This window comes from Epinephelus fuscoguttatus, linkage group LG18, assembly GCF_011397635.1.
Source record: "Epinephelus fuscoguttatus linkage group LG18, E.fuscoguttatus.final_Chr_v1".
NCBI lineage: Eukaryota > Metazoa > Chordata > Actinopteri > Perciformes > Serranidae > Epinephelus > Epinephelus fuscoguttatus.
In genome coordinates this window covers 29,552,417-29,683,556 of record NC_064769.1, presented here as the reverse complement: position 1 = coordinate 29,683,556, position 131,140 = coordinate 29,552,417, and the positions used below count along the sequence as shown (strand labels likewise).

The 131,140-nt window shown below is 41.2% G+C and overlaps 6 protein-coding genes and 1 long non-coding RNA gene across 7 annotated transcripts; 5 read left to right on the top strand and 2 right to left on the bottom strand.

Moving 5' to 3' along the window:
• Positions 1–10,643: 10,643 nt before the first annotated feature.
• On the bottom strand, positions 10,644–11,946 carry LOC125905531 (uncharacterized). The gene is made up of 3 exons (XR_007451666.1): positions 11,833–11,946; positions 11,196–11,249; positions 10,644–10,706 (listed from the first exon to the last, which is right to left on the bottom strand). It is a non-coding gene; the product is annotated as an uncharacterized LOC125905531 (long non-coding RNA).
• A 1,799-nt stretch (positions 11,947–13,745) lies between these two features.
• tsc1b (TSC complex subunit 1b) lies at positions 13,746–51,286 on the bottom strand. The gene is made up of 22 exons (XM_049603486.1): positions 50,978–51,286; positions 41,979–42,193; positions 41,698–41,801; positions 40,181–40,333; positions 38,861–39,005; positions 38,436–38,590; positions 38,272–38,345; positions 38,005–38,183; positions 36,872–36,990; positions 33,994–34,159; positions 33,749–33,870; positions 32,961–33,054; positions 30,619–30,726; positions 28,682–29,324; positions 26,530–26,573; positions 23,476–23,642; positions 22,651–22,833; positions 22,417–22,527; positions 19,758–19,880; positions 17,776–17,963; positions 17,258–17,431; positions 13,746–16,513 (listed from the first exon to the last, which is right to left on the bottom strand). Exons 2-22 carry the CDS (start codon positions 42,085–42,087, stop codon positions 15,838–15,840), a joined length of 3,837 nt encoding a protein of 1,278 aa, XP_049459443.1. The 5' UTR covers positions 42,088–42,193; positions 50,978–51,286; the 3' UTR covers positions 13,746–15,837.
• Positions 51,287–56,894: 5,608 nt separating this feature from the next.
• Positions 56,895–61,631, top strand: gfi1b (growth factor independent 1B transcription repressor). The gene is made up of 7 exons (XM_049604243.1): positions 56,895–57,232; positions 57,681–57,781; positions 58,106–58,279; positions 58,378–58,607; positions 58,748–58,885; positions 60,561–60,726; positions 61,164–61,631. Exons 2-7 carry the CDS (start codon positions 57,688–57,690, stop codon positions 61,340–61,342), a joined length of 981 nt encoding a protein of 326 aa, XP_049460200.1. The 5' UTR covers positions 56,895–57,232; positions 57,681–57,687; the 3' UTR covers positions 61,343–61,631.
• Positions 61,632–73,182: 11,551 nt separating this feature from the next.
• On the top strand, positions 73,183–85,139 carry gtf3c5 (general transcription factor IIIC, polypeptide 5). Its single transcript, XM_049604199.1, has 11 exons — positions 73,183–73,504; positions 74,255–74,453; positions 74,586–74,790; positions 74,953–75,136; positions 78,403–78,507; positions 78,985–79,099; positions 80,214–80,294; positions 81,395–81,483; positions 81,786–81,868; positions 83,452–83,594; positions 84,818–85,139. Exons 1-11 carry the CDS (start codon positions 73,301–73,303, stop codon positions 85,018–85,020), a joined length of 1,611 nt encoding a protein of 536 aa, XP_049460156.1. The 5' UTR covers positions 73,183–73,300; the 3' UTR covers positions 85,021–85,139.
• A 5,444-nt stretch (positions 85,140–90,583) lies between these two features.
• Positions 90,584–96,752, top strand: LOC125906266 (bile salt-activated lipase-like). Its single transcript, XM_049604769.1, has 11 exons — positions 90,584–90,649; positions 90,966–91,113; positions 92,677–92,796; positions 92,872–93,069; positions 93,191–93,321; positions 93,423–93,530; positions 93,635–93,749; positions 95,352–95,538; positions 95,664–95,867; positions 96,159–96,368; positions 96,478–96,752. The coding sequence occupies exons 1-11, from the start codon at positions 90,584–90,586 to the stop codon at positions 96,656–96,658; spliced, it is 1,668 nt and encodes a 555-aa protein (XP_049460726.1). The 3' UTR covers positions 96,659–96,752.
• A 3,311-nt stretch (positions 96,753–100,063) lies between these two features.
• On the top strand, positions 100,064–105,041 carry LOC125906267 (bile salt-activated lipase-like). Its single transcript, XM_049604770.1, has 10 exons — positions 100,064–100,182; positions 100,278–100,397; positions 100,480–100,677; positions 100,802–100,932; positions 101,725–101,832; positions 102,353–102,467; positions 102,644–102,830; positions 102,993–103,196; positions 104,548–104,757; positions 104,847–105,041. Exons 2-10 carry the CDS (start codon positions 100,325–100,327, stop codon positions 105,037–105,039), a joined length of 1,419 nt encoding a protein of 472 aa, XP_049460727.1. The 5' UTR covers positions 100,064–100,182; positions 100,278–100,324; the 3' UTR covers positions 105,040–105,041.
• Positions 105,042–109,101: 4,060 nt separating this feature from the next.
• On the top strand, positions 109,102–122,724 carry zgc:92275 (cholesterol 7-desaturase nvd). Its single transcript, XM_049604363.1, has 7 exons — positions 109,102–109,501; positions 115,724–115,912; positions 117,360–117,538; positions 117,731–117,856; positions 118,154–118,273; positions 120,260–120,436; positions 122,563–122,724. The coding sequence occupies exons 1-7, from the start codon at positions 109,102–109,104 to the stop codon at positions 122,722–122,724; spliced, it is 1,353 nt and encodes a 450-aa protein (XP_049460320.1).
• Positions 122,725–131,140: the final 8,416 nt, after the last annotated feature.

The following is a 131,140-nucleotide window of genomic DNA, read 5'->3' as shown; positions in this document are numbered from 1 at the left end:
CAGGACCCAGGGACTGCAACATCTGCACAGGGAGGCATGCAGGGGTGTGGAGGGGGGGGCGATGACTTCGGCCTCTGAGGGGGGCGGAGGGAGGACACGCCGTGCTCCGAGCAGATGTCACCGGGACCTGAACAGCAGGCTGGGGGGATGCCGCGGGGAAAGAGAGACGTAGTGAGGGACCCACCCCTACAGCCCAGCCTGGGGAGTCTCTCCAAACACTCCACCTCTGCTCCCTTCTCCTCTCCTCACCTTGCAGCCCAGCTCCCCCTCCTGCTCCCCCTTTTGACAGTACAATTAGGTAATTAGTCACCTCAGTGCTAATAACCTAATCATTACTTGTCTGTGTGTGTTTTCTCTCAATTTCAAAATCCGTGTCCTCCACAGGCACTCCCCTGGGTCCTGACGCGGAGGTGGAGGGGCAGAGGAGGCGTACAATTACCTTTGTCTGGCTACTCCCCGTGGCACAGAGAGAGCTGAGGCTCTGATCCAGACCAAAGTAAAGGCCCTTTTTTAATGGAGACAGAGAGCCTGCTCTTTGGAGGGGGTCAAGATTGCTCTCACATCCATTAACACCACAGCTATTTCATCACTGCCACGTTCTGGCAGGCGGGAGCTGTAGAAGGACTGTGATCAGCCTCCGTTGAGCGCAGATGCTGACATTTCCCCAGTTAGTGAAAGTGGCAATCGGGAGCTTCTGCTGTCAATGAGTCATCAAAGGGCTTGTTTGAGAACAGCTGTTGACGTCAGTGCACTGCCACAAGCATTAACCCTAGTTGAGAAGTGAAGTTTTTTTCTGAATTGCTGATGATCCTTTCATCTGCATGGGCAACATGAAGAACTCAAAGTTCACAGAAATGTTATCTGTCATCGAGAAGGGGATCATTTTTTGACAGCATTTTTAAAAGAATTTGGGAAGGTTGAGCTGAACAATGACTGTTATTAATGTGGTTTCTGCATGTTTCATGCTTTACATAACTATCCAACATTTTCCACAGCATACATTTAAAAATATATCAGAAGCTATTGGACTCCATCCAGTTGATTAATGTGTCATTGTGAACACTTTTTGCTCCTTTGCTACATTCGACAACACCACTGCAACATATCGTTAATTCTGTTGGACTGTTTCTTTTTCCTGTGCCGTGCAGAGTGTTGTATGTCTGCTGTTTACCGTCTGCCTGATTCCATATGAACGCAGCATTAGACTTGAGACATAAGTTATGAAAACCAGGGGTTATGTCTTGGATTAACTGCTGGGATATTTGAGTCTTGAAAAAAAGACATTAAAAATTTAAGTAAAATGAATGTAATAAAGACAGACAAAAAGATAGCAAGTCTAAGCTGTAAAGTTGAACCAGTGCTGAGCTAAATGCTAACGGCAGCATGCTAATGTGTTCACAATGACAATGCTAATATGGTAAAGTTTAGCAGATATATCTTTGATCATGTTCATCATCTATGTTTTTATGTCAATTAGCAAATGTTAGCATGCTAATAATTCATTAGCACTAAACACACAGTACAGCTAGGGCTGATGGCAATGCCATTAGTTTTCAGGTGAATGGTTAGTATTGGACATTTTTGGACCAAAGAGGTGGACCGATCGACATAAGGTCATCACCTTCTCTTGATTATGAACACATTTCTCAATGCAAAAAGGTTCAAATACGCTATGATTCTAACTGTCAGAGACATGAAAAAGATATATCTTCATTCTAACCTGCTTCTGAAAAGTTAAAAATAAAAGTTGACATGACATTCACTGGGATGGATTATGTATCTATCTTGAGCAAGGCTGAGGTCTGCACATTGATTTAATACCAAACTGAGCTGAAAGGAGACCAACCAACTGCTTGGAAGGTCAGAAAAACATTTTAAAAATACCTAGTTTTCAAAACAGACAGCAGTAAGTTAATGTAAAGCAGCAAATGGGCTAAAACATGGAAAAACATTGGTACCGTCTTTCAGCTGACCTTTCCCAGATTTCTTAACTCAAGGCACCAACCACATGTACTTTTCTTTTTCGAGTATTTTTCAAATCTCCACAGACTACAAGTTTCCCGGCAGCACAGAAAAGCTGCTCATCTTTGCCATGAAACCACCCTCATCCATTCCTCATAATCTAGTCTCATGTTTTTCGTTTGTGGAGTTTGGATCCCCTGCTGTGCTCGCAGTGACAGCCGTCGTGTCATCCTCTTTATTATTCAGATTTCTTGGAGCCAAACAGCTGTTTTGCATGGCAGATTGAATTAGTGCTTATCCTGACTCCTGACATTCAGGTGGCAGATAGAAGGACTGAGGTCTTGAATTCTGTTGCAGCAAGGAACACATAAAGACAAGTTGCAGTTGAAGACTAACTGATATCGCAATCCCCAGTACACCGATGAAGAATTGCACCAGACTCTACTTTTTAAATGTACTGTGGGGGTTGTTAGTGTGAAATCTTCACATAGTGTACATCCTTACTTGTATATAAATTAAGTTTTACAATGAATAAAACATCCAGACTTCATATGCAGGGGTTTTTAACTACGGAGACAAGCGTCAAAGCACAGAGAGAGAAAATTAATCGCTGCAGCCAGTAACAATATTTCTCCTCTGTAACAAACGGCTGCAAATGGATTTCACGAGCAAGTGTGTGGTAGGCAGCAGCCTTTATTAGACGGAGCTGAATGCATTGCTTTTGCTTGACGGCAAAGTCTGTGCACTTTATCACCGTCCGGGTAATGAGAGATAACTTCTCTGCATCTGCGGGAAGCGAGTCCTGCACCACAACCCCCATGCATTTTTTATCAGCCGCAATTACTCAGAGCTTGTTGATATTTCCCATTCGTTTCATTTGGGAACATTTGCATCAGATAACCAGAGGCCTGCTGTAGGGCTAACTGAGGCATGCTGCAGTAAATTATAGGTCTCCGACTGTCCGACAACATACCGGAGGATTTGCTAATGGCCAGGCTGCAGTGCGAGAGGTCAGTGGGTTCCTTCTGTCGTTTGGTGTGTTCTCAACTCTCATGGCAGACTGGTTATCCAGTTAAACTATTCTTAGGTCAAAAATATAAATGCTGTCATTATATGCTACAAACTGTGATCAGTGTCAACACACGGGGATCTGTTTTCGGCATGTCTGCTTGTTTAGTAGCATCTCTGAAACCACCCAACAGATTTTGGTGGCAATTAGTGGAAAGTTTGGGCCAAAGAAGATTACAGTTTTGTTCATCATGAGGTATAGGGGTAACACTTTCCCCAAATTCCCTGGTTCTATATTAATGTTCCTGCACATACACACATTTGTTTATGTTACTTCCTGTAATTCCTTGCTAAATTCATTTAGGTGTTCCCAACCTCGGGGTCCTGGCCCCCCACTTAGGGTTGCCAAAGCTTCATGGGGGATTGTGAGGCCTTCTTCAAATTGTTATTTTTAAAGTTTAGATTATTATTCAAGCTATAATTTAAAAAAAAATCCCAAAGGATCAGGGCATTGTAAAGACCTAAACACAACTGATATTCACAGAGCTGTCACTCTCTGCTAACAGCCTCATCCTCAAGTCAGAAACCACTAATCTATTTGACATGACACGGCTGTCACTCTTACGTAGTGCAAATGCATCATAACTTACACTGCACATAGACACAATTAATCCGATCTGCTAAATTTGTACCACAGCAACACGATACATACAGTGGCCATAAATCAGAGGTCATGCGTATGAGTAACTTACAAGTTCACACTGTTTATATAAAGTCCTAATAATTCCAGTCATCATCACTTTGTCTACCAATATGTGTATTTTTTCCTGAGATCCAGACTTGGATCTCAGGAAAAAAAAAATACACATTTGGAAGACTGTGCAGCTTTAGTACTTTCTACTTATCCTCAATTTTTGGCTTGCCTTACAAATTGAGCTCCCTTAAAGCAGCGGGTCAGAAGTAGTAAATAGCAAGATTAACAGGATAGGAAAGCAAAATCTTTCAGCTACGCAAAATTAAATACATATTTTGAGGCTTCTCTCTAATCTGCTTTTTTTCTTGTGAATTACTGCATGATTTTATCTCTTCAAGCCCTAAAATTATTCAGATAAATGCAATTCATGAATAAATATAATACACACCACCAGTGACAGGTGGTCACAAGCCAAAAAAGTTAGGAACCACTGCCTCAGAGTGAAAAAGAGAGATGCATTGTGCGGTACTGCACATTCTCTTATCAATCATAATTAGTGGCAGTTCTGATCAATGCATGCTGCAGTCTTGAAGTAGAGATGAAGGGCTGAATATCAGTATTTCCCTGACAGGACCGGGGAGATCAGGGCTGATTGACAGGCAGACTTCTAACCCAATCAAGGCGCAGAGGCCAGGGTGGCTGCTTCCAGGTGTCTTAGATTTGTTGTAATTGACAGGTGCAGAGAAACCTTTGGGGGTCCTGGTGGAGCTCTGCGCCGTTTATGCAGATTAACACGTCAAAAGTACAAATGAATAAATAAACTGGTAAGCACAAATCAGGCATTTAGCCTGAGGGGATGCCATCATTACCAGATTAAACAAAATGACTAATCACAAAAACAATCCGCTTCAGAAGTGGAGGAAGTCAAAAGACGCCAAAGCTTGGGGGTAAAAAGCTAAGTCATCTTAATTATTCAGCTATAGGCAAACAAAGACTGGAATTTATAATGAACAGAACAATGACAGATAATATTTTTATTTTTCAACAGCTATTGGAGCCTATGAAGCTGTGAGGTGACTGCTTTGATGAGAAAGAAAGCAGTCAACTTTCTGCAATATTTACGTGAGGACATATAGGAGAATCGCAAGTGTTGACGATGGAAATTGCAAAATTCAAACCAAAACTGAGCCTTGAGGACGCGATCACAGGGATGGCACAAATTCCCAAAGCAGCCAGCCAGCGTGGGTACCAGAGGTAAAGGCCTTGTGGGAATACTTTGGGTCAGCCTAAAGAAGAAGGTGGGACAACAGATAACGAACAAACGAGTCCCACGCAGGGTGTTTTGACACTAAAAAGAAAATCCTTCTTCCTTTGAAACCCAAATGAGCGGATGCAAGGTCCTCTCTCCAAACACACACCCATGCCATTGCCCATGAATTAAATCTTTAGATGTTTGAGTCAGAGCCAGAATAGCTTTTTGTTTCATGGTGGGTTTTTTTTTTTTTTTTTTTTATCTCCGAACTGACCAGAGCAGCCATAACCTCAGCTTGAACTTCCTTCATGCCTGGACACAACTCAGCTGTAAACACATCACTTCTCTTAGATTGGCCTAAAAGCGCCCCCGGTTTCCAGACTTCCCTCTGAGCACCGCAGACACCAGCCTTCTTTGACCTTCAGACCAAGCCGCGGCCCGAACCTCGGCTATTGATTTTTCTAACTATCTGTTTACTCCTCGTCTGCACACTTTCCCAGCTGCTTGGAGAGCATCGTTTGCCCCGAGGCGATCAGCAGGGCTCAGCTTGTTCCAGTCTTTGATCATCGTTCAGCCAGCGGATTAACATATGCACACTCTCTTCCTCCCTTTGTCGCTGAGCTTGATAATAAATCTATGGCCTTCCTCTCTGTCTCTCTCTCCTCCCTCTCCCTCGCTCCAATATGGGACGAGCCATGAATCAATCACCCCGCTTTACGCCTCGTGTCCGACATGGATGCAAATCACAGAAGGATCTGTGGGTAAAGCTCTGCTTATTAAAACCCGATGCCTGACTCATTACAACCCGCTCATGCACATGCATGTCGCCAAGATGAACAGCAGGTAGCACGCGTGAAATACAGCAACATTGGTGGAGATAAAACACAGACAGACAAGATTAACCGATTTCTGCGACTCTTATCTCAACGGAGGCCAAAACTAAGCCTCACCCACTTTGCCAAAACTAAAAGAGAATCGAAAGCTAATGAAGTTAATTACCGCATCATTGTGGGAGGTTACAGCCTCGTCTAAAAGAGGCTTAATCTGAGGGAAACTGCAGTGCGGAGGCTCGCCTTCGTACCTGCCCTCGCTGTGCAGTAAGTGTACTAATTAAGGTTGGTTTGAGCCTACAACCACCCCAGTTAGCTCACTTAAAGGGCCAGGGCTTCTGGGGTTTAGAACAACACTCATAAGGACTCTGCAAGTAGGACAATGAGTAAATGTGTGTGAGACGGAGCAGGAAAAAGAGAAAGTGTGTGTATTTCCAGGTAGACAGGTGACTTTTTTTCCCAAAATGCAACCTATGTGGTTTCTCTAATGGCCACTGCTGAGACACGCCCTCGCTCCCCGTTGCCTTTCTTATTTATTACGACCTAATTATATCAGTGTGTCAGCTAACGTAACCAGCTTCTTGCCCTAAATGCCGCAATGCTCTCGTGGCTGCGCTCGCACTTGCAGACCTTATGTTTCCGAGCTGTGTACCATTTAACCACGGCTTCTCGAGGCACACGGGGTTGTTTAGCCTGCACTTTTTCCCCCCGCTCGGTCCATCAAGAATGCAACAGACGAGACAGAGGAGCACATGCAGTGAATAAAAATACAGTAACAACACGAGCTGAGGACTGGCAGGAGGAGGAGGAGGAGAGAATTTGGACAAGTTCCCCTCCTCATCATCAGCGTGTCGGCCTGAGTGGGCCTGCGAGGTGCCGGAGCTGGGGCCCTATTAAAAAACCGAAACCCAGCTTGCCGGAAAAGATCCGTCCTCTCACCTCGGAAAACAACAACCCCGCTCGCCCCGACAGCGAGACAATCAGCCGTGCGCTGCTCGGGGTGAGGCGGCGGTGACCCGGCGTGCCGAGATGAGGCCGGTTCTACACACTGATGAGCGCTTTCACAGACATCAAACGGGGGAGCCGCAGACCTCCCCATGACCTGCCTGTGCTGCCTTGTCTCCTGCTCTCTGCTTTTATTTGAGGTTGATACGGGCAGACGGATCGGCAAATATCGATCACGGCGCACTCTGTAAAATTCTCCCTCCAGGTTTGAGAGGTGATTACAGGCCCTGGACCCAGCTGATGCAGACTGGGTGTGTGTATGTGTGTACATTTAGGTTTTTCCTACCCCACCTGTCAGACAGGCCGAGGACAGCAGCCCCATATTCTTTGGTTCGAGTGTCTCCAATCATCTGCAGAAGAGAGACATCTTTAAAAAAAAAAACACCCAGACAGACAGGCAGGCGGGCAGGCAGGCACACTGTACAACACAGAAAATAGGTTATAAAGCACGAAGAATAATGCATGTGAATCCCAATCATCGAAATTCAAATGATTTGGATGCATCCCCAACCAGCCCTCCTCTCCTTGTCTGCCTTCTGTCGAGGCCTCAGAACTCACCAATAGGATCGGAGGGAAACAGGCTGCAGATTCAGAGGGTTTGCATTAGGAATGGCCCGTTATTAATTAAGCTTGTGGGGAAGAATTTTTTGACAGCGGCTCCCGAGGCGGCGAGCGGTGTGGATCTTGGCGCTGACCTGGCCCAGCAGGGGTAGGAGCTGTGTCTTTGAGGTGGTGGTGGTGGTGGTGGTGGTGATGGGGGTAGCGGGGTAGAATGGGTGGTGGGCGGGAGAGAAAGAGGAGGAAGGGGGGGGGGTTGGGGTAGGGGGGACTGGCTCCATGCCGACAGCCAGGCCTGCCACGTCTGCGTGCCCGCTTTGAAGTGTCACCTTGAGGGAAGAGCCGATGGCCGGGAAGCCGGGAGGGCGGGAGCCGCGGAGAGGAGTGGCACGGTTGGCATTGCCAGACATGGCGCTTTAATATTGCATGGGCTCCCGTCCATCTCTGTACACACTCAGGACATTCCTTCTGCTTGATTTAGTTTGAAAGTAGATCTTTGTTTTTTTTCCCCTCTCCTTTCCCCTCCTCTCTTGCCATGCTGTGGCTCAACACCTGTGCTGGTTTTGTGCTCATTCTTGCCTGAACAAATGTCAAGCTCTGCAGTCAGAGGAACTTTAACAACTCCCTGCATTATCAAAGTTGACAGAGTTGCATTGGGCCTGCTGAGTGATATAAAGTTGATACATACGGCTTCTAATAACCACATTAAATAATTACACTGCAAACAGCATCTCCATCTTATGAAGTAAGTTAAAACCAAAACTGATTTTTACATGAAAATATAAAAAAAAAAATCTCTAAAACAATTTAAATAAGTGAGTAAGTAAGTGAAAAACTTTGCTGGTGCAGTGAGAACATGTTTAAACATGTTTTCAATATAAGAAGATGATATAAATGACCATCTGCATCTTAAAACACTGAATAACCAAACCATCTGTTTACACCCAGGTGTTAAACAAAAAGAATACTGTACAATTAAAAAGCCATTCGGACTAATCTGAGGGCACAAATGTTTTGTACTTGGTGGACTTTGAGAAACACCTGCCTCACCTCTATTTATTCTCACTACCTTCATACTGAAACAAGTAAGAATAAGACAGTTTGCTCCATGAGAATCAAGAAAAATTAAATCTAGTTTCAGAAAATACATGAGAGGAGTTGAAGTGCAGAGTAAACTGACACTCTTTTTTCACTTGTTTTAAGAAAATAACCCTTGAAGGACTAAGTTACTGACAAAAATGACATGATGAGGAGCAGTTAATTATTATAGTTTGCTTCAGAATGAAAAAGCACCGGCTGGTAAATCGATAACGATGTGTCTCATTGGCCGACTTTCTGCAAAACCCAAGAAATATTCACTCTGGTGTTGCTAATTGCTAATGCTGCTTTCATCACTTCCTCAAATGGCATCTTCCTTTACGGAAACGAAGCCATATCACTGGGGACTAAACTTAAACTTTTAATATTTCTCTCCAGTCGCACCGTGTTTGCCTGACCTGCTGCCAGCACAGTTACAGAGCGCGGTGGAGAATCAAACATGGCGTTAGTTTGAGGAGATGCATGAGAGGGAGTTTATCAACAGAGGCTGCGGGAAGGAGGTGTTTTGAAGTGAGGAAAAACGTATTTAAAAAAACACTCACACTGCACGCACTTTCTACCCACTTTAACAACCGTCCCAGTTCACAAATAGCAGTTTTAACTCCCCTGATTAGCACTGACATCTGCAGCCTTTCATCTCTCCCTCCATCTTGTTTTTTTAATCAGATTAACCCAAACGGGCATCCTTTAATGGCCTCTTTTTTAGGAAAGCTGAAAGAGGAGAGATAATTAAAATAATTAAACCGCTGGGACCGGTCTGTGCACGCTCATCTCCCGCTCTTTTCTTTTCTTCTTGCCTTTAAGTTTTGATTCTGCCTTGCTTACTGATTCAAGCAGCACAGAGAGAAAGACTCATCATCCTCACTTAATTGCATTAAGTTGACTCTCGGAGGTCCAATTTTTCCCTCCAAAACCAACAGCCAATGTAGGATGTGATCTTTAGGTGCATGTCAGCTATCTAAATGTGGAAGTGGAGGGGGGAGGGCACGTTTCTAAACAGCCTTTATGGAGCATATTTATTTAGTCAGTGAGTGTATTTTGCATAAGGCCGAAGATAAAAAAAAAAAGTGGGAAAAAAGTATCCTCTTTAATTATTATTTATTCATGGACTTTTAAGCTTTTAATGAGGACAAATGAAGCCGTTTTCCAGAGTGTCAGTATGTAGTATGCTTACCAAAAATATTCTTGTTTAGCATTTTCTTTCGCACTGTGTGTCCGTGAGGAATAAACACTAACATTTAAATATAACTAGGAGTTTGGAGCGAGACTTTTAAGCGATCAGTTTATCTTGATCTTGCATGAATATAAAATTTCCCCCCAAGTTTTGATCAGACTTGGTGATGATGATGATGATGATTTATTAATTTTCAGTAATGCTTGTAATTGAAGCAAAACTGATAAAATGTAATTAATGACCATTGAATTTAAAAAATGGTTTATCAGAGTCTGAATGCTTATCACAATAAAAAAGATTCAAACTTTGTCAAAGTAAAACATACAACTTTATCAATCAATGGCCTCCCGAACTTGACAAATGTATGCTCTTTGTATCAGTTATTCACTCCTGCGTAATTTATTTTCATTCATATCAACACATGTGTCATGCGTCTGTGCCTTCCAACTTCTACCCTGACAACCCGAGTAAAAAAAGTAGGCTATACCGCGCTGTCTGAGTTATATTTGCGTTATAGGTGTACATATCTTCAATATTATAATTACATGTCTTCGGATGAATTCAAACTTTACTTCCTGTCAAAAAGAATCTAATGAATTCTTGCATGAGGATTTTACCGAGAGCAAGAGCCCCGACATCCTCCTCGGAGTGCAGCCCCAACTTTACACAGGCTCGGATGTCTTTTTCCCCCCTCATACACTTTCACTTCATTCAGATCATTTTCACAGGGCTTCATTTCAAGTTGGCACAAAAAAAAGGGAAAGAATCCCTTTGCTGGAAATACTTAAGATTTATGTTTAAATTTTCATGGAATCTTTGAGAACATTGAGGAGCAATTTCACATTTGCACTGACATCTAATTTCTCAAGTAGAGTCTGAAAGCACAAATTGCCAAGGATTCCCTATGTGCCCAATTATCCTGCATCAATTTCCTTGACCCTGCGGAATGCTGGTAAATTAATCATACCACTTTTTTTCCCCCCTCTTTTTTTTTGGACTCTCTCTCGTGAAATACATATGCACGCGTTTGATAAACTAATCATACTTGGTCGGTTATACTCACAAAAAATGATTCAGTCCTGGAAGCAGGATGAGAGTTATCAGCAAGGCTCGGGGAATTGGGAGCTGATAAAACACATACAATCACGTATGTACATACACAAACCACGCACAAAAAAATACAAATACAAAATGACAGAATGCTGTTACTGAACTGTCTTCAAATTTCAAGTTAGTTTTTCTACTATGTACATACAGTATTTGTATTTGAAAATATAATACACGCACTAATTAATAATAAAGATTTAATTATATAAATCAGCATAGATGGAATTTTGTTTAGGCATCAGTATTATTTCTGGTTTTGGTTTATTGTCTGCCGTCTCTTCAGAACATGTCTGTCTTTCAGCAGTTGTGATACCATTTCCTCATCTCAAGTAAACTAAAATATCAAAGGAAAAAATACACGGCCTGAGAAAAATTACACATAACACCACCTCTCGTCAATATCATCAATCCTGCTGTCATATATTGAACAGCACCGTTAACAACCTAAGCATCTGAATCATCTTCAATCATGAACTGTGTAACTCCGTATCCACCAGACTGCCTTACCTGTTGATCCCAACATGGCTGCAGAGGCTGGGGTTTTTGGAGCAACAGTGTCCTCTGGTGGAGACAGGACAACACAGAGAGGGATAAAAGTAAATATAAACAACATGGAAACAGGGACACCTACAGTACATGTGAGAAATTGAACACAGAGATTTGACCACCTTCTTTTGTAGGAAAGTCAACAGTAAGAAAGGGATACTCTAGAAATGTCAAAAATGAATTTTAACTTATACATTAGAGGACACAATATTTCAAACACAATTGTTTTTGGTGTAAGAGGCCACTGAAGGTGCTCTATCATGAAAAAAATAACCATGAAAGGCCCTGATAAAGCAAAATGCAATATTTTACCTCTGACCATATTTCTATCCGGACACACTGAGTATAAACTATCATATTTAGTCAATAATGACTGATAAAAAACGATTTGAAATGCAGTTTTCATTCAAGTACATCCAATTAAGAGTTAACAGTACTTCTTTTTTCAAATCTTGGTATTGACTTTCTGTCTAAAAGCTAACTTAGCTAGGTCTGAAAGTGTTTCTGGACAAAAGGAGAACTAGCTAACTTGCTAACTTTTGTTAAGCTAACGTTACCTTCAACCGAAATGTTACATTTGAAAACACTTCAGACTCACCTCTGTGTTAGCTGAAGGAAGAACTCGACGTTTTGGGAGTAAGAGTTAGCATGTTTGTCCTTAGTACACCCGTTAGCTTAGTTTAGCATTAACTGTCGATGAAGCTAACGTTAGCCTAGCCGTTTCCACCAGCCAACGGCTGCCTGAAGCTCACTAATTATCACGTCATACCGGGGTTTGTTTAGTCCGCACACCTGAATTTAATTAAGTTAAAATGAGAGAACTTCTTTGTGGTTCATAGCTTCATATTTAATGGACGATATAAGAGCAGTTACATGTCATACTAATTTCTTCACAGCTAACTAACAGTGGAATCATTTTCTCATGTATTTATACAGTCTGTGGTTAATTCTAGAATGTCGAACGATGACGTCAGAAAATGTGAACGTCGAACGATGACGTCAGAGAACGTAGAACTGCGTCATACAGCAAAACTTGAGAAATTAAGCAAAAATAAAAACAATATGCCTTTTAAAAGTAAGGCTAACATGTTGGTGTAACATTAACTGTGCTGTGTCATACTTTGTAATCATTGTTTTAGTCTGTAGTTGAGTTCTTCCATGAACCACTAGGTACTACCCTAACTATGATGACAGTAGTAATGTTAGTTAGGAGCATTCAGTGATTAATTCATTTTCAGTCAGTTTTTAATTGTTAGTGTCATAGGTAGGTCATAGGTTTTAAAAAAACTGATATAGAGTGCCCCAGGAATGAGTCCAAAAACCCAGAAATGAGTTAGCATTTTTGCACTAACCGTTCCCTTATATCAAAGTCAATGGGTTTCTGGTTAGATGCTTGAAATAAGACCTGCGGTTAACACAAGCTTTAGACTTTCACATTTTGTTCTATGACATAACATCCATCAATAAATACCCCACTTGGGAACTCTGCTTTTGTGCTTCTTGGAAAAAAAGGCGGTTGCAACAAGTGGCTAAATAAGACTACAAATGTCATCATCCCAAGCCGTGCCGAACACACTTTACATGCTCACTATGGTGGTGATGTTAGATCATGCGACCTTAGTGTAGTTATAGCCTCATGTTAGCTTTTTACTTCTGGCAATTGCATTTAGGCTTCAATAATCATGAAAGTGGTGCTTATTTCTGAACATTATCTTGCTGGACACACTTTTCCAACAATCACTCAAATGGAGTCTGGTGGGTTTGGCAAATTTTGAGGCTGTTTCTGGTTAAACAAATCAAGATCTGTATCTGTAGTGAGCCTTTCCATTATGTTGTCAGACACTTAGATTAACAATCTGAACATGTTGGTGGCAAAAAGAAGCACTTTTAGTGGACATAAATCCACTATGCAAACATCCTGTTTGGTCACATTATGGTGGTTGGCTGCAGCACTCTCGCTCAACACTGGACCAGTTTTAAACAGTGTTGTTCCTATTAGTCATTTAGACAGGAAAATAGGGTCCAGGTAAGAAAATACCTTACTCATAATACATTTAAGCCTTTTGCCATTGTACAAAATAGGCCAAACTGCTCATGCATCCCTTCTGAAGTCATGCAGAGGGCCTCCAGCTAGTTTTAAACACATGGGGAAAAAACTATAAAACTAATAGCTAGTCTAAGAAAAGGTTTATGAATTTAGATTGGGTAACGTCTAATCAAAGAATTTAAACAAGCCTAAGAATCTGACCACGAGTTCAAAAACAGGAAAAGAAAATTGTAAAAAAAAAAAAAATGCTCATCACAATTTCCCAAAGCTGTTTTCTACGAAGCTGTAAAGCAACACAATTCAGGAGGATGAACTGATTGTATTCCAACATCTGAAAGTGTCCAGTCTCCAAAACAAACTCAACCTTCACTGGACATAATGACAAAACACCTTGACATTGCATTTCCACAGAGGTAAAGGCATTACATTCAACAGCAGCAAAAAAAAAAAAGCAAAACTCAGAATTGTAGTGCAAAACATTGAAGACGATCTTTATTGTTCACAGTTAAACACAAGCCACTGCTTTAAGAACTTCCTTTTTTGCCATTATATCCCAGATTCTCCAGCTCTGGTCAGAGTCCTGGTTTCTTCAGTTTGTGCTGATTGTACCTTCTGTCTTGGTTTGCGGTAGTTACTACGGTTGGCATTTAAAGTGGATTGTTGAACATGCTTTAGATAGCGAGGCAAAAGGAAGTGACAGCAGGAGTTCCCGGTGGACAACAGGATTTAGACGACTTTCGATACCGGAGTTTCTTCTAATTCTCAGGAAAAAAAAAACAAGGTAACTCCCTGTTTATCAGACCTGCAGAAAGGAATGTCATTGGACAAGATGTTTCTGGTTCTGCTTCAACAACAACACTTCTGTTAAGAGTTGTCTGAATTCAGCCAGAACAAAAAAGGTTTCATGGCACGTCAATTTGATTAGCTGGTCACCTTGAGCAGAAAAAAAATGATTTTTACAACTTGGGCTTGTGTGACCTGCCAGGTCTGGTTCAAATTTAGGATATGTACTTGTGAGCACCCTTCATGGCTGAATAAATAAAAAATAAAAAGCTACACCAGAAAGTGGAATTCATAAAAATGCAGACAATTTCATCAGTCTCATAATTTCATACACTTTTTCCTCATTGCATCTTTGCTGAAATATGAGAACCAACATGACATCCTCACCTGCACGCTTGCACATTCTCAAACAAAACACACTCTCCCTCTGACTTACTCTGGACAAAAACTCAATGGAGTCTCATATGGAAATGTTAGTTAACAATCTGGTCCACTTTCAGGTTTCCTCAGAACAAACCAGCCGTCTCTACGTACCGACCACCTTCACTGCTCCGATCATACACTCAACATGCACTCTGATATCAAAAACATATTTCAGTCTGCGGTCAACGTCAAAACACGCCGAACATATGATCATGACAAATTCCATCTCATGTTCCTCTGGTGTTTTTTAAGATCTTATTTGTTTGTAAGGCATCAGTTCATGAAAATTACTAAAGAACCCGGCATTTTCTCTCGTAGCTCCAGTGGTGCTGACTAGAGCAAAAAGTTTAGGTTGTATTTGTCATGTCTGTCTCGACAGGCAAACTTAATTTGTGGTGCTCGCAGCGTCAACGAAAATGAACACAAACAGTGTCCACATTTTTCTGGATAATCCACAGACCTCTCTGTAACTCTTTTTAATGGGGCTCAAACTCAGACAGGAACTGTATCTGGGTTTCCATTGGAATGTAAAGCAAATTTTAATTTCCATCTAGAGACGATGAAGAGAGCCTGCAGTGGCCTGTGCAATGACGGCCCATGACTGTACCTCATCTTTAATTTGATAAATCTTAGTAGCATTTACCAGCAACTTTTCCACCTCACCCAAGCATAAGAACTTTTTTGCAAAGTTTGGAAAATTTGGCCATTTCCACTCAGGTTTTTTTTTTAGTGCAAATTGGAAATACACCTTAAAACAGACAGATGGAAACACGCCTTGTGACACTATTTCAGAAGACATGCTGCTGCTGAGTTTAAATGTAATCTTTCAATGCTTGTGAGTACCACAAACAAAATGCCACTCACTTCAATTGTGTTGGCTGTAAAGGCAGAAATCTCCGAGATAGGTATCTAAAATTTGGACTAATTCGAGCTTGACTAGCCTTATACAATTGGAGCCAAGTGGGATTTTTGCAGTTTGCGTGAACTGACCCTTTAAACGTCAGACTCACAATGTCAAATGGAAGTTATTGATAACTTCGATCACTGTTGGCATTTCTTTGAGCATCTTTCTCTCAAAAACAAATTCATAAGACCAGTAGTAACACACGGACTTTGTATCCCAGTAACCTTGTCAAAATTCTTCAGGGGAAGGATTCAGTATAAGAAGAAAAAAAAAAGTAGAAAAGCATTGTGGGAAATCCTGTTGTCCACTCAGAGGAATGGAACAAATAACACTGAATTCCAAAGAGTTGCTGACATATTAACTCTTTTGCTGATTTGTAGCTCTTCTTCATCATTAAACTTCAGTCTTTCAACCTCCGCCCTGCATCCCGGCTCAGTTCTGTGTCTCTAACTGTGCTCGTGATGTGTCTCATTATAGTCCATGATCTTTAGCTGCTGCTGCCGGGGACGCCCTGACCCCGCCTGACCCCGCCCTCCACCTGCCCCTGCTCTCCTGCGGGGGCTTTCCTGGCTGGAGGCCCGCTGCTTGGACTCAGAGGGGGGCTCCTTAGTGGGCACAGTAAGTGGAGAGGCGGTGGCGTGGGCTTGGGGAGGGGGCGGAGTCAGGATGGGGGAGGGTGCAGGGCCAGCGGAGGCGATATAACCTGGGCAGGGCGGTTCCACGCACAGCTCAGTCTTCAGGTCGTGGGCAAGTCCGGCCAGGCGCGTCGGCGGTTGTTCCTCATCGCACTGGCTCTCGCTCTTGTTGCGGAACAGCTCACGAGCCCTCATGCCCAGGAAGCTCTTGGCGCTGGGGTAGGAGCCCACAGTGAGCGGCGCATCCGAGGGGGGCAGGGGAGCGAGCGGGTTAGCGTAGGGACAGGACAGAGAAGGCTCCACCAGCAGGGGTGGGGCCAGGTCCTGGCTGCCATTGATGGAGTTGGCTGCTGTCTTGGAAGAGTTGCTCGCTTTTAGTTGCCGTGGTGATAAAGTGCTGCCGTTGCCCCTGGGGGAATCGTGTGGTGGTCTGATGTCCACCTCCTCATTGGTGTGAGTTTTACTTGGTCCATCTGGAACCATGATACTGTGGAGGACAAATATTCACACATAAAAAACAACACTCACATACGCTTTACGTCTCATCTCATTTTCAGTAATCAAAGAAGTATATTTTTGGGGGTGTTGGCGTTGCTCTAGTTAGGCTACTCAACACTGAGGCTGGCGAGCCGACGCTTTGTATTTAAATTAATGTTAATGTAAGTTTAAACAAAGACACTGTGAGTTTACAATCAGGGCCTGTGTTTTAAATGCATTATGCTATGTACATGTGGGACAGTGACGCAGTGGTTAGGATTGTTGTCTCGTAGCAAGAGGGTTCCTGGTTCAAATCCAGGGTGAGGGAGCCCTTCTGTGCGGAGTTTGTGTGTGCTTCCTCCCACAGTCAAAAGACAATAAATCGCCGGTAGGTGTGAATGTGAGTGTGAATGGTTGTCTCTCTCTATGTGTCAGCCCTGTGATAGTCTCGTGACCTGTCCAGAGTGTACCTTGCCCTCCCTAATGTAGCATAATGAAGTGCAATAAATAAAAAACTAAATTCATAATGTCCAATAGACTCCAAATGACCCAATCAACCGAACTACAAGTTAGGTTTGGTCATACAACCTCACTGTAAAAGATCCGAACTATCCCTTTAAACTGTCACCAATCATATAGTTTGAATACCACTGTACACCAGTAAAAAAGTTGGTTAAATTGTGTAGTAAAATTGGTAGTGTAGCCGTCACACAATACTATGCAGCTACATTAAAAAGAGTGCTCTGAGCCTGACCTGGAGTCAGCACGAGTGTGTTGGTCAGCTCTGCCCCCTGGTGGTGAACTAGTGGCGTTGCTGGCAGGAGCCTCCATCTCCACTCTACTGTAGAGCTGCAGGAGTTCAGTCTGCAGCAGCTGAGTGATTCTCCTCTGGGCCTGATATCTGCTGTCTGAGGCCTGCAGCTCCGCCCTGCAAACAGAGACAAGACGGGGACGAGGAAATAGATGAAGAAGGAAAGATAATATGAGTACGATTGAAATAGAGAAAGGGAAAAAATACAGGGAGAAGACATGGGAAGAGACACAGACAGTATAAAAGAGACAAAGAAACAAGCGATGGATTTTCACAGGAGCTTTGTACCTGCATCCATTAATACAAACAAACTGACTCATGTCCTCCTGATTAAAATGCTGTTGTATTGATGCTCAGTTGCCAAAGTGATGATCACTAATATCAAAATGAATTACAATAACAGTCTCTTTTTTTTTAAATCCAAGTTTATTTTGAGGACTTTGGGGGGGAATCGTACTCACTTCGCTTGACACTTCACATCTTCCAGAAACTTCTTCTGCTCTGCGATGAGGTGTTCCTTCTTGGAGAGGTGCGTCTCCAGCTCGGCGACTCGCTGCTGCGCTGCCTCCAGTTTCTGACCCTGAACCAGCAGGCTCTGCCTCAGCGTCTCCACCTCTTTCCCGTAAGACACCTTCAGCATCTGGGCCTCCTGGATGATGAGGGTCATTGTCAAGAGCGTGACAAGAGCAGGAAGGGACAAGACATGAACGAGAAGATGAAAAAGACATGATGACAGATTGTGGAGCACTGAGGTTATTATTTTTCTATTTACAGTTAATGGTATTTTGTACTATTATCTACAGTTCTTGTGAATGCAGTCTGACTCAGGGATCTACAACAATTAAGAAAGTAGTCTGTGGTACATTCAGTGGAGCTTTGAACATCCCAAAATTGACTGTCAACTGTTGATGAGCATCAGAATTATAAAAAAAAAATCATACCATAACTGAACCAAAAAGAATGATGCAATAATATGCATGAAACAGGTGTCTTCATGATCTAAACTAAATATCATGCACATTTTCAAACAGGATGTAAACATTTTCAAGACATTAAAAGATACAAAACTTTCAGTCAGTGATTTATTTGGAAGATGGATAACACGTGAAAGGATGAGCTGGTAAACACAGACGAGACATGTCTGTGTTTCCAACAGAAAGGAAATCTGTGTGTGGTGGTAGCTGACTGTGTTTATGTGTGGGTGAGGGGGGTGAGTTTGAGATGGCATTTTTAGCCAGATAAATCAGAGCTGATCAAATCAGATCGATGGATTAGAGGGGCAGCTGCTGCAGAGGTGAGTGAAAGCAAACTTTCTGTTGCTGCCATTACACAGGTTAGACACAGCGTTGGACCTAGAGGTGCAAAGTTTAAATGGCAATGCAGGTTGGAAAAATGACGTACAAAACTAAAATGAGAGCAGTGTTGTTCTACGAAACAGAGCGTTCTATTTCTATATGATTTAACCAACGATTAAGTTTCATTTTTACTGCATCTGGCGCTCTACTGTGCTTCGGTGTGTGGTGCTCTGGATAATCGAACTGTATATATATTCCAACAGTGCCCCTTCTGAAAGGTCCAGCTCCAAAAATAGAAAATCACTATGGAGGTGGCGATTGTAGATATCATGGTGGGCTGCCACAAATCGATGTATGTGTTGAAAACCCTGTATGTGTCGGGGGCATTCAGGGTGTACAGAGAAACATTAAAAACACAACATGAACATGTCACAGTTTGTATCATTGCTCTCCTTTTCACATTTTATGAAGTAAGACTGCAACTAAACAAGATTTTAATCATCAATTTATATGCAGATTTTAATCCCATTTAATCAACGAGTCTTTTTTTTCTCATGACAAGAAGAAAAAAAGCTATTAAAAATGTCCTGGAGCACAAGGTGAAATGAAATTGCATGTTTTTTCTGACCAACACTATTTTAAACACCAAAATCTTTTCTGTTTGTCTGCTAAATTACTCTTAGATGGCAGAAGTGAAAAAATTAGAACATGTGGCTTCAACTCCGCATTGTTAGTCAACACACCTGAACCTGTCAGGCTTCGTTGAGGGTAAAACACAAAGACTGTTCTTAGATTAACTTTCCTTCCTTTCACTTCCTGGTAACCTCTGTTTGCTGAGTTTATAAGTGGAATTTATTTCATGATAGACCTAACAAATAATGAGGCCTGAAATAATATACAATTAAAATTACCCTCTGACTACACTGAAGTCTACACTATGATCGTGACATATCTCCATAGATGATGTTACAGCAAAGCTAAAAACGCTTCAGTCGAACAGTTTGATTTGGTGCCCAACAAACCCAATTAGTGTCCCTTTTTTCACCTCAGTACGTCGTCTCTGCAGTTCTCTGCATCTGTCACACACACACACACACACACACGCATGCACGCACGCACGCACACACACACTTTTCCTTCCACCATACCTTTGTATTATCGGCGCCTGTGTGGTGTAACTCCTGCATGGACAGCTTATGCGCCTCCCCGAGGAGCAGCAGCTGCTTGTTCAGGAAGCTCATCTGCTGCTGGGTGCTCTCGCTGTTGCTCAGCTGAAGGACACACGAGACAAACAATGACGACGGAGGGCAAAACAGCAATTATGCTACAAATCAAACCTGTCCAAAAATATCTAGGGATGCATCAACAATAAGCAGAACAGTATAAGTCATTAATGATCTGTCTGAACCCACTGAAGATCCGACAAGCTGCAGCAAATGAGCCGTGCGAATATTTAAATAAGGAGCTCCTTTTGTCCCGAACTAATTTTAATTTATGACACAACTTCGCTTTGTGGTCAGCGCAAGATGGAAGTGTTATGCTGTGCAGACATTCCATGAAAAGGATCTTCACAGGGTATTAAAGCGTACAGTCGATTCATTCTGTCTAAATATCGTAAATAAGGAGCTTTAGTGGACTGTGTGGATTCAACCCAATTTGAAAAGCCTGCTTCCTGAATCAACGCCTCCTTGTTTGTCAGGATTTGGGTTCAGCCTGGGTCAGACGAGGGAAACAGACCTCAGACAAACCCCAGGAGGCAGAAAAACACCCAGACCCCCTCTGCGCTGCTGACCCAAAAATAGAGAGGGGGAGACAGCATCTCCAAGGCAACCAAGCCCTGGGACAGTCTGCAGTCTACAGAGAGGTGGCAGGACGAGGACGGGGGCATGTGCTGTTGTAACCCCCTGAGTCTGACCCAACTGTCCGCCAGCCTGCTCACTATCCTGCCCAATTCCTCCATTTAGAAAGGCACAGGGAACATTTTGATTTAAATTTTACACCGGATGAGCCTGATGGGCAGCGACCAAACAAACAATCTTGCTGATTTAACATATTTTTAAATAGCAAAATAAAGAGTGAATAGCGCCCATATGGGTTGTTAGCACAGACAGCCCAGACGTGAAACATAAAAATGTAGAAAACATTGTTGTTTTGGTAGGAATTTCATACAATACAGGAAAGATTAAATGCAAGTTTGATCTGACCAATTCAATTCAACTTTAATGATACACAACATATACAATGATAAATCCACAACGTATTTAGACTGATTTAATTTTATACATACAGACAAAAGAAATCAAACTCCCTTCAATGCGGTATGTTGCCATACACAATCAAAATATAAGTAAAAACAAGTAAGAACTGGAAATGTCAGGCCGAAAAAAAAAAAAAAAAAAAACACTCCCAAAAGGTTCTTGAAATATGACTACATGTCACCCCTTTCACACATGCATTATATAAAGTCAGTGTGCTGGCAATTTTCCATGTTGGCTGAATGTCTGAATAATCACCCAGATCACAGAAAGCTATGCGTACATAAATAAATGTGTCACTTCAAGGGACAGTTTGGCTCTCATGAAGTGGGGCTGTGTGAGGCACTTATCCACACTCAGTGTTTAACATACAGAAGTGGCAGTCGGCACACAGGTTAACTTGGAAAGTAAACAATGCCCTACTGTAGCAGGGGCAGGAGCAAAATGTATGTTAGTCACATAAAAAATTCAATAACATTTTACGTGTACGCTATATCTAGAATATTGTCACTACTTTACCCTGACACAGACAGCCTGTTACAACGGGAAATGCATTAACAGCTTCAGTTCCCCATCTATGCTCCCGTCAGAGCCACCAGACTCCACTGACAAAAACAGCAATTTTACTTCACTGAACATGTGAGCTGCTGGTCTACCACTGCCTCCATTGGTAGTTTGTTTGTGTTAATGTGTCACTTTGGTCAATCTGAACTAACGCTTTTAAATGCTAAAGTCACACAATAAATAAAACAAACTAACTGTGCGAGGCAGTGGCAGACCAGCAGCTCCTGTGTTCAGCTATGAGAAATTACTGTTTTTCTCAATGAAGTCTGGCTTTGAAGAGAGCGATACAACGGCTTCAGCTCCCCGTCAGAAAGGGCTGTCTGGCTCTGGGATAAAGCGGTGAAAATATTTCAACTGATTTTTTTTCAGGTGGCTAAAATACATTACATTGCTGCCTCCATCCATAGCAGTAGATTGCTTCACTTCTGTGTCAGCACTCCTGCCTGCTTCTCCAAACTAGGGGTGCACTGATTGACATTTACTGCATGTAATACACTGACTATGGATAAGTGCCTCCTACAACCCCACTTCACACGATCCAAACTATATCTTAAAGTGTAATGTCTAATGCAAAAAGGTTTAATAAATCAAACACAGTGAATGGACTAATTTTACATTTATAAGGAGATTTGTCTCGTGTGACATCTGTCTCAAAAAAAGATTTTTTTCCCCTCACAGTTCAGCACAAAAGAGCCAAAAAGCCCCTTCATACAACTATATAATTATCCTTCTGTATATTTTAATTTATTCATCCATGTCAATTGCACTGATGAAAATAAAACCTGTTTTTCTGGTCTCTTTTTTGTCTTATTAATTGCCTTAATAATGTTGCCTTGTCTTTCCTTTGATTGAATGACACAACCCTGTTACCCCATCAGACAGATAAAGCCAGCAATGTCGTGTATTCCATGTCTGAAAGGAGCTTTTAATCATATTCTGTCACCAAGCTGTGAAAATTATGAGTTAAATCTGACAGGTCTTTCTTTACCTTGATAGTCATCTGGTTGAGGAGGTGACCAGTGTGGCAGACCTTGTTGTTGGCCCTCTGAAGCTCCGCCTCCAGTTCGTCCATCCTTTTCTGACACTCCTGCAGCTTGCTCTGGAGACACAAAACAGAACCAGATCAAAGAGAGTTTTGCTGTATCTTGTAAAGGTAACTACAGTGGACACATGTATTTGTACTACTATCATTGTTTCGTATGAAGTGTGTGTATATGTGTACCTGGAGCTCCTGGTTCTTGGTGTAGTAGTCGTCTCTCCCCTGCTGCAGCTGTCTGATCTGACTGTGCAGCCTGGTCACCACCGTCTCCCGGTCGTCCCACAGCTGCCTGTACCGCTGCTGCTCCACCTGCAGACTCTCCCTCAGAGACACAATGTCCACACTCTGCAGGTTCAGCTGGTCCTTCTGCACAGACACACACACACACACACACACACACACACACACACACACACACACACACACAGATATGCATAGGTTAGGTACAAAGTGTGCAGGAGTTTCTAAATGCTGTTAGAAAGAAGAGATATTTTAAAGCACTTTGCAGCAGTTTGTGCAGCACAGCTGGTCTCTAAGTGAGGGCAGGGATGGACACACAGACTACTCAACTACTGTGCTACATTTTCAGCTGATTGCTGCCTGAATGTGTCGGTGTTCTACCTCTCTGTCTACAATTCATTGCTGGAGACTAAATGGCGTGCATGGCTTCTTGCAAGGGTTCCCACACCTTCTTGAACACCAAATTCAAAGACTTTTCAAGGATTTCCAGGCCCAATTGCCTCAAATTCAAGGACCCAACATGTAGTTTCAAACACAGCTCAAGGTTAAAGGTATACTATACCCGGTTAGCATGAGTTCACAGAGCAGCAGCGGCTAACATCAGAGATGGTGCCTTTAAACAGTCCCCAAAATGCAAACAGGACACACTCCTGTGGTGCTGCATCTCCATAAACAAAGTCACACTGCCCTTTGGTTAATTCTTAATACTTGTTCTGTCTCTGACATTTAACAGGGCTAATCTGTGATAATGAGCACGTGCAAACTTGCCATAGCGTTGTTCTGCTCCTCCAGTGCAGTGGCGTTGATGATGCGTCGGAGGAGGCGTCGGTTGCGGACGGCGTGCTGCTCCCTCTTGTAGCGCTCGTACAGCAGCTGGTTGTGCAGCAGGAGCAGCTGGCTGCGCAGCGTGTGAAGCTCGTCCAGCGGAGCCGAGCCTGGGGAGGCCGTGGTAATAATAATGTAATTAACACGGTCACACGCCTGACACACATACGCACTAGCAGAAACGAGCTTAATTATTATTCAAGTGTGGAGCACCAGAATAGCACAGGTACTGTAATGAGGACAAAAAAAATACTGAATATAAATATAATGCTGTGATTTCGCCAAGCTATTCTAGTGTAAATGTCAATCACTCATTAAAACAATATAAGTTATATGTTTCTGACTTTAACAAAGGGGAACATGAGCTGATCAGTCGCACACAATGAAAAGAAACTAGAAACTATGCAAAGTATTTTCAAGAGCACAGACCTACAATAACTTTGTAACATCCTTTTAAATTGTTCATAACCCACAACGTTTTTTTTTTTTTTTTTAAAAATCTGTATCATGATGTGCATCAAAACACACATAATGACATCATGTGACACCACAGTTGCACACTGTCTAATGAACTGGCATATGACAATGTTCATGGAGAAACATTGCGATGGACGATGATATCTTCTTATGGGCTACCCCTAAAGCTACTGTAATATTTTAAATACTTTTATACTTTTTATATGTATGTTGGCCATTACTTCAGCCCCTGATATACTACGGCAAGTGCAAACCAGGTAGTTCTAAATATTTTTTATGTTTGCACCTGTATTCAAACATGTTTCACTGGGTGGTAACTGGTTAGATTAAATAACCTTTAAATAAATAACCAAGAACATGAGCTCTAAGGCACTAAATGTATATACCCTGGTGTCTTCTTCAGTTGTACTCACAAAACTAATCTGTGCACTGTTGGTGCAGACTTTAACATTAGTGGTCAATGACTGTTAGACATTGGCAAATATATATTTTTATTTTAAGTCATGGCAGTCAATCATTTCACACAGGGGCATTCAATATTTTTGTAAAAACACACAAAACTTAAGGGAAGTTTTTGCACAAAGTCTCAATGATGAGACTGGAAAAACTCTGGGCATCAAACCTGAGGCCTGTACTATGAAACAGGATTTGAAGTTAGTGAGGTAAATTCAGGGTAAACTCAGGGTTTTCAGTGCTACGAAGCTGGTTCTCGTTTTACCAGGATAAATCACCGTGGCAACTTATGCTTAACAGCTAGGATTGGATCTCAGCCTGTCAACACCCTGACCTCTGGCCAGTCAGATCACTGAAGAAAAAAGTATTCATGGACAAAAGTCTGGAGTCTCAGGTAAAAAAGAGGAGCCTGTATGTTGTTGTAGGTCACTAGAATCATTTCACTGTTCCAGGGCTCTATTTCCACTGGTTTTAAACCAGAGCTTCTAACAAACACAGAGATCGTTTACACGCTAAACACATGATTTTAGCAGGATTTAAACTTAGGCAAAGTTTATTTTAGTCCACAGTGACAGTGCTGCTACTTTTACACTCTGATTCCATCACTGCAGCTCGAAATAACATGAGACACCTGTGTCTATATGATATGAAGCAGCCTCCTTCATTCATGGTTCTGATGGTGTTGCTTGTCATTAACAACCCCGTCCCCTTTACATGACACACTCGTGGCTGGATAGGAAAACCCAGAGTTGACTGAACTAGTTGATAACCAGCTTTGTAGTACTGGTTATCCAGATGGCCAACATTAGGACTAGTCAAACCAGATAACGAGAAGATATCCTGGGTAAGTTGAACTGGCTTCATAGTACAGGCCTCTGCTTTGTTGTCACTTGGCATCTTACTTATTTATTCTTCACTCAGATAGTTCTTGATACAAATCTCATTTAAGTTGACAATTTTAGACTTTTTTTTGGAACAGCAACACATTTAACTTTTGAGAACTTTGGGGTTTATTATTAAATGAAAAAAGGGTTTTAAATTAAAAGCAATGTACTGCCCTACCAAAATGTTGCAATCAAATGAGGTACAAACAAAAGAGCTGCAGTGTGACTGCCAGTTGAACTCCTGGTTCCTTATTTAATAGATTTCCTGGATCCGCACTTAAACTAATCACTTGTACCTTGGCTCGTGGCCCAACGTTCCCTCTAATTTTATTGACATCTGTTATGTTTAGGAGACATCCTGGTGGCTAAGAAATAAACAAACAGGTCTGAAAACAACCTGCACCTGTCACCTTTAAGGGCTTATTGATCCACATTCACCTGACAAGATTTTACCAGTCTCTCTTTTGATTTGAACCAGTGATGGTAACTTTAAGACTGCTATTACCCAGTTAATCAAATTATAAAGATGTTTAAAATGTGACACATGTATACAGCACTCTTCCATCCCTCCAAGAGTTCAACATAACTCTGGAAACAGAGCTTCACTTGTTGACACGTGCAAAGGGCAATAGAGCAGGGAGAGGACATTTAGAGAAAAATTCTCATGACAGTTTGACTCAGGACCTTCACATTGCTCCAGACAGGTTAAATCTGCCATGAGCACTGAGGGGAATTCTGTTTAGATGCAATCCAAATGACATGACTCCTGTCAGTCAGCTGGGGGAGAAGATTAAATTCCAGAGTTCTAATCACAAGCTGGCTGAGAGTTTTCACAAAAACACACACTGTTTCTATTTTGTTACGAGCTGCAGCTGAGGAAGATTAGATTCTTACACTGGTTTACTGAATGCATAAATAAATAAAGAGGGGGAAAAAAATCTCTAAGTGGCCAACTTTCGATTTTCTGAGCTGATCAGGTTTTGCCATGGGACTGTGGGAACTTTGTGTGTTTTGATAAACTGCTGAACAAATTCCCTGTCTGGCTGGGTAACATTTTAACATGCTGTTCATGTCTCAGAGCTCGTGACGAATTGCTAGTCATGCCTGAATAATGCTCCATCTGCAGTCTTTATAATAGCGTCTTTTATCAATGTAAGGCAGTGTTGTGCTGCGAGTGTTTTACCTCCAAAGTGCGTCCAGTCAGCTGACTTACTTGGCAACGGTAATCTGGAAAAGGAGAGAATGGAGAAAACACTTTAGAGGAATGATCTCTCTGGGAAGTTTCTCTCTTAAGCTGCTCTGCAGTGATTTATGTCAAATTCACCCACATCTCATAGATGTTGGTTGTAATCCAAAACACAAAACTCAAACCAGGTTTTCCTCTTGAGTCACAACTTGCATGAAAGGTGTGAAAAGCACAGGTTGACACACACAGTACAAGGGTGATACAGTCCTCATATGTGACCATGTCATGTCGGTCTGGTTAATAAAAAGATATCTGTGCGCACAGCCAGGAAATTCTTTGCTTAGCATAAAGGGGGAGATAGCTTGCCTAGCTCTGTCCACAGGTAACATAATCCTCCCACCGGCACCTCTAAAACTCATTGATTAACACACTATATCTTTTGTCTTATCTGTACAATATCTGAAGTCTAAAAGTGATGTGTCGTGGTTTTACAGCGGGTTAAATGCTCGAGCTATTTCCTGGCTGAGAGTACTAAGGCTGATGCCAGAGTGGAAATTTGGGAGGTACTGTCAGGAACTCTGCTTTGCTGTCTGGTAAAGGGCGCTGATTTTGACCATAGCCACAAAGCTTTCTTCTGATATCACTGCATCTTTGCAATATGCATTAAGTTCACAGCTCACTGCTGGAGGCTGCTTAGGGGCTGTGGGATGGAGCTAGGTGGCTGAGAGGCAAGTCAGGGGTCCGAGTGCCCACTATCAGCTGCCCTCCAGTGTCCGTGTACCCCAGGATGTGGAGACTCCAACCTGCTCTGAGGGCCCTGGCTCTCTTCTCGCCTGCTATGACTCCCTCTTGAGCCCCGACAAAGCCTCCAGTTAGCCCCAATGTCCCAGGGCTAGAGGTTGGCGAGGTCAGTGCCCACGTCCGAACGGCTCTCTGTCAGCTTTCCTCCAGTGCCCACATACCCCTGGATGTAAAGCTGTTTTCTCCAGGGAAATTTGTGCCCCTGCTTTTCAAACATTTTCTCACTATGATTGGACGAACAACATCTCACACTCTGGCCAATCCTAGCACAGTAGGGCGGGACTTATCCTTCTGCACCATCCACTCCAGCATCGACCGGGCAATAACTTTCTGTAGTCATCACAGTGAGGCTGTTGGACAATCAGTGGAGACACCAGGAAGAATTTTTTTTGCTTTTAGATGAAGCCAAGCTAACGATTATCCCGATTTCAGTGCTTATGCTAAGCTAAGCATACCGTCTCCTGACTCTGGCCTCATTTCTAATAAACAGACATGACAGTAGAATTAATCTTTCCATCTAACAAGACATTGGAATTAAGTATTTCCTGAAATGTCAAACTATTTCTTTCAATACTTAAAAAGATTGTCCCTTTTTTAAAACTATATTGCCATATTGCTGGCCCTACAAGTGTCATAATAAAATGCTGAATTGCTTGTTCATCTATGCCGTACTTTGGTCTCTGTTTCTGCTTATTTCATCCCCTCCATCAGGCCGTGTCTGGCTCTAATGAAGACAGACACGGGGGTGATGGTCGACTGAAATGAGTGAAGCCAGATTGTTCTGTGTCCTGCGCTGACTTTGCTGACATGGTTGTATTATTGGCTACAAGGACCGGTTAGCTCTGTGTGTGTGTGTGTGTGTGTGTGTGTGTGTTTGTGTGTCAGTGTGGAGAAAGAAAGGGGGCGGTGGATTCTGAACAATGTCACACTTGTTCTCAACTGGGTGTTTCCTTTGGGCTCCAGTAACACAGTGGAAACAACCCAAGCAGGCTGTGCACAGTGAACAGCACATCGAAACACACTCCTGAGTCTCCTCAGTGTGATCACTATGAGTCTCATACTTCCTCCATGGCTGCATCCTCCACGTGTTCATTTATTCATTAACAAAAAAAAATGCTAATCTATATCTGCTTTAAAGAATTATAGGTATTAAGAAAAGATCGCTCAGAGTGCACTACAGATTGCTCAATACACCTGTCATGTAAAGTGGTTGCACACAATGCATTTGCAAACACCCTGATATACTTTTTTGTGACTTCTCCAAATATGCTATGGTGTGTATATGATTTTGCTAAAGGAAGAATGAAAAAGGAAAACTTTGAACAAAAGTCAAAGTGGTTAGATTTACCTCTTGAGAACTCTGTCATGGGCGTCGCTCCCCTGCTGAACAAGGCGATCCAGCACCTCCAGTGGTGAAGCAGACACTACCCCTTCCTCCTCCCCGTCCTCCAACCCCTCCTCCTGCTGCGACAGCCTTTCCATCGCCGCCTTGTGCACCGCCTCCGACGTCTTCTGGCCCACAAAGAGCGAGGCCGCCCTGGGCAGAGCCAGGTCGAAAAATGACTCGTAGGGCACAGGGGCGGGGGTCTTGCTGCATGGGCTCGGGGAGAACATCCCAAACTTGCCCACCTCGTCGTCCGGGGCAGAGGGGCTGCGGTGCAGGTGGTGATCGATGGGGGTGAAGCCCGAATGGAAGGACCAGGACTGCTCGAGGCCGAGGGCTGAGCTCCTGCTGTCTCCTGCTCCTCCACCTCCTCTTTCGCTCCCAACACCACTGGTGCTCGCAGTGGTCTCCCCTTTGTCTGGCGTTGAGACAACACGGTGGGCGTCCCTGACTGAACCTCCAGGCTGGGCGCTGGAGAGGGTCTTGTCTTGTGCCTGACCGCCAGTCAGAGTCTCGGTGGTGCGATAGAAAGGCGAGTCGAAGCCCCTCAGGCCCGACAGCTCCTGCTTATCTTCTGTGATCTTCAGCAGCTCCTCTGTGATGGCAGCTGCAGGAGAAACAACATATGGAGGATTGTGGCAGACTTAAACCTGCATGTTCTGAATGTCAATGTCTGCGCTTAAATATTTCTGCAGTCACAACAAGTGCCAAGTGCCTGCTATCCCACACAGACAAAAATGAAGTTTCTGGGCTTCTGTTTCTCCCCAAAGAGGACAGAAATGTTTAAATCTAAGCAGCTAGCTTTGGCAGCAGAGCTCGCGCCATTTGGCAGATGCTTTTATCTAAAATAGTCCACAATACTCAAGGTGCATTTATTTTTAGTACGAGTGGCTCAAGTGGGATTTAAACCAATAACCGTGCAGAGCGAGTTTAACACATACACACATACACACATACACACACACACACACACACACAGAGGGATATAAACAGGGATGTGTTAGCATCCTGGATGTTTAGTGCATGAGCTCAGGTGCGTTTAGCTTAACAGGAGAATGAATTCACATATTAAAAGATGTGATCCTGTTCAAAACTTTTTGGTTCAGACAGAACAAAACACTGTGCTGACTGACTCTGCTCTGAAACAAGTGGGATTTGGACATGTTGTCAATCACAAGAAAATGTAGTCCTAGAAGCTAATGTTGTCATTTCTGTGTTCTATTTAACCACAGAATGCTGCAGAAATAAATAAATAAATGTGCAAAAATCTAGTCCCCTTAAAAAAATGTAAAGCCATGTTGAAAGTCCATGTATCTGAGAAATGCAACTGCTTGAACTGGTTTTAGTCTCTTCCTTGTGAGTTAAATGACTGTCTGTTGTGTTTTATTTCTACTTAAACTGTAACTGGTGTGCAGTCTTGGCCAGCTCTCCCTCTGAAAAAAGAGATCTCCTACTTGAGGGACTTCCTGGTTAAATAAACGATTAAGAAACCCTATTGATTACATGCCATCTTTGTTTAAAATACATCTAAATAATTATATTATATTGGATTATTTATACTGGAACTGTTTGTGCTCTGGATGAGCAGACCTTGGTCTGGCAATTTTATGGTTTGGCTGTTACAACACACACACACACACACACAAACACACAAACACACAAACACAGTCACAGCGATGCAAAAAAGCATTCAAGAGTGTAACATGCTTGTGAGCCAACTTATTTTTGAAGACGGCACAAGGCAGTTTAAGTAAAACTGATTTCATCTTTCTGCCACTGCCTCATGCAAAGCATAATTCTTCTTGAAGAACATCCCCACTGAGTTACATGTATTTTCCATGCTGAGTCACACACTCACTGAGAGGATCTGGGTCTATAATCTGTACCAAGTCAATACTCACCCTCTTCCCTCTCTTTCTCTGTTCTCAGCTGAAGCTCCAGCTCCTGTTTCTTCATGAAGACAGACAGCTCTGTCAGAGTCATGGAGACGTTCTCAGCAGCTCCTGCATCTGATGAGGAAGTGGTATGTATCACAAGTGTGGGTATGATGTTAGAAAAATAACTTTTCATAAAAGCCTAAACACCAACACAACAAATACACCTCTGAAAAACGTTTGCAGCTGATTAAGACCAATGATCCAAACTATTCAACATTTGGCATCACAGATATCACATTCAGTCCAATTCAGTCCAGGAAGGATCTTGTTGTATTGCAGTAGGTCTAAGGTCTGTCTGTTGTGTTAAAAACCTGAGTGGATCAGAGTGGATTCTGTCTGCTCTGAGCATGTGCTACATCAAAATTATCACAGGAGGAAATGTGTTTTTTAAAGGGTAACTTTGGTATCTTTTTAACCTGGCCCCTACTTTCCCATGTTTCTATGTCTAAGTGACAAATTGAGACAACATTTTTTCAGTTGTCCAGTATTGAGCCAGAATGCTGCAGCTTGCTATGCAACCACTCAGAGCATGTATGTTCACCAAAAGTGCCCGTCTTCACCACTGACAGGCTCAGATTGGAATTGTAGGTGTCTGACAACATTATGGAAAGGATCCCAACAGAGACAGACCTTTTTGTTTAAGAGTAAGATCAAGAGGTGTCCCTGACTAAGAATTTTCATAGTCGAATCTGATTTGACAGATTTTTCCTTTAGCCAACTAATCGTCAAATCATGTTATTTTCCCCCTCATTCATTAATGAGCTCATTTGTGTTAAAGTCCCACTGATTGTCACACCTCAGTGTGTGAAATTTGTTCTCCGCATTTGACCCATCCCCTGAGGGAGCAGTGAGCAGCAGCAGTGCCGCATTCGGGAATCATGTAGTGATCTAACCCCCCAATTCCAACCCCCGTGCGTCACCGCTCTCAATTGTTTGGCCACGTTGGACAAAAAGCAGCCAAATAAAAAAATCAGAATCTATCAAGAAAACAATCAGCGGTGAAATTCGTTTCAAGACACTTCAGGTAAAAGAATAATCCTTCAAAAAAGTTTGATTTGAGAGCTCATACCTCCTCTAAAGTGTCTGTTTATGCGCTCTGCCACCGTATATCACCGTAGGCCTCAATGCTGCTCTGATGGTCCTGCAGCGCACTCACTCACCTCAGCTTATTTGGATCGAGTAACTGGGTGATTTATTCATGAGTAGTAATGATTATGCCTACTGATTAAACGCACGTGTCATTTTCAATTTTTTATTAACAGAAATTAGGCTGATGTTTGTATCAAAATAGGCTATATATCATGAATTACTGGAAAACAAATACATTCTACGTCAAATCAAGATGTTCAGCAGCAGTGAGCACCCCCATATTGTCAGAATGGTACGGTCTTGTTTCATAACCACATTTTGCGACGATTCAACGGCAAGACTGGCAGTCGAATCAGACTTCTCCGAATCGAATCACCGAATCATCGACTATTCAGGGTCACCCCTGGTAAGATCCTTAACGTTTAACCAGAAACAGCGCTAAAATCACTATGGTCAAACCCACCAGACTGCATTTAAATAAACAGTCATTTTATCTTGTAAAGAACCAGCACATTTTTATATCTAACTCAACAAATCAAGGGTTTATTTCAACTAAAATATTGTTGGTTTTTGTTGGAACAGTGAAAAGACCAACCAAGGGAGCTTTTGGTAGTTTAATTTGTTTGTGTCGACTCTTTATGAATTGTGTTTTACAGTGATAAAATGACTCTTTATTTCAATGGAGTCTGGTTCCATCTTACTCTTTGAAAAAAGGTCTATCTCTGTAGGGATCCTTTCCATAATGTTGTCAGACACTGATAATAACAATCTGAGCATGTCAGTGGCAAAATTAAGCACTTTTGGTGGGCATAAATTGACCGTGCACAAATGCCCATTAACGTCACTGATCCTCTAACTCAATACTGGACGAGTTTCTCACTGTCACTTCCACACAAAAACATGAAAACGTAAGAACTAGGTTTTAAAAACACCAAAGTTACCCTTTAAGGCATATATTATTGCACTTTTTAACCACTGCTGTGAGCTAATTGACAGCTCATGATGTTCTCTCTCCACTAGCGTCTGCTCAGGTCAACCATATTTTGGCTCATGTCTAATTAGCTTCTGGCCTGACTGCCCTCAGGTCTGTTTCAGATTGAAAATTAACTGATTTTCCACAGGTTAATTTCTAATCAGACTGAAAATTGAGGACCTGTGACGACCTTTACTTTGAAATTAAAGATGGTAAATCAGTGATGAGGCTCGTTATGACTAACCTCTGTTCGGGGCTCCTTCTGCACTCTTGTCTGTATCTTTCACTGGCTCCTGTCTCACCAGCGCAGGCTTACTGCTCTCTGCTTGTCGACGATCCTGGAAAGTCACACAGTTATAAGGAGGTTTTTTTATATCATGATTCATTTTGGATAACAAATCAGAGGTTCGCTCCAGCTCTTTCAGTTTCTGAGAACATTTACACCTTCTTCACATTGTAATGTGGGATTACAGACATGCAGCACAGGCTGATGAGAGACACTTATTCTCTGCCTAGTTCTACATTTATACACCAGAATAAAAGCCCAAAAAAATCAGACTGCTGCTGGAAACCAATAATATGAGTATGATCATTTCAACTCTTTTCTCCCGTCGCTTCACTTCTGAGTGCAAAATCACAGACTTAAAGACTTGAATCAGTTTCCCTCTAGCTGTCAAGGAAACAAGTTTTCAACATGATAAAAATTTAGATAATGTGAACTGGCTGACATATTTGTCACATTTCTTTGGATAAGCGACATAGGAGGAACAGAATCCTAAACAATTAAGCTATTGTGGAATTCAGAAAAACAGCATACTGCTGATGAATAATCACAATCCACCCACTGGCCTTTTTGCAATTCTGTTATGCTGTAAAAAATAATTGGAAGAAGAGTGTTTGGGGATTTTTGTCTTTTAAGGAAAGTAGAAATGAAATCCACAAAAGGACAAGTGACCATCAGCTGAGTGAACTGATTAATGAAGCTGTAAATGAGACGACATGATTTTAAAATGGAGGGGAGAGAGAGCGTACCTTTCTTGGTGGACTGGACTGGACTGTGTTGGCTGGTAAGGAAATTATGGGGAAGTCATCTGATAGCGTGGGAGGCGGGGAGGAGGTGGCTGGAGTGCTGGAGGCAGGCGTTCCTTTTCCTCCTGCTCGGGTCAAAACAATCAGCAGTCAGCAGAAAAGAAAATTCCAGATTCCTGTTAAAACTTAAATAACACCATAGTGCACAGTGAGTTAAAATCTATTGTAATCATGAAAGTGTGGTTGACCTGATGTGCAGTGGAAGCGGCTGGGAAGGTGTGAGGCACTGTGGGAGAGCTCTAAATTGGGCGACATGCCTCTGGAGGAAGGGGGCGTGGCCATGCCACACAACGAGGAGGGGCTCCACAGAGGGTCCTTCCCCCCACAGGAAGAGTTGAGTTCACAGGTGGAGTTCTGCAAAAAAAGACGCCAAAGAGAAAGCACTGAAACATGATAAAAAGCCACTGGGAAATACTCTCTTCTTTTTTCCTCTTTTATCTTTCTCGCAGGAGGTTAAGATTATTGTCTGTATAAGTAATATGGAATTCTAGCCAGTCAAAATCTGCCTACCAGCACTAATGACCCACTGTAAAACCGCAGCTTGTTGTTTCTACACTTTGGATTACACACGGATTAATAAGGGGTGACGTGCTGCCGGAGATATTCACAGTCTGCGAAATCTGGCTGAAATAAATACACATTTTTAAAGAGCTTGAAGATCCAACCATCTCTTAAGTGTACATCATGCAAGAGAGAAAAACAAACTGAACTGTAAGAGTTGTTATATTGACATTTAAGGTGGGCTGATTGTCCACGTTGTTCAACTTGAGCATTGAGTAAAAGTGCATGAAAACATTCCACCTTAAATGTTGCTAGCAGCAGCCAGTTGTAGCCTTTGAGCAGCACAGTGAATTAAATTATGTTTCTCTATCTATAGCTGCTAACTGTGAACTAGCAAAGGTGAAGAGGTCAGGAAATCGTCCTTTAATATTACAGTTATAGTTGACTAACATATTTAAACTTACCACCGTGGAAGCAGTGGTTTCACAACCTTTGAAATGAGCCACAACTTCACACCAAAACCACACCAGGAAGCAGCCAAGTACAGCTTGTTGCAATTGTTACTCTTCTATGCAGCCTGGGAGACATGTTTATGCGTTCAGGCAGGAGGAAATTCTTTGTATCATAGGTCAACATGTCACAGGAGTCGCAGGACTCTGTTGTTTACTGATTGGCTGCGGGTATTCTCTAGCCTAAGTCTGCCGCTAGTTCCGCCGCACTTTGCCACAGAATCAAATAGTCGCAGCTCAGAATGGCTGCTGCGGCTTTCCTTAGATAATGCATGGCATGGCCACAGACCGCACTTCGCTTGTGCTTGGTGTGTACGCATGCACCCGTCATAGGTGCGTTCTGGTACTTGATCAACTAGCACTGCAGCCCTGAGATTAATAAAATGAAGTATAACATTAATTAGCGAGGCAAGCTATTTCCACCTGTTTCCAGTCTTTATGCTGAGGTAAGACGACCATGGGCTGTGGGCTATAATTTCATATTACACAGACACATTTCCCAAAATGTCAAACTGTTCTATTAATTCTGACTTGCTGCTGTGCATAACAAATCTAGAGTCTATATGGTACATCTGGTTATGCACACGTGGTTCTCAGCTTGTGAAATATGTGTGGACTCATATCTTACAGGTCAGTTCACCCAAATTACCAAAAGCACATATTTCGTCACTCACAGTGGTGTCTGTCTGCTCAAGCAAACAGTTCTGCTTTTATGTGTCAACGTCTTGAGATAATTGCTGCTGAAACCTTTATTCTAATACATGGGAGGAAAACAGCATTTTGTTGGTGCTGCCCAAAACTACAACTACTACTAAATCTATTCAAAGCACAAATGAAATTTGGAAATCTTGCAATGTAAAGACACAATCCCTGATTGTTGTATTAACCCAGAATCCACAAATTATGTCCTTCGCTGGTGATGTTTTAATACTCAAACACATTTCAGACAAGTTTCAAAACATCTACACAAAGTTGTCAGGAATTTACGGTATCTAAGATTGTTACTCGGACTTCCCATATTTTTTTACAAGCAGGTTGGTGAGATTGGCAAACTCACCTGAGACCAAAAAACCCTCTGCTAACACGCAAAAAAACTGTACAGTTGTCATGAAATAAAACATAGCCCTTTACACAGCAAATGTCACATACTTGTGTGGCTGTTGTTCAGGCATCTACTACCTAAACCAATCATGAGACGAGGTGAGTCAAGAGCTGGGTGGCTCACTCAGCATCTCAGCTAAACTATTTTTTGGGGGGGAAAGTCTGATGTTAGCCGTATTCTGTCACTCAAGTGAAGGCCAGGAAATTGCTGCATTGTTACCATTGTTGCTGTAATTATTATACCTTAGATAATAGTCTGTTAATTACAACATCTCTAAATGTATCTGGACTGGCTCAAGATCCTCGGTACTTTTACCTTGTTTCATTATTATTTTACGAAGCAGTGAAAGTGGAGCAGGTGTAGGTACAGCATCTTGGTTAAAGGACATGTCACCAGCACAACACAGTTCACTCACACTCCCTTGAATAAAATACTAATAACACGTCAACAACACAAACTCAAGCCAACTGAAAATGTTTATCCTAAAATGGCGGGTCACCCATGTTTTCCAAATATTTCGTCTGTCTGGGTCGGAGGGAGTGTAACGCAGAGACAAATCCTCAGACCGTCCCCAGGGGGCAGAAAAACACCCAGACCCCTCCCTCGTGTGGCTGGCCCAATAATAGAAAGGGAGAGCCGGCATCTCCATGGCAACCAGCCCTTGGGAGTGTCTACAGAGAGGTGGCAGGACAAGGACAGGAGGGGGCACGTGTTGTAATTCCTGAAGCTTGACCCGACTGTCTGCCAGCCTGCTGACTTTGATGACTCAAAAACTGTCTGTCCATTCGCGTCTTCAGAAAACAGGTGATTCATGGAGTGTAAACATGACCGCATGTACAAGAGCTAGCAACAAACAGAAGCCGCTCTGGAACAACTCTCTGCTCAGCTACTCACCAGTCTTGTGCCTTAAACCAGGATTCTGACAGCGTTTGACCGTATTATGGATGATCTTACCTGCCGTCTGGAGGTCTGTGGGCTGCGGTAGGAGGTCTGTGTCCCTGAGAAGGGGGGCAAGGACAGAGGTGGGGGTAGCGGCTGCCGTGGAGTTGAGAATGGGGTCGAAGAAGAGCTTCCTGTTGTCAAGAAGATAAATAGTCTGATCAATCTTCAAATGGATACACCTAACAACCTGTGGCCTTTCTCAACTCTTTGGGCCACCACAGTTTGGGGTTTGTCCTTTAAACCAGTTAGAAAACACAATGTTTAATATCAAACACATGAGGGTCTCTCTGATAAAAGGCATAATTGTCTGGGGCTGTAGACTGCACATAAAGATGGACGACATGTCTTCCTCCATGTGTATAAAAATGAAGCCAAAATATCCTGGATATGGGCGCCGCCATCTTGCAATGTTGATGTTATTTGGAGCCAAAGTCTGCACAGTCGTGATCAGGAAGTGAAGCCGCGGTATCAGGTTCCTACCCATACACCAGCCTGACTCAATGCGAGCACACGGATTGGCACACAAAGCTGTCAATCATGATGTCACACCCCCTTTTCATAGCATCAAATTACTAATTAAAACCAAACATATTAGAGAAATGAACACTTATACATATATCAGTGTGACAAGAACTACTTAAAAATATTAGAAACTATCTTTGGGAAAGAAACTTTCATTTTTTAGTTTAGCTCATGTCCCATACGCTAACATGGATAGGGTTGGGTTTATGACCTATACCGTAGCCAGCCACCAGGGGGCAATCAAGATGTTTTGGCTTCATTTTTGAGGAGCTGTTTTGTCAACGCAATTATGGATCCCACTGCTTTTTTTGGCAAGTCCTGTGACTAGCTAGTACCTGTCACATCAACATGTCTAGGTTGGAGGCAGTTGAGGTTAGGGCTTGTGCTAGCCAATCACTTGAGCTCCAAATAACTGTTATTTTCATTATTGACTCATTTGTAGATTGTTGTTTCTTTGAGATACAAAGTGAAATCAAAGCAGTTTCTTTCTGACAAAGCAATGAAAGAAGCTAAACATTTTTAGTTGTTGTAGTGTACTGCTTGGCTGTAAAATAAGAGAGTTTGTGACCTATCTGCCATGTTGGAGACATATTAAGCATCACTTGTATGAAGTGTTTTCTGACCGTAGCTGCTGTGGAGGTCTGTGTAGGGGCTGGAAGTGCAGTCTTGTGGTCGCAGGTGGACTTGGGGGTAAAAGTTCTCAGGCATGGTGGCGTAGCCCTCCTCACAGGAGGCCTCCTTAGGGTCTAGAGACACTTTGGCACATTCGATGACGATATCGTGGATTTCATACTTTTTCCACCTGCAGCAAAGCACAGCACCATTACTCACAGAAAAGAACATTAAACACTAAATTGTTCCTTTGCCAGGCAGAGCAGTATGACACTTACCTGGTGGGGTCAAGCTCATGGTCCTTGGTTCCTGTCACCAGTTCTGGGTGAATACGAACGTGTTCAAGCATCGGCTGAACAGAAGGTTGAACACAAAATCTATATTAGTACAAAAACTTGTATGCCGAGCAACAAAGCAGAGCGACACAGGAAAATAATCTCACCTTCACTACTTCCTCAAAAGTCTCCATGTTTTCCTTCATGCTGTAATGGGAGCGCAGGTACGACACAAAGTTGCAAGGGTACATGCCGTAGAGTCGGTGGAAGAGTGAGTAGACGCTGGCGTGCAGGTGGATTAGATAAACCTCTGAAACGTGTCCTGAACGTGTAAGAAACATCAAAGGGGGAAAAAATGGACAAGCTTGAACTCCAGACTAACAAATTCTGCGTAAACAGCAAGATATTTGGCAAACAAAGTGAGAGTTTATGATTTTGGCATTTTTTGCACTACTGCTGCTGCACTAGAAGTTAATATGGGAGTAGCTGAGACCTCAAGGACTAGCTGGGGTTGACCCATTGAAAACAATCTAAAAGAATCCCCTTTACATGTGTATATATACGTTTTTGAGACATGTCAGGCAGCGCCTACCGGGATTCTTTAGGTTCCAAGATGCCAGGCGGCCGAAGATGTCGAAATACTCCCACAGGTGTTGTTTCCCAGCTTGAGGGATCATGGGTAGCAGGGTGATCAGCACCAGCACTCCGGTTATCAGCACCACTACGTCCGTGTCCGTCTGCCAGGGAATTGAGGTAAGTAGTAGATGATAAAGTCAGATATTAAAAGAACCTTTAACTGATGATCTAGTGAAGACAGTCTCCCTCTGTTGAGGTTTCTAAATGTCATTATGAGGCAAAACATTTCACCAACCCAGTTGTTTATCCGTTAACTGGTGTTTAACCCATGTATAAGTAGGAACTTTCATAGGAACTGCTGCAACAATTAACTCAAGTCACATCAGTGTTATTTATATAGCCTAATATCAGGGATCACAAGTTGGTTTCCAGAGGCTTTACTGTACAATCTGTACAGCACACAACAACCTCTATTATTAGACCCTCGATTCAGATAGGGATCAAGGTGAGGTTTCTTAAGTACAGGTTTAACCACAGCAGTCTTCAGGCAAGTGGGGACAATGACAGTTATATCTGATATGTTTACACAGCACTTTGTGAGGCATTTAATAGGCTGCTCCGGCAGCAAACAAAGCAGGCTTGTAATTTAAGACACACTAATATCATGTGCCGTGAGAGGTAAACAACTTCCAGTTTAAATTTACACCATTTGCGTTTCATTCTCCTGCAGGCCTGTTAAGAGCATATATTTTATCACAAAACCAGGATGTAGACCTCTTTGACCGTCGTGTTTCGGTAAAAAGAGGTGCAGCTGAATCCAAAATGTGTGGCAATTCATTTATAACTTGTCAAGACATTTCAGTTTGGACCAGAACAGTGGACCATCATCACATTCCCAGTGCCCTTTGGCTGGCATGGCTAAAAACCTAATCTAATCGAGAGTTTAATCAACAAATGTTTGCGCAGCACCACTGTAAACCTCACCTCTGTCCAGTCTGAGCAAACAAACATGCGGTGTTTCTCTAAGGAGCATTCACTGACAAAGCTAATCAAGAATACAGCACGTCAAACCTGGACCACATTAATCGTTTCAGTTCAACAACACACTTTCAGTACTGGCTAGGATTAAATCTTTAGTCTGTAAGAGCTACCTCTACAGTAGTTTGATGTCGAACCACAACCTTGAAAAGATGTAATTAAAAAAATTGTCTTTGAGGAAGAGTCTGACTAAATATTACAGCTGGATGAAACATCTCTAATCCTCATCCATCCATCCATCTCTCAGTACTCTGACACAGAGATTTCTTTGTTCACTGAGTCCTAACTGGGGTGTTACCTTCAGGCATTTGAGCAACGACAGCAGCAGAGGGTATCGAGCGATCTTGTGGATCCAGGACGGCTGCTTGCGGATTACATGGCCGAGCAGGGTGAGGGTGGGCAGCCGGCAGGCCTGTTTGGTCATACACTCATTCATCTTGTCCAGAAGGTGCTGTGAGGGAGGGAGGGAAGGAGGGAATGACGGACAGCAGGGTTAGCTCTGTATTTAACACAAGATTGTCTTATTATTCATTAAAGGTAAAGAAAGCTTTCTCAAGAACTGTGCTTTTTCCATATCCATATAGATATAAACACTCTGTATTGTGCAAAGTAACAGCTACAAATCACCGCTGTGATTCTGCTCTGACCTCTCTCGCAAAGTTCAGACTCCAGGATGGTGTAAGTGTTTTGATTAGATGCAAATAAAATCACAGAGGACTGCAGAAATAATGATGATGACCTCGAAGCCTTACACCACGGCAAATCCACATCTTCGTTTGCTATGGCAATATGCAAATACAAACAACAACAGCAATATGGAGGCAGTGAAAGTGTTCCACAAGAGAAGAACGGTTTGCAGACATTAATGAGACTGAGAGTGAACGGTACAAATACGTCTTTTGAATAAACTCTGTGAACCTATTGTCAGATTATTATTCCAAGTGTCTGACAACATTATGTAAAGGATCCCTACAGAGACAGACCTTTCAGTTAAAGAGTAAAATCCTTTTTATTTAACCAGAAACAGCCCCGAGATTGCAATCACCAAACCCACCAAACTCCATTTAAATAAACTGTATTTTAGCGTGTATAAATCCAACATCTAACTGGGTGAATTAAAGGTTTATTTCAACCAAGCCACAGTTGGTGATTGTTGGAAGAGTGAAAGGACAAACCAAAACAGTTTTTGTGAGTTTAATTTTGTTTCTGTCGACTTTGATTGAAGCATGTTTTACAGTGTTAAAAGTACTGCTTATTTAAATGGAGTCTGGTTGGATTGACAACAGCGATTCCAGGGGTGTTTCTAGTACAACAAAAAGGATCTTATAATTCACCAAAAATATATATCTCTGTAGGGATCCTTTGCATAGTGCTTTCAGATACATATTAGCCTGAACCTGACAGTGGCAAAACAAGGACGACATAAAGTGACGGTGCACAAATGCCCTGAGTGGTTACACTGCAACCAGATTTTGCAGCTGCTGGTTGTAGTAGTCTTGCTCAATACTGAAACAGTGTCAAAATGTGTTCTTCCCATTAGTCACTTAGGCACAAAATCATAGTCAAATAGGGTCCAAGTTGAAAAATACAGAAGTCACCCTTTAAGCTTCATTTTACGCCTGTCCCTCTAAAACTGAGGAAATTCAAAGCATGAATTAATAGTCAAAGTACACGGGGTGAGAAAAGCAGAAAAGCAAGTGGAGTAGATCCTCTAATCCCAGCGATTCAATTGGAATGAATTGATTTCACCACAAGTTTTTGCCATTTTAAATCTCCTCGTGAGCAGGCATAAGCTTGTGTCGGGGCATTTCTCACCTTATCGTGTGGCTCTCTGACTGAGGAGAGGATATGCATGGCCTGGGCAGAGTTTGTTTCCAAAAAGTAGTCCACTAGCCCGTTCAGCAGCATGGACCCTCGCTCTTCAAGGAACACACACAATGAATTAGTTCATTTTTGAAAGGAGGAGTAGAGGTCATACTACAATCAGTAAATTCCACCAACAGTGGAATCATGTTAAAGAAAGCACTCCATTAAAACAGATAGTAAAAAGGACAGTAATGCAGCTATGAACACATAAATAAGCTGAACTGCCCTACCACTGCTGAGCTGCTCGTTGATGAGGCCTCTGATCTCTTCTAGCTGGTGGAGGTCGGAGGTCTCAAGAAGCGGGAGGAGGTCCCCCACGTTGGGCTGCTCCCTGGCCATGGTGGTGGCAGTGCTGGAGGTGGAGGTAGCGTCTCTCTCACGGTGTCCGTCCCTGCCTGCCTGGAGGACTCCTGGGGCCACCCACCAATACAGTCTCCAGGCACCTCTGTAGCGAACCAAGACCAATTCATAAACATTTCCCAGAATTAGTTAGAGCTGTGATGTTGGATTAGCGGTCACATGACAATACTAACTCTGTGCTGGGCAGCAGCCAATAGGCATTTCCTCAAAAAGGAAGTTTTCTATAATGAGTTAACTGGATATAAAAATGGCTTTAAATAATATGATCAACATCCTTCCAGAGTGATGTGGCTTCAGTTCCCATCAGGTCACTCCATTAGAGACCTATATGTAATATCCCTATTATGAGCAGATTGTGGTTGTAACACACATTTGAACACAATGTCTACCATAGACTGGAAGACTTTCTTGAAAAGGCTTTAAAATACTATAAAAGACTGAAGTCTAACACACTCTCACATTGAAAGACGATGAGAGTTTTGGGGATCTTGTTGAGTTTGTATTTGCAAGACTACAAATAGATTTTATTTCAGATTATTTCCCATCCTGCTTCTGTTGGAAAATATTACACCAAACTCTTTTTTAGAAAGATGACAATTTCTTACATGTCCGCAAAAACAGACAACTCTAGAAACACGAGATAAAAGGCGTCATATGTCAACAGTATTCTTGTCAAGTCAGTATCAATATATTCGATAAAGATGAACTGTACAAACTTAACATTTTGTATTTTGTTGCCTCAACTTGGAGTCTAACTCCATGTTTATCGTAAACCTGGTTTGCTCCTTCTTGTTCGGCACTGCAGAGCAGGCAGCTATTTTTACGTCATTGAACTGCAGTATTGGTATGGGCCAAGACTAAAAACATACGATAATATTAAACATTTTTAGGTCACCAATTAACCTGCATGTCTTTGGACTGTGGGAGGAAGCTGGAGTACCTGGAGAAAACCCACCCTGACACAGGGAGAACATGCAAACTCCGCACACAACCCCCCACCATGGAGTTTGAACCAGGAACCATCTTGCTGTGAGGCGACAATGCTAATTTGCACAATTGTCCAGGGTCCATTGACCTGTCCAGGGTGTAGCCCTCCTCTCACCCGATGTCGGCTGGGATAGGCTGCAGGCCCCCCGCAACCCCTAACAGGGTAAGACGAAGTTTTAGCAACACCTTACACCAAATGATCAAGATCAGTGGAGCACGCAACAACTGAGTTAAAACTCTTTTGATTTTATTCCAACTTCAGAAAATTGTCCACTATGAAATTGCTTGAAAAGTCATTTGGCATATTAAATACCACTGACAACAATAACTGAAAACTGTGTGTTGGTAATAATGGGTTAACTGGCACAAGTATCAAAGATCACTAGCAAGTTGCAGCTGTGCAATGACATCACTAGCTTGCTAGCTGAAATGACAAACCTCACTTAAAAGCTTAATCATTTAAAGTAAGCCCAGTATTAAACAGCAGCCAAAAAAATTAGTGGCTACTTAGTGAACATAGTGGAGCATTTAGCAGCTAAAGAGCCAGATGTTTCCCTCAGGGGTTGTGTGTGTGCAGAGCAGAGTACTGAGAGACAGTTAATGTGCGACTTTCACGTACCAGGTGGACACAAACAGGACTCCAAATGAATGCTAATGTCACTCTGTGTCTGCTGGATGTGTAAATAAGCAACTGTTAGTCCTATTACATAAGGTGATCATTTGTCAGCGCTGTGTTTACAGCTTGTTGCACTCTCCCTAAGTGGCCAAAAAATCATTTTAAGCAGGTTTAAGGATTTATTGGTGAAACTGGACTGATTAAAGGTTCCCTGAGGTATTTTAAACCTCTACCTCATACCGCATTTGCAAAGTATGTGCGCACAGGTGACACATCAATCATTCCTGTTGATGGTTTCACACTACTCCACTGATCTGATATGCAGCAATGTGCCAATTAAATTTAATGAGAACAGGCCATTTTTCACAGGAGACATTTTAACTTGTCATAACAGGAAAAGCACAGGTTTTACTGATAACATTCACGATGGCTCTTCTCAAGTGGCACTGTAAGTCAAGACAGCGAGACACTGAGCCGACATGCACAATACCAGGACCCTGAAACTGAGGCAGCTAAATGGAATTCAGCCATCATTCATTTTATAATTGACATCATGTGATTCTCCTACTATGACATGACAAAATGTGTGAAGTAAATAAGCATATTGTGTTACTGAAATGAGAAGATAAATCTCAGGAACGTACAAACTCAGGATGCATAATATCAGCACATCATCTGTATCGGCCAATATCAGCTTTAAAATGAACTACTAGAATTGGCCATCATGCTTTTTCTTAATTTGCACAATGAATGAATATTACATACATGGAAAATTACTGTATTTCATGTCCTTATCTGCTGATGGAGCATCACAATAAGGGCATTCATGCATAATATGATGTTAATTCCACTACAGAGGAGACTTGATGATCACTAAAATTAGTTGGGGAGAAGTAGATTTATTGATAAAGGTTATCGGTCAAATGAGGTTTTACATATCGGCGTATCGGATATTGGCCAAAAAAAAAAACATTCCAAGCCTTGTCCGGGTATTTCATGACCGTGGGAACCCAAATGAAGTTGTGCCATCTTGCGACCCCTCGTCATGCATAACAAATTTAGCTCTGACGTGGCCTCTCCAACCAAAAGAGTGATTTTTTTTTCTACTTATATTCTTTTATTTTGAAAATTATCCAGTAACTCATGAGCGAAAGCACTAGGGATGGGCAACACAAGCAAAAACACTATTCGAAAATCGTGGCAAGTATTCGACAATTTTTCGAATAATCTTAATAATCTTGCGCGCACAGACCTTGTGGACGTCCGCTTTGAGTCCGCGCGGACCTCCGCGGAGTCCGTTCCGCGTATGTTCCGCCCGAGCTCAGGCCTGTAGTCTCTGCATGTTTCTCCTGTTTGTAGAAGAGCATCTCACACCGCTGTAGCAATCCTAGACTGCCCTCGTGCGGTTAGGAGCTGAATTGCATGTCAAATAAAGGGGGGGGGGGGGGGGGGGATAAGACGGCGAATAGTAATAGTCGCATTAAAAAATTGATTTTTCAAAAATAAAACGACTATTCGAAAATCGTGACCCATCCCTAGAAAGCACTGATCATAAACTAGGATTACTGCCCTGCGATTGTATGCCTCCATACACCAATCAAGTTTCTCTTACTGTTTACATCCTTGTCTGTAAAAACATGGATGCTTCATACACAGAGGATCTATACAATCAGTACAGTGTCAAGATGGACACCAAAGATTAGTGTGTCACCAATTCAGTATCTGACCAAATGTTTCCCCTCCTGCTGCTGTTAAATGACACTGAATAATAGCCAGAAAAAATGTTTTATGCAGAATTCTATGACGTCACGATGAAGTTAACCTTTGACCTTTTGGATATAACATCATCACTTTATCATTCTATCCTATTGGAGATTGTGGTGTTAAGTTCTGTCATAATTAGCACAAGAATTCTTGTGTTATGGCTCCAAAACATGTATTGTTTGGTCACGGTGACCTTGACCTTTTATCATCAAAGTCTAATCAGTTTATTCTTCGTCCAAGGGGACGTTTGTGCCAAATTTGAAGACCCTCAAGGTGTTCCTCAAGATATCACAGTCACAAGAATGACACAGACAAGGTCACAGTAACCTTGACCTTTGACCTATTGGATGTAAAATTATCACTTTGTCATTCTATCCTATTAGAGATTTGTGTGAAGTTTTCTGATAATTAGCACAAATTTTTTTTAGTTATGGCCAAAAACATGTACTGTTCGGTCACAGTGACCTTGATCTTTGACCACCAAATTCTAATCAGTTTATTCTCGGGTCCAAGTGGACGTTTGTGCTAAAGTTAAAGAAATTCCCTCAAGGTATTCTCGAGATATCACGTTTAAAAAATGAAGCAGACAAGGTCACCAAACCCTTGACGTTTGACCTATGATCACCAAAAACTTATTAGTTCATCTTTGAGTCCAAGTAGACATTTGTGCCACATTTAAAGAAATCCAGAACCCCAGGTTGGGAACGCTGGTTCTACATCGCCACGTAACAAGTGAATCACACCACACTTAACTAGGTGGGATAACAGCTGAATCTAAACACACAGAATTTTATCACTGATTTTCCTTAACAATTCTAGTGTTCAGCACACGAGCTGAGAATATCATAACTGAACCATGCACAGCCTTACAAACAAAATAAACTGAAACTACAACACTTATACAATACAGAACAACTAAAGAAAATTTCAGAGAATGCATTAAACAAACAGACAAGGCAGAAAACTTCCAAGATGTAAATAAAACAGTGTGACAGATCCAAATATATGACCTGCATCTTATGTGACCCCATCAAAGATAAGAAGTTCAATTCTCTCTACTTACTACAAATTCTCTGAGTTTAATTCAAGAGCTGTATTTGCCATTTATTGTCCCCTGACAGAAATGTGCTTTAGAGACACCACCTGGCCTAATGTGTGCACCATTTCAGGTTATTAGTCTGTTCATGTTGTCTATGATACAGTTTGTCTCAACACTCAGTCGGTCATTCAAAGTAAAGGAGGCCAGGGGAGCCTTGCAAATCTCCATCTGAAAAACAGGAATAAATAATCCTGATAGGCAGGTCATTATCGTCAGGGTGTCTGCACCCAGCAGCTTATTCCCTAACAGGAGTAATGAATCAGCACCAGACATCTCATCAGCTCTCAAGATCTCCTTTCAACACTCAGGCCAAAACACTCGACACGCTAGAGGATGAGTCCCACCAACTATTACATTAGCGTAGAATATTGAATCTTTCAACGCAGTCGCCTGCTATTGAAACCAAGACAACACAGACTAATTTGGAGAGATGAGAGGAAATTAATCAATAACCAGCTTATTTGTTTTACTTCAACAAAAGTTATATGTCAGATAAAAACACTGCCCTCGGGAACATGATGACATTAATATTCTCGAGACTCCATCGTTCATAACAAATCAAAACAAGACGTTAAATGCTCAAATACACTCCTGTTTGTTGATTCACAGGAGAGGTCACAGCACAACTGCCTCCCTGTTACCAATTAACTGCTCAGTCATGGGGTTTGGGAGTCGGGATATGGAAAGTGGACTCAAACATGGCTGTTTTTCACCCTCCAAGCGAGTGTCTTGCAGGGACAGGTCAGTGGCACAAACACGCACCACCCTCAGTGTGATCCTTGACAGCTTGGGAACGCTCAGGAGGACACAAAGAGCCTTTATTCAGCCCGAGCACCTCCATGTACAAACTGGAAATTACATTTGGCTGTGTGCAAGCTGTTACCAACAGCCTCCTTTTCTCACAGGTGAATATTTGAAAGCAGTGTCATAAAAGACACAAACAGCCTGCTCGGTCCATTTGCGGGGATGATTTTCATCAACCTAACCGCTCTGTTCAGTAAGCTACTAGCAGATTTTCCTTTATCTCCTTGCTGCAGGGGATGAAAGAAAATGGGAATATTGTCGTGGTTCACTGGAGTAAACCAGGTTTAGGGCATCAACCAACAATTGTTTTAATTACAGATTCATCTGTTAATTACTCCTTTGAATTATCAATTAACTTTTCAGTCTTTAAAATGTCAGAAAATAGAGCAAAATGCCAGACACAAGTTTCCAGAGGCAAAGGTGATATCTTTAGATGTCTTGTTCTGTCCGAGCAGCAGTCCAGAACCCAAAGATATTGGCATCATATTCAAAGTAGTTAATCTATTCACATTTATGAAGCTGGATCCAGAGAATGTTAGGCTTCTTTGCTCACAGTTAATTGATTATTAAAACTACTTTTCTGTCAGTCCACCAATCAGTTAACTGACAAATGATTTCCGCAATGATAAGGTTACGAGTCTGCACGTGTATTTAGGCTTTTAAGTAACATGATGATAATTCAATTAGCCAAATTAATTAATCAGAATTAATACACCCAAAAACTCATGGATGATTATGTGCAAGGTTCCTACGGTCATGAAATTCCTGGAAAATGTATGTATGAAAAACTGTTTTCAAGGCCTGGAGAGGGTTTTAAATTGACAGAATATTCTGGAAAAGTTTTGAAAATACATTTTTTGTGGTTGCTGTTTAAAATATGTTCCAAAAAAATCCCAAAACTTGTTCCTTGTATTATTTGAAATATATGGCTGCACTGCGTTTTTGCCCACGCTGCACCCCCTTTTGGGGGAAAGAAATATGCTGTTGGGGTGCTGTCTAGCTAAGTGGGTAGTGTGCACCCCATGTAGGCTGAGGCCTTAGCAGCGGTTTTCTGTCACTCTCCAACTGTTCTATAATAAAGACAAAAAGCCCTAAAAATAATCTTTAAAAAAAGAATTGCGCTTTCACGTTAGGAGAGAAACAGGAAAATGCTGAGGAGCGATCGTGTAGCATATCAACCAAGGCTTTGTGAAGTACCTGCATGTGCCAGTCTGGTCTATTGGCATATGAAGCTAGTTGGTTAACGAGTGAGTTAAGTTAGCAAGCACTAGCGGTTTGCTTATTTGCAAATGCCTGGGAATCTTTTTACAATCCTATCTATTTACACTACTTTAAAAAGTCATGGATATGGGGTAAAATATTATGGAAAAGTTTTAATACAGCACACTACTGCATTCTACTGAGAGGTATTGCTAATATTTAGTCTACCCTTATTAATAGAAATATGCTGAACAAGATAAAAGGACGACAGGATTACTACATTAGACTGCATTAGTTTTAGCTAGGTGAACCTAATAAACTGGAAACTCAGTGTATTTATTAAGCATCGAACAGAGGGAGAAAAACAACCTGAAAAGATTAAATCCACATTCTTAACTTCATTTGGATTACAGATGATTTAATTATTAATCCCATATACAATGCTTTAACTGACATTAACATCTGCATATGTAGATTTTGTTTTGTTGGGGTTACATTTGTTTAAAATTGTAAATTATTATTTTACCCGTGAGGTTGTATTCATTTACTTTCCATTGTAAGATATCTCATTATATGTACGGTACTCATATTTGTATGAGGTCAATATATTGTGCTGTTAATTGCCTGGGGGTTACTTAGAGGAATGTTTGGTTCGTTGTTAATTAATGTGTCTGAATAATTCCACGAGGGATCGGTCATGTAAACAGTCAGACACAAGAATAAAACTACTAATTTGTTCATATGTTATAGCTGCACGCCTGATGAAAAACTGCAGCGTAATGTGCAAAAGAATTCATATTACAGAATGTCTCCTCTGATACTTATCTATAAAAATCTGTTGATATTTATCTCATCAGGCTGACACGACAATGGGAAGTCAAACTGCAAGATTAAAATAGAAGATTTGTTTTTTAAAATCCCACAAACACTAGAAAAACAAACTATCATTATAGGGTGGGGGTCATTGTTCGCATTTCTGAGTACCAAACAGGCTGTATGAGGACATTTCAGCTCTGGGAGCTTGTGGTTAACTGCATTTATCTGAAACTAGTCTATATTCCCAGGAATTCCCACAGACCCTCGCTCACCCCAACCCATCCCAATTTATCAACCGCAGGACCCTTAATTTAGATCAGCAGATATCCATTTTTTTTAGACTAGTCTTATTTTGGCAAAGGTCTTGTAAAACAGCTTCTGTGTTTGGACATGTTATGTTTGTGCAGTGAGATGCTTCCCATATTTTGCTAAATTAAATAAGGTTTTGAGGAATAACATGTTTATATTCATCAAGAAAGAAGTATTGTCCTTTACATCAGCACTATACTCACTATACGCCACTGTGGCTTTCAAAATCTACCAGTTTTTTGGCCAGGAGAGAAGCCACTTGCATATTTACCTGCATTTGGCTGGTGCTAATTTCCAACCCTGTTACAAGCCCCCAAAACATGCAGTATTTCCCAACTTTTAATCCTTCCAGTACAGAGAACACTTTGGAGCTGGCTTTTGGAAATTAATGCACAGAAAATATAGCTTAATGCATAAAATATGACATGTAAATAGCACATTTTGGACACATTATATTTTGGTTGCAGGGAAATTCAACTCGTGACCTCAGCACTTCTCAAATCCTATCTGCAGCCCTGCCACTGCCAGGTCGAGGAGGTCAAATTGTGAAACTAGTGAACCATTCTGTCTCCATAGTGACAGGATGACGACTGCACGAACACATGCTAACAACAGGATATTACTGATTGACGTGATAATAGGGGAGAAAACTGGTGTGACTGCAGCCCAGAGATAAAAGCAAGGCAGCCTGGTGCAGAAAGCTCCAAGAGGTGTTTCACTGTGCTGCATGATGAAGCATCAAAAAAGCACATAAATAAAACACAAAGCTAATGGTGATAATGTGTAACAGTGACATGCATAACGAGAGCAGTGCAGAGCCAGGACAGAGCCCGGACAGGCTCAGGTCTGAGGCTGCTGTATGAGGGACTGACCACTGGCTGCTGCCTGTCGTAAACAACTCGCAGAGAACAATGGGCAGGGTTGGGTTTACTTTATCCGATTATACAAATACACAAGCATCTTTCCTCTGGTGAACCGATAGCCTCTTCAAGCCCGGCGGAAAACGCACATATAAGCACGACTAAACGTCCAAAGCACCAACGTCTACTAAATCCATCACCGGGTCTTTCCAAAAACAAGTCGGTCCCAACGCCGAGAGCTAACGTTAGCTGGGAGCAGCGACCCACACTCGGTCGGGGACTCATCTCGCCTGTCAGCCGGCTTCAATCGGCGGAGAAGAAAGCCTAAACTCTTATGTGGAGCAACACAACTCATATGCGTTGAGATTCGCTGTGAGAAAAACACAAAACACATAAAAAATAGGACCTGTTTACCTGTTAGAGTAGCTGCACTCCACAGGGCGCCGCCATCTTGAACACCTCACAGCCCATCCCACCGCAGTCAGCCTCCGCTGTCGGGCTGCATGCAAACTAATCCCACAAGTTAGCGCCTCGCGAGTCTCTGCCGCAACTTTTACAACTCTTTCACGCGAGTTAAATCAAAAATAACCGTGTCGAGTTACGTTAAATAACTCAGAAGTGGTGTTTTCATCTACAGCCCGACAAGTTCCTTGCTCAGTTGCAAAGCTAAGATTGTTTTTCCCAGCTCCTCATTGGTGGAAGGATGAAATGTGTGTAATGCGGTTTCGCGTGACCCACATGTGAAAAGCGCACGCGCAAATTAGTTTTTTTTTTTTTTTTTTTTTTTTTTTTTTAAAGCAGGTAGTGGAGTGATCGATATGGAGGCTCATTAACGCCACAAAAACAAACAGGTTAGAAAATATTAAAGGGCAAAAATAATCAGATGCTAAGGCGAAATTATTAATTACTCAAAGTTTTCAACTTTAAAGTCAGAATAATTAGAAAGTAAGGATGGGCGATATGGACAAAATTCATACCTAGGTATTTTCAGGCTGAATGGCGATACATGATATCCATATTTAGGTATTTTCTACTAAATGGGCAACATGTTCAGTTGCAAACATTTCAGATATAAAAACAGACTGTGATCAAAATAAAATGCAAAGACAGGGACTTTTTTCCCTGTTGGAAAATAAGCAGCTGCACAACATGTAGCCTAACTAATTAATCATAGAAAATAAATAGCAGGGCTGTACATTAACTTTTTGCACACAACACTGGAGCTACAGAGGTTTAAAGGTTTGCAGCACAGGGCACAAAACTATAACATGAGTATATAAGTATCAAGTAGACCGAAATTTGGTGTAGTTTGAAACAAAAATCTTTGTGGGGGGAGTTACGTTGTTTCCATGGCCTTTCAAATGAATCTAGTGCTGGAAAATGATTTAAATATCTTTATTTATTTTGGCAATTAATCTTATTTATGTACATAGCTTTAAAAGGGAGGCCGAGAGATGCTTTGCAAGGGTTATATATGTCTTGCATATGAAACGTCTGTGTTGTTGCCGCATTGTTGCCACAACACATCTATCACCTGCATCCAGGCACTGTCTCAATGTCACACAACAGACTACAGCTACCAAGAAGAGCGATGATGCGCTATGATCCACGTCACTCACAAACTGGCAAACGAATGCTCACCTGGCCAACCCAGTCTCACTCTGAAGTCGTCGAAATCCAGCACTAAGCCAATGACTTGTGGTGTCAGACACCGGCAACAAAGCTGTCTCTATACATCAGCATGATGCCGGTAGGCGCCATTAAACTATAATGGTGACCAGCAGTGTCAGGGGAATATGTGGGGGAGCAAGAACAACAATTGCGGCAAAAGTCCAATTTTGGTGGGCGGGAGGGGTGGTGGATGAGTCCAATAAACACCAACTTATACCTGGGAGAGTGGTGCTCACGTCCCATGAGATTATAAAGGCAAACCCTGTTCTTTTGTCCTAAACCTAACCACATGCTTTTGTTGTTGAAGGGAAAAAAAGAACATTTGAGGTGTTGTACTGACATAGTGTGTTTATTTTTAAAGAGTGTGTGTAAAAGGTAAATTTCCTGTGAAAACTGAAGTGTATCTTGAAAGAAGACAATACATGTAACAGGCAGAAGTGACACGGCATTCCACAATGTCAACAACCAACACACCCAGGGTACCTTGCACGTCATATCTGGAGGTGAAAAGTCCATGACCAAATGTTGGTATTTGACAAGGCTGGAGAGAGAATGTGTTGACCTGACACAATCAAGCAGCTCTTGTCCTATGTATGCTGCCGTCACTGTGTTGTACATGTGCTATTGTGGTCATTTCATTCACCTCACAGACTGATTTAGCGTAACACATGCAACATATAGACCAATGGCATTTACATTTAAATTTACTTCTATATTCATTTTAGTCCGAACTATGAGGTAATACTTCAAAATGTATAACTTACATCCCTTCTCATAACTGTGACGTAACATACCTCCCAGTTTTGACACAGAAAGTTAAAATTTGTAACTTATGATGTCATAATTTGACTAAAAAGTAATGATTAGGACTCTGTGTAATTTCACATTAAAAAGTTTCAATTGTGAATCACTATCTCAGACTTTCTACCAACTATGAATATCTTTTATTTTTACCACTCTTGATGTTTTAGTTCAGTCTTTTCCTGGCAGATATTGGCTTCCATACACTCAATACTAAAGCTACCTGATTACTATTACATCATATATTATGATGTTGCATCATTATTATTGACAAATACCTGCAGTCTCTCTCCATGAAAATTATTTTGATTAAGCTGCTGGCCTGATGGGTGCTGTCATACAGGATTAATGCAGAGTACTGTAGTTGTACTGGATTAGATTAGATTAGATTAGATTAGATTAGATTAGATTAGATTAGATTAAATTTAATTGTCATTGCACAGGTGCCAGTAAAACTACAGTAAATGCAGTTTAGTATCAAACCAGAACATTTAAACAATAGATAAAATAGCCTAAATAAACCCGAATGAAGTGGGGCACATGTTTCGAGGCATGGACTTTTCTCTTTTGTACCCCATGTCTGTGTAACTCTAATTAGTTATTCTTCACCTTAATTTATAACTCAGGTAGGCAGCATTCATGCTCTGTCACGGCAACACTCACCACTAAAATATACAGTATATATAACAAGAACACATTGAATCACAAACAAGAAAAGGTAGTAAACAAACAGGCGCAGGCAGGTTATTGGTGAAGTTTCAGAGGCCCTGATGACTTTAACCAGCCTTATCTTAGACAATATCAGCTCCTTTTAAACACACTCTGGCCAGTGGGGGAGGCTGCTGTGCTGTGTGTGTGTGTGTGTGTGTGTGTGTGTGTGTGTGTGTGTGTGTGTGTGTGTGTGTTTACACGTCCCTGGAAATAATAGCAGCAGAGCTTCACAAACACAGACAAGTACCTAATATATTAACACTGTAGTTTGCTTTAGTAAGGCTCAATCTTTATGGTCTATATTAACAAAATGACTTAATTATTAAGCTAATATAATGGGCTAAACAAAAGGTCGGCTACATGTTGCAGCTGCATTTAATATATGTTGTATTATATGCATGTAATCACACATAAACATACTGTGTTATTCTTATGTCTATCATTATATTATTACACTATGTCATATAGCTAAATACTCACATCGGCCTGTGTACATATACATTTAAGTATCGATATACATATCCTATATACTGTGCAATATTCTACCACTTACTGTCATGTAATATTGATGTATTTCTCCTGGAAAAATATACATACCATGTGTAGATTGCAGTTTTCCAGTGCAGCTATTAATCATGGACAAAAGGTATCTGTCGTAGTGAAAGGTGAATATAGTATATGTGGATTTTAGATTATTGTATCTTTATTCTATCCAGTATTTTTGTCATATTTTTATCCTTATTTTGCACTCAATTACTCTGTAAGTCTTGAGCTACTGTAATGTGTGAATTTTTAATTAGGTGATAAAGTCTAATCTTATATATTATCCTATAACAGGGTATATAATATAATATAATATAATACAATATAATATAATATAATATATTAGTTATTATTTATCCTTTATAACATCCACTGTATAAAAATAGTCAAATAAAATACATTTTCAAATGAAACTGACAACTGCAGTCGTTAGCATGCAAAGAAAGTACCTACATAACATGAAGTAAATGCACATCAGGGGCCTAGATATAGACAGTGCAGGCAGTGCAATTGCACTGGGACCCCTGGGATGGAAGGGCCCATAGCGAGAGTGGGCCCTTGCAAGTGATTTAGATTGACATCTTGAATATATACCTGTGTTCAAAGACAATTGATTAAAAAAAAAAGAATATTATTAATAATCTAAAAACCCATCTGTGTCATGGTTTTCTTTTTTATTTTAAATTGTCAGTAGCTATTTGAAACAAAATTATATGCTTCTTCCATATAAGCTATAAAATCTATGAATATCCTCCTGAGACCCTGTGTCCTCTTATGAGGACATTACGTTTTGGGTTTACTGGACCTTATACTTTATTTTACTTAACTACTTCATACCTTTTTGTCCCATCTAATACACTAATCTATGTAAAAAACAAGATGGCAGCCATCTCTGCCAAGTTAGTCTGTAGCCGATCCCGAGACAAAAGTGGTACAAAGGTACAAAACCCTATCAAATTCAGTGATTGAAACTTGTGTATTTATGATTAATAATGTTTGATATGGCAACAAATTTGAGCAATTTTAGGAACAGTAACAAGCTAAGACACAGTTAATTAGAACTCGCTTGAAGACACTGGCACTTTATCATCATCTCATTTGAGGACATTGGGGCTTTATTATCATCTCATTTGTGGACACTGGGGCTTTATCATCATCTCATTTGAGGACATTGGGGCTTTATTATCATCTCATTTGAGGACATTGGGGCTTTATTATCATCTCATTTGTGGACATTGGGGCTTTATCATCATCTCATTTGTGGACATTGGGACCTTATTATTGTTGACAATGTTTAGGTTTTTTTTATACTTATCAGATCCTACTAATCCCAAATCAGGTCTCAGGACGATATGCCATTAAAAACTATTCAATTAAATTGTTAATTTCTTACTTTCCAACACCGTTTGAACTAATGTCCTTAATTAAGTGAAATAGGCTATACTTTGTATTTTAATTTGTCAGGTATCTCATTGACACACAACTTCACAGACTTGTCAATATTCTAACATTCAATGCTCATATTTTGACATGTGGATATAGGTTACCTATTCCGCGTACATCTATCGCTCCAACCATTGACTGTCGGTGATAGACGAAAAGATGGATGGCTGCCTGTATGTATACCTATCCTTCTCCTCCTATTGTATATAGATAGAATTGTATTAAATTAAATGTGTTACACAAACTTTTCCAGCAAGTGTAACAGCTAACCCTCGGCCTTTTACAATTAACCCCACCCATGGGGCACATTCTCACTTCCACCATTTCTCAGTGCAACTGTAGAAGAAAGGTGAGTTCTAGAAAAGCAATAAATGTTTATGTGTAGCAGAGATATGCATGTGGTTAGAATAAAACAATAAATTAAGTAACCTCAAAGAGTCTTAATAATATTCAGCCCAAACTAAAATGTGTTAGGTTGTGCCCTGCTGTCCCCTAGCCCTTTGCAGAACACACACACACACACACACACACACACACACACACAAACAACACTTACACACGTTCTCCACACGATGTCGCACTTGCACTTGTTCCCTCATAAATCCTCTCCTCCTCAAAACGTGTTTGACTCCTCGACTCGATGTTCTTTGAAATGATTTGACAAGTTGTCATTATTTTCTGAAAACTGCACCCCCAAAAAGAAAAAAAAAATAAAAATTAACTCCCAGATTTTGTCAGTTGAACCCATCTTGTCACTCTGTCCCTGACACTGAAACATCCGGAGAGCAAATCTGTCATGTCTGAATATCTAAATGCTTTGATAAATAAAGACAGAGCAAACAGTGTCAATCACCCAGACTGGTTTGGTGTGTGTATCTTTGGAGGTGCTACAGTCTCATATGATCTTCTGGTCATTTAAATCTTGCACACGACACAGTCATACACAGCATTACTCTGAGTAAATCCTGTAAATCAAACACTGTGAGGTGGAAATATTCCGGCGGATTTTTTTGGTTGGAATTTTTTCTTTGTTTTATAATTTTTTTTATGTAATTTAAATGATACATTTTTAAGATCAGCAGAAATTGGCAGCTGAATTAAAATAATGTATCTTTAATTTAAAGCAGCAAAACGCTCCGCTTGAGGAAGACAACTTAATTTTTTAGCCTTCAACCCGACATTTCTCCCTCCCTCCAGGAGCTCTGGCTGTTTTGTGTAACTGTTCCAGGGACAGCAGAGGGCCCGTGTTTTTTTACGCAAATTTCCACCTGCAGGTTGGCCCTTTCATTGGTTGAAACCACAGTCAGATTCTCCTGCGGAATTATCTGATTGAAAATCAGGGAGGGGAGAAAAAGAGAGAGCAACAAGTGCGTTGGTTTTACGTTGCTTTGCTTTCCTGACTTTCAGAAAAGGATTTGGGGACGCGTTTTTACTGCGCTAACAAGGACATTTTTATTATTACTGCAACTTTCATTTCGTCGGGAACTTGCTGGGTTAACGGTGAGTACATGCTGACTGTAATATAACTTCTTAACACAGTTAGAGTGACACTTTTCACCACTTTTAATACTTTTTCTACGAATAATAGTTTATTTCTAACCGTGAAAACATTTAAAAGGCGCTAATTAAACTTTATATTCAAGGGCCTGTTGACAAAGTAGAAAGTTAAGGCCTAATAATTCATATTAAACATATAGCGCGAGTTTAAGTTATGGACAATTATAATAAATTCAATTATAATAAAGCAACCCATCTGCAATTAAAGACTGAAAATATGTGAATTAAATCCAAAGTAATGAAATGACACAATTAAATGTAACAGCAGCCGGATGGTCTTAGATTTAAACGCTAGTAATTACTTTTTCCTTTTACAAAATATGACTTCATCAATATTTTATTGATTATTTCACGGTTTATTGTGTCGCTAATGATTTATTTATTGGTGTAGGATCAACATGCCCCGATCATTTCTGGTGAAAAACAAAAGGTGCACGTCCTTTAATGTTCACCGATCATATGAAGACGAGCCGAGGGCCCCCATGTGTACAGGTAATAATTATAAAAAATATGACATTATAAAAATATGGAGGATTAGATTGGAGCTGCCTACTTTTATGTCGTTATTTTGAAGTTATTTCTCCAAAGCATTTGCATGAACTTTCCATTTAAAAGGATATTTATTAATGACAGTATGAGACTCCACTTCAGCATTTCAAGGTTACTGATGAGATGTGTGTTATTTGAACAAGATGTCGTCCAAAAGGAACTGCAGGGTTTTGTTTTGTTTTGTTTTAGAGTATTTACTTGCTCACTAATCACAGAGAGCCAAGTCTCTGGCTTGAATCAATCACACTTTTATTTGTGGATTTGCAGAAGACCCACCAGAGGTTCAGAGCACAGACTCTGAGGACAGGCCTCAGTCCGAGGGCCAGTCTTCCCCTGTGGGCCACTTTGAAAAGGAGGAGGCAGAACTTGAGTGCCCCTTACCTGCTCACCCAGAGCCAACCAGGCCCCCTGTGGCCCCCACACAGCCTTACTACCTAAATGGTGAACTGCCTGCGTATTTATCTCAATATTTTGCTGCTACTTCCACAGTTTAATGTTCAAGAAGGTGATTTTTAACGTCTGTATATGTGCACCCTCAGAGCCTCACATGGCTGGATTCCCTCCCTACTACAAGCCGTCGTACGCTTGGGAGCCGGTGCCATCCTCCTATGAGCTCCGTCAGATGAGTTTCAGCCCTACAGTGCTGCAACACGCCAGTAATCTGTACGGCACCCACATCAGCCGCAGCCCACAGCCTCAGCAGCCTCTGGACTGCAGCACGCACTACTCCCCCACCTCCAACACCTACCACTGTATCACCTGTGACAAGGTACATACCACAGCCTAATTATTGTTGTGAAGCTTCTCATTAAGCCAAGATGAAAATGTAAAGTGCAGTGAATCTCTGATCAGCTAGAAATCCAGTTGAATTTGTCAGCCACCTGCATTAATAGACTAACTCTGTTTTAGGTGTTCTCAACGCCCCACGGACTGGAGGTTCACGTCAGGCGGTCGCACAGCGGAACGAGACCTTTTGGCTGCAGCATCTGCAGGAAAACCTTCGGCCACTCTGTCAGTCTGGAGCAGCACATGAACGTCCACTCTCAGGTATGTCAGTGACTCCAAATGCTCTACAACATAAAACATGACTGTCCCTGCCTGGTGAATGCTCACATCTTTCAAACCTGACGCCTCCAGATTGTGACAAAGGCTCTATGTTATAAGTTTGTCTTCTCCATGTCCAAGCTGAGATGACCCTGGTGACATCACTGTGACATCATCGGGGTTATTTTCTCTTTATAGAGGCCATTATATTCTGTTGTCCCTTTAAGAATTCAAGATTCCCTGCTAGCTTAAAATTACCTGACCTATTCACCCCCCATATTACCAGTTGTATATAATTTAATCACCCAGTGTTATGTTGAATTTGTGAAGTAAACCATGTTTTTCTTGCATGTCTCCGTTGAGTAAAGAATCCAAAAATTGGAGAAGATTCTTGATGAGTTAAAGTAAATGGGGCCCACGTTTAGCATTAGCAAAACTATATCAAAACATCTGTTAACTAACACACAACTCGTACAGTATAATCCAAAGCCCCTTTTACACTGGGGAATATGGCGCTGCCTCGCCACTGGACGGAATTGTCTCGCCTCTGAGCCAGAAACAGAGGTAGTAACAGCGTCAAGACAAAGTCTGTAAACAGTACAGATGGCAGGACTTGGTCATGGGTGGCATGGATGTGACGTTTTAAAGCTGTTTTATGTGTTCAACCTACCGCAGGAGATTTAAAAAGTAGCTAGTAGCAGTTAGAGGCTAACTTAAAGAAGAAGAGCAGTGGCTGAAAGTGTCTGCGAACTGGAAAACAATTACCCTCCAAGTAAAGGACAAGATCAGTTGCCATGTAACACGGGTGGTAAATGATTGTTATTGCCATGTTAAGCCATCGTTATTGTTTACAAAGCGCTCGTCACGCCCGTCACCCCTCTTTTGATTCCATGATGCCGGCATTCTGTCTAAAATCGCACACAGGCATGATGCCACGATTGTTTGGTTCCGTGTCACAATGCAAAGGCGACATGAAGAAGGGACTTTGTAGCGGCACTGTAGCCTGATCTCTGTGTAAAAGGCTCATTTATCTGCTACTGCCTCAATCAGTTTGTGTTATTGTGTGACTTTGGTGAATCCGACCTAACGCCTTAAAACACCAAAGTCACACAATAACAAAAACAAATTAACTGATGGAGGCAGCAGTCGAACATTAGCTCCCATGTTCAGTGAGGTAAAGTTGTTGTTTTTGTCGGTGGAGTCTGGCTTTGAAGAGAGTATATCTAAGTTTTACTTTCAGTTCAGTGCCCTGTTGGAAAGGGCTGTCTTTCTGAGAGGCACTGAGCATATGACTGGATAAATGAGACTTGGATTATACTGCATGAGTTGTGTGAGAGTTTGGACATGGATGTTATGCTGCTGTTAGATGCGGACCCCTTATGGCTTCAAATCATCAAGAATTCAGCTGAGTGGATTTTGTGGAGCTTTCGGTGGACTTTGCCAAATTGTTATGGACTTGTAGGTGTTCAGATTTCCATTTTTTCCAAGCACGACAAGCACTTCTCGTCTGTGCTGGCTTAAAAGTTAAGCCTCAAAGTTAGTGCTCGAACAAAAAAAGGAAATTATTTGGTCAACGTCTGTTTTCAAGGTCAAATACAAACCTTGGAGCTCAACTTTTCTGACATCTTTCTTAATTACTGATGATCTTGTAACACTTTTTACTTTTGTATTTCATCAGGAAAAAAGCTTTGAGTGCAAGATGTGTGGCAAATCCTTCAAGCGTTCCTCCACCCTCTCCACCCACCTGCTCATCCACTCGGACACGAGGCCTTACCCCTGCCAGTACTGCGGCAAGAGGTTTCACCAGAAGTCTGATATGAAGAAACACACATACATTCATACCGGTAAGTCACAGTGTGTAGATTGTTTTACAGCAGGCTGCCATATATAAAACTGCCTATCGCTGCTCTTGCTCTAATCATCTGCTTTCCAGGTGCAGTGAGCAGGAATTGTTTCCAGGAGTAATATAACTACTGATAAATCAGAAAAAGAAACTTAAACAAATGTCCTGTGGATTTGCATATCTGGTTTTCCTGCTTCGCGCAGAGCTCTGTAAAAGGAACTCTATGCTGTCGCCATTCGTTGCAAATAAATGTTTGACAAATCTGAACAATGGCACGATTCTTCACCCGTAGATATCAAAGTGAACCTTATCTTTTTAATAAAAAATAAAACACAAGCACCATGACAAACCTGATTTTCAGGAAGCACTGCAACTTCTTTACCCAAATCATTTAAAAATAGTTTCTCACTGTTTTTATTTTTGTGTGTTTTATGGTAGGTGAAAAGCCACACAAATGCCAAGTGTGTGGTAAAGCGTTCAGCCAGAGCTCCAACCTGATCACACACAGCAGGAAACACACAGGCTTCAAACCGTTTGGATGTGACATTTGCTCCAAGGGCTTCCAACGCAAGGTGGATCTCCGCAGGCACCACGAGAGCCAGCACGGCATGAAGTGAAGAGGAACATGTGTCTATATGTAAAATAAATATATATTAAAATGATGAGCTGATACTGATTTCTAATGGAAGGTGATTTAACTTCAGAGAAATGTAATGTGTACAATGAAGAAATGAATTAGTTAATATATTGGAAATGATATTTTGGATGTGATTACACGTGGATGAATGGGTGCTGATGTCATTTAGATTCAAAATATGCGTACGATTTGTTTTTCATATAATTTATTTGTATGCCTGAGCTGTATATTATATTGGCTGAGTGTGAGTTGATAAATGCTTTCAAATAAAGGGTGAAAAGAAGGAAAATCTTTGTTTTTTCTTTCACACACAAAGTGAAATAGAATCTAAAATCCTTTTTACCTCAAAGGCAAAATATATGCTCACTGTTTGTCTAAGATGAGCACTGTAAACACACTTTTACTCCCCGGCCACCTCTTTCTGTGTGTTTTTCTCAGTCACTTTCCTGTCGGAGCAGGATGTAGAATATGGGACTGTGGCCTGAGGTGAAAATGTCACACGGGCCCAGAGATAGTGTGTGATGGAGTAATGCTGCATTCAAATAGCACACACCTGGAACACCATGCAAATTGTTCCCGAGAATCGACTTGGAAGCTCGTGGAGGAAAGTTAGCAGCAGTTAAGGGAGTTATTTCATTCTCAGCTGAGAGGCCAAACCAGCTGCATAATCTCAGTGAAAAATCACAATTGCACAAACTGCCAGACAGACCATAATGAACTCTGGCCACACACCCTCGCATGCATGCAACGTAACTGCTCGGCTTTTTACAGTGCACTGAGTCGAATGGGATACAGGGATTAATAAGAAGCTGTGGAGAAGGGATTGATTACTTAGTCAACTGTTACCACACCCAGTCAGCCTGTGGATTAACTTTAACAAACAAGTGGCGGCTCCAACGAAGATTCACCACCTTCCACAAACACCAAACCTGTTAGGACATTAAGCTGCTCGAGGCAAATCAGATCATCACCTGGGCCTTTTAAATCTGACACGAACTTGATGAAGTGCTGTCAAGGAATTGTACAGTTTCCTTAGACGTAACACAATGATGGCGACACATTTTTCATCCCTAATGGATCCCAAATTTGACTCATTACTCATCATATATAAATTAAAGGAGCAGTGTGTAAGATTTAAGGGGATTTAGTGACATCTAGCATTTGCAATTAGCTGAATCTTCTCCTGGTTCCTTCAGTGTTCATTGTTTAGGAGGTTTTACTGGGAGCCAAATTATCTCCTCCCTTCCAAAACAAATGGACCAGGTGATTTAAACCGGTAAAAACACTGAATAAGACAGTTTCACGTTACAAATCAGTGTTTCTTTGATGCTGTTGCAGATGGTCCAGCTAGTCCGACAACTGCTGATGTGTGCGCGTGATTTTTCTGATCCACACGTTCAGGAGGTTTTCACCTTGAGCCAAACTATCTGCAGAGGTCTCTTCCTCTCCAAAACAAACAGAAAGATACAGAATAAAGCAGTTTTACGGTAATCAGTGTCTTTTCAGCACTGTTTGGGTCGTTGAAGACGTGTCGCTAGCTCAGCTCCTGCTAATGTGCGCTAACTTCTTATCTGTGATAACTTAAAATCCAAATGTTCAGGGGTTTTTTAACGAAAGCTGAATTATCCGCAGAGGTCTCGTCCTCTCTAAAACAAACAGACCTAAAAACACTGAATAAAGAAGTTTCACTTAAAAAAAAAATTGGTGTTTTTTGGACACTGTTGCCACGAAACGGCTGCTATCTATGCTGGCTGACGGGAAAATACAAATGGCACTTTCTAGAGCCTGTGTTTGGTTTGTCCATTCTGGGCTACTGTCAAAACATGGCTGTGCAACATGGGGATCTCCATGGATAAGCACCAAAAAATGGCTCATTCAAAGGTAACAAAAACACAATTATTATTTTCAAGTGATTATACACTAAAGAAAACATACTTATTATATCATATTACACTTCTGCTGATATTTCCCCCTAAATCTGAGACACTGGACCTTTAAAAAACCCTTAAAATTTCACTAAATGTACATTCCCATATGTATGTTGTGCCATGTGGATTCGCTGCTGCAGAAATCAGTGTCTGCACAGGCAAGAGAGGAGACGCGAGGGCTTACGGTCTGGCAAACAAATCTGAGGTCTTTATGCAAAATGTGTTGATATTACCACGGCAACAGGGTCTGTTGTGATCCAGTACAGGCAGACCGCCCGCTGCATCCTGGTGAGAGAGGAGACAGAGCAAATCAAAATCCTGCACAGGTAACCAACAGAAAAGGGAGACATCTTGGGTGGGACTTGGCAAACAGGACATGGGTCCTGAAAGGGGAGGGGCGGTGGCGCGGAGGGTAGCCTGGGGTAAAACGGGAGAAAATGAAGAAAGCGTGCAGCCCGCATGCACCTGTAATATCACTTCACCTGTGGACAGGTGCAAGGGTTTGAGAATTCAGTGGAGTCATTTTGATTTTTTTTTAGATGTCAGAGAAAATGCTGAGAACTGTGTCAGAGCTGTTTATGTGGTTATCCAGCCTTTGTTGATTTGCATAATGTGTGTTGCCTGAGGCACAGTGGTATCCTGTAAGTTGCAAATTTGCTTGATGGTCTTTCTAACTGTTCAGCTCTCACTGAGCTCCACCCGGGAACAGTTTGTAAAAGCAGTTCAGAAGCTACATGAACAGCTATCTTGAATATATTTTAAAGTAATGTCTGCAGAGTGACACAAGTCCCTAACATGTTCAAGAAGTTACTGCCTCAACAGTGAAGAAACAGCACAGTCTGATACCAGAGACAGTCCTAGCTCCAACACCCACACTGATACTCCAAATCTGATCCATTCAGCAGAGAAACAACTAACAACTTAAAAAAATCAAGACTCAAACATTAGTGTTGTGTCTTAAAACCAACACACCCGAATCCAAATGTGCCTGTCTCTGTCTCGCAGACACACACACACACACACACACACACACACACACACACACACACACACACACACAACAGATAGAGCACACAGCTGAAATTTGTTTTGCAAATTGCCTCTATGCAAATACACCCTGCATGGCCAGTACTCTGGAAACGCTGCAGGATGGAAGGATGGCCTCAGGCATCCATGACACATTCATGCACGACAGAGCGGGAGATCCCCAAGAAGAGCTGCTATCTCTCTCCTGTACAATCAAAAAAACATCACGGGAGCCTGAGTCATTATTTACTCTAAGATATCTGCCATCAAATAAACCTTTTGTCTCAACTTGTATCTCCAACTGCCTCTGTATTGGAAGTACGCATCCCCCTCCTCTCCACAAAAATCATTTAATCTCATTCCATGTCAGCTGTTTAGGATTCAAATGATTTGTCTTTCATGTTCCTCAGTGTTTATCACAGTTTCTGGAAAATAAACCTTTCCTCTCCTTTATGAGACTTTGACAGAGGAGCATGTTGAGTGTTTTACATAAAATCAGGGCAAACATGTAAAACGACAAGATTTGAGACCAATAGTTGATTATACAAAGGAAGACGGCTTCAAAGATTAATTCTCTGTGTGTTTGGCTTACATGGTTTCTATCATAGTGTCACAGGAGCACAGGGAACAGGCTGAGAAAGGTGAAGCTGCAAATAAGTAGTCCTACAGATCTGTATGTGAGGCTCCAGACCAACTAAAGCCGCTGTTTACAGTGCTTTCCCAGGATATACCCATGCAAAAACATTACGTTTCACACACAACGACAAACAAACAAAATTTAACAATGAACGTTTGGCCCTGAAGTCATAAATATAAGTACAGGGAAGCTATAGAGTTGTAAAGTCAGTGTTGAGTGACGTGCCACTGATCCGTCTTGCTGTTTCTAAAACAGACAGAGTAACGCAAATCGAAAAATAAATTGTCAGCAGATTTCCTCTCTATGACTGGATGCAGGAAGATGCTGTATGATCACATCTGCTGCTGTCATACAGTGTGGCGGGTGAGATACTATTTGATTGCCACTGACACTGTGTTGTGGTCCAGCACACGTCCTGCCCTCCCATAGATAAGTGCAGTGATGACGTGCACCGAAGGCCGCGCCTACAAAGTGTCATGAAAGACTGATGGGGGGGGGGGGGGGTGAATGTTTCCTGTGGTTGCCTTTCTTGGAATTTAATAATCTATCTCACAATTAGGCAAATCAACATGGTGCATTCAAGTTACAGCCAGCCTGTTATCATTAGAGGAAGAGCTCCAGCACTCCAGTACAGGAAATAGCATGAACATCGCTTGATGTGGTCACTTAAAGTTAAGTGTCTGTGATGTTTAAAGCCCTTTGGACACAACTCTCTAACGAGCACTGGCAGCCAGTAGAGGCCATATTTACATTAATTTCTCATAAAATGCATTTGCATTTGTTGGAAAAGATTAATTTATCATCATGCCTGTGTGGCATGCCGATAAAATATATCAGTAGCAGTGACAGTATCCCAGGAACCACAACCCTTCCCCTTCACTGTGCCCCTTTGTTTCCTTGTCAAAACTGTCTAATAAATGCAAGCACATTTATATGAAAATAGGCGACTTGATATTGCTTAGTAATAAAAAAAATAATTATTCCTTACTTTTTTATTTACTAATTGTGTTTGCTCAATAATGTAAAACTGAAATCTTTCATTTTTAGCGATACATTTCCTGGGGAATTTCGAGGACACCATCGCAGCAAGCAGAGGTGGGGTACTTGAGTCTCATGTCTTGACTGGAGTCAGACTTGAATGCAAATATGAGGGCTTGACACTTGTCTGACGAAGAGTTAAAAAGGACTGGACTTGACTTTGACTCAGTAGCCTATTCATGACTTGACACTTGACTTAGACTTGAGACAGATGATCTGAAAGGACTTAGTTAGCTTTTGTGGAAGAGGCTAGTCCACAAATAATACATTTTGCATTCAGGGATTATGTTGTTTATGACTGTACTAAAAAGAAACAGCGATATGCAAGGTCTGCAGCTCAAAAATCAGTAACACGACCACCATGACATCCCATTTTTTCATCACCTTTCATCACCTCATTGAGGAAGGTAGCCCGCACGAATGTGTCTTTTAAGCTAATTTATTAGCTTATTAGCTGACTAACACTAGCTACAAAGCTCAGACTTGACTTGCTTGACATATAACAGGGACTTGCTTGCTTGATTGTCACCACAGTAACTTAGGACTCACTTGAGACTTGAACTGACTCAGCCTACTCCCACCTCTGGTAGCAAGAAGATAGTCCACTGCAGTGTTTCCCAACCTATGTTGCAAGATAAATCTGAAGGTTTGTGAAATGATAAACAAGAGAGGAGAGCTGAAAATGACATTTATGCTACTCAAAATTAGACGTACTTCCTCAAACACCCTGGCTTTTTTTTTTTATCATTGCCATATAGGGACATCAATTTTAGTCACCACTTTGGTTCAGACTGAGATATCTCAAAAACTATTGAATAGATTGTCAGTACAATATTATATTATATATTATAGTATATTATAGTAGTAGTATATTATAGTATATTCAGTCAGTAACGTGGGTCACAATTAGCATCTTGAGAGTGGCATCTAAATAAAATTGCTCGTGCAGCAACATACATAAATAACAAGAGCTCAGCTAAAGCAATCACTGATAATAACCTTTCGTTTTGCCTACAGAGAGGGACTGGGCCTCGTAGGCGTGGCTTAATGTCTACACTATCACAAGTTAAAAAATGGCCATGCATACAGAAGCAACCAAACAGCCAGCTGCAGGTCCAGACGCTGGAGATGTAGAGGCTGAGAGATGACAGGAAAGAGGATACGCTGAGTGAGACGAGTGAGTGGGAGCAGAAGGGGTGAAATCTGAGGGCAGCAGGCTCTGTCAGAGTAAGTCAGGCGGTGGTGACTGTCTGATAACCTTATCATGGCCTCCCCACACTGTAACGGTAGGAACAGGCCAGCGGAGCTGCAGGGAGGAGCGGACAGGCCCTCGACTGAGATAGCACCAAGAGCTGGACAAATGTTTCAATAGACGAAGGCCCCTGAAAGACAGACAGAAATGAAAGACAAAGAGAGAAAGATTGTCAAAATCCTTACTTCACCACAGCATACAACAGATTGTCAGTCAGAGCCTTGTGTACCTTCTGTCCCCTCCTCCTTATATCCCTCCCACAATACACCAAGCTTCATAACACTGTGATAGGCCCTGCTGGATGTCACCATTTATGTTTTTATTGAAGCTCTGATAGTGTTCACAGAGTTGCTTCACTCTTCTATAAATGGAAACCAGTCCAACAGAGCATAATAAACCCACAGGGACTCATTGTAACCAGTGTTATCATTATAATTTGTATGGACTTCTCCTGAAGAGTAAAGATTGAAAGTTTCCTAATATCCATACATCTAGCCTATCAGCCACCTAGTTTCTCAGAGGAGGAGGGTGGATCATTTATCCACATTTGGTCTGGATGTTGTCCAGTGTTGTAGTAGTTCCCTTGTTGTTATAAGGCCATACGCAAGAGGTCTTTTCACAGCAGACAGGTCCAGTGTGCAGGATTTAGAGCTATCTATTGGTGAGGTTGTAGTTTGTGTGCAGGAGAGCTATGTTGGCCGATTTGAAAATGAATGGCCCTGTCTAGAGAGCCTCTTACTCACTTGGGCAGTGACTTGTGGCTTCAGAAACTAATGAAAAAAAGGCATCCTTTAACTTTGACATGATAGGCAGCAGATTGCCATTATAGTTTAAAGGTGCCTGGCAGCGTCAGGGGCAAACAAGGCCGAGACAAGGACGAAAGTCAAGGCAGCGAAAGTGGAGTGGGCGGATGGGAGAGGTGGTGGATGGGTCCAACAAACACCAACTTTCACCCAGGAGAGTGGTGTCTGTGTCCCGTGAGATTATAAAGCCAAACCCTGTTTGTTTTTCCTAGACCCAACCACGTGTTTTTGTTGCCTAAACTCAACCATATACATTTGTTGTTGAAGGATAAAACCTTGATCTGCGGTGCTGTGCTGACGTAGTGCATTTAATTTTGAAAGAGACTGTACGTAAACAGTAAATTTCCTGTGAGATGGGAATTGTATTTTGAAAGAAGACAATGCATGTACAGTAACAGGCAGGACTTGACACGGTGTCCCAGAACGTCAACAACCAACGCACCCAGGGTACCTTGCACGTTGTGTGTGGACGTGTAAAGCCCATGACCAAACAACAATATTTGATGAGGTCAGAGTGAGAATGTGTTGGTCAAGACCCAGTGTTTGCTTTGTCTGCTCTGGGCTTCTGTAGCACACGTGGCATGCATGACTGTGTGGAAGAGGACCAAGTGTGGCCTGTGGCCCAAAAAGCATCTTCCCCATAGACCACCATTGTAATGGAGATGTCTTTAAAACTGTTGACAGGACACCTCGAACTGCAAGCAAGGTTAATTCTGGCTCTTTCTCTTCTGCATTCTTGATCCATGGAGGTTTTTTAATAAGCCCAGAAAAACAATTTTAAAATCTATGGGAGAAACACTTCAGTGGGCCACATACCGCAGAAGTAGAGCTGGAAGCTAGACTTTTTTGGCACACGCACCAGGTGAGCAATACCACAGGACTCATAATACATATCTGCATGATTAAGTCATTTTTATTCCCACTCAAGTTAGCAGGAAGCTAAACTGGAAGTTAGCCGCTTGGCCAGTTAAAGTCTTTGTGGGCCTCATCATGCCCATCACCTCTAAAATAATTGAAAAATGGATTTCTAATCAATTAGTAACTCATCTTAAATATGGTCAAACTCCCTTGCATCTTCTACAATTTGGCTTCCGCCCATATCATTCGATTGAGTCTGCATCAGCTGTGTTTCTGGAAAAAGTCAAATGTTTGCTGGATAAGAATGATTGTGTGGGTGCTGTGTTTCTAGATCTAAAAAGGGCATTTGACACCGTTAACCACAAAGTGCTTTTAACTAAAGTGACCCATTTTAATTTTTCTGCTCAGGCTATTAAATGGATGGAATCATACCTTTCAGAGAGAGAGCAGTGCATGATGGTTGACGGGGTCAGATCCCCCTATCTAGGATCACCAGTGGGGGTCCCCCAAGGATCCATCCTGGGACCTATTCTATTTCTTTATTTATAAACGATTTGCCCAATATATGTAAGAACGTTGACGTACAGCTTTATGCGGACAACACAGTCATTTTTTACAAAGGCAAAACGTCCTGAAGAGGCAGCCCGCATACTTTCCACAGCGTTGATACACATACAAAATTAGCTCACTGAGTCCTGTCTTTTGCTAAACACAAAAAAGACAGTTAGTATGTTTTTTTCGAAACAACCCACACATATTGCACACACACACTCTGTCCGTCTGGGAGGAGAAGAGCTGAATGTTGTAAAAGAGTTTAAATACTTGGGTGTGATGCTGGACTCTACTCTGTCTTTTAGAAGCCACATTAAAATGGTAACAATTCAACCTGTATAACTTCAGGCAAATACGGAGGTCACTAACCGATAGCGCTGCTATGTTGTTCTTGCATTCTATAATTTTTTTCCCATCTGAGTTACTGTCTAACTAGTTGGTCAATGACAGCTACGACAACACTGAAACCAATCGAATCTCTATACAAAAAAAAGCACTGAAAATACTGGGTAAGAAGCCATCCTCGTATCATCACTGTAATATTTTATCTCAATATAGTCTGCTAAGTTTTGAAAATTTTAAAAAATTTAAATCAGCGTCTTTGATGTACAAAGTATTGCATGGATTGGCACCACCCACACTTAACGACTTCATTACACTTAGGCCAATCACTACCCGGGTAACAAGGGCCGTAACGAACAGGGAGTGTGTGGTACCCCTCAGAAAAACATCCTTTGGTCAGAATGTCCTGTCGTACAAAGGAAGCACTTTGTGGAACAGCCTGCCAATCTCCGTAAGGGAATGTGCTAGCCTAGCCACTTTTAAGGGTCATCTAAAGGTGTGGCTCAAAGCTAACCAGTTTTGTGACCATGCTTAACTGTATTGTTAAATAGGGTTATGTGCAACAGGGTTGGTGCAATATAATAGGGCTATATGCAATACAAGGAAATTTCCATTTTTTAATCCTCTTTTTCTATGGTCACTCCTGATCTAGTTCCTCAGTCACTCCTGACGTATTCGAATGTTTCCTACTGTTTATTACTTATTATGTGTATATTTGTACTGTTTCTCCATGTTTCTCCTGTATCTCGTGTACTATTTATGCATTTTGTTTTTATGTTACTAAAGTAACAACAACCTGCCTAGGGACGACAGACGGAAATTAGCCGTGGGCTACAATCTGGCATATTTACATGTACTACTGTACTATGTTTATTAATATGTACTGTCCCTACCTTAAATAAATAAATTGTAATTGTAATTGTAATTGTAATTTCATGCTGCACAAATCAAGCTATTTTGGCTTCATGTGCTATTGAGCATCCTTCATATGAATGGGGCCCCATCTCCAAAGCTATATCCACTTCTCTATACAGTCATGAAGAGGACCCACTTGTTATGCAGATATAAATGGCTCATTCTAAAATAATATAAACACAATGCTTCTTATTTCCAGGTGATTATACACTAATGAAAACATAGTTATGAATATTATAAACCCCTTCTGCCAACAGATGGCTCTAAATCCTACACACTGGAGCTTTAAATTGTCATGGCAGAAAAAACACGTGCTGCTAATAATGTTAACAATGGCGCTGTTCTATTTGACAATCACTCTAAGCCTTGTATGCCATTTTGAGAGCCAGCCATCATTTTTGTTATTTATTAGACATTTTCCTTGCTGCTATGACAAGTCATAATATGTCTGCTGTGAGAAAGGTGTAAATTCGTACCCAGAGTCCGATGAGAAAATCATGAGTTTAATCTCTGCGTGTCCGGTACAGAGATTGATCCAGGAACTGCTTAGCCTAGCTTAGCGCAAAGACTGGAAGCAGTGGGAAACTGTTAGCATAGTCCTTTTACAAACAAACAAAACAAATACACCTTGTAACTGCTTTAATCTAAGCTAGGCTAAACATGTCCCAAATTACAGGTTGATTAGGCACTCGTTGTGCTTCAACATCCATGAGGGACAACCAAAGACAGCATTACATTTTCTATCTGACATCCAATTCCAGAAGTTACATGTGACTGCACCTTTTCAGCAGACTTTTCAGACATTTTACATATTATTTGCACTGCACAGGGACATATCACATGACAAAATCCTAAAATATTTCTCTCAAATGTCAGTCTGTTCTTTCAAAAATCAAAAACATGGAAAAAACCCAAATACTTAAACTTAAATGAGGATGATTTTAAGAGTGAATATGAGATGGCTAAGAACTGTATGTTACACCTTGTACTGCCTTTAAGGCAAGAAAGAAGAAGATGAACTAGAATCTAAGTCAACACGGCGTCACATCAGACTGTAATCGCCTGTATAACAGCATCTTAAATAACTCTGTAAACACAAGTGTTTCTTCAAAGTCTCCTGTGTTCTCTGAGGGGATGACAGTCTGTTGACAGTTTCTGGGAGGGACAGCACACAAATCCTCTTTACTAAGGTCCCTCTGAATCTGACAACAGTGGATGTCTCCTTCTGATGACACAAAGACACTTTTAGTGGCTGTTAAGATACCCATTGTTAAGTTTGAAATGAAAATAAATACAGAGATCATTCATGTAGACTCAGAGCATTGAAGAAGGCTGAGCTACTTTAGTTATTTAACACTGATGGAGATGATGTGGTATCATTCCCACTGCCAGAGAATTCCCCTCATTTTGTTTGGTTTTACACCGCCACCCTGTGGCCAAATTTATACGTTGAACTGAACTTTTAAAAAACTGGTAAATGATAGCAGCAGTTGTAAAAAACAAATATGAATGAAATAAGTATATATGAAGAGTATAAAATGGCAGTATTTAAAGAAAAAAAGGAAAGATAGAAAGAAAAAGAATGATAAACAGGAGTACAAGTATACACATAAAAAATGCATACATTTCCAAAAGCTTAACATCTTTTGTTTTCTGAAATAAACTAAGCAATTTTAGAAGAGGATTTACAGAACTTCTGTTAATAAATTTAAAAAAAACCTGGCATTTAAAAATAACAAAATGAAATAGATATTAATGAGCACTATTATCTGGATCATCATAATAGGGTTTTTTTCTACAATATATGTTATTTTATTGTATTTTTTAAATGTTCCAAATAAATCAAATCAAATCAAATCAATAATAACAAATAATATACCTGAAGCTTAAGGAATAAACTGAATTGGTGGTTAGAAAAAAAGACTGCAAACTTAGCAATAAGACAGTTGGCAGGGTAAATTTCAGTAAAATTTTGAGATGTACTTCTTTAATCTGATTAGGTATATAAATATGTAAGCTGAGTTCAAGATATTTGATCATACAAGCCATAGGGTACATAGAGAACATAATGAGATGTTAAAAAACAGCTGTTAAACACTACGTAACAATGCAATGGTGACAAAAATACACACAGAAAATAAATAAATAAATAAATAAATAAAACAGATTTCCAGTGCAATCTAAAAAATATTTCGACTTGACTATTTTGAAATATCACCAAGTTAAAGCTCTGAATTCAAATATCATGCATTTCGTGACTATTTGTCATTACAGTTTGTGTTTATTTTTTTAAGAAGTAACTTAAACTATAAAATATATGTGATGGCTAAATCTAGATATTCAACTTAAATGATGTTGACATGGCTTTATTTTATTTTTATTTTTAATTGAGTGGCCAAGCGGAGTTCCGGGCGGAACCAATGACGAACTAAACTAGTCCGCTCATGTTTCCGCCCGGTGTAAGAAACATGGACACCCGCTCACTGCAGAAGCGAGCCAACGCGGGTGGTCATGTTTCTTCCATGTAGTAAATGGTATAACTGCAGTTTTTCATGCTTACATTAATATAGTAATTTAAAGAGCCAAAATGGCGGACTCCAAGGAGGTGAAGCTGAACTTTATCTTGAAAGAGCTGACTCTTTCCTCTCAGCCTGAAGCTGTCGATGTTCCCGGCAGCTCGTCCAGTGTGGAGCTGCGGGACAACAAACTGGTGTGCGTGGAGTATCCGGCGGTGGTCGCCAGTGTGGACAAGATGCTGCAGACTCTTGGGGGTGAAAAGGCAGTGTCCAAAGTAAGCAGACCACAGCTGGATTTATATTTACTGTGGGAGTCTTAATATAACACACAAAGTCTTGTTTCGTCAGATTTTTAATAATGTTACACGTCATTCTGTAGTTTCAAGCCTCACCTTGATGTATGTTAAAATATCTACGTGCTATTAAATGTAAAACAAATTTATTTGAGTATTGATACTTGTCATAATGTGTGAGACTCTGTCAAGGAACTTGTTCTAATAAATGTTCAAAAAAAACCAAAAAACAAATTTATTAAACTTATTAATTCCCACCCCTTATCCATAAGTCATTGAGTGAAGTGAAACAGCTTCCTTACATAGATAAACCTATACCTAAGACTTTTCTTAATATACCATTGTTATTACCTTTTAATTTTGTCACACAAAAATAACCCAGGTATATGTTTATAAATACTAATTACCAATTATCTATCTTACAAAAAACTATCTTTAGATGTAGTATAAGATAGGTTAAGATAAGATATAATGTTATTGCGATTTTATACATGTTGCGATATGCTGAGCATTGTGATACATTGCAATTTATTACCTTTTTTTTAAACTCTAAATTAAGTTCCAAAGGATCTTTTATCAATATGTGTTTAATCTAATAAGATAAAAAATATTTCAGTCTGTCCTTCTCACTTCAGTCATTTTTATTTTCAACTTCTTTATCATCTTTATCATCACTGCAGCAGCTTAACACTGATCTGATCCCTGTCCCTACATTTCTTGTGAACCCCACAGACCTATGCTCACCCCAACAGGCGCCTCGAGATGCGCTACCGACCTCAGGACCCTTTCTGTCACTCTCTGTGTGGAAACCGCTTCCCATCAAGCAACCTTGTCCTCAGAGTGCGCCGACGGGTGCGGAAAAAGGACCCCAAGGACGCTGAGATCCACATGGATATCCTCGGAGTCATAGGAACAACATACAAATTCCAGGGTTTGATTGAAAGTTTTTTTTCCTTTTCACCACTGTCATATTGTCATATAGATAAAAATCTTATGCAGTCTATATCATAAAGACATTGTTTGAACTTCTGGTATAGAAGCTAAGGTTTTGTTTCTTTTGCAGGGATGGCAGACTTTCAGTACCTCGCTGTGAATTCAGAAGGAGAAAAAGAGACGTCTTTGTACGACAAAATCATCCTCCGCAAATCAGAGAATCAGGAGTTCTTTGAGAAGCCCATGCCCTTCTTTCTTCCTCCCGCCAGCTTCTCACGCCTCGACAGTCCTGTGGATTATTATTACCGGCATGACCATGTCTATCAAAAGTCACTGTAAGGGCTCTGTGGATGAAAAGCTTCTCACAGCTTCTGTTAGTTCTCTTTGTCAAGTGTCCTGTGTAAACAACAGTATTGGAAACTCTTTATCTTCAATGTCAATGTGATGCAGCCTATCAGGAATATATTTATTATATCTCTCCTCCTTTCTGTTTGCAGCCAGGAGCCCCTCAGCAGCAAGAACTTCATTGGTTGGAGTCGAGCTCGTCGGCCCCACAATGCCATTTTTGTCAGCTTCACTGATCCGACCGTGCCCACAGAGTGCCTCGAGCCAGCCAAGATCAACTGGGAAAGAGTCTGCGTGAAGGAGAACGAAAAGCAGGCTGAAGAACAGCTGAAGAAGGTACGTGTGCTGCTGTAAGCATGGCTGCTGGTTGCTGAGAGCACAACACACCCTCTGATTGCCATTGCTAATGATATTAGGAAATCTGTGGCACTTGGATCTAAGTTAAGTCTTTTATCAAATCAGGAGAAACTGTAATCTACCTCCAGGAGGCACCAGGAGTCCAGACTGACCATCTAAAGGCTTCTCCACACAAAATATAATTCAGAGCTCGGTAGACAGAAATAAATCTTTTGCTTTACCACCATGATACTTTGCCTTGTGGTAAACTGCCTGCTTCCAGCCGGCTACCTGAGGCTGGTGCTGAGTACACATTGAAATCCCAGTGGGAAAAAGTCATTTTAGGCTCGTTAGAGATGAACTGCACCTCGTCTAGAAAGTAGACAAGATCAGGCAGCTGTGGCAGGGGGCGGTGACAAAAGGCTGCAATGAAGTTGGACACTTTGAAGACAGTTCCCAGCAGCGTTCAGTCCGTACAGGAAGTCATAGAAACACTCACATCCTGTTAGATCTGATCACTGAATCACTGTCCGAGGGCTGCCGTAGAATGGCAACAGGATGTCAGCCGACCAACACTCGCTACCCGGTCCCTGGTTGCGGCAATTTGCGATGCTGGCCAGCTAGGAATGAACTAGCAGCCAGTACAGTACAGTCCTCTCTGGTCTAGCTAACATTTAGCCGTGCTACTTACTGATCCATTAGAAAGAAAGCTAGCTGGACATTGGTTTTGAAGCCTCTTCAGTCACGGAGCTCCCTCCATCTCTTGAACGCCTGACTGAGGTTTACTCTTGTTTTTCCTCTTCTTTTATCACTCTCCTTTTTGTGCATCCTCACCTCCTCACACAGATTAGCTCGTTTTCTTTTGGGAGGCCGTTTTTCACTTGTCTCCAAACTTTGTCCGTCTGCCATTGTGCTCCTGACTCAAATATCTCATGCCCAACTCCTCATAAGGACCAGCTCCAGTCCGTGATTGGCTGACCGACCAGTTTCGCAATACATGACACATTTCCTGCCGTAAAGCAGATTTTTTCCACGAAAATTCGTCCCCAGTGACAGAAGCTTATTGGAAAGATTGCAAAGCCATTAAGTAACCTATGTAAACGCTGATAGTCTGATTTTACTGTGTATACTACCCTGTGCAACCCACATTATTTTCATAATGATATATATAGGAAAAAATGCTATCTGTTGCTTCTTTAAGAGTTTATATTTAACGTCATAGTGTTGAGTCAACGTCTAAAGCCTGATTTATGGTCCTGCGGCGTACCTACAACGTACCTACGTCGTTGCCGTGACGCCGTCGTGAAGCCTTCGAACTTCTCCATCACTCCATTTCCTCGCGGTGCAATTCACCGCCAGAGCTGTAGGAGGCTGTGTTCCTTTCCTGAATGGTTATCGTCGTCTCTAGTTGATTCTTTGTTTAGCTTCCGGCTTTTCTAGTCACAGAGAAATGAACGCGGAGCACGGACAGACGGCTCCATCCGTATTTGTATCCGTATTGAACGTTGAGTATAAATGGGCCTGAATACTGCAACATCTCCATTGCAACAGAAGATGTTTAAAGATGGCGGGGATGGTGCAATCTGGAAATACGGAACCGGAAATGCGTTGCTACCAAGCAAACCAATCACAGCCCTCTCGGTCTGCGCCGCCTCAACGTGTAGTTACATTTTTGGGGAGGTGCACATCAGGCTACGCCGGGGGCTACGGCGAGCCTTCTGCGTAGCCACGTACCCTACAACGTAGCGACGTTGTTGATTTAACGCAGGACCATAAATCAGGCTTAAACCAATCAGCTGTTAGAGGTCAGAGCAAGGTGTTTCCCATCATGCCTTGTGCCTCTCAAGCTGCCAGTCCACACTTACTTTTGTTTTGAAGAATTTAGCATTTTAAGTCAAGTCAACTTTATTTATATAGCACTTTAAATACAAACAGAGTTGATCCAAAGGGCTCTTACGGCAGACAGAGAGACGCAAAAACTAAAGGAAGGGGAGAAACACAAATATTAGTGTGACGATAGCAATAAAATAATAATAACAGTAATGATAATCTTAAGTGCTATATCATAGGCAACCAGACTTGCTTGAGTTCCTTGAAGTCATTTCACCTCTCATCCAAGAAGCTTCTTTAATTCTAACAAACTGGTGCAGAGTTGCAGGCTTTAAAAGGAAATGACCACTTTAGAATGAACATACAGACAGTACTTACTCACTCTCATGCCGACAAGAAGTCCAGTGTAGTTTTTTAATCCAACTCATTCAGGGTATCGGAGGATTACAGCTAGCCAGATTTTTCCATACACTTGAAGTGCATGGAACCCACATTTTGAAAATGTAATAAAACTCTGCTAATGCATTTCAAAAATGTCAGAGCGGTTCGTCCGTCATAATCCAAGTGCCCTGCCTTGTTTTGTGGATTAAAAAACTACACTGGACTTCTTGTCGGCATGAGGGTGAGTAAGTACTGTCTGTATTTTCATTCTAAAGTGGTCATTTCCTTTAAACTCTGTGTGGGTGTGAACCCTTACAGAGTCATTGAGGTCACATGTGAGTCGTTGACCCACCTGGCCATCATGTGTGTCATTAGGGTTAGATGAGTCCAGGTGTGAATGCATTGATAAGTGGTGTCACAGGCCACCTCCTCTGTTTAACGATGGTCGTTCCAATTTGACGTAGATGGCTTCTATCACACCTCTTTCAAACCATCTGTTTTCTCTGGCCAAGATGTGAACGTTGCTGTCCTTGAAAGAATGTCCCTTCTCCTTTAGATGTAAATGGACAGCTGAGTCTTGACCTGAGGAGCAGTAATGATAGCATATCATTACGGTTATTAGTGCACCTGTAGCAAAAACATTTACAATTTTATGATCAGAAATAGGGCATGTGAGAAATAAAAACTGAGGTCACTGAGGTAAATATTCATTGTCTCATTACCCACCGTTACTCCCCACCCTTGGGCAGCCATATGGGACGAACAACACTCCACACTCAACCCCAGAAAACACCTTTAAAACAATCAAATCCATGGGATTTATTAACACGCAGGCATAAAACAAGACAATACAAAATCTCAGGTTGAGAGGCAGCAAGCCCAGCAGTCCTAATGTCAGAGGCCTGCTCCTTCTGCTGCTGCCACAGGCCAGATGCACCTTGTTGAGCAATGCAGTACTCCAGGAATAGCATCTGGCTGAAGTCAGAAAATGATTTAACCTAATGTAACACAGGTATGACTTTTATCTTATCTCAAACTAAACTTGTTGTACCTAGATGTTTGAGAGTCGGCCCATCTGGTCCCGGAACGCAGTCAAGGCCAACATCAACATCCACCCTGATAAACTGAAGCTGCTGCTGCCCGTCTTCGCCTACTACATGGTGAGCTGAGGGGAAACAGTGTGTCTGTTAAAGATTGTGTCGGTGCATTTTAGGTCAGAAGGTAACTGGCGTTCAATGCACTCTCCCTGGTGTCATATAGATGTGCTGCATTTTGAGATAGTGAAACTTAAATGAAAGCCGAGCACTGAGCCTCGGTGAGGTGTGGCTTCGCAGGAGCTAAAGAGAAATGTCTCAAAATGGAAACTCTCTTATTGAAATAGATTTTGTGAACATATAGGAGACAACATCATTTTGTTTTGACTGTGGTGTGAAGCACATTTGAATGATTCAATACTATAAGTTTTCATGTTACTGTGTCCACTCTGTACATTTGTAGAGTGATTCATACAGTCTGTTCTGTGCTTTAACAAAATAATGAAGTCCTTTATAAATGATCAAAGAAATGTACTTAAATTAAAAAGAGATAATCAACATTTTTTCAGCCCAATTGCAAGTGAAAGAGATTTGCTTTTGTAGGTGACAGGACCATGGAGAAGTCTGTGGGTGCGGCTGGGCTACGACCCCCGAAAGACCAAAGAGTCCAAGAAGTACCAGTTACTGGACTTCAGGATCCGCTGTAGCACCAAGCACGGTAACAATCTTTTCTTATTCTTATTTTATTCTTATATAAAGGACATTTTCAAGGAGGATTTATTTAAATATATTTTTTCACTGAGTTCTGTCAAGCGTTACTTTTGTTTTCCCATTTTTGACATTAAAAAGAAAGATTAGGTGCTGTATGATGTTGCACACCGTCCTTTTTTCCTCTTTTGAGTCTTAAGGCTTTTCACGCTTGGGACGAAACAAAAAAAACAATGAAAATACGGAGTGCCTTTTTTTTTTTTTTTTTTTTTTAAGATTTTTTTTGGGCTTTTTAGCCTTTAATGTATAGGACAGACAAGTGTGAAGGGGGGAGAGAGAGGGAGTGACATGCAGCAAAGGGCCACATGCCGGAGCCGAACCCAGGCTGCCGCGGCAGCAGCCCCGTACACGGGGTGCCCGCTCCACCACCAAGCCACCGGCGCCCCACGGAGTACCTTTTACACTAAGCCCAACACGAATATTCATGCTCCATACACTCCACCGTAAATTAAATATTTGCACCATCAGTCATCATTGTCATTGTAATTTTTACTATAATAAACCCACACTCAGATGGGCTCGTTGTTTTTAGTGTGCAACACTGTGTAGAAGAGTTACAATGTGGTTGCATTTCCAAAGGGTGGCACCAAAGAAGCATGTTGATCTAACAAGTGTAATTGCTGAGTTTCATAACACTGATTTTTATCACCACATGTGTTATTATTATCATTATTATTATTGGTCAGTTTATAACAGTCAGCTTACAACACTGGCGCTCAGTGGATTTCTCAAGTGAGCTAAGCACGTTCAGCTGCTATATTTCCCCAGTTGGTCTTTTCATAGTTTGTCAGAGAGGACACTGTCTGGCGAGATCAACATCCATATTGTTGTGTGACAGTTTGAAGAGAATCATGACACTGATTTCAAAGAAAATATATTGATCACAACGCTTGTTTTAGCGGCATCAAAATGTGCACTGGGAAATACGAAAATTTTGGATTGGTGTGGAGAGATGCGTAAAGATAGATGGGCTCTTACATTTGGTTTTAAAAAAGACCTGTAATGAAAAGTCAGGACCTGTCTGCCTCACACTGACTGTCGGTTCCTCTTTCTTCACACTGCAGGATATTCATTTTCTGATATGCCAGTGAAGGCCAAGAGGAGCGCCCTTAACTACAGTCTGCCCATCACATTCAACAAAACAGGTGAGTCTGTGAACTTGTTTAGATGGAACTCACACTGAGTAGCCTCTGGAACTCAGTTTTCATCGCTGGAAATTTAATCATTTGTAAAATTCAGAAACTGGAAAAACTGGTAAATGGTGCTAAGCAATGTAAAACAAGATAGAAGTGTGAATGAAATGGAGCCTTGTGGTAGTTCAGACAGTTTTATAGTCACATGATCCATATGCCATCATGTGTGTGTGTGTCCAGGATGTGTCTCACATCTCACATAAAGGAAGTCCACATGAACGTTGACACTCATTCATTCTGCACATTTATTTTCCAACAGTATCTTTATTGATTTGATAATAAACAAAGACATACGCATACACACATCCAGTATGTATATATACATCCACAAACATGCAGAAAGAAAAGGACACCTGGGCAAAATCTAGGTAAAACCGCCTAAGATTTAACACACCTGTAATCCACCCCACCTCTCACCCCAAAAATGTGAATTTAATAAATGAATAAATAGAATCAATATAAAATAAATCGATAAATGAGAGAGAAAAAAAATACATAAATTAATAAAAGTAAAAAACAAATTTGAGATTGAGGATTGTGTTAGTGCAATACAATATTATTCAGTTTAAGTACACATTATATTAATGTACACATTTTGATTTGGACATTGCAGAGGTTCACTTATAGCATATCCCCAGGTACCTCCATCATGTGGGTTAAGTCTGTCCTCTCCAAGCAACACATGAAGGGACCCCAGATGTTGAAATGGTGAAAGAGGGATTGATTGATTACCTCTGATAGCATATGTAATTTTTTCCAAGGGCAGAGTTGGAGATAGTTCAGAAATCCATTTATCCATACTGGGCCTACTGACTTTCTTCCATGAAAGAGCAATAACTGTTTCACCCCAATTCCAGAGCAGCCCATAAACAGAGTCACACCATCAAACATGAATACACATTGCTGCTGTAAATGGTTAAACTTTGATATGAGTGCCCTGCCTGTAACACCAGTATCATGCCCTAAATAATCTCCACTGTCCCGCTGCTGCTGCTGCTGCTGCCAAGATAAACTGACAACATATTGGAAAAAGTGTTGTGTCTATTTTCCAGTTTCCCAGGCAGCGAGCGTGATGGAACTTTCAGCTCAGGAAGGTCCAAGTACCAGTCGAGATCCAGTCCCAGTCTCGTACCAGCTGAAGGTCAGTGACAGTCCAGTTACCGGTATGTGACGACATTATTGGAGCGTGGTGACGACATGCTAGTGTCAAGTTGTTCTTGCTTAATGGCAGAACTAACTTCATAGTTCAAGTTTATACTTGTCTGTTTTTTTAATGATAATTTCAGGTCTTATGTTGGAAGATAATTAGGGTTGTCTTATCTCTTTCTGACATCGTAAAAACTTGATAGGTGAAGGGATTACCTATCTTAATCATTAAAAACTTTGATTATATCTGTATGATATCTGCTGTGATACCTCCTGACCTCTGTTTCATGTCCACAGGAGTCATCCTACATCTTCAGAGAAGGCATGCTGCCTCCACACAGACAGATGTTTTACCAGCTCTGTGATTTGGATGTGGAAAGGTTCGTTACAGTGCAGTGCACGCACAACTTCTTACTTATGCAGTAGTTTCTTATCTCAAATTTTTGGCAGTCAGACTGCTGTCAGGGTGTCTGGGAAAGGCCTTAAGTGTAGTGATCTAAATTCAGTTTTGGGGATCTTAAAGATGGGCTAATTTTGTGTCACCTTATAGGGTAGTTATTGATGATAATTATTGATGCATTAGTGTGTGTGTCACTTCAGTTTTACAGCTTGTAAAGATGGGGCTAATTTTAATTACTGTATTCAGTGCTGGGTAGTTTGTGAATTTCCCTACAGCAAAAATCTTATTTAAACTTTTAATAATGCATCATAATTTACTTTTTATTATGTTTTATATGCCTAATCTGACAAGAACCTCTAAATTGTACTTAAAGGGATAGTGCACCCAAAATTGAAAATTCAGCCATTATCTACTCACCCATATGCCGCCGGAGGCCCTGGTGAAGTTTTAGAGTCCTCACATCCCTTGCGGAGATTGGTGGGGGCAGCGGCTAGCACACCTAATGGCTGATGGCGCCCCAGACTAACGTCCAAGAATACAAAATTGAAACCACAAAGTATCTCCATACTGTTCATTCGTAGTGATCCAAGTGTCCTGGAGCCCCAACATAAAAAGTTGTTTCGAAAAACGTCATATGAACTCTGTTTTTAGCCCCGTTGTAGCCTGTAGCTCTGACTGCTTCTCTGTGCTCCGTGCTCACGTGTGTGCACGCTCAGGGTGATCGGTGATGCACGGTCTCTGAAGAGCAGCAGTCTCGTCAGTACTGATGTCCAGATTCTCAAGTGCAGGCATCGCCAATTCCCAGTCTGAGCAGCAAACGACTTTTCTCATCCGTTGGCATTGCTTTGCATTTGAAACAACTATGCCACCAGGTTTCCAGTGCTCGACTCCAGTATTCTGCGGCTGGCTGAGGCTCATGAGCTGCGGCAGCTGCTTCGTCCAGTAGCCTGAGTTCCGTCCGTATACTCGGGCTCAAACAAATACGGCTCGACAAAGAAATGCTGTTTCTCTTCAGTTTCAAAGTCTTCAGACATGTTGGGCTGTCCTTTGCAAAAAGACTGTAGTGCAAATTATTTTTTAGCTACTGTGGTTACTGTTGTCTCCCCCTGCAGTGCACGTGTCACGTGATGTAAACACGGGTGAGCGAAGCTCATGCTTTCGCTGGTCTCACGCAAACGCACACACGTGAGCGCGGAGCACAGAGAAGCAGTCAGAGCTACAGGCTACGGTGAGGCTAAAAACAGAGTTCATATGACGTTTTTCGAAACAACTTTTTATGTCGCAGCTTCAGCACACTTGGATCACTACGGATGAGCAGTATGGAGGTACTTTGTGGCTTCAATTTTATGTTCTTGGACGTTAGTCTGGGGCGCCGTCTGCCATTAGGTGTGCTAGCCGCTCCCCTTGCCGATCTCCGCAAGGGATGTGAGGACTCTAAAACTTCACCAGGGCCTCCGGCGGCATATGGGTGAGTAGATAATGGCTGAATTTTCATTTTTGGGTGCACTATCCCTTTAAGTGTCTCCCACATTTTGGGTGTAATGCAGCTGTTTGTGTGTTCAGTATCAAACAGGTGATCGAACAGATGGGTGATGATGAGCAGCCATGTGACGAGCGGGACGGCTGGTGTGTTCTCGGCACCACCGACAAGCTGAGGGACATGATCTCAGCCATGATCAAGAAGGTCATCCGAATCCAGAAACCACGTAAGGAAAATATCCATCACGTTTCCTTGCATGTTACTCGGTGAATGAGGTCTGAATCTGAATATGACAACTTTGATCATTCCATTTGTTCATAATGGCTTCCTCACATGACACATGCTTTAGTGATGACTGCATCTTCAGGCGCTTAAAAAAGTTTATGAATTTGAACCAGACTGTGACTCCTCTATTTCTTCACCTGGAGAAAAAAGATGCTTTCTGCTTTGTCTCATAGTGATGCTTCACATTTCCGCTTTTACTAATCAGCACTGTCTCGAAATATATGATGAGACAAACTGGTTTTGAAATGCCTGTGGAAAGATTGCACATATAAGAGTCTTTCTCATCTCTCCCTTCTGTGTGTCTCACTCACTCGACTCGCAATGCTTAGTGCACAGATTTGATGGGCTGAGTAGCATAGCTTAACCAGTGAATTGTGGGAGGACGCTGGAGAACCCAGAGAAAAACACTGTGCCGCCCTAAAATAGAAATGCTCCGTCAAAATATAATGATTCTTAATAATTTATTGGTTACAGGTCTGGGTCCAGACAGGACAGCATCTGGGACGTGACCCAGGGAATAGAGAGGGGTTGCAGGTTAACAAGTGGGACACATTTTGCCTCTGAGACATTGCAAGCAAGCTGGAGGAGATGGGCATCTGACGTATGTTCGTGCAGTGCAGAGAGAAAATCAAAAAACTGTGACAATAGTACAAGAAATTTGTTGATTGCATTAACACCAGTAAGGTGGACAGATAATGTTCTGTTGGTTTATAAGTACAAGCGCATCATCAGTTAGAGACACACCTTCAAGCTGGGAACCCCATTGTGATGAGGTCCGTGCTGCGTTGGGCTGAGCCAAGCCAGCATGTGTATGGAAGTCCTAATGGTGTTACAGCTAGCCAAGGCCCTGCATCATTTCAATCAAGACTAAAGACTGGTTGTCTTGTTAGCTTCTAACAACCAGGCATCTTATGAGGCTTTAAAAGTGCTTCTGTGGCTAAGACTCATGTGATATGCAGTTTTTAGATACTTAGATATGACCCATTTAGGAAGTAGATACAAATGTATTTTAGAATATGGACACAAAAAACCCTGAGAAACTGTTGTGATGTGGTTAGTGGAGCAGGACAAATATAAAGGGTGCAGGACTCCTGTTAATGTCTAAACACAACATTGAAAAGTGTGTTAACCAGTGCGCCTCTTGGTTTTATTCCCCTCTCTCAGCATTGCCGGATTATCCCAAGAAACGCAGACGCATCGGCCTGACTGCAAAATTCCCAGGGAGAGATTCGGATACAGAGGAAGAGGTGCAGGATGATGAGAACAAGGACGATGAGGGTGATGAAGATGAAGATGAGGATGATGAGTTTCAGCCGTCGGAGGGAAGTGAAAATGAGATGGAGACAGAGATTCTGGACTACATGTAACAACCGAAAACCATTTTGATGACATTCATCTTGAATCTGTTAATATGTTTCTAGATTCTGTAAAAGTTTTGAGGCAAATGTAAATAAAAAAGTATTTCTAGTTGTTTATGTACAAACTGTTTCATCTTTGTAATTAGGTTTTTAAGCCTCCACGGTGGCGACAGCTGTGGCTGGAGGCATTATGTTTTAGGTTGTCCGTCCATCTGTCCCTTTCTTATTAATGCAATATCTCAAGAACGCTTTGAGGTATTTTCTTAAAATTTGGCACAAACATCCTCTTGGACCCAAGCATGAACAGATTAAAATTTCGTGGTTGAAGGTTAAGGTCACTGTGATGTCACAAAATACGTTTTTGGTCATAGCTGCTGAAGAATTCATTTGTTAGTTATAAAAAAGTTATATAAAAAAACAAATGTCATTTTCAACAAATGTCTAGTTGAATAAAAATAATGAAGTAATATCATTATATATCCAAAAGGTCAAAGGTCAACTTTGCTGTGACATCATAATGTATGCAAACACACACTTCTGGCCATTATTCAACATCATAGCTCAGGAACAGAAGGGAAGACATTCAGTCAGATACTAAAATGATGACGCTAATCTTGGGTGTCCACCATGATGCTGTGATTGTATAGATCGACTGTGTTGCTGGGTTGAAGATGCATGTGAAGCATGTTTTAGAATTTGTAGCTTCTTTGCAGCAACATCCATATTCAAAGGATTGCCTGCTGTATTGGCTCAATATGAGTCTGGACAGACATTGAATGTAAACTGCAGCTTGACAGGGTGGCAGAGGTATACAACCACAAGGTGGTAATTCTAGTTTGGTTAATACAGTTGAAGAAATGTCAGAATACAGTTTATCTTCAGATTTTGCAGTTGCATAACATTAAGGCAAATACCTTACAAGTGCCATGTGCCGGTCACATGATACACACATTGTGTATTTATTTTACAGTAATCAGAAATATTTTTTTCCCCAAAAAGACAGATAGATAAGAAAATTAAAACAAATGATAAAACAGCAGTGAGCATGAGAAAAAAGCCCATATAGGATAGCTGATGATCTGGCAGCTCTGTTATACTGGCTCTTCCTGATGGTTTGTGGCAGCTGGCTGGACACATAGTATGTATACACATATAAATATGGTAACAGATGTGTCTGTTCACATGTCAGTACAGGTGCTTTTGGACGGCCATGTAGATGCTGGTGTTTACATAACTGGGCATATTTATGTGCCCAGTAGTATAATGGCTACACGATTATATCTATAGGTAATTTAATATTCATAGTAAATTACCTATAGATAGGTACATCGTGTCTGTGGGTCCTTGAAGGTCCAGTGTGTAGGATTTAGGGATTAATAATAATTAATAAATTAATAATTAGGATTTAATTGGCAGGAATGGTCTATAATATTCATAACTGTTTTCATTAGTTTATAATCACTTGAAACCAAGGTTCATTGCGTTATCGTTACCTTAGAATGAGCTATTTATATCTACATATGGACAGGTCCCCTCCCACGGAGTCCACCATGATGTTCTACAGTAGCCCAGAACGGACAAACCAAATACTGGCTCTTGGTAGGGCCATTTGCCTTTTCAGATTTCTGCATTGGCCATCATAGTTATCCTCCACGCAATCCACAATCTCACCACTAGATGTCACTAAATCCTACACACTGGACCTTTAAAATGCATTAACAATGTCTTAATTTCAGTTTTATAAATATTGGGCTTTAAATATATTAAATAATCTTTGTCAAAATGAGTGAAGCCCTTCTGTGAAACTACACATTTCTCATGATACAAATCTTTAAACCTACCGCTGAACCTAATACTGTCTCTTAACTTTATACTTGCACTCACCTGTTGGCAAATTGTAGCGTAACCTAACCCACTCTAATAACCATAGGTGATATTCACAAAGCTTCCTAGTGCTAAGAGTTGCTTCTAGTGATGGAATTCTAAGAAAATTCTTAGAATTGTGACATTTTCTTAAAATTTCCCCTTAAAATTAAGAATAGGTCCTTGTAAAGATAAAAGTTATTCACATAGCATCTTAGACCTTCAAAGAGCTCCTAGGGCTGTATTCACAAACTAGCCTAAAAAAAAGTAAGGAGTCCTAGCTTTGGAATGATTTAGGAAAGTTCTCAGAGCAACTCTTAGCAAGGAAGGGACAGAAACGTTTTCCTTAGTGAGGAGGTGTGGTTGACCCCGTTGCTAGGTGTGATGCTTTCTTTTAACAGATGTGATTGGTTGTCATAGACACACCCTTTTGTGAGCCTGCAAGGTGTAGACACCCAGTGGAAATAAAATGAACTGCAGACTGTGAAAGTGTTAGGGTGATCCCTCTGCTGATGGAAGGATGAGACAGACTCAAGTCATCACTGCTGCACTGTTGCATTTTTCCACTTTTCCAAATATCTTTATGTTGTGATCATTTTGTTTCTGGTGTTATAACCTTAGGTAGGAAATGTGTGTATACCCATAATGACATCAACCACAAACATTCTCACTGCATGATCTAATCTGTGGCATTTCATTTACTCACTGTCATCCAGCGCTTGGAGAATATTTATCCGACCTCTTTGTGCTTCCACCATTTTCTCCTCTGCTTAAGAAACTCTTACACCCATTAAAAGTCCTCCTCCCTGCTCCAAACAGTTTTTCACCTTACGAGCTCTTTTAAGGTCTAAGATGCTCTGTGAATAACCTTTATCTTTACAAGGACCTGGTCTTAACTTTAAGGGGAAATTCTACGAAAATGTCACAATGCTAAGAATTTCGTCACTAGGAGCAGCTCTTTGTACTCGGAACATTTTTGTAATACAACCCCAGAAATAAAATGACAACAACACTATGATATTTGGAAACTGGAAAAATGCAAGATGGCTTGAGTCTGTCTCAACCTTCCATCAGCAGAGTGATCCCACGAAGAGTGACAACACTTTCACAGTCAGCAGTTCATTTCATTTCCATGGGTGTCCACACCTGGCAGACTCACAAAAGGGTGTGTCTGTGACAACCAATCACATCTGCGAAAAGAATACATAAACCGAACAACGAGGTCAACCACACCCCCTCAATACGGTAAAGGTGTCTGTGCCTTCCTTGCTAAGAGTTGCTCTGACAACTTTCCTAAATCACTCCTAAGCTAGGATTCCTTAATTAAAAAATGTTAGGCAAAGTTGGAGGCTCTCTGAGAGGATCCTCATATGTATTAAAGCTGATGACAATGACCACACTTTCACATTCAGCAGTTCATTTCATTTCCGCTGGGTGTCCACACCCTGCAGGCTCACAAAAGGGTGTGTCTGTGACAACCAATCACATCTGTTAAAAGAATGCATCGTACCTAAAAACAGGGTCAACCACACCTCCTCACTAAGGTAAATGTTTCTGTCCCTTCCTTGCTCAGAGTTGCTCTGAGAACATTCCTAAATCACTCCTAAGCTAGGACTCCTTACTAAAAGGTTTTAGGCTAAGTTGGAGGCTTTCTGTATTCACAAAGCTTCCTAGTCCTAAGAGTTGCTCCTTGTGATGAAATTCAAAAAGTAAAACTGTTAGAATTGTGACGTTTTCTTAGAATTTCCTCTTAGAGTTAAGACCTTGTAAAGATAAAAGTTATTCACAGAGCATCTTAGACCTTAAACAAGCTCCTAAGGTGAATAACTGTTAGTAGCAGGGTGGAGGACTTTTAAGAGGCTTAAGCGTTTCCTAAGCAGAGGAGAAAATGGTGGAAACACAAAGAAACAACAATTTCACAGTCAGCAGTTCATTTTGTGTCCACTGGGTGTCCACACCCTGCAGACTCACAAAAGGGTGTGTCTGTGACAACCAATCACATCTGTTAAAGGAATACATTGAACCTCAAAACAGGGTCAACCACACCTCACCAAGGTAATAGTTTCTGTCCCTTCCTTTCTTAGAGTTCCTCTGTGAACTTTTCAAAATCCCTCCTAAGTTAGGACTCTTTACTAAAAATGTTTAGGCTAAGTTAGGAGCTCTGCCAGAGGATTCTCAGAATATTTGTGAACACTTACCCATATTCCTACGTAAAACACACCTCTGCACAGGACCACATACTTACCTTTATACTTACAATGCTTGTGTTAAAAAAGATAATAAATGACTCTTAAATTTGGTAAAAAAAAAAAAAAAAAAAAAAAATCTAGAAAAAGCCTTACAAAGCATTAAATTTAAGCATCTGAAACCTGTAGGCACCCTGATGTAATCCACTACCTATGTGTAATAAATTTAATAGGTTACATTTTGGGGAAAAGCTAATAATGTCCACCTTAATTTACCAAAATTTCCTATTGTAAATTACAATACAGGTATTAAAGTCCAGCATTTCAGAGTGAGTAAAAGGGGTCATGAGGATTAATGTCTGGACTGGCCACAGCAGTGTGACTCTCAGTCTAGTCAGACAGCTGTGTCAACTCAGCAGAGGTTGTTTTCCTCCTGGCCCTATTACAGAAAAATATCCTAACGCCTATCTCCTATCGTGAGTTTCAAAGATAGGAAAAATCCTGTCTGTCTATTGCAGAAGCAAATGCTGAACGCATGGCTGTTTCCTGTCTTATCTCAGACCTAATTTCTTATCTTAAGAAATCCAAACTGTAACTGTACATTCGATTCTTCAATCATCTGCCTGTATCTGTATTTAGACTGTACACAAGACTGACTTAATCTGACGAGAACGTTCTGGTAGGCTACTGGAGATGGACGAGCTATTAATGATTAAATAATCCTCTTGGCAGTTGATATATATACCCATTTGTACGTGGTTCAGGAAATTTCGAGCATCATCTTACGGCTTGAGTAGCCTTTCAGTCATTATATTTCGGTGTGCAAGTTTCTGTTATACCAAAAGTCCTGAAAGTCATCCTAAAATGAGATAATATAGGATTTCAGAGTTACAGATGTTTCTGTAATGAGGCTCCAGATACACATCTGCAAAAACTGGATATTAAAAATTCCATCTCAAATGTTAGACACACAACCCTAGTTTTAATGATAGCAAAGACATATCTGTGTTGTCTTTTTCTATATATTTTTTATTTTATTTTAATTACTTTTTCACCCAGCAATTTCTTGAAGTCCCTGATCAAATATCTCAGAACTTTATTATTGCTAAATAAAAGCCCAACATAAGACTTTTGGCTTCTATCAACTGAAAACTACTCAACACTGGAGTCACAAGACAATATAGATTAAATTAATCATCAAAGACTGCATTTCTCTTTTGCAACATTTAAATATGGACCAGTGAAAAACACTTGTTTCCCATGTTGAGAGGCTGTAAAAAGCATTTTTATTTTGTTTCATCACTACATATGTTATTTTGACATAGCTAAAGATGTTTAACGTGTTTAATCCAATCCATATTAAGCACTGAGGAAAGTGCTGTGGATGTAAGGTGGTTAAATATTACGTGTAATTATGTAACAGTGGGCGAAGCAGGCCCACAGACTGCACACTGGTCAGATGATGTCTAGGGGAGGGGTCTCCTTTATAAAAACTGTGCTCAACCTCTTCTCACAGTGCGGTCATGATGATGATGCTGGGGATTTTAGTAGCTGCTGCCGTGTTTCTGGAGGCGGTCTCTGCCACCACTGTAAGTTTGACTTTTTGTTCATTTTTGAGCGATTGATTCCAGATAGATTTATTGCATTGGATCTAAAGTCTTTACATGTCTGTCAAAACATAATTCTAACCTATTTATTTTATAACATATTATTTAATTGCTGACATATTTAAATATTTTCCCTTTTTCCAAAACTATTTAAAAGGAAGCTGAAAATTCAAATCTAAACGGCATGCCAGATTTCATTGTTGTTCTATTCAAAGGAACAACAGACAACATTTCAGTCATAATTTGGACTGTCTTATCAAGTCATCTTTTTGTATTTCTTTGTGTTTAATTCCTGTAGCTCGGGGTGGTGTACACCGAGGGAGGTATGGTGGAAGGCAAGAACATTCGTCTTGGGTTCCGCCGTCACATGGACGTCTTCAAGGGGATTCCCTTTGCTGACATCCCTGGAAGATTTGAGAAACCAAAGCGTCACCCAGGCTGGGACGGTAAGTAAACTGCAGCCCAGTAACCCAAAAGAAAATGATGCCATTGTATGTTATGTTTGCATGTTTGATACGAATCATATAAATGTTTCTGATGTAACTTAGTATATGATCCAATTGTCATGGTGAGGTGGAGGGTAAGATGGATGGTGTGAAACCTATGCGAGATGCCTGCCAAAGTGCAGACCACTGTTCGAGACCAACAAACAACAAAACTGGCTATGTTTTAATGAGTCATTGCTGAGTTTCCAAACACCTTTTAGGCACCAAACGTGAGTGTTTTGTGATTGACCTGTTACTGTTTTTCCCATGGTGATAGTGCCATGAAAAGCAGTAATTTTTAACTGAGTCATCACTGCTTTTCCAGCAAGTATTGTGGCCCCAGCACTGGGTATTTTAAACCAAAGTATGATCTGTTGCTAACCGTAACCCAGTGTTTCTTATGCATAAACCAAGTGGCTACCTCCACTGCTGAAAAATTAAACCAAGGCGGAATTGCCAAAAACTGCAGTTCTTTGAACGGCCACTTGAGGCTGGCTCCAGAAGTGAGGCAATCCCCATTGGCCCCATGTTAAAAAACAGAAATAAAGGCATTTACAGCCTGGTATAAAAATGTTATGGTCTCTACGGCTAAATTTGCCCTTCATGAAAACTCTACAGAGGTTGAATTTTCATATAACTCACCCATTTATATTTTATTAAGGCTTAAAGTTATGCGTAATTAAGGGTGGGTCGTTTTGAGTGTCAGGCTGTCTGCAAGGCGCCACCTTGGGCTCTCAGTTCAATCCACTCCTCACTCCTCCACTGCTCAACCCTCTCATCTTGATACGGTCACTTCTGCCTTAAAAAAAACAAGATGGCAACGGCCAAAATGCCAAATTCGAGGCTTCAGACCAGGCTACCAGAAGTGCTGCTCAGCCTTTCTTTCTATTATCAATTTTTGATCCACAGAGGGTCTATATTTCTAAAACTAACCTCGACCCAATAAAAGCAATTTAAATATCCATGACGTCATCTCAGCGTAAAGTCTAAGAGCCAAGCTGGAGCTCACGGGCATGGCCAGCAGAAGAAACACTACTGCGCATTTTCAGTGGGCGACACACCGCAGAAGTAAACCCAGATGCTAGAGCACTTTTTAGCAGGTGCACCAGGTGAGCAACTCTGAAATGGATCCGTGCCATCTTGACATCTAGTATCTTGGTATTGTTGTAAATCTATGCTTCTGAACGCTGAGTCCACAAACCAGTGAGTGACATCACAGTAGCTGCATCCACTCTTATATTCAGTTTATGGCATAAACCTAACCTAACAAAATGTAAGGTATAGGTATAAACTCTAATTCCCCCCACAAAAATATGCACCCTTAGCCACTGTAGCCCTAACTCAAGCAGCTAATTCTGCTCCTGCTTAACCTTAATTGCATTGATGGAAAAGGTTTTATCTTCCAGCTGTAGGGGTAAGTGAACATCAGCTAAAGGCATGATGTAAAGTGTCATGAAAACTAATTTACTCTGGTAATTTATGAAAGTCTTCCCTTGCTCTTACACTGTGCTTGTCTCTTGTCAGGTGTTCTGAAGGCAAACCAATACAGGAAGAGATGTCTTCAGGTGAACCTCATCATGACTGACACCAGAGGCAGTGAGGACTGTCTTTACCTTAACGTCTGGGTTCCTCACGGCCGCTCAGGTAAAGACTGAAAGAAGCCTGTAGAGTGTCGTCCATATTGAATGTACACTACAACTCATTCTCTCTGTCTTCTAGTGTCCTCTGGTCTGCCCGTCATGGTCTGGATCTACGGAGGAGGCTTCCTGGCTGGAGGCTCGATGGGTGCCAACTTCCTGGACAACTACCTGTACGACGGGCAGGAGATCGCTGACAGAGGAAATGTTATTGTCGTGACGCTGGGATACCGTGTGGGCGCACTGGGTTTCCTGAGCACCGGAGAGCCTGACTTACCTGGTAGGTGACTGTTTCTTTTGTGTTGTGCCCAGATGATGTTGGCATGCCTGTGAATTTTATAAATCGTTCCATGAAATTAGTAGTTTCTGCTGTGATTAAGTGAAAAGTTTATCCACATCAGGAAACTACGGTCTTTGGGACCAACACTACGCCATCGCCTGGGTGAACAGGAACATCCGCTCATTCGGAGGAGACCCCGACAACATAACCGTCTTTGGCGAGTCTGCAGGTGGAGCTAGTGTCAGCTTCCAGGTAAGGAGCTTTTTTTCAGATACATGATAATTATAAAATGAAAAAAAGTCCAAATTTATAATTATCATGTATATCAAATTATCTATTTTGCCCACTCACAGACTCTCACTCCACACAACAAAGGGCTGTTCAGGAGGGCCATCTCCCAGAGCGGTGTCGCCCTTTGCCCCTGGGCTGTCAACAGGAACCCCCGCAGGTTTGCAGAGGAGGTACAGAACAACATCTCTGACATATATTTAAATTAACTGTAATTAAAATGTACATAAATAAAGCTCTGGGAAACAGTTAAAGATGATTTGAACCTTCTCTCCAGGTTGCTCTGAAAGTCAACTGCCCCACCGATCACACTATGGCTGCCTGTTTGAAGATGAGTGATCCTGCGCTCCTTACACTGGCTGGTTCTCTTGATCTGTCCAGCTCACCTGATCGTAAGTACTGCACTCCACATAGCCTGGTTTACATCTTAGACATTGTGGTGCTTTGTACCAGAGCAATGAAGAGATGAAGACGTCATCTTGCTGCACTTTCTTCTTCTGCAGTGGTTTAATGATACCCCACTGGAGAAACTGTGCAACTATATCTATTATATTATATTCATCTCCATATGCCCAACTCCTAATGTTCACATTACAGAAGTGGATGGAAATGCACATTAATTGGCAATTTCTTTTACAGATTTTTTGGAGATTAGTTTAAACTTTGCACTACATTTGTATTGAAACTTGGTTCGTGAGAGTTTCCCTTAAGAGTCCTGACACACTAAGCCTGTTAAATGCTGGGAAAGTGCAGTTTTTAAACACATATAAGAGACACTATTGCTTTTACTAAAGATACGATGAATTAAACTACCTTAATATTAGCACCCTACAGCTATTAACATTATGTTGTAATAGATGAGCATGTTTTAGTGAATCCGATGCACGTTTCCAGACAGTGTAGCAGTGATAACATTACTCAACGATATTAGCCTATGTTTTGACGACATGCTATGACATTATTGTGCAGGGATTTGCAATCTCAAGAACTACAAGTCCTTGGGGGCTCACAACTTTTTTTTTTAACCAGTGACGATTCAATCTAAAACTGTTTGGATAAAATGTTAGATCCTTTTTGTTTAGCCAGAAACAGCCTTAAAATCGGCATCACCAAACCCACCAGGCACCATTTAAATAATCAGTGATTTAAGTGTGTATAGAGGCAGCACATGTTCACATCTAACTGGGCGAATAAAGGGTTTACTCCAACCAAACTTGAGCTGGTGATTGTTAAACACTGGAATGTCAAACGAAGATGGTTTCTGTGAGTTTAAGTTTGTTTCCGTTGACACTCGATTGAAGTGGGATTCAAGATGATAAAAGTACTGTTTATTTAAATGGAGTCTGGTGAGTTTGACGATAGCAACTTTGGGGCTGTTTCTGGTCAAACAAAAAGGATCTGATTCTTTAACAAAAATGTCTGTCTCTGTAGGGTCCTTTCAATAATCTTGTCAGACACTTGAATAACAATCCTAGCCTGTCAGGGGCAAAAACAAGAACTTTCATTGGACGTAAATTGATGGTGCGAACATGCCCTGACTGTTAACACTGCAGCCTGGCCGCTGCTCTCATGTAAGACTAGACCAATTTTAGAAAATATTGGGAAAATTGGATTCAGGTTGAAAAATACCCTTTAACTCTGGATTTTAAGGTTTATTTGATGTTCAAAAAGCCACACAGCAAATCCTCAGCGTGGAAGCAAGTGCTTTGTTTTCTCTTTTTGATGTAAAATGACGGATGGATTTTTAATGGCACTAATATGTTTTATTTAGACCAGCAAGTTTGAAATACTGATCCTATTCCTTTCATATTAAGAGTTTAGTTTTATGCATGCAAATGAAGAATAGATTATTGAAGAAACTGGAGGTGTTGGGCTAAATTCTTCTAGCTTAATCTTCATGGACCAACAGTAGATTCAACAAATGGAAAATTAGGATGTCAGTTACCTATAAAACACACAGTACATAAGTGTCTGATTGTGTTTGCTTCTGTCAGGCCCCCTTGTTACAAATCTGCTCCTGTCGCCTGTGATTGATGGGGACTTCTTGCCGGATGAGCCTTACAACTTGTTCCATAACGCGGCTGAAATCGACTACATTGCTGGAGTCAACAACATGGACGGACATATCTTCACTGGTTTAGATGTTCCTTCAATCAACTCCCAACTGGTGGACACCTCTATGTGAGTTGAATCAATCTGATCGCAGTGTGAAACATTCTGCAACAGAGAGACATGCTGTACTTTTGTTGGAGCTGTGGTGTTATGGTGTTTTATCAGACCTCATTTTCAAACCTCACTGATTGCAGCGACGATGTGAAGAGGCTCCTGGCTTCGTACACTAAAGAGAAGGGCAAAGCTGGTTTGGACAGCGCTTTCTCCACGTACACCATACCCTGGGGCTCAAACCCCAGCAGGGAGACCATCAAGAAAACCGTTGTGGAGATCGGAACGGACTACATCTTCCTGGTTCCTACTCAGGCTGCCCTCTACCTTCATGCTGCCAATGCCACGTGAGAATAAGATCCTGCTACACAGATGTCGCTTTCAGTTTATTTATGAGCACTGTTGCTCCACACCTTGCTTTAGGAGGTGAGGAATGAAACCAGGGCGTAATTTTTCTTTAACTTCAGCCACTGTAGCAAGCTAGGAAAATCCATTTAAAGAGGGCTTAAAGGAGCAGTGTGTAAGATTTAGGGAGATTTAGCGGCGTGCAGCACTGAGGATTGGAGATTGCAACAAGCTGAAACTTCAGTGTTCATTGTTCATTGTCACATCCCTGTTCTTCTCTTGTCTCACCACAGAACTGGACGCACCTACTCCTACGCCTTATCTGAGCCCAACCGTATGGGCGGCCTCATCATGCCCTACCCCAGCTGGATGGGAGCCGACCACGCTGATGACCTGCAGTACGTGTTCGGAAAGCCTTTCGCCACACCACTGGGGTACTGGCCCCGCCATCGCGACCTCTCTGGCTACATGATTAACTACTGGACCAACTTTGCCAAAACTGGGTATGTCTCCGCAGACACACACAGGAGCATCACAGAAATCAAACCTGAGTCGCACACTGAAATAGATCTGCTTTAATTCTGTTGCACTGTTCTCTGATTGTACCCACAGAGACCCCAACAAAGGAGAGAGTGTGCCCGCTACTTGGCCCAAATTCACCAACACTGGACACCAGTACTTGGAGATCCATCATAATATGAACAAGAACTATGTGAAACAGAAGATGAGAATGAGATATGTGCATTTCTGGTGCAGCGTCCTACCCAACCTTCCCATATCCATCTATGAATAAAGTCCTTGTGCAATCACCCGTGCACCTGGACCTACAGATCTGAAGTGTCAAAAAGTACCGGTTCATAAAACAATAAATCAATGACAAATACAAATTATATTTCTTTGGTTTTATTTTTTTATATGCTGTGCTTCTTCCAGTTTACAAATCACTTTGCATGTTTGGAACCTGAGTTTTTGATTTGGTTGGTTTTTGGATGATAGCAGATGCTACTGCTAAATAATTAGGGTTTGGAATCACCAGAATCCCCATAATACTTTTATCACTTAATCACGATACTGAAGTAACTATAACTGCATAAAAGTGTCAGTAAGAAAGCATGAGAGAAACGAACAGGAGGAAAAGCAACAAAGCTCCCTAAATTAGACTCCTTTGTGTATTAGCTTATATTCAGACTGCACTGCCATTTTGGTACCACACCTGCATTGGCCATTAGCTAATGTGCAGGCAGCTTATTTGAAGCAGGTTTAGCCTGATGGTAGCTGATGTTAATTAAGGCAACGTGCTTATTAAATAGGCCTACATTTGACAAAATGCAATTCATATTTGAATTGGGCTCTAAAAAACTTTAAAAGTTGTTCGCAGAGACCTGTGTATGTTCAGGAATCAAATCATTTTGTTCCTGCTCGAGTAATAGGAAAGCATCTCAACTGACCCTGCTATACAGGTCGTCAACACACAACAAGGTGCCATAACACAGGAAAATCAGACAATGCCAAGTTGAAGATTCAAGAGCGGTCTTGGACACTTGCTGAGGGAACAAAGGAGCTACTGTGCTTAATTAATTTAAGACAAATAATTTAAGACAATCAAGAGTATCAAGTGAAGACTGTGCCTTTTCAGTTTAGCTAGTATAGATATCCTAGGCTTATGTCAGCCATAGCCCTCAATTAGCTAACTTAAAACCTGCCATTAATAAAGTCCATTTATTAAAACAGTTACAGTTAACACAAATCTCACAGCAAGATCCCAAAATCTAGAGGATAATATCTTCAAGAGTAGATGAGTGGCCAGAAAAAAAGCCATTGCTTAAAGAAAGAAATAAGAACATGCTTCGAGTTCACCAAAAGGCATGTGGGAGCCTCTCCAAACATATGGAAGATCAGTACTCTGGTCAGATGAGACTAAAAGTAAACTGTCCACTCTTCCTCAAAGACCAGGGTCTCATTTTTAAACACTGCATATGCATAAAATGAGGTCCTGAAAGTACGCAAATGTTGTGATCTATAAATACAGACTTGATGGAAGAGACTGTGACCCATGCTTATGAACATTTCAGAGATGGGAAATTGGCAGTGCAGATGATGAGGTGGAAGCCCAATTGTAGGAATTGTCAAATTTTTTGACAATGGCTTTTGTCCATATGTACATTTTCGGTATGGATAATAATCACTGTTATAAATGAGACCCCAGCTCTGTGGAGTGTACGGCTTTAAAGGGTCCCATGGACAGATATTCCAAGGCACTGTATGTGGAACACAAGGAAATATTCAAAGGGTAAGAGAAGGATTAAAACAGGCTTTAATAAATATATTTGTCATTGATGTAAACAGGTGCCACATGCACATTAAAGGAGATTGCTGGCCCAGACAAAAGACTGCAGAGGAAACATTGCATGAAAAAACTGATCTACAGGAGAATGAATATTTGAAAGCAATACAAAATGCCTGACAGGCTAGATTTTTTTATATTCTGAATTGTCACTTGCAGCCTGAATTTCAAGTTTTCTTTCATGTAAACAAAGACATTTCCACCATAAAACCTGTGCATAAAAATGACTAAAATGCAGGTGTTCCACCACCATTTTGAAATTCAACCTGCAACGTTGCTCTGCATTACCACTTTCATTTCAAATCCACCTGTAATATCTTGTATTTTGTCTTCCAGCATGTATAAAATCTGTCAATAGATAAGCAGCTATGTTGTGACAGGGCGGCTTGTGAAGAACTTGGCCGCTCTCGTCTCGCATTAGAAAAACACTTACAGTTCAAATGGGGCTATTTCTGAGTTGTTATCTAATCTGAAACCATGTGTTGTTTGCCAATGTGAGAATCGGTCCACCTGTGTCTGTCAGCCGGAGAAACATTTGCTTCACTATCAACTTTAGAAGAACTGCAGGACTTTTTGTTAATGTGTCTTCAATGGAAACATTTTACTCTGAATCACAAAGAAGAAAATTATTATAGCCTCGAAAATGTTTATCTATTAGTGTTGACTTCTGACATGTGGGTGTGTGATCTTTACTTTTATCATCACAGCTTCGATTATCATAATAGAAAGATAGTGGAACAAAATGGAAACCAGAATATTAGTTCCTACCGAGGAGGCTTCAAAACATTTAATATTTATACCCAACAGTCCTATGTCAGTATTAGGGATTAGAAAATAAAAAGTAAACACACCACATGATACACTAATATACTTTCCTTCACTTGGCAATTTGCACAGTTTGCACCAGGCTGTTTCCCATCAGAGGTCAGAGGTTTGCAGGTCATGGTCAGACTGACCACAGGGTGTAAAGGTTATATAACACAAGTAAACAGCTTTATTTACCACTCATACTCTTTTGGGGAGGGTCTCGTGTGTATATAAGCACCTGGAGAGGTACTCGCTGGTTCCTGGACCGCCATGGAGACACTGAAGATTCTGTTTGCTGTTGTTGTGTCTCTGGGGACGGCCACCGCAGCCTCTGTAAGGACTTTAACTTATTAGAATTTGCAAATATGCGATAATTGATCTGCTCTTTCTAATTTTAGGGCGTTTGACTAATTTTGTGGTCAAAAGAATTAACTTATTTTTATTGGGATGTAATTATTTTTAAAATATTGTTCTGCCTTCACTTCATCCCTGTCAACTTTCTGTTATTGCAAATTATCAGCTGGAAATTTAAAAGGATAGTTCAGATGTTTTGAAGTGTGGTTGTATGAGGCACTTATCCTTAGTCAGTGTATTACAGTACAGTAGATATCAATCGGCACGCCCCCAGTTTGGAGAAGCAGACAGGAGTACTGACATGGAAGCTAAGTAATGTACTCCTGCGGATGGGGGCAGCTGCAAAACATATTTTAGCCACGTAAAAGAAAACTATCAATTTATGTGAATGCTACATTCAGAATATTTTCATCTCTTTACTTTGCTGTCAGACAGCGATTTCTATCGGGAAAGTGAAGCAGTGACGTCATTGCTGACCCTGCCTCCTACCACCTGCCTAAATCACACCCACATCTACAAGACATTCATTAAACTACCAATAAAGCTATCATAACAGATAACTATTTTTTTTACAGTGTCACAATTTACTGTATTAATACTTTTTTTAACAGTAGGTATTATACTGTCAATGAAGGTGAAAGCTCTTGTCTGACTGTGTCTCTAGCTGGGCGTGGTGCAAACAGAAGGTGGCAGCGTCCAGGGAAAAAATATCCCACTTGGTTTTTTCCGCTCCGTGGATGTTTTCAAAGGGGTCCCCTTCGCTGCCAAGCCTGGAACATTTGAGAAACCCAAACCTCACCCCGGCTGGGATGGTGTGCTCAAACCCAACATCTAATGTATTTTTGTATAGCACAATTAAACTGCAAAGAAGAATCCCTTCAGCAGCCAATATTGTTTTCATCCCCAGGTGTACTGAAGGCAACAAAGTTTGCAAAGAGATGTCACCAGATCAGCATGCTCCAGACTTCAAGTTTTGGTAGTGAAGACTGCCTCTACCTCAACATCTGGGTTCCTCAGGGCCGACAAGGTAGCTATTTTGTGTTTCTATACATTAGTAGTGGAATCACTGATACAGTAGATGTGCTTATGCTTCTCTTTTTCACCCCAAGTGTCGTCAGATCTGCCCGTCATGATTTGGTTCTATGGAGGAGGCTTCATGGTCGGTGGTTCTATGGGGCCAAACTTTTTCAACAACTATCTGTACAGCGGTCAGGAAATTGCAACCCGGGGCAATGTCATTGTGGTGTCAGTGGGATACCGTGTGGGAACCCTGGGCTTCCTCAGCACAGGGGACTCTCGCTTACCTGGTAAGGACTGGTAATGGGAACTGACTGACCTATTAGCTTACAGTGTGTTCTTTACATTCTGTTATTTGAGTTAAGTTTTTTCATATCCATCCTGGCTCTATTAATGTGCTTGTCACCACAACAGGAAACTACGGTCTGTGGGACCAGCATGCCGCCATCGCCTGGGTGCACAGGAACATCCGCTCATTTGGAGGCGACCCTGACAACATCACCATCTTTGGAGAATCCGCAGGTGGAGTTAGTGTCAGCTTCCAGGTGAGAGGCTTGAGTAAAAACCATAATGGATGTAGCTACCATGGCGTCAGTCGTTGGTTTGTGGACTCATGTTTAGAAGCCTCAAGTTTGGCATTTTGGCCGTCGCCATTTTGGATTTTTGGAGCCAGAAGTGATCATATTTGGAGAAGAGGGTGGAGCTGTGGATGAGCAAGGGGTGGATCTGACTCATAGACTGTGCTTCTTGACACTCAAAGCAGCTATGTCCATAATGATGTGTAACCTTAAGCTTTAGTACCATTTAAACAGGTGAGCTATTTTAGCTACTGGACAACATGCCATAAGTTGAGTATCACAGATTTAGAGGTTGTCAAGCTTCAGATGATCCATTTGGCTACTGTTTATGACCCTCCTGCATAATATTTGTCAAAGCATTAATAAATCTTTAACTAACCATTGATAAATTGGTTACAACTTATAAACCCCTTACGAAGTATTCCAAAACAACATTTTGGAGCATTCATACACAACAGCACACGTACCTTTAGCAGATGTGTTCTAGCTCACCTGGCAGAGCATATGCTCCATTTAGGCTGGGTCCTTGGCAGCAGCTCAAGTTCGAGTCAGACTAACAGCCCTTCACTGCGTGTTGTCACCTCTCTCTCCCCCCTTTCCTGTGACTTTCCAGCTGTCTTTGATAAACAACAAAAAGTATCTATGCCACAGAAAAGTGCCATTTCATGCATGCTTTTCCAATACTGAAGCCATGATAAACAGCTAACAAACACATCTACAAGTAATAATTGTATAATCTATGTATGTATTTCTACACAGACTCTTTCCCCCCACAACAAAGGGCTGTTCAAGAGAGCCATCTCCCAGAGCGGTGTTGCCCTCTGCCCCTGGGGTCTGAACAGGAACCCACGCAAGGTTGCAGAGGAGGTATGTCATTATCAGACATCATGGAGATGAACCCTGCTGTGGTGTAAAAAGTCTTAATGTTATATTTTTAGGATCATTTGCCATTTTTGTTTCCATCTTGTGCTGTCACGAGCACAAGCCTCTAGCCCATGAGTAGATGCACACTTCCTTCTGTGCTGACAATGTTGGTGGGTGTAGTCCAGTAGAAAGTAAATAGTTCCTACATGAAACTGCTCACAACAAGGTCTGTGGATTGTCTTGAGTAAATGGGGCATGATTTCTGGAAATAGACACTGCTGTTGAGTATTTTTTCAGCATTTTGAGCACCACAAGCTGAGTGCCATCTAGTTCCATTATATATAAGAGAAAGCAGACATCTCTGCGTCCAATATCTTCAACACCCAGTAACTCACAGCAAAACAATCTAGACTGACAAACAACATTTTTGATTCCAGGGTGAACTATCCCTTCAGTTGAGAATTCAGCAGACATCAGGCATTCTGCCAGTCTGCTCAAAACCTGCTTATTATCATGTGCTCAGGTTGCTGTGAATGTTGGCTGCCCCACTGATGACAGGATGGTGGCCTGTCTGAAATCAACTGATGCTAAGAATCTCACCATGGCTGCTCCCCGCGTTAAATTTGGCACCCCAGACTGTGAGCATTATATTCTGTCTATCTAACAACTTCATTTAGAATATATATGACAGGAAACCAACATTCAAAAATCATGTTGCATTGTGGTTTTGAGCTTAAACTGTACATGCTGTACATACAAACTAGCAATACCATATAAAGTGCTACCTCAATAATGTAACGTCGATTTCTCTCAGATCCAGCTGTGAAATACCTGGTTCTGTCTCCTGTTGCTGATGGAGACTTCCTCCCTGATCAGCCTGAAAACCTGTTCCACAATGCTGCTGATATCGACTACCTTGTGGGGGTCAATAACATGGATGGACACCTGTTCTCCTCCAAGGACATCCCTAACTTTAATAACAAGAATCAAGAAATTCCTGTGTAAGGCTGAATTTATCTTCAGAGGGAAGCCATTTTGTTTTGTGAGCCCTTACAGCTTTGAAAGTTAAACCACTGAAGCAAGAGAATAAATTTGGGGGTCAAAGACTGCAGAGTCACAGAGCCCTTTCACAAACAGAGCTTTCTACCTTATCTTCATTGCAGAGAAGATGTGAAGAGGCTCCTTGCTGCTTACACCAAAGAGAAGGGGCAGGCTGGTTTTGAGATTGCCTTTGCTGAGTACTCGTCCAACTGGGAATCAACACCCAGCCAGATAAGCATTAAGAGAACTGCTGTGGACATTGGGACTGACTACATGTTCCTGGTTCCGACACAGACTGCCATCTACCTGCGCGCCGCTAACGCCAGGTGAGGCCAACCTTTGCCTTCAAATATCTTTTAGCTGCAGACTCTCAATTAACAACTTTCACCAAACATAAGTAAGTTTTTGAATTATTTTTCACATACACAATAACGGTCTACTCATTTTTTGGTCATGTAGATGCTTCAGTTTACATATTCTTTGAGTTTCTGTTATACAGAAGTCTTCCTGCCAGCTCTAAATTCACAGTGCATGGGACAACTGAAAACTTACACCCATTTTGAATGTTATCACTCTTGAACAGGTGTTATCAGTGGTTATCAGCCTCATGATATGGTTTAGACGGAGTGTGCGACACCGACTAGAACGTTCAAAAGCTCATTATCAGCGCATTCAATGGCTGTTATCAGTTGTCATCATGAATTGGGTTTTACTGTCACTTTTGTTACATTTAGGTGCCAGTATCATGTGGTAAGGTTTAGGGAAATCTTACATACTTACATACTTACATACAAGCCCTGGTCTGCTAGATGAAATTTCTATATTTGTTTGGGTTAGAAGGGGCCCGCTACGCTCATTGGTGTGATCAGAGGGCCATTATCAGTCCATTAAATGGCTGTTCAATCAGCTGTCAACAGGGGTTAGATTTCACTTTCATATTCATTTGGTTTAGGCGCCAATACTATGTGGTCAGGTTGAGAAAAAAGATCATGGTTTAGCTGGGAGAAATAGTTGTGTTTAGTCTCATTGCCGGGTCGTCAAATACCGACACGTTCGGTTGGTGGTTTGGTCCGACAACCAACCAAAAGCATCAACCAACAGCAGTATTTGACACCCTGGGAATGAGATTTAAATTTCTTTTTCTCCAGATTTACATACAATACCTTTAAAATAAATACGTTTGTCATGTGACGTCAGTTAAATTAAGTCAGCATTCACTTTTGGTTTCACAGGGGACATGAACTCCTATCTTCTGGGTGAAAGTTCTGTATTTGTTTGACTTATACACCATCCCAGCCTCCTCCCAACACTGGACTTTCTCTGTCTTTAGACTAACGTTACATCATTTAATTTCCTCATTTACTTCCATCATAATTACCACAGCCATTAGAGGTTGCCACCCACTTGTAGGTGGAGGTGTAGCAGGCCACTTCTAAACCACATCTTTGAGGCTGATAACCATAGATAACGCCCCTTCGGTTGAGTGATAACATTCTAAATGGATGCAACTTGACCATAAGGGTCTTTTTTTTATTAATTTTACTCATGATAAAATAACACAAGATTGGTCTTCTTTTCTTGAAAGTTAAGGGCAAAGTATATGACCAGCATCATCAGATTCTTGACAACAGTAATGCTAAACAGATGGACACTTACTGTTATGTCGGTCTTTAACAGGTCTGGGCGGACTTACTCCTACCTGATGTCTGAGCCCAGTTTATTGGCTAGACCAGGCAAACCCTACAATGAGTGGGTGGGAGCCGATCATGCTGATGACCTGCAGTACGTGTTTGGCAAACCCTTCACCACACCAAAGGCTTATGGAGACAGACACAGAGACCTGTCTGGTTATATGATTGCCTACTGGACTAACTTCGCCAGAACTGGGTAAAACACACTGTGCATGCACTACAGAAATTTTACTTAGGGATGTTTTACTGCAAAACTAATGGACACTTTCACATGTATTTTCACAGAGACCCCAACAAAGGAAACCTGAATGTGCCTGTGATCTGGCCTGAATTCACGAGCACTGGACAACAGTTCCTGGAGATCAATGCTAAGATGAACGAGAGCTCCATCGGACAGGAAATGAGGCTACGTTTTGTTCGCCTTTGGGCCAGCACCCTTCCCAGCCTCCCATCACAGGGTGCCACAGATGCTCAGTGATGCATTTTTAGTTTGAAAACAGACACCATTTACAGAAATAAAACAGTGTGTGCAATAAACCATGTGGGTAAAGAAAAAAAAAGTCTGTCAACTTGACTGCCTACCTACAGTGGTGTCCTGTATCATCATCATCAACAATGGATGTTAAAAGAAAAACAAAGTCAGCAGTGAGATATGTATTAGGATGAGTAAATGATAAGACTCGACATAACTTCAGCCCACATCTGAAGACCTGTTTAAACATACTGCGGCCATCAGCACTCAATAGCATCTCCAAAATACTGTCTAAATAAGGTATGTAGTTCAATACGTTTGAGAGCAGCGTGTAAAAATAAAACTCAGCCATCCAAAGCAAAGTTAAAAGCACTCAGGAAGTGCATGCCTCTGCTGTTCTGTCAGTTCTCAAAATGATTTTTTAAAAGCAATAATAAAAATCTGATCCAGATCTGCACCAGACAAACATATTGACACAATCATAGATTCCATTTGCCAGGTATTTTGAATTTAATTTCAATTCAATTTAATTTTAATTTCCCATAAAATCTCCAAATCCACCTGCAGTGACATACAGAATTACAGATAGTCTTTGTGCAAACTGTGCCCTCTAGTGGAGTTTCCTGCTTTAACTTTTAATCAATGCTCTTTGCTGCAGCCTTGTGCAATTAAAACAGCAGGATGACAGCTGCAGCTTTTTCATCCATGCATAAGTGCCCCTTTTCAGTGAGGATGTGAAGAGGCTCCTGACTTTGACCACTAAGGAGAAAGGCGAAGCTGTTTTGGACAAAGACCCCAACAACGAGATGGCTAAGAAAACAATTGTGGAGATGGAAATCAATTACATCTTAATCATTTCTACTAATAACATCAAGTCTTTGTTTTTCAGTTATGTCAATATTAAATAGTGCCCTTAGTCAGTGTTACACTCGCTGATTATAAAAGGGATTAGTTTACGTGTCATTTAAAAACAGAATGATACATTTTCATGGCCTTTAAGTTTATTTTTTCCTGTAGTTTTTAATTGCGTATAATTAATCGCTTTATAAGTACAGCTTTAGAATTCATTCTTGACCTTGGAAACCAGAGTGGATGCAACAGTCTCACCACAGGGTCCGCTGTTCTGGATCTTTCAATCGAATAATCTTCATCAGCATGTAGAGTCAGCATGTAGGATATCCACACTGGCTTGAGGGTTTATCCCACAGAAAGAGGAGTCTTGTTGTATGGTTTATTTGCTAATGAAGATGTGGTAAAGGTTGTGTGATTGAAAGCTCCATGACAGTGACTCCTGACTTGTCTATGGTGCCTTATGTTTTCAAGGTTGTCATCGCTACTTCCTGCTTTTTGCCTCTAGTGTTACCTGATGGGAGCTAAACTGAACAGTACATGTCACATATTTTTCACTGTACATATTTTACATTCATGTGTTTCCTTTTTGTGTGCGCTGTTAATGGTTTATGGTGTCTGTTGCTTCATAAGTGCAAGAAGCCAATATTACACTAAAGTTTAAGATCTTGCGTATGTGAACAACTCCAGTAACAGCTTGCGGGTGCGTGCAGCACATGAGTCAGGTCTGGTCATTAAAGGTACAGGCTACACAGGCTTGGCCTAACTCTTCCAATGAACTAATAAATATAATTCATACATGGAACTTAACATCACACACAATAATTACAACTGTTGCTTGTAAACTTTAATTGAAATTTAATTATTTAAGAGATGTCAATCTCAGTGAGACTCACCTGGTTCAATTAAATTAAAAAAAAAAAAATTGCTGATGCTATCTTAGTGTTGCCCATGTGTGTCTCTGATTGGCTTTGCCTGGGAAACAATAGGATACACTCTCATTTCATACTGTATGCATCAGTGTATCTAATACGGCCTATACTTTATACACTATATCGTCAGAGGTACGTAGACACACCTGGCTGTTTTACATATGGTTTGAAATCTTAATACTACAAGACACAATGATATGTACAGCTACAGGTCCTTTATCTTACCATTTATATATTGAAATCATGCCAGCATTGAACATTGAACTCTGGGATGCTGCTGACATTACATGGACTTTTTTTACATTGCAAAATATGCATTTGTGATTAAAAGCCTTGTCCCAGTGAAACACCTAGTCCCTTTTACTAGCCTGGTGTAGCTACACATTTTGACAGATAAGTCTCAATTAGACACCTGGTCTGGTTGCCAAGCAGTTAATTTTTTATAGAAGTTCTTCAGATGTATAAATCCAGGTTGTTGGGAACCTCAAATTATGTATCCATTTCTTGATTACCCAGTAAGTTATTCATATTCCTTTAGACCGCAAGGGTCTTCAGATCACAAGAATCAAAAGTGTTTGTCAAAAAATCCATGGAAGACCCAAGCTCCTGGTTCTCTAGCTCAGTTAAGTTTAGTTTCCTGTGAAAAGAATTTAAACACTGCATTAAAGTAGATTACAAACAGTGTCTATCCAGGGGATAATACATTGAAGCAGTGACTCTCAACCCTTTTTGCCTCCATGTGCATGGAAATATTCCAGGTTTGAATGGGTAATGCATTGTGTTTCTCAGTACAGGATTCTTTTAAGCCAACATTCCAGTAATGTCTAATGATCATTTTGATTTCTTTAAGTAAAAGTGTAATTTAGAAGTACACTGACACACCAGTGATACTACCTGCCATCATTCAAGGGCCCTCAGGCTCAAAAAAAACAAAAACAAAAACAAAAACAAAAAAACAGTAGTGCTATAGCGTGCACCAGGAATGAGTCCTAAACCCAGAAATGAGTTAGCATTTTGCCACTCCTGGTTCCCTCATCTCGAAGTCAATGGATTTTTTGAATTGGGTTTTTGGTTAGATGCCTGAAATAAGGTCTGTGCTTAAAACAAGTTAAGAGACTTTTATGTTTTGTTCTACGACATGAAATATACCAATACCTCACTTTTGAATTTAAAGCTTATGTGTCTTAAAAAGGCAGTTGCTAACAAGTGGCTAAATGAGGCATAGCTTTTGAGCTGCAGTGGGGGCGACCCTAAGCCGTGCAACCATGGTGTAGTTTGTTACCTTGCTGTCACTGTACCCTGGATTCCATGGGGAAGTCCATATTCAACGAAAACTGGCAATTAAACCAAGATTTCGCAGCATGACTGAAACTGCCACAAGGCAAAGCATAGGCTACATGGCTTGGTGTGCATTATGCACAATGGGAATCAATGCAGTGGATTCCCACATGCAGAGTGAGAAACACAAAATCGCCAAATAAAACTTGGATGCCAAAAATGGCAGGTATTATCAAGCTCTGTTCAATCCTTGTCTCTGCCACACCTCCACCCCCATCTCTAAGACCAGCACCAGGCTCAGCAGCAACAGATGCCTATGCCAGTGCCTAGATAAGAAAGCAGAGATACTGTGGCGTCTGAATAGAGTGATGAAATTTGTCTTAAATTCAATCCCAGGTGGCATTAAAAAAGTCTTAAGAAGTCTCCTCAGGGAAAACATCTTCTCTGGAGCACTCTATATGACACCTCTCATGGTTTTATAGCACTTTCTGACAAAGGTGCTGTGGCTATTGCACCTTCAAGAGATGGGTGCCATACAGCATATGATTACAGCTATGATTACAAAAGAACTTCTTTTGGGCACCATTTTGTTAGAGTGGACACATTCTGAACTTGCCACTGAATTAATTTAATCAACTTTGTTCACTGGGTTGACAGAGGGATAAATCAGGCCATCGTGTTAATATTATTAAACCACTTACAGCCTACTATGCAGTCTGAAAGAATCTCTGACTGCTTGTTAGGAGCTAGTGATTAACACCCATTAAGAATAAAAGATGGTAACAGATAATCTCGGTGCTTTTATTTTGAAATCATTTGCACTGAGTTGATCTGATCTAATTAGGTAAATCCAGGTAAAGTGATAGCAGCAGAGAGAAAAGTGGGGGCCCCAAGTAAAAGTTTTGCTCAGTGCCAAATGTCAGTCGGGTGTGGCTTCAAGTCTCGTCTCCAAAGCACCCGGACAAATATCATCATGTCAAAGTAAAGGAAAGGGACACAACTGATAAACATGTGCACTGTGAAGGTGGCTGTGATTATTGGGCTGGGAGTAGGTGCGATGCTTCTCACGCAAAGTGAAACCCCGCTGGACTCTGCAGGCACTGGGTACCGGCAGGTATGGAGGGATTGGGGGCTGCTCATGCGGGCTGTGGTTTGCATCATCGCCGGAGTCTCCCTCCTCGCCCTGGCCTGGCTGTACAGGCTACTCTTCGCCCCCCTGGAGCTATTCAGGGGCCCCGATGATGTGGGATACATCGCCGAGGACGGTCGCTCCAAAGCCCGGGCGGCAAATGAGGTCCGCCGCAGGAGGAAAACCGGAGAGCTGCCTCCTGTGTATCCAAACGGCTGGTTCCGAGTGCTGGACTCACGCATGCTACAGAGAGGGGAGGTCAGGAGTGTCTCTGTTCTAGGTAGGACAATCAGCAGTGGTTGCATTACATAAAGCATGGAATAACTAAAGTAACCAGCTGACATAATAGAGACGTAAAAGTGTATGTAAATGCTGACCACCAGTGGGTGACAATCATAAATAAGACACTAAAGTAGCAATAATAAGTTGTAGGCCTATTTTATTTTGAAAAAAGACATATCTCACTAACATGAAGTTCAGAGATTTTCTGGTGTCCTCGAACTTTTCTTTATTTTGAGGCATTTTCGTTGTCCTTTCAATTTGTTTGGTTTCTGTGAGAGAGTAGAGGAGTAACATTAGCCATCAAAGTGTGTAAACTGAGATTTGTTAAATTCTGACATGTTAGCACAAAATACAACTCTGCATCCCTGCTGCAGGCATCAGTGTGATGTCATATTTAAAACCCCTCAATTAGATGTGAGATGCAGACAGATGAAGTTCGTGAACCAGTATTGTCAGACTGTTTTTTTCTCCTTAAGTCTCCATGACCATGCAAGGCTTTTCACCGTGGTTTGTGGGGTATAACTAAATGCTGCTCTTTCTTGTTTACTTTGAACTCTGGGCAACAGTTTGCACAGGATTTAAGTGTGTCTGAGATATTCTGCTCCTACCTTGCGTGGACAAGTTTGTCTAAGTCATACCTGGACATGAATCCTCCAATTTTTGCTGTATTTTTGAGAGGGTTATTGATTGATAAGTGACTGTGTGTAGGATTCAGTGGCATCTAGCATTCATGTTGCTTAACTGAAACTTCTGTGGAAGAGAGCCCACTCCAGACGCATATATTAACGTCTCATTCTAAGGCAACAGATAGACAACAATTCTTATTTTCAGGTGATTACAAACTAATTAAAACATAGTCATAAAAGATCCAGTGTGTAGCATGAAGGGCAATTTATTGGCATGTTTTCTACAGTGCAGCCTGGTTACCTGAATTCAAAAGGCGTTGTGTTTACATTACTTTAGATCAGAGGACAGCAACCATTACTATCAAAAGAGCCATTTTTGGCCAAAAAAAGTATAAATCTGTCTGGAGCAGCAATACATATTTGTGCCTTACAGTGACGACAAGACAGCCTATTTAATCTAAATTATCCTATAAACATTCCTAATGGGCTAAATGAGATAGGGCCATACCCATTTTCGGGTTTTTGCGTTGGCTGGAGTTCTCCTACACGCTTGGCACTACAGCTTTAGCAAACTCAGAATTATGTCAGTCAAATCAGATTTTGGCTGTTCAGTGCAAATATTTGCCTTCTTCCATAGCCTATAGAGTTTCAGAGGGTTTCAGGGTAAAGCGTGACACTCAGTGTGACAGCGGCATTCACATAATGTAATGTGTAATGTGGCCAGGCTAATTACGCTAATGACAGTTTGGATATGTGCAACAATACTGGATTTCTGTTTTTCAAAGCCAGAGACTGTATCATATTAAGTTGCTTAGAGCTGTTAATTCACCACTTCTCAGCAGAAGGCAGAAGATAATGTTATCTCTGAGCCTGACTGGACAAAGCTTCTCTTTCCCTGGGCAGCTGCCTTCGTGTACGCAGCTGCCTGCACTGAAGAGTAGCGTGAAAGTGAGGAGGGCTCACTCTGCAGCTAAATCTGAGGACCAAAATAGTGTCCCCCTCCGTGACTGACAAAAAAACAGGACAAAAAAACAGGAATATCAGTTGACTAAGGGTTCTCCGACTCATGATTGGAATCTCCACTTATCAGGTGGCAGCCCTACTTGGCACACAGGAGAAGTTCCAGTTGGTTGCAACCTGCAACCTTAGCTGCAAGAAGCCACTAAATCCTACACGCTTGACCTGTAAACAATGGTGGCACATTTTCAGCTCTTTAGGTTGTATTCTGTTCTGCTGACCTTTCTACAACTCTGATGTTTGTCAGTTCACCTGGTCTCTGTTGTCCTTTCTCAGGCGTTGTGAGGTGATGTTGCCAGGATAAGAGAGACAAGCTCATATTACAGAGTTTTTAAGGTATACATTTGAAACGCAATGGCTGACCCTCTGTGTTAGAGTAGTTTAGTGATTAGGGTGCTTAGTAACACTCATCCTTTAAAACAAAGCCCCATTGTTGCAGGTCAGTCAAGCTTTGTTTGATTTGAAGTTGTCATGGAGATTGAGGCGTTTATCCTTAGCTGCAGCTAAGGATTAATTTTATTATCAATCAGTCTGTTGATTCCTGATGAATCATTTCACTCATCAATGTTTTTGTTAAGGCTCTAAAATGTCATAAAATAGTGCCTTCAAATGTTTACAGCCTTTTCGTATCACAAGTAAAAGGCAACATTTTTATATACAGTAAATCTTCAGCTGAAAGTGCAGCAAACATAACTATTAATCTTTTTCAGTACATTTTATTTTATCTTAAATATCTGTCGGTGGAATCCTCGTCATTCAAATATTAAGTGGCTCTATTTTATGCACCCTTCACTGCTTTAACATTTTCATATCTTTGAAATCAAACAGGTCCAACAAAGTCTCTCATGACTGATTGATTTAAGAGCACTAGCTCATTTCTTTCACTTCGTGTTGATGATGATCTGACAGCCAGTCTATCCTGAATCTGCTCTATGATCATATGACTCATCACTCACAGCCTTAAAGCTTTCAATTTCATATTTATGCCCTTGTGTTGCTTAATATGCATCCTATTTCTAAGTTGAAGTCTATTTCACACGCCCATGTGTGATTTATTTCGGCATCTTTTCATCGCGGTGTGTGATTTAAAAACAGTTATGTGTTTCACATTTTAGATTTGTTACTCTCGTGGTGATGCTCAGTGGGACTGTTTGATCTCTACACGGAGTTTCTTTGAGTTTGAGTTCAAATACGTTTCAAAGAGCGCCTGGTGCTTTCATGCCTCCGTCACATCACCTGCCATTTATAAACAGTATATGAAAGGTTCTCTACCTGGAAAAGATATCCACCACTGAAAAGGAACACCTGCTCTTGCAGAGAGGATCAGCATACGGTACACTCAAAGCTAATGATACCTTTTATCCACTAGTTTTCCATTTAAATGCTTCATCTATTTAATTGTGAAAGAATTTGCATCACAACTAGTTCCAGTAGGTTAACAGGAACTTCAACTTGTTTTGTGCCACCAAAAGTCCAAGATATTCAGTTAATGATAATATAAAAAAAAGAGAAAAGCAACAAATCAACATCCGGTTTCATTCAATCTTATACTTATGAGAGCTTTAAATCAAGCAGAGAGACTAGTACATGTAGTTTTTGAAGGTTATTCCAGGTGAGAGAAGCAGACTGTAGCTACAGTCAGAGCTCTGTTTAGTCAAAAATGTACAAATGTACGAAGAGAATTTATTCAGTATGGCTTTATAAATGAACAAATACCAGTGACCAAGCCTAAGAAATTAATAGCTCAATTCAATCAAAATTTATGTCACTTAATTTATGATGATTTATTAATCAGTTGCTTCAACACCAAATACAAAGTACTGTGATTATTTGATTAAAACAATCCCAACTCGGAGCTCAATAGTGGTGGAAATAAAGGTGATATGGATAAAAACTTGGAAAGAGGGAATTTCCAAACATTCGGGACTAAGGCCCACGTTGACTCAAGGAAAAACTGTTTAGATTTCGGTTGTCAAAGGTCAAGGTCACTGTGACCTCACATCTGTCTTAGTCTTGTTAGGCAGTTCCTTTCCCCAGCTCCTTCTTCACTCTTTATTGTTGCATTACTAACTCCACAGGGTACTTTTCTAATCTTCGTGTGATTTTAAAGTGACAATCATGAGAGAAACGTGGTGAAGAATAAAACAAACAACGTGTCATAAAATGTCGTCTTGTAAGAGATAAAATAAGGTAGTCCAAAACTAAAATCCTAAACTTAAGATAATCAGTGGGCATTAAAATCAATAAGATAGCAATAAAATAGACAGACAGCTCAGATAAAGGGCCCTGGTTGCAAAAGCTCTGTCCCCTTTAGTCTTCAGCTTGGACTATGGAAAAAGAAGGCTACGTAAAGGTTCATAAGGGACTAACAGGTCTGACATGTAATCTGGAGCCAGGCCATGAAGAGCCTTAAAAGTAATCAATAAGATTTTAGAGTCAATCCTAAAAGAAACAGGGAGCCAATGTAAAGAGGCTAAAACTGGTGTGATGTGGTCGTGCGTCTACTGATGTTTGCCTTACAGCTTCTTCAACTAAAGACAATCGCCATCATCCAAATTCTGAGTGTGTCACAAAATTTGGGCTAAATTTTTATAAGATGACTGCTGCTACGACCCACATGTACAAACCAACCAATCAAAATATGTCACGAAATGACGCGGAGTACACTAGCCAAGACTCTTAGGCTCGAGGGAATTTCTTCAAATTTGGTGTAAATGTCCACTTAAACTCAAGGATAAGCTGATTAGAATTTGATGGTCAAAGATTGCTGTGATCTCAACAAACACATTTTATGGCCAAACCTTAAGAATTCATATGCTAATTATGACAAAATTTCATACAAATATCTGATTGCTGAATTTATGCACTGTACATGTTGGAAAACAATAGAGAGAATGTGAAAGCCTTACTGTCTTGATGCTTGACATAGAGATAAGACAGACCTGTATCTTCCTTACATATTCTTTGGTCTGCTCTCTCCCCGTCTTGTCCCATGTAGCACAAGTTTTCACCCTGACATTTTGATGCCCCACATTCTGTTGAACCAAGTCAGACCTCGGCTCCCTTCAGGTTCTGCATCCTGCTGTGAATGACTGCAGAGTCTTGCTCCTAACTTTTCTCCGCAGTCATCCATTTACATCATATATTAAATTCCGCCTCGTGGGTCTTTTCCCCTGCGCTGCTCTCACACATACTGCACTGTGGCTCACTTCTAGGGACAGCAGTGCAGTGCTGTGTCACCCCTCATTTGGATGGGCCTTATTTTGGATTTCTCAGAATTTTCCTAAGAAGTAACCTGTCCTTGTTCAAATTAGTTTGAACAAGCAGCTTATTATTATGACCATTATTAACATTTATTGAAGGTGATAACCTATACTGGCTGTAGTTATTATGACCAAAGCAAAAAAGCAAGCCAGGTTACATAGTATAAAGAGCAACAAAGCTGACATAGGGTGGAGGCTGGGGGGAGACAGATTGGTCATACAAACAAAGGACTTTCACTCAGGAGACCGCTGTTCGTCTCTGTCACTACCAAATCTGTACCTGAAACCCAGTTTGCTCAGGTCCCATTCCCTGACCAATGGGCTGTCCTGAACCTAACTGTTCAAGGTCAATAGAATACTGCAGGCATGATGTGGCTTTGTAGGCCGAACTAGAAGTTATCAACACTGCTTCCCTTGATGAGTAAGCCAATGGGATTTTCCCATTTCCCAATGTCCATTTCTGATTCCCATCATCGTCAGGTGTAAGGAAAAAACACAATGGGTAAAAAGGAGCACACAGAAACAAACAAAAGAATACATTGTACAGAGAAAACAGTGAACAAAATTTAGGAAAAGCTCCTGTAGGTTGTATGAAAGGGTAGTAACAAATGACATAAATGGTCATATGGCTTAGAGGACTTGTTGCAACATGTGGTGCCTGACTGAGCCCAGATTCAGGCTGAACATGCACCATACAAACTGAGTCCAAAGATGTACTGTACTGCAGCTGAAATCTATCCCAGGAACCTAATCTGATCAGGTCAAGTGTAACCATCTAAATCAGTGACTTCAACCTTTGCTATTTATCATTTACAAAAGTCAGTTTGACAGAGGAATGTGGGTGGAGAAAAGCTAAATAAGCATTTTAAAGGACCCACACTGCGTCTGTTGAATTTGAATTTGAAAATCATTTCAAAGACGCTCAAATCACATAAAAAAATCTACTTATAGAGGTTTTTTCTAAGTGTTTTATTGATTTTCAATGTATTTATCCCACAAAGACACAAAACATGTATATTTGACACCAATTCAACTATTCCTCGACTCATTTTTATAGTAAAAGAATATTTATTAACATGTGAACATATGAATAAAATTGTGGAAAGTCTTTGGTGATTAGACCCAGTAGAGATGGTGTGATTTAAGGAGGGTGATGACACCATAGTCAAATAGGGATACTTAAATTCTTAAATTCTGGAGATTCTTATAACTTTATATCCTTCATTTTATTACGTTACCATTGTGTTCCGAAGTGGCAGCTCATTTATGAAAATGTCTTTAAGTGTTTGTCCGTGCTGCAATTCATCTCCCCAGGTGAGCAGTTGGCGGTGTTTCGGGGCCAGGACTGGAAGGCCTACGTGGTGGATGCCTACTGCCCTCACCTGGGTGCTAACCTGGCTGTAGGGGGACGGGTGGTGGGAAACTGCATAGAGTGTCCCTTCCATGGATGGAAGTTTCAGGGGAATGATGGCAAGTGCGTGAAGATCCCCTATGCAGAAAAAGGTATGAAATAAAGGTGGTGTCCAGTGCCACAACAATATGCCGTTTAAATGTTTATTGTAATTCAGGAGGTGTTACTTGTTGAGGGATGATGAATGGATGTAAGTGGGGGTGAAGGTGGAAGAGGGATGTCTGACTGTGACGATGGTCTGGGAGGATGAACTGGAGATCAGGCGGAGGGAGACTCGGTGTGGGGGTTCTGTCTTAGGCATTTTTCCTACCCGAGCTGATTACAGGCCCCCCAGACGGTACCTAGAATGAGACATGGGAGACGTATGCAGGAGACTGAATCAGGAGAGATGATGGGAGAAGGGAAGAGAGGATGAAGGGATGTTGGGAGAGATGAGGTAGGGAGGATGACGGATGAAGGGAAGGGAAAAGGAGGATGGGTCGAGAAATCTGAGACAAACGGATCAGGATGGGTTGACCAGGTATGAGTAGGCTTGACGGGTAATCAGGGGTGTGGTTGAAGCGTGGCCCATGAATTAACTTCATATGTGTGGTCTATAAAATATCAGAAAAAGGTGAAAAATGTGGATCAGTGTTTCTCAAAGCCCAAGATGATGTCCACAAATGTCTTGTTTTGTCCACAACCCAAAGATATTCAGTTTACTGTCACAGACAAGTAAAGAAACCACAAAATATTCACATTTAAGAAGCTGGAATCAGAGAATTTTTACTCTTTTTTGCTTTAAAAAAATTACTCAGATTAAAGACAATCAAGTTAATTGGCGATTAATTTAATAGATGACAAAAAGCTCATTCATTATCTTAAAAGATGTACACAATTTGACAGTTTCAAACATGTTACTTGTACGTCTGCTGCTGTTTCTTAAAAGTTAAAAGCCTTGCTACAGTTGTGGCGACAGTAGTGCTAGTGGAAGAAACAAGATCTTGATGCTGTTCTCAGAGCCTTACCAGTAAAATGCACTGGTCGTTCCTGAGGGTAGTGCTGCAGGACGTCTTGTGACAGATGTCTAATATCTAACCCTAACATCTCAGTCTGTGTTTGATGCAAGAGATTCTGATATTTTTTGTGTACGATTGAAACAGTTGGGCCTACGGTGGTGCTCGCAGAAAGTTTAAAGGGGCCAGCAAAAAGTATTGAGGTTCATACCCTGGAGAGCATGAATAGCTGCGGTGAATCTGTATGTATTTTGTCAAAGCTGGACGTTTGTTTGTGCACAAAGTTGAAAATTTGTCCAGAAGGTGGTGCTAGAGTAAAGCTGAAAATGTTTTAACCTCTGCAGACCATGGATGTGATAAGTTTAAAAGCTGACTTTAAATTACATTTGTAGGTCATATGTAAGTCGAAGCTGGTGAAGATGGATATCTCTATCTGTTAGGAAATAACAATGGATTGTCAAAATAAAATGCTACCAGTTTCCCTGTATGCATGCTGTCTAAAGAGCCTGTATGATTCAGATTTGGGTTTTAATTTGTGATCCAGTGCCAGAGTTTGCCAAGGTGCGCTGCTGGCCCAGCTGTGAGGTCAACGGCCAGATCCTAGTGTGGTTTCACTGTGATGGAGAAGATCCTCAGTGGACCGTCCCAGAGCAGCAGGAAATCACAAAGGGCGAGTGGGTCTATCGGGGGAGGACTGAACATTTTATCAACGCTCACATAGAGGTAGGTGCATATGTGTTCGATTGAAGATGAGGTGTTTTTATTAGTTGGGCATCTGTATTTTTTCATAATAATAATAATAACTCAATAATTATCAATCCACTTTCTGTGGTCTCCAGGCAGAGAAGATGCTTGTCTTACCAGACTTTTAACACAATGATGAGAATGTGTCATTGTGACCTTTCCCCCGTGTAGGAGATTCCTGAAAATGCAGCAGACATTGCTCACATTGCTCACCTGCACACGCCAGGCATTGTCAGTGGAATAGATCTGCGTTACACCAACAGCAAAACCTGGGAATTTGTGCGGCATGACTGGAAGGTGAGGATCTTTCTAAGGTGAAAGATGCTACACATGATGATGCTTTTACAATCCTCAGAGTTTCAAGGATGCTAAATCAGTTCTAAATGTTCATCAGTGTTAAAAACACTCTTAACGTAATGTTTTAAGCCACACCAGCAGTGTGTATGTAGTGGCTGTTCAGTGGTATTTAGATTTTAGATGGTGCAGAGCCCTTTATTTAATCCTTTTTATTCATTACCTATTATTTAACAGTAGATTTCTGTGTGTCAATGCCACTGTATTTACTTTGTCTGCATGTGTGTGTGTTTATTCAAGGTTCAGTGGGAGCCAGAGTCAGAGCCCAACAAGCATTGCTCACAGATGTTGGTGAAACATGCGCTTACTGTGTTTGGATGCCACTGGCCTCTGCTGGATGTTTGTGTTGTGGCCAGACAGGTACAGTATAGTCCAAAGTAGGTTGCAGTTTGTGTGTAATTTCCTGTGACTGAATTATGAATGATATTGAAACCATCATCTATAATTTGATCAGTGATTGCGTTCAAATTAAAATGGATTCCACCCACATCATACTATATAATGACGAAAACCCTGTCTGTGTGTGTGTCTGTGGGTCTGTTCCACGTTTTTCTCCTCACTGACTTGGTCAATCCATGTGAAATTTGGCACAGTGGTAGAGGGGTCATGGGAGGATGCGAATGAAGCGATATTACATCAATTGGCCAAAGGGGGGCGCTATAGCAACCGATTGAAATTGCAAACTTTGAATGGGCATCTCTCATGCCCCGTATGTCGTAGAGACATGAAACTTTGCACAGAGATGCCTCTCCTCATGAGGAACACATTTGCCTCAAGAACCCATAACTTCCGGTTATATAGATTTTTCAGCCATTTTGAATTTTTTGAAAAACACTTCAAATGGATCTCTTCCTAGGAAGTTTGAGCGATCTGCATGAAACTGGGTGAACATAATCTAGGGACCAATATCTAAAGTTCCCTCTTGGCAAAAGTTGGAAAACTTACTCAAACTGAGCTTCTATAAGGCAATGAATATTGCGGAGGGCGTGGCTCATCACATAAAGGTGTATAACATCTCAAGGGTTTCACCCATCACCACGCAACTTTGTAGGCATATGACCACACATAATCTGAGGGGACCCCTCCATTATTGACCCCATCAAACAAAATGGGGGCGCTAGAGAGCTAATTTCTTATCTAGGCCTAACCACCATATGGATTTTTACTAAACTTGATGGATATGTACCAAGAAAAAAAATGAATGTAATAATTTTCAAAATTCACAGCCTCTGTCATCTAATGAAATATTGTGCTCCAATCCATATCTGTTGGCATAAAGGATGTACGCACCTGTATTAACAAAGCAGTCTAATAGCAATCCAACCATTAAGACATTTAGTACAGCCTTAAAAACAGTATAGAGCCCAAATGATATGAACTGCGTGTGTGTTAGAAGAAAACAAAACAAGCAAGGGGCCTAAACTCAGTTTTCAGTGAGGTACAGTTTAGCAAAATGCTGGTCTGATGCAAAAACACCTCATGCATTAGGTGTGCCTGGAACATTAGCAACCGCTGTGCAGTCTGCACCTTTTTATCTTGCCGAGCAAATTATAGGCTATATGGTGTACCCTGAAACCACTAATCTCACTAGTTCAACGAGTTGCAAAGGGCCGCAGTGGGGGAGGGTCCTATAAGATCCAACACAAAGGGGAAAGTTATGGTTACTCCATTGTGTGCAGAAGTGGGTGGTTAGCAGTTGTGGGATGAAATTATCTTAATGACAATATGAGAGGCGGCCATTATTTGGCTTAACCATGCATGTAAATGAATTGTTCTCCAATAAATCATTGGCACTCGGGTCTGATGAAGACACATTTGCTTTTTACGCATTGCAGCTTCTGTAAAACAGGCCTGATGTCAAGTAAGGCAAACTAAAATTCATTATTTAACCTAACACATGGACAAATCAACAATATACACCAAAGCAAAGCAAAAAAGATACATAAATAGCATCAATTGCTGAAAATACCTGTGCAAAAATGCAAGTCATCATAATCCAGTGCCTATTCTGTATTAATCTGCCATTGTTTAAAAGCTTTATAGACATAGGTATAAATGGATTTTTAAATCTGTTCAATCTGCAGCGAGGTGCTCTAAATCTCCTACCAGAGGGCAGCAGCTCGCTCTCTGTATGCAGAACACAAGATGAGTCATTGACGATCTTATTGGCTTGACTTAGAGTAGCCTGCTCATAAATAGTCTGCAGGGAAATGTGCTCCTTAACACCAGTGATTTTCCATGCAGTATGGATTAACTAGAACAGTTTGGTGGTTACTGCACAGAGAGGTTATTGGTATTGTGGAAGATGACTGCAGGGGTTGCAATGATCATACATTTGTGTTTCAGGTGGGTCCAGGAGTGGTGTTCCTGCTGTTTGACCACAGTTTCCTCGGCCGGGGTGTCATCATGCAATCTGTGACTCCAGTGGAGCCTCTGCTGCAGTGTGTCTCTCACTCTATCTTCTATCAGTCTAATATCCCACCTCTGGTGCCCAAATTCATCCTCAAAGCAGAGTGCATTCAGGTGCGGTACACGCTTACCTTCTACTATCTCTGGCACACAGTCCTTCATTGTCACGCTGTTTAGTTTTGCAGCATATTTTCTGTGTTCTTCAGTCCTTGGATGCTCGTCAACCTGCCGTCCAGCAAATACAGGATATGTTAGCTTTTAGTTTTTCACTCCAAATAAATGGAACAAGTTACAAGAGATATTTAAACCGGACAGGTATGTGTCAGTAGATCATTTCAAGTTGCTCTGAAAATACGAATATTGAATTTAAAATGTGGTTTATTTAACTTACATTTACATTTTTATTGAGCTTATAATATTATAATTATTTTAGGAGTCATGCATGACTGATATTTTTTAGATTAATGTTTTTTTAAAGCGCAAATCCCCCCTGCAGTACTCCAAATCACCCCAAGGGGTACCTGTTTCCCCATTTGAGAAACACCGCAGCAGATTATTATTAGATATTTTGGACTGAACATCAAAACTCACACAGTAGCTGCACTGTATATACATAGACTGACTAATTTAGACTGCTGTAAGGTTTATAATGTACACTTGCTGTGATGTTCAGAGATCATTGTGTGCATTTGCCTCCCACTCTGCCTTTGGTTTAACTCTGCCTCCTCACTGCCACCACAAGTAACACCACACAGTCACAGCAAAGGTGTAAATAGCTCTCATTAAACTTGATAATTAGCTGTGTGGTGAGGTGGAAGAACACAGTCACTGGTTTAACAAATGGAAAAAATAACAAATAGGCTCCAATAAGCAAAGACAAAGGTGTTTTTCTGAATGGTAATGGAAGGTCTCCTATCACAGATTTCTAAGATTTCAGCCAAAATATGTTATCAGTTTGATTAACAAGATAAATGATTTGAGTAAACACAGAAAACATGAGGAATACAGATGGTGGTTGTGCTTCCTCCTCAAAGACAAGCTCGCTCTTATAAGTGGTTAGACCCCTGAAAAGGTCACGGTGTGTGTTTTGTGTCCCTGCAATGCTTATGTTTAAAAAAAGACTAGACCATTTTCAGGAGAAGATGTTTTCATTATGAAACAGGCTTCAATATAGGCTACTAAAGCAGCAAAGAATACAATGTTTATTTTCATTGTTTTTATAAGTAATCATGAATGTTTTATCCTTTATATTCAGACTTTTTGTGAAGGAAGCAGCAACAATCATTTCAAAAACTTTGGGTTTTAGTGTTAGTACAAGATTCACATCCCTTTTTCTTGGCCACACATCTCTGACAGACTAAGTGAAGATGATATGTATCTACTAAAGATCCTGCTGGCAGCAAGTCAAAAGGCCATTATGAAATACTGGATCCAGAAAAACTGCCCCACTGCTTGCCTCTTTATTAATACTGTTGAACACTTCCATCCTCTGGGACAGATGACATAATCCATACGACTTCAAAAAGAATTGGGAGAAAAACAGTGGAGAAAATGGTGTATTTATTCAGCCAGTGATTATTCTATGTACCATATTAAACATCCCATGACATCATACTTGTCTTTTCTATTTTCTTATTTTTTTGTTCCTAAATGTAAAAAATGTTTATAAATAAAAAGTAGAAAAGAAGAGAACTTTACCTAAATGAAACAGTCTAAAAACTGGCAAAATTACAAATGAAATGAGAATTTTTAATGTATTTATTTACTCGAGTTCTAAATGGGTTAAATTATTTTGTCATCTTGCCATTGCATGTGGCATTAACACAAAGAGCCACCAGGGGAAACTCAGTTTTGGAGGCCATTTCAAGAGGTGGAGTTTGACTGAGGACCGAAATGCCAAATCTCAGCAGCTGATGGAGAAACAGTGGAGTGACATTTAATCAGCAACGGTTCACACAGAAATCCCTGCTGATGAATTATAATAAATTAATGCAACGACACAGTGAAATAATGCAGATTGCTCTTTGAGTCATTATTTAATTCTTAATCCTGGTAAAGTTAAAGTGTGTTCCTTCTTCTTTATCTGTGCCACCTGTTTTCTTATCAAGTGCTCAAGGGAAGTAATGAGGAGAGAGGAAACCTTACATATATTATGCTGTTAACATAAATTAACATTCATATGGACTCAGTGCACAAGCCTGTCTAGTGACCTTCCCCTGTTTTCTTCTTCTTGTGTCTAGTTTGAGCGAGACGTGATGATCTGGAACAATAAGAAGTACATCTCCAAGCCTCTCCTCGTGAAGGAGGACTCAGCCATCCAGAAGCACAGGCGCTGGTATAGTCAGTTCTACAGCGAGAACAGCCCGCGGCTGCAATACCAGCGCGACACTTTAGACTTCTGACCTCCCCGAGCTACAGGAGGAGAGATCAGTGGAGAAGATGTCAGGTCAGGGTTGACGTTAATCAGAGGTCGCAGAGGAGGGAGTCCAGGATTGATTTTCGTCCGTCACTTAAAATAAATGAAAGGAGGTGAGGACAGCGGACTTTTTTTGGAAGCCTGAACCTAACGTTTGACCTTATAAACTCCTTTTTTAAAGACTTTTAAGCTTTATATATGTAAGTGCCTACAGCTGTCATTCAGTGTGAGTGGATTCAGCCCATGAATGTGAATGGCATTGCTGTTACACTGACCGTTAGATTGTCAAAGCCACTTTGCTCTGCAATATGTGAATAACCACTTAAACTGTGATACATTTTTAACCAATTACGGTCATGTTTTTTCTGTCTGTATGTTTAATATTGGTAAATCTAAACCACCAACCTTTAGTTTCAGTTCAGTCAAAAGGCTTCTTTGTCAGTATGTGTCACAATATTGTGATTTGTTATCAGTTTCTTTCTCACTTTGGCTTTATCTGCCTCTGCCGCAGGTGTGTTTGTTTTCCCATTGATATCTCAGGTTACTCAGCAGCCGGATGATTGTGATTTTCACGTCATGGCGGTGTGCAATGACACCTTAAAGGAGCAATTGGTAATGCCTGGCCACATGCTGCTAAGAAATGGAGGGCAGCATTGTACTGGTCCACTACTGGGTCCATACAATCATTAGTAAATGATATAATATGCAAACTGCTAAAACTCTTAGTGCCGGCCAAAATAAAACTGCTATGGCATATTGTAAACACATGACATCTGCCTGTAGTTTATAGATTGCCACCGAAAAAGAATTTTCCTAATCGACCAATAGTCGTCATTTAGGGCCATTAGTCGACTAGTCGATATAAATTTAATTATTAAATGATATATTTTGGGCGGGGCAACACAATGGTTTGAGTTGAAGGTGTGAGAAAGAATAGTATCAGTAACATTGTTAACACTGTGCTACATTACAGAGAAATACAAAACCGTACTAATGAACCTTCATTAATATAGGCCTATATTTTATCTCCAAGTGCACGTCACTGCGCGAGCTGCCTGTTAATGACGCTGTGGGCTAATGGGCATGTAGCTACTTCCATGTTTCAGATGATACGTCATGTTTGTAGTCGACCAATGAAGATGAGTTTACATATCACCTTGGGTTCGTCCTTCACCTTCTCAAAATGATCCCACACTTTGGATTTCCTGCCCGACATGTTATTAACTAGCCTGTGGAATAACCGCAGGTACCAGCCCTGGAAATTAGGGGCCGTACACATGGTGTGTCTTTAACCGCCTAGAAACGTGAGGTCAGGCTCTGGGCACTTCTCTTCAGCCTTTTTTGTGCCAGCGTTCAAAAGTGCGGCAGCAGACTTTGAAATTCTGGTAGAGCATGAGGCCCTTGAGGCAATAAACAAATTTAACCCTGCTGCTAAAGGGGCTGTTTCGTTCTTTTACCGGATTTTGCACAACAATACTCCACTGAACACAGTGAGTCTTAGACAGGCATGGACGGATGAGCTGAGTGCAGAACTGGGAGATGAAGTATGGGATGAATGTTTAAAAAGTATACATGATTGCTCTGTAAATGTTAGGCATTGCCTTATACAGTTTAAGACATTGCATAGGCTCTATTATTCTAGAGAAAAACTACACAGTTTCTTTCCTGATGTTTCACCCATTTGCAACACATGTAAGTCTACGACTGGTAACTTAGCACATTCTTTTTGGTTTTGCAGTAAATTGTATACATACTGGAAAAGTATTTTTCATTGCTTCTCTATGGCTTATGGGAAATGTTGGGAGCCTGATCCATTTGTAGCCATTCTTGGGGCAACTACCCCTTTGTCTTCCACCAGTAAATATGAGAAAAAGGCTATCATATTTGGAACTGTGATTGCGAAGAAGTTAATCCTTCGGGCATGGAGGTCGGACATTGCACCCACGTACGATCTGTGGCTGAGAGAAATGGCAAATATGCTCCATCTGGAGAGACTGAGACTTTACAATGAAGACAGGGGAGACACGTTTGATAAGATGTGGGACCCGGTACTGCAACTGTTTCAAGGAAATGAAATGTATCTCTCATTTTACTCTTCACCTTGTACATTTTTTTTTTTTAATTTGTATGTTTGTATTTTATTGTCATGACTGTGGCTCCTATTATTATTATTATTATTATTATTATTATTATTATTTCTTACCTATGATGTGCTGATCCTGTTCATGTTTTTTGTTTTATTTGTTAGTTTTGGGGTGGGGGGAGAGAGGGTCTTTTTTCTATGATCTGTTTGTCCTATGTTCTTGTTTCATTCTGAAAAACAATAAACATATGTTTAAAAAAAAAGTAGGTTGCATCTAAGGTTGCTAAGTAACCTTAACAAACATTGTATTGCCAATCGCTTTGCAAGCTTATCCAAGAGAGCTGACGAAAAAACATGCACCAGGCACACAACACTGTGTGATGCAGGATGTAAACCCCGCAGTATATAAACGGCATTTGGAACATATATTCCTGCACGGTTTGTGTGGTGATAATGTAGCAGGGCGGGCCCTCTCCTATTTTTTAGTGGCCACTTTATCATCAGCGGGCTGCATTGAGTAAGTCCCCTGACCCCTAATTACTGGGCAGCGCTGCTAAGTGCTTTATCTATGCAGGTGTCTGCTACTCTGATGTGCATTTCCTACTTGGCTTCCAGGTTTGGCAGGTCTGCAGTTTGTGTGCTTCAGATGTCATGTGTCTTTGTGTTTTGGTTCCCAGTATTTGAAATGGCACCTGTTCACATTTTTGAATGCATCGGTAGCGCCGCTTCCAGCATTGGATGCTTGATAGGTGTGCTGCCAGGTCTGTGGACTGTTTACTCCTGGATATCAAACTGGACCAACATGGCAGCTCTTTTGGAAACTTTCTCTTATATAAGGAAAGCAGTTCAGCTGTTTCTGAACACATTTGAGGCGAGAGATAAGCCGGTTGTTACGTGTTTTGGGGATTTAACAGAAGCTGGACGCCTTTATTCAACCCTAAACAAATTCCCCTTCTCTCCAAACGCAACATGATGCTACCAGAAGGCACTGAATGTTTACATGACAGTAAATGGGAGGTGTAGAAATATTGGATCCTTTTGACACGTACCATAAGTGTAGCTGGCTTGTCTCCAAGCAGCAGATCCAGGATGATGTTGTCCTCTTCAAACTCTTGCTTACCACATCTATGCTTCTGCTGAGAGAGTGGCAGCTCTTACCATCTCAATGACGTGGAAACCATATGCCAGGGTTGTACATCAGGGTGGAGGGCCTATTCCATATTCCAGGCCCACACTTCCTGGATGTGTCTCTGCACCTCCACCTGTTTTGTCTCTTCATTGTATTGTCTCTGTATCAACTGAATTTACTTTTAGTGTTTCTTTTTATTGAATCTTTTGCACTGCAGCTGGTTCGGCTCCGCGGCGTAAAGTGTGTACTATTAAATTTGCGTTGCTGTTCTAGCAGATCCGAATGTAAGACAGTCGACTCATTATTGACTGAATCACTGATGGCTACAGCGCTGTGAGGCTTTATGAAACGATACTGTGCTCTAATCTTCAGTTGCCTGTGGTGATGTGGTGATTATGTGGGATTGGTTGGCATTACTTTTTAATTTCCGTTTGACTGTCAGATGGTCATAGAAGAGAGGAGACACATTTCAAAGCAAATAACCAGCGACGTTAAAAAGCACAATGCTTGTTATGAATATCTGATGAACTCCTCCCTTCTGTTCCCTCTCAATATTAAAATGTATTTTTGTCACTGTCTAATCTACAGATGTACTGTTTATTTAAATATGCAGAATAAATCTGTCTGCTCGGTTCTAATGTGTTTGCTCATGCATTTCTCGACTGGCAAAAGCTTTCCGTTGCACTGAATACGTTAGCGTGTTAAATTGAGCAGAAGAGTGAAATGTTCACTGTACTACTTGGCCAGTGGCACTTCTCTGAGGCTCATGTTATTGCTTAGCACTCCTTATCTGTGAATGTGCTTATCTTATCTGGGTCTATGGTGGAGACGGCTGTGTTGCCTTTGTTATACTGAAACATTACATCAACAGTTGGCTCACTTCAGCTTTGTTCAGGAAGAGAGAAGGTTTCCTGTAATAAGGAAACAGCTTGTGTTGGGGCTGTGTTACATGTGTCGAACAGACAGAAACAAATCTTCTGTTATGAGGGATGGCTGAGGTAGAAGACCTTCAAACTGAGGAGGAAGGAGTTGCACTGGAAGTAGAGCATGTGTCGTCTACAGAGGAGGCTTATGTCAGAGTTTTTTACACCACGCGGGGCAAGCAAGAAGACGAGAGCCTCTCAGTCACACAGCCTCTGCTTCAGCACAAACATCAGGACAGCCGTGATGAGAATCACAAAGCAGACACGCGAACAGCGACAGATGGGACTGACCGAAAGACATCTGTTCCACAAGAGCTGGAATTGGCTGGCAGGGATGAGCCTGGCTGCAGTGGAAGTGTCAGGAGTTTGTGCAGTGACAGCAGTCGGCACGAGTGCCCCATCTGCAGCGAGCGGTTCACCTCGCACGGAGATCACCGCGTCACCTTACTCAACTGCAACCATGAACTGTGCCACCACTGTGTGACTGGCATCATGAAGCGCGCCAAAGACCAGGGCCGACTGCGGTGCCCCTTCTGTCGACAGACCACTCCGTTAGCGCAGTGGGAGATCAGAAGACTGCAGGAGGAGTTGTACAGTAACAGCTTTTATGAACCTGGACCACCCCTCATCATCAATCCTGTCCCTGAACTTCAATCTGTCCCAGTATCACAGTTTTGCTGCTTTGCTGTGGAGGGACAGCTGGACACACACACACACATATGTGGATGCTGCCCTTCCTGCACTGTCAGAGGCCTCAGACTGGTGCGACCACACTCCCTGTGCTTGTCCATGAGTGCCCTGCTGCTGCTCTTCATAGTGCTGCTGGGCTACCTCCTCTACATGCTTGTTCCTGTTATAATAATGAACGTGCTTTTCAGTGATGGCTGAGTTCATAGCCAATCCTTTGAGTGGCTTCAGCTGACTGACTTCTGCAAAAACTGCCTGTTAGTTATTTTGGTACCATTACAAAGAAGTGACAAACACCTGCATGGTTGGGAACATACAGTGCCACTTTAAGGGAAGTTCTCCCTTAGTTACTCTGCAATGTCAAATCTCATTTATACTTCCACTGTTTTAATAACGTCATTTATTATTTGTCACGATTATTCCACACTCACCTTTGGACTCAGTCATTTCTGATTAAGGCCTGTACAGCAGTCTTTTACTGGAGATATTATAACTGGAAAAAGTCCAACTTGGAGTTGGCAAAAGCTAATGTGACTCAGGGTGTACACGAGGAATCAGTTTTTAAATGTAAATGTATTGAAAAAAGTAATCGCACAGCATTTCTAAAATATCTCTCAAACTGAAAGGATCTCTTATCAGTTTGTCAACCTCTGACTTTTGTTGTCTTTGAAGAGTGCTGCAGTTTTGTACTGCAGGATTTGCTGCCATGGATAAATGGGGGTTTGACTCGGGATCAGAACTCTTCATATCTTTCTGGGTCTTGTATTGACCTACTTCTCGTCAGAACTGCTCGGATGCTCTCTGCTGTGACTGCTGCATATTCTTAGCTACAAAAAAAACCCCAGCTTGATCTCCTTTCATAGTGCACATGAGGGAGACTTGGCCCTACAATTTAATCCTTTATATCCGTTTTATTCGTTCAAAGGGATGAAGAAAGATCAGTGATGAAAGCTGGAATGGAAGCTCCTATTTGTTTCTTTTTGTTGTTGTTGATGCACATGCACTTTTAAGTCTGTTGCTATTTATCTGTGCCATTAAAGAAGCATTTCACCGCTGGAAATATGTCATTTTTATTGAACTAGGCTGAATGTAGTAGAAGGATCAAATACTTTTGAAATTGGTGCTGTATGTGCAGAGAAAACAGGCTGTGGCGTTTGCTCTTGCTCAACAGGTTTTTAAAAAAAACAAAAAAAAAACTACAACTACCAGAATGCATTGCACTTCACCAGGCCAATAAACACTCCCACTGGTGGGTGACATATTGTGAGCTTTGCCTTTCAACACAGGAAACAAAATGGTGGCCAGCTGGTAACAAATGACCTGGATTTACTTTAAACAGTAAGATGAATATGTTTCTGAAAACATTTGAGTATCAATACTGCTTAGTTTTAACTTTATATCTCAGTAGTTCAGCCTCTATTTTTACAATACAGGAAACAGTAAGATGCCAGTCAAACAGTGCACTAAAATGTGTTTCTGAAGACATTTTAGGCAAGAAATAGGCAATACAGTAACAAAATCTTTATTTATATTTGATTAGCACTGCCTAATTTAACCATTTGATCTGAGTTTGGTCTGAGTTTAAGAAAGAGAGGGGCGGCTTACTCTGTCTAACTGCTTCTATACTCTGTGTCTCTGGTGGCAAGCATGCAAAAATGGGGAAAATCAGCTGAGAGATGAGCAGGTAGATATGTACACCGGCAAGATGGAGGAAAGTTAACCATAATTCATTTACACATAAGCCCTGTTTCCACCGAGCAGCACAGTACAGCTCGGTTCAGTTTGGTATCCATTTTTCCACTGTGAAAAGTTGTGGATGGTACCAATGGAACCGTTCCATACTGTCCCCATTTTTGGTCCCCCCTCTGTTGGGGTACCTAGCACACAGATCTGGTACTAAAAGGTGGAGCTGTGAACACTGCAGTCTGTTGATTGGTCAATAGATGACATTCACTCTGCTCATGGCTGAGCTGTGGCTGGTTTTGAGGCTCATGTAACCACTGTTCATACTGTGGAGAGGTTTATTAGTGGACTGTAAAATGAAAGGATGTTTTGCTGCCTCTTGCAGCAGCTGTAGTCTGAGAAAAACTGCCAGCAACTTTTAAGGGGGAATGTTTACGTTTATGTCGTATGCTGTAAAGCCCTGTGAGGCAAATTGTGATTTGTGATATTGGGCTGTATAAATAAAATTGAATTGAAATTGAAATTGAATTTACTTGTTGTAATGTTGCTCAGTGCATGAGCTGACAATGTGAATCCATCAGCGCGCCTTAAATTTCAAAATGACAACTTTGACCATTCCATTATTTTTTATTGTCTCTCCTGGATGACATACACTTTTAGTAATGAGTGGATATTCAAGCGTTTAAATATATATATATTAATTTCTCACTCTTGCCTGTTCGGTTTGTTCTAAACATGCCAGCGTGGATGGAGCAGTGATTGACAAGAATCCCATCCATTTTTTAACAGTACTGTTTGCGGTGGAAATGCCAAACAGACCTAGGGTCTAGGTACCATGTCTGAAGGGTTATTTATGGTTCCAAAGGTACCATACCAAAAGTGTTTGGTGGTAATGAGGCTATACTGTCCACATTGTTATGGTGCAAAGCTGGTTGACAATCAGCATTGTAGCCCTTTAAATGGTTAAATACTCATATATGAACTAGATGTCTGCTCAACTGTTTTTTTTTTTTGGTTGTTAGTCTTTTTAAAAGATTACAAAGGTACATCTTCGGGACGTTCTTATGGTCTAGTAGTCAAAGACCACATAATTATTCCAATACCCATGCCGCCATACTGTTTAGTATGCCTGAATAGGATTTAGCACATCCCAATACATAGTATGTCAAATTAAGTATGCAAAAAATACCAGGATGTCCAGCTGCATCCAGTTGTGTTTTGCAGTTTGCAAGCCAGCATGCTTTTGTGCCTATTCTGACCCACAGTCCTTTGTGCAGTGAAAGATCCATCACATCCACTGAGCCGCAGACAGATGACAGCTCATTGACAGCTGACAGAAGCTGCGATGCTGGATGACAGTGCATTGAGATGTGAGTACAACTTTTTTTCTTTTAAATGTTGTGCTATGAACTGTGAGGGTCATGAGCAAGAGAGTCAAAATTCAAGGCATAATGTTAATGAAGCAGTATGTTCTAGTTGTATGCATACTCTACGCACATTGTAAGGGCAGCTGCAGAACAAACTGAGAGTAAAAAGAAAAAGTATGAGATTTGGTAAATGACTCCGAATAGGTATAACTGCAGCTAGAGCAGTTACGTGACCCGTCCTCTAGCTACATGACTCACCCACCATACTTACATGTCAGGCCACGATCAGCCCCCCTGGGCCCGAATGCGGAAGTCCTGACAAAATTGCTAAGTTAGTGAATAGTTAGCTATGATATTACATTAAAAGCTAATGTCAGCTATGAAGTATTATGCTAAAAAAGAGGTGGTTAAGGTTAGGACAAGGGTAATGGGAAGGGTTACATCTCCTTATTTATAGAGTGAATCACATCTTCAAGTATTCCTCTGAATTATAAAGTGGATAATTGCTACATTTGGTCTAATTTACTCAC

Bases quoted from the DNA above. Each gene is read 5' to 3' on its own strand.
- tsc1b (XM_049603486.1), bottom strand. From the start codon at position 42,087: ATGGCCAGGGAGCAGCCCAACGTGGGGGACCTCCTCCCGCTTCTTGAG. The intron at 38,591-38,860 runs GTAGGCGCTGCC...TTACACGTTCAG, and splicing joins TTGGAACCTAAAGAATCCCG to GACACGTTTCAGAGGTTTAT. The intron at 34,160-36,871 runs GTAAGATCATCC...CTTTTTTTGCAG, and splicing joins CACAGACCTCCAGACGGCAG to AACTCCACCTGTGAACTCAA.
- gfi1b (XM_049604243.1), top strand. From the start codon at position 57,688: ATGCCCCGATCATTTCTGGTGAAAAACAAAAGGTGCACGTCCTTTAAT. The intron at 58,280-58,377 runs GTGAACTGCCTG...GTGCACCCTCAG, and splicing joins ACAGCCTTACTACCTAAATG to AGCCTCACATGGCTGGATTC. The intron at 60,727-61,163 runs GTAAGTCACAGT...GTTTTATGGTAG, and splicing joins ACACACATACATTCATACCG to GTGAAAAGCCACACAAATGC.
- gtf3c5 (XM_049604199.1), top strand. From the start codon at position 73,301: ATGGCGGACTCCAAGGAGGTGAAGCTGAACTTTATCTTGAAAGAGCTG. The intron at 80,295-81,394 runs GTGAGTCTGTGA...TCTATTTTCCAG, and splicing joins CATCACATTCAACAAAACAG to TTTCCCAGGCAGCGAGCGTG. The intron at 81,869-83,451 runs GTTCGTTACAGT...TTGTGTGTTCAG, and splicing joins TGTGATTTGGATGTGGAAAG to TATCAAACAGGTGATCGAAC.
- LOC125906266 (XM_049604769.1), top strand. From the start codon at position 90,584: ATGATGATGATGCTGGGGATTTTAGTAGCTGCTGCCGTGTTTCTGGAG. The intron at 92,797-92,871 runs GTAAAGACTGAA...TCTGTCTTCTAG, and splicing joins GGTTCCTCACGGCCGCTCAG to TGTCCTCTGGTCTGCCCGTC. The intron at 93,750-95,351 runs GTAAGTACTGCA...TGCTTCTGTCAG, and splicing joins TCTGTCCAGCTCACCTGATC to GCCCCCTTGTTACAAATCTG.
- LOC125906267 (XM_049604770.1), top strand. From the start codon at position 100,325: ATGCTCCAGACTTCAAGTTTTGGTAGTGAAGACTGCCTCTACCTCAAC. The intron at 100,678-100,801 runs GTAAGGACTGGT...TCACCACAACAG, and splicing joins AGGGGACTCTCGCTTACCTG to GAAACTACGGTCTGTGGGAC. The intron at 104,758-104,846 runs GTAAAACACACT...GTATTTTCACAG, and splicing joins ACTAACTTCGCCAGAACTGG to AGACCCCAACAAAGGAAACC.
- zgc:92275 (XM_049604363.1), top strand. From the start codon at position 109,102: ATGTGCACTGTGAAGGTGGCTGTGATTATTGGGCTGGGAGTAGGTGCG. The intron at 115,913-117,359 runs GTATGAAATAAA...TTTGTGATCCAG, and splicing joins GATCCCCTATGCAGAAAAAG to TGCCAGAGTTTGCCAAGGTG. The intron at 117,539-117,730 runs GTAGGTGCATAT...TCCCCCGTGTAG, and splicing joins TTATCAACGCTCACATAGAG to GAGATTCCTGAAAATGCAGC.